This window comes from Anomaloglossus baeobatrachus, chromosome 5 (assembly GCF_048569485.1).
Source record: "Anomaloglossus baeobatrachus isolate aAnoBae1 chromosome 5, aAnoBae1.hap1, whole genome shotgun sequence".
NCBI classification, from domain to species: domain Eukaryota; kingdom Metazoa; phylum Chordata; class Amphibia; order Anura; family Aromobatidae; genus Anomaloglossus; species Anomaloglossus baeobatrachus.
In genome coordinates, this window is record NC_134357.1 from 533203357 (window position 1) to 533339573 (window position 136217).

At 45.5% G+C, this 136217-nt stretch overlaps 1 protein-coding gene across 1 annotated transcript; it reads right to left on the bottom strand.

The window, feature by feature from the left end:
- Positions 1 to 7334: 7334 nt before the first annotated feature.
- LOC142312113 (uncharacterized) lies at positions 7335 to 64033 on the bottom strand. The gene is made up of 14 exons (XM_075350995.1): positions 63875 to 64033; positions 63315 to 63464; positions 63006 to 63185; positions 62800 to 62923; positions 62619 to 62716; positions 62334 to 62421; positions 26019 to 26138; positions 25771 to 25930; positions 17685 to 17877; positions 14114 to 14233; positions 12069 to 14010; positions 11177 to 11227; positions 10409 to 10471; positions 7335 to 10294 (listed from the first exon to the last, which is right to left on the bottom strand). Exons 2-14 carry the CDS (start codon positions 63384 to 63386, stop codon positions 10074 to 10076), a joined length of 3432 nt encoding a protein of 1143 aa, XP_075207110.1. The 5' UTR covers positions 63387 to 63464; positions 63875 to 64033; the 3' UTR covers positions 7335 to 10073.
- Between the last annotated feature and the right edge of the window lie 72184 nt (positions 64034 to 136217).

A 136217-nucleotide genomic window follows, 5' to 3' on the forward strand; every position in this document is an offset into this window, starting at 1 on the left:
GCGGGTTTAGCACTCTGCGCTTCCGTCCCACAGCAGCTTCACAGCTTCCAGCGGTGTGTGGCCGCCCTCTGCCATCCGGAGTGGAGTGCCCACCCTCTCCCTCCGATGCAGTGTGTCCAGCACCCGCCCTCTGTTGCTGTGTGCCCAGTCCAGTGCTTTGTGCTCCCCATCCCAGTTCTGTATAACCTCCCCAGAGTTGCGTGCAACCCTCAGCACTGTGTGCCCCCGAATGCTGTATATCACTCCAGGTTTGCACCCCCCCAGTGATGTCAGGGCTCCGCAAGTGCTGTGTGCAGCCCCCCAGTCCTGTGTGCAGAACCCCCAGTCCTGTGTGCAGCCCCCTCAGTGATATCTGTGCCTCTCCCCAGCCCCTCTTGTGGTGTCTGTGCCCCCAGCCCCTCTTGTGGTGTCTGTGCCCCCAGCCCCTCTTGTGGTGTCTGTGCCCCCAGCCCCTCTTGTGGTGTCTGTGCCCCCAGCCCATCTTGTGGTGTCTGTGCCCCCAGCCCATCTTGTGGTGTCTGTGCCCCCAGCCCCTCTTGTGTTGTGCATGCCCACAGGATGGGCTGGGGGCATTTACATGTCACCAGCCCTTTGTGTGATATATGTGCCTCCAGCGTCTCCTGTGAATAATATACAGCGTCTGTTATGTGATGTATATGATTTACCAATCATATTATCACAAAGAGGTGACTGTGCTCCAGACTGAAACAAACCTGAAAAAGCAGCGGTGAGAAGAAACATGATTAGTATCACCAAACATCACAGCCGCACCAAACAGAAGCAGCTCCGACCGCCACAGTAGGAGTGATTTAATTACCATATTTTTCGATTATAAGACACACCCCGAATTTACACATAAAAAAAGGTAAAAAAAAGAAAAATGGGGGTCTGTCTTATACTCCGGTGTTCTCTTACCGGAGGGGGGCAGTAGTGGTGGTGAAGCGGGTCACAGGAGGCACAGGTTGTGCTGGCAGGCGCGGCGGGTCAATGGCAGCGGGGTCCGTGGTGGCAGGTGCCATGGCGTCCGTGGTGGCAGGCGCGGTGGCGTCCGTGGTGGCAGGAGCCGCGGGGTCCGTGGTGGCAGGTGCGGTGGCGTCCGTGGTGGGAGCCGCGGGGTCCATGGTGGTGGCAGCAGCGGCGGTGGGTGAGTCGTGCAGCAGGCCGGTGCAGCGAGAGTGTTTGCGGTCCCGGTTCAAATGGTGGCTCAGTGGTAGCAGCGGCGGTGACGGCTCAGTGATGGCAGCGGCGGTGACGGCTCAGTGATGGCAGCGGCGGTGACGGCTCAGTGGTGGCAGCAGCGATGACGGCTCAGTGGTGGCAGCGGTGGTGATGACTCAGTGGATGCAGTGGCGGTGACGGCTCAGTGGTGGCAGCGGCGGTGATTACTCAGTGGTGGCAGCGGCGGTGACGGCTCAGTGGTGGCAGCGGCGGTGACGGCTCAGAGATGGAAGCGGCGGCGACGGCTCAGTGGTGGAGCAGACCGATGCGGTGTTTTCCCAGTGTGTCCGCGGTCCCGATTCAAGTGATGGCACCCGGAGAGCCGCATGCGCAGATGGAGCTCTCATCCAAGGGCTCCATCTGCGCACGCGCTGACTCCTGGAGCAGCGCGTGCGCAGATGGAGCTCTCATCCAAGAGCTCCATCTGTGCACACGCCCGCTCCCGGCACCATCATTTGAAAGTGGGACGGCGAACAAACTGGTTAACTTGCTGCACAGCCCCCGCCCACCCTGCGTGCAAGCGGCAGGGTACCTGTGCTTGCGTGCGGGTGGCAGCCGGGTGCCTGTGTGAGGGTGGCAGTCGGCTGCCGCCCGCACGCAGCACCCGGCTGCCACCGCACGCAAGCACAGGTACCCGGCCGCTTGCACGCAGCCACAGGCACCCGGCCGCCCGATCGACGCACAGACAGGACCCGCAGGTACTGGTATATTCGGATTATAAAACGCACCCCCCCCATTTTCCTCCCAAATTTTTGGGAGGAAAAGTGCGTCTTATAAAGCGAAAAATACGGTAATTGTTTCACAAAATATAGCAGGGTCATTTAAAGATTGATAATTTCGTGCGGCCCCCGAAGGTTGGTAGAAATTTCCAAATGGCCCCAGGCAGAAAAAAGGTTTCCCACCCCTGAACTAGGACGAGACTCTCGCTGATTACTGCACCCTCGACTATTCCTGGATACTGTAAATTTTAAAGAGAGCTGCGACATCTAATCACTATGGATGATGAACAATCTAACAAGAGCTTTTTTGGTGGAGGGGGAGGGAACTGGGTTCTGGGGTTATATTAACCCTGATTTTGTTTACTTTATGTTTTACGGAAAATCTTTAATAAAAATATTCTGGTAAAAAAAAAAGTATCATTACCAGCTGCCGCCATCCATCTGTTCGTCCATCCATCCCGGACAGAGCCTCTATACCTGCTGCCGTTTTCATCTACTGCCAGTGACTGTTGCTCTTGTACCCCTCGGGGCAGCCGACATAACACCAGTCTCCCGAGTAGCACGCGGATTACTCCCTGCAGCGTAACACCTCCAGCATTAGGAGCTCTGGAGAAATCTAGGCTAAAGTCCGTGGTCAAGCCCCTCCGGGTTTTTTTTGTGTGTTGTGTGTTTACTAAAATCCCTGCTCGTCCGGCAAGCATAACAGCTGGAAAGTAAAACAAAACAACACACAGCAAAAACTAGTGTTTACCCAAAGGTGAACCCCTAAGCTGAAGTGCTGGAACTCCTAGAAATAAGTCCACCTAGAGATATAGCCAGCAAGGAAGTTCAGAGAAAGGTGAAAATATGTAACCCAACCCAGAATGTGCAAGGGCAGACCAAAATGGGAAAATGAGAAACACCTGGAGATCAGAGAATCAAAAAGGAACAACAAAGACAATAAGAACCATCAGCATGAGGTCAAGGAAGAAAAGGCTATAGCCCAACAGACAGAGGAACTGACCATGGAACAACAGGTCACCGGATTGAATAGTATATTGTTTTGTCATTTCATTCTTTTTGCTTTATTTATTCTATAGGAGTGACGATGGATTGTCCTAGTAAAGATCAACTTACTTTACTTATTATTTACAAGGGGAATTATTGATAAGAATTGGATGAAAGGAAAAAAATGATAATTGTATTTTATTGTGTTTAAGTGTCTACTGCTTAAATGTAAGTATGGAAATGTGAAGGGAAAATTGAAGAAAAAAAGAAATTCACACTTTGCTCTTAGTGCACATGGAATATTGATTTATCATAAAAGCAAGACCTACCATATGGATTATATATTGATTTTCTAAGCTGTCAGCACATTCTATCTACACTGTAATTTGGCCTTGCAAATTATAGACCAGGGCAGGTAACGGTCATCATATTCTAATTCCAGAGGGTTGGATGGATCCTCTGGGCAGTAAGCTCTGGCCAAAACCAGTCTCACTACAACCATTTACAATGTCTAAAGTAAAGGCTATGTGCACATTTTGCGTCGAGGTAGTTGCAGTTCTAAACGCATCCTCTGGCAGAAATTGTCTTTGTCAAATTTGGTTTTGTTCGCAAAAAAGCTAAAATTACAATTGCGTTTTACATGCTTTTTCATTGCTTAAAGTCAGATGCGTTTTGAATACAAATACACTACTAAATAAAGTTTTAACATCCAAACACTATAAAAAAAAGGAAAAAAATAGTAACAAATTTCTTGATTACAAACATACACAAAATATACAAAAACAAAGTGTTTCACGCCACTTCTTGGAATATCACAACAGTGACTTTGGGGTTTTAACTATAACCCCTATAGACAAAGTAAGAGAAGGCGATTTCCTACAACTCAGGAATAGGGAAGCCTTCTGGATCTTTAAATGGAACTGTTTTTTCCCCAGGGGCTTAAATGAGGTTGTTGAACATGTTTAAATTCATAGTGTTTCTATGTGGTGTATATATGTATCTAATTTTTCCCTGCCCTTGCTTGCTCTCCAGCCCACAGTGTGCCGCATCGAGCTCCGGCTCCCAGTGACCGCCTACATCCTGATGTCACACTACATTTTCTGAGCGGGGGCACCTGCCACCTCTACGTGCACCAGCTCTTTACCAGGAGTGTCCCGCCCCCTATATCACTTCCTGACTATCTCTGTTCTCTTCCAGCCCATAATAGGCCCGCCGTGCCGAGGCTGGCAAGTGACGAGGAGCGTCCCGCCCCCATGCGTCATTCCCTGCCAGTCCTTGCTTGTCTTCTGCCCACAGCATGACGCACTGAGCCTCCGCCGGACACCCCACGTGGATGCCATCGCCCAGTGATGACGGAGCCCGCTGCACCTAAGAGGCACGGGCTCCTTTGCTGCCCACACGCACACGCTGCTGTGATTCCGCATCAGATAGGTAAGATCACTCTTCACCAAGGGTCTCCTGTGGGTCTAATGCTTCTATACACGTGAGTACCGTAGCCTTACAACGGTCTGTAATACTCTGGCTAACGTTTAGGTGTTGCCTATCAACTGCTCTGAAGCTCTACACTTTACACTATGGGGCTGTTGGTCACATAACCAAAGCACTCTAGGTAAGCTATTTCTCACTATCTTTTAAAACTCATTATTATACAGGAGTCGCTGGGACCTGTTTCTTAACTCTCCCTCCCCTATATAGAATAATGTAACTGGACATATTATGGTATTATACACTGCTTAAGGTAATAGCCTATGCATATCTGTGTATCAATGGATTTTCTATGACTAATTCAACAAACAATGATTTATGATGTACTATTATTTAGTGGAGATACGACATATATATACATATACACACATGTACATATGTATGAGTTCCCTGAAAAATGCCCACAGGAAAATTGGCCACAGGAAAAATGCCCACAGGAAAATTGCCCACAGAAAATTGCCCACACAGAAAATTGCCCACACGGAAAATTGCCCACATGGAAAATTGCCCACACGGAAAATTGCCCACATGGAAAATTGCCCACATGGAAAATTGCCCACACGGAAAATCGCCAATTGCAGCATCACAAAGTTTCAGATCTATGATATTTGAGGTGCAAGGTGAGGATGTTCACATGATAGTTGATTAACTTGTGATTTACAGTTGATCTAGTGCAAAACTGCAAAAATGCTGAAGATCTGTGGTTTGTAGCAGCAGTCTGTCAGTATCAGCAATAGATAAAGTCTGCTCTCATTTCTCACTGATTCTGCCTTACTCCTCCCACCAGCCAAAAACAGCAGCACATGCAGAACCAGCAGCAGTGTGATCCAGAGGAGCAATCACTACTATCTGTACTCACAAAAGTATCACTGTATTATCTGTTGAGTTACATGTGACTGCAGGTCACATCTAATACATTATCATCTTAGTGGGAGTCCACCAAAATCAGGGTGCTGCAGGCAGAGATAATTGGTCCTGAAAGCCCCAAAAGCACAGCAGAAAGATGAGACTCTGTCGCTTGGACCACCTTGTGTTCGTGCTGGGAATGTATGATATGTGTTTGCAGGGCCGCCATCAGGGCATTACTACTGTGACTGGTGTAAGGGGCCCGGTGAAGAGAGGGGGCCCGGACAGGCCCGGGGTAATTACTTACGTTTGTTAAGCCCCAGGAAGGCCAGGCCTCCCCTCTTCACCGGGCCCCAGTCACAGCCGCAGCAAAGGGGCCCGGCCGTTTCAGCCACTGCATACACACACTGCTAAATTGCAGGCGAAGCCCTTCCAGTGCATCGCATGCAAATTAGCCATGTGGCCGGAAACAAGGCGGTGGAGCAGAGCAAGGATGCGGCGGTCATCCCGCAGCCCAATATGATGAGGTCATCACTTTGCATCTCATCACAGTGCTGCGGGCAACGCGGAGGTGGCAAGGACAGCTCAGTGAGCTGAACACCGCCTTGCAGGGGCGCCCTTGCCTTGCTTTAGCTGAGGGGTTGGAACCGTGGGCCTGCAAAGACTTTTTCTGCGCCCCCCGGGTAGATTCCCAGGGGCCGCAGTGCTCAAGTGCTTACATACAAATGTGGTCAGGACTTACTGTGTGAACAGGTTTAGCTGTGTGCCTGGAGTCCCCCCTCTGTTGTGTGCCTGCTCTCCAGTGAAGTCAGCCCCCTCAATGCTGTGTGTAGCTCCCCAATGCTGTGTGCAGTCCCCTAATGCTGTGTGCAGGCCCCCCAGCGCTGTGTGCATGCCCTCCAGTGCTGTATGCAGCCCCCCTCAATGCTGTGTGCAGCCCCTTAGTGCTGTGTGAAGCCCCCCAATGCTGTGTGCAGCCTCCAGTCCTGTGTGCAGCCCCTTAGTGCTGTGTGCAACTCCCCAATGCTGTGTGCAGCCCCCCGTGCTGTGTGCAGGCCCCCATGCTGTGTGCTGCCCCCCCAGTGCTGTGGGCCACCCCCCAGTGCTGTGTGCCGCCCCCCAGTGTTGTGTGACGTCCCCCCAGTGCTCTGTTTTGCCCCCAGTGCTCTGTGTTGCCCCCCCAGTGCTCTGTCCTGCCCCTCCCTGTGCAGCCCCCCAGTGCTCTGTGTAGTCCCCTCCAGTGCATTTATCACCACCAATGTTGTGTACCACCCCCAGTGCTGTTTGCCCACCTAGTGATGTCTGTACTCTGCAATTGCTGACCGTGGCACCCAGTGATGTCCGTGTACCCTTAGTGATGTCTGTGCCCCCTAGTGATGTCTGTGTCCCTAAAGGGATGTTCGTGCCCACCTAGGGATGTCTGTGCCCACCTAGGGAAGCAGCATGTGCCTCCCTAGGGATGTCTGTGTACCCCCTAGTGATGTCTGAGCGCCCCCCTAGTGATGTCTGTGTACCCCCCTAGATTTCTGTGTACCCCCCTAGTGATGTCTGTGTGCCCCACCTAGTGAAGTCTGTGCACCCCCCTAGTGATGTCTGTAATGTAATTTTTTGAGGGAAATACTTCTTTTTCTGGAACAACTTCAAGGGTGCTAACACTTTTGGCCATGTGTGTATGTATGTATTTATATATATACTGTATGTGTGTGTATGTATATATATATATATATATATATATATATATATATATATATATATACATACACAAATACACACTAGCTGTAATATCCAGAGTTGCCTAGGATGGTAGCTGTCTCTCTGTCTCTCTCTCCCACTGTCCCTCTCTCCCAGCCTCACTCTGTCTCCCTCTCTGTCTATCTCTCCCTGTCTGTCTGTGTCTGTCTCTGTCTGTGCCTCTTTCCCTGTCTGCCTCTTTCCCTGTCTGCCTCTTTCCCTCTCCCTGTCTCTCTCTCTCCCTGTCTTTCTCTCTCCCTGTCTGCCTCTCTCCCTGTCTGCCTCTCTCCCTGTCTGCCTCTCTCCCTGTCTGCCTCTCTCCCTGTCTGCCTCTCTCCCTGTCTGCCTCTCTCCCTGTCTGCCTCTCTCCCTGTCTGCCTCTCTCCCTGTCTGCCTCTCTCCCTGTCTGCCTCTCTCCCTGTCTGCCTCTCTCCCTGTCTGCCTCTCTCCCTGTCTGTCTCTCTCCCTGTCTGTCTCTCTCCCTGTCTGTCTCTCTCCCTGTCTGTCTCTCTCCCTGTCTGCCTCTCTCTGTTTGTCTCTTTCACTGTCTGTCTCTCTGTCTCCCTCTGTCTCTATCTTTCTCTCTCTGTCTCTCTCTCCGTCTCCCCACCGATATCATATTATCTCACACATAAACTTCTTATACTAAGAATGTCCTTTGTTCCTATATCAACCAATCACAGTTCCTATTAATGACCTATAGCTCCTAGCTCCGTTGACTTTAATGGAGGCAGGATTTTTGGTGAAAAACTAAAGCGTGGGGTTACATTTTCTCCTCAAAACATAGTCTGACGTTCCCTGAGTCACATGAGGCGTCTATGCAAAATTTCGTGTTTGTAAATGTGATGGTGCGGATTCCTTTAGAGGACATACACACATAAATACATGCACCTTTACATATTATATATATATATATATATATGCACACACACACGTTTTTCCAAGCATGGTGTCGAGAGTGTGGAATGTTTGAGGGGGGAGGCAGAGCTAGGGTGCAGCCTATATGGAGTCTCAAGGGGGCCCAGAAATTTTGCCAGTATGGGGCCCTGAAATTCCTAGTGGCGGCCATGTGTTTTTGCAATGGTGTAACTAGAGTCCAATGGGCCCCAGTGTGAAATTTGGACCTGCCCCCACCACTCACACACGTTTTTCACATGACTGTACTATTGTAGATGCTTCCTTCTCGCTATGCACTAATCCCTTCATCCCACAGATTCCCCTTCCAATGAAGACATGACACCCGCTTGGATAATTTGGCCAAATCGGCCTTTATTACACAAACATAACATTAAATAAATACCTTTCTTTAAAGCGAGGAGGGTTCTTGGAGCTCCAAAACCTGGCGGACGTTCCCATAAAATTGATAAACCATCCGGAGTTGTCCCCAGCCGCAAACAACCACAAGCTCGGGGACACCATGACCGGAAAACCATTTCCCTAACATCGACTCCCAGGGGACCCCACCCTGGAGAGCCCCAAAGTCTGCCAGGTAATTACCATTCCAAATAAAAGAAGTCGGGTTACCATCCACCTGATGTACAACCCCCCACCACCATTTTACCACCAACTCCAAGAACCCCACCTCACTACCGCAACATGACAGTAAATAAATAAAATACCCGGCCAAAATGACGCCGACACATTAATAAAATATACAAAACTTTCTCCTGATGAAACCCACACCCCCAGCATAACACAGGGTGGGAGGGCGTGACCTTTCCTGCTGGCTTCACATGCTGTTCTGATAGTACCCACCCCTTCTACTGATCCTATATTCCCAACTGACCACCCCTAGCACTTTTCCCAGCCCCTTAAACTTCTGACCCCCCACAGCCCGCGCTTTCTTTCCCTGCTACCAGTGTTAACCCCTCGTTGCCCTTCAAAGTCAGTCATGAGTCACTTTGCCCATGGCTCCGCTCTGGGCTCCGTTCAGCCTTGTATGGGCCCTTGTAGCGTTCTAACTTCTATCAAGACTTATGAACTGCCTCCCCTTCCCCTTCATTATGTAGTAATGTCCTCCGTCCTGGTATATATGCCTACCATCCTGGTGAATATGTCCCCATTATGGTATATATGTCCCAATGCTGGTATATAAGGTCCTCATCCTGGTATGTATGGTCCACATTGTCTCCATTCTGGTATATATTCACCCTTCCTGGTATATACTGGTATATACAGTATCTTCCCATCCTGGGTTACATGGTCCCCAATCCTAGTGGGAATTCATGTCTGTTGGCAATTTTCTGTGGACATTTTTCCCATATCATGTGAACATCCTCACCTTGCACCTCAAATATCATAGCTCTGAAACTTTCTGATGCTGCAATTGACAATTTTCCATGTGGGCAATTGTCCGTGTGGGCAATTTTCCGTGTGGGCAATTTTCCGTGTGGGCAATTTTCCTGTGGGCAATTTTCATGCGGGCATTTTTCCTGTGGGCATTTTTCTGGTCACCATATGTATGTATGTATGTATATGTGTAATTATGTGTGTTTATGATTCAGAATCAGGATACCCCGGTTTTATTTATATTATGTACGACATGTAAACTTTTTTATATCTTCTTATGTGTTTATTAATATTTTAATTGATTATATGTATTTTATCATTCTAGACCCTGCGCATTTTATGTTACGGCTTGACAAAGGGCTTGTAGCCCGAAACGTTGCCATATTACCATGGTCTAGTATTTATTGTTAATAAAAACTTTTCATTTTATATCCGTGTAACAACTGTCATTTTATACCCCTATGGTAAATTCTTGCACTGTGTCGTTCTAAAGTCTGAGCATAAACAGAAAAGGGACTTTTCACTCTGCTTTCCCATAGAGAATAGAATGAAAAGAGTCACTCTTCTTGTGCATCTACTGACTGTGGACTAGCACAGTATGGGAATGGGGGCAAGTATAAAAAATACATCCCCGGATTTCCTGTTCCACCTACTGTAAGCCCCATGAGTTTGAGGCTCAGAGTAGGGGATAGAACTGTTAGGTTTTAGGTAGAATTACATTTCTTTTGTTCTTTTCTAGTATGCTAACCTATAATTTAACCAAACTTAAAACCCGGTGCCTGGCTCAAAATGTTGTGTTTATTCTATCGGATTGCGTTTTAGAGCTGTTATGCGGTTTTTTATGTAAAACTTAACAGCAAGCCAGTTTCTGTCTTTCAGTGCAGATGGTTCTGCAGCGATACATGCCACACAGTCATTTTTTCCAGGCACTTTACATTTATGAATAAATTTAATCATATGTTTCTCTACAGCCTTCACTTCCTCCCTGTTCCAAGGTATCTTCTTTACAGGTTTTCGGCCTGAAAAATAAAAAAAATATATATTTTTTAAAATACCAGTTTTCATATCAATATATGAGAATTGCATGATATAGTATTCCGATACAACAATATAAAATTTAAAAGAACACATGCCTTCTGATTTCTTTAGTTTATGGTCCTGCCCAAGCTCTGACTCACTTTGGTGCTGAATTTGTTCTAAAGAAGAAAAAGATTATATATATAAAATATATACTGTATATACTCGTGTATAAGCCAACCCCCCTGACTTTTAACATAAAAAAGTGGGAAAAAACTTTGACCCTCATATAAGCCGAGGGTGGGAAATACAGCAGCCTAAGCCCCTCTGTAGCCCCCCACTGCTCTTCTGTAACCAGCCTGTAAGTCCCCTGTACCCTCCTGTAGCCAGCCTGTAGGTACCCTGTCCCCTCCTATGCTGGGTTGGCCAAGAACAAGTCGGCACCGGCAGGGTTGGCCGGGAAATGTAGCAGCATGTGCCCCTCTGCGCCCTCCTATAGCCGGCCTGTAGGTCACCTATGCCCTCCTGTAGATAACCTGAGCCCTCCTACAGTCCTCCTGTGCTGGGTCGGCTGAGAACAAGCCAGCACCAGCAGGGTCGGCCAGGAAATGCAACAGCCTGTCTGTAGGTCCCCTGTGTCCTCCTGCAGTTTTCCTATGCTGGGTTGGCTGGCAATGTTGGCTGGGAACGAGGCGGCGCCGGTAGGGTTGGCTGGGAACGAGGTGGCTTTTCAAATTTTTATTTTTTTTACTGACTCGTGTATAAGCCAAAGAGGCTTTTTCAGCCCATTTTCTGGGGTGAAAAAACTTGGATTATACTCGAATATGTACGGTATATTCATATTTATTTTGTGGACATCTTTATAAAATTGAAAAGCTACATACCTTCAGGGGATTGCTCATCTTCTGACTCATCACTGTAGAGCTGTACTGGTTCTAAAGCAAAAATACAAATCACCAATGTGAATGAATATGCTATGGAAAATGTTCAAAAAGTAAAAAATAATCCTATCCTACAAAGTCTATATATGTTATGTGAACCCAGTAATCAATAGATTATATACTAGGTCAACATAATATATACAGATGGAGCAAATAAATTCCTGTGTCGCATGGTGTGCCAGTGAGAAGCACTGGCATGCCATGCCACACAAGGCATTTACATTCACTGTGCAGCCACTATTGTTCGCTGCACAGCGACTGCTAATAGAACGCAGCTGATTCTTTTGAGCTGGCCGCGTCCTATTGTATTCTCGGCGGCCGCCCGGGGTTTAAGTAAAGAGATTGCGCTGTATCCCAGGCGGGTAACTGCTGCATCTTGCAGCAGACACCCGTGGGCAACACCTGCGTTCAGGTCCCTAGCAACCACTCGCTGGCTTCTCTGGTTACAGGGAGTCAGCGGGCAGCTACAGGCAGCAGTGCTGCAATGTTAATTTAATACTGCTGTGCTGCTGAGGCCGCAGCTTCCTTGGCAACCCTTGTTGGCCAAGGAAGCTACGGTTCCGCGGCCGTGGTTAACACGGCTGTTTTTGTACAGATCTGTTGCTCTGTGAATCACGGAGCAATGGATCCGTAAAAACGGCTGTGGATAACCACGGTCGTGTAAACCTGGCCTAAACATACCCGAGATAATAACACTGATATCCATCAAACAGAGTTGTTTAAAATAGAAAAGAAGTATTTCTGGAGACAGTAAATCAAAGGCTGTGCAGGTAAGCTGTAATTTTACAGAACAAAAATTACATACTCATAAATGGATATTTTCCTCAATACTAACCCTCTGGATCAATGCTGATATCCTCAAAATTTTTGCCTTTAAATTCAGCCAGTCTTCCTTTTTCAAGAGCCAAGAGAAGTTTGCTGATCTTGGCAAGCTGTAAGGTTCCTTCTGGGAGGCGGTAATATTGTCTGTGCACCTTAATGTCGTGGCCAAGAATGTCTGCTAATTGATCTAACTCTGTGTCGTTTAAGTTCAGAACTTTTGTTAGAGTAGCAACGTGCTTTCGTAGCTTGGTGGAAGTCAGTGTTTCAGGATTTTTAGCTCCACATTCTTTAGCAAAAAAGCGTATACAATCACATCCTCTGAAATGTGACAAAGCCTCTGGTCTGGCAAACATGTGAACATTTTCAGAAAGCACTCCACAAACTGTACGCTTCTCTACAAGAAGTGTCATTGCATTTTGCACTGCTGGTGTTAAAAGGATTGGAACTTTTCTACTTCGTTTACCTTGGATTTCAATTCTTGTGAAATGTTGGCAGAGCTTTTTTTCTAAGTCAGAAAGTGCTAAAGCAACATCATCATGCAGATGTGAAGTATCTCTTGAAGTAAAGCTACTTAAGAACATCTTAGAAACTTCATCCTCTCGTCTTCGATTGAATAAGATTAGCTGTGCAAGTATAACTTTTGCAAGTAATGTCCATTTTTTAACTGAGGGAGCAGTTGACAAAAGGTTATAGTACTCCTGCAGTTTTTCATCAAGATACAAGTGCATTTTTTTCACATCTTCAGTGAAAGGTAAAAGCTGAGGAGTGTTCCATTTTGTTTCTTTTAGAGATTTTAAGGCAGCTGATGAGATTAGCTCATTCCATCTTGTTTCATACAACCTTCGGAAGTTACGTGCATTCTCCACTCTGTCTTGGCATCCCTCCACTATTGCTTGGCATTCCAGAATACTGGAAATTTTCACCAAGCTATGGCCAAGCTTCACTGCCACTGATGGAATTTTAAATGTATTAGTTTCTTCGTCATAGCCAGCAAGAACTCTCACAGAATGAATGGCATGCATAAAGTTTGATGGGACAATAAAGTCTACAAGTTTGAAAAGAGGAGAACATTTTCTGGCCTCTAGTACTAACCTTCCAACTTCTCTAAGTTTTTGACGGATGTATTTGTGTTTATCAACTTCCGATCCGATTCTGTTATAGAGATGCTGACCCATCTGTACAATGGATCCATCACTTTTAATTGTGGATGAAATTTCATCTGGTCTCATATAGCTTAGAAGCTTCCAAAAACCACTGCTAATTCCAGGTGGCATGGGCCCCATAAAGGCACAGAGAGATTGCACTTTTTTTCTCCCAAGGCTTGATGATGTACTTGTTTGGTTTAGTTTACATTTTTTCATGTGTCTCCCGAGATATTTTTTGACAAATAAGCCATGGCAATGAATGCAGTGCATGAAATCTTTGGGAGAATTTTCTTTTGTGGGCTGTTTAAATGTAACAAGAACTCCACTTCCAGTTCTAATTACATTAGAATTGTGAGCAAAGTTGCCCCGATTTCGAAGATGTTCTAAAGACATTCGCCTTTCTTTTGAGCCCTTTGCAAACTTAAATGCACCTGCGACTTCAGGTTCACTTTTATGAACATGTTCGAGATGTCTTGCAATTTTCATGAATGGTTTCTCGCAGTAAACACAATACTGTTTTTTATTATACATCCTTACACCACTTTCCCTTTTGGAAAGTACCTGAACTGACACAGAGTCAGATATTTCTTTTTCCATGTTCAAAACACTGGTGCTATCAGATAGTAAATCAGTGTGTGGAGAAGTGTTGGTCTTTGTATTCTTTTGATGGCTCTGTAATGACACCTCTTCATGGATGGTGCTTGTTTCTGAACTGCTCTCCTCAGAAAAGTGTGGTAAATATTCTTCTTCGCTGTTTTCTAGGCTAAAATCAGAGCTGTCTTCAATGTCAGAGATAGTGTTCATATTTTGCTGGAATGAAAATCAAACACATTGATACATTTAATGGCCTCCTTTCACTTGTTGTAATGGTTAAACATGTAGAAAGAAAGCTGAAACATGATCTTGAATTTACCTCAATCTTTGGAGAGGTAGCTTGCTCTGTATGGAGACATGGTGCAGTTTCGGGGCTACTATAGCAGGACACCTCTAGATCCTTCTGGTTTTCATTTGTAACCATGGGTTTGTCAGCCACCTACATAGTTTAAACATAGGAACAGTACCAAATTAACAACCAAATTTGTTTTTATTTATACCTGAATTGCAGCAGGTGCTGATATGACTCTTAAGCTGTGGTTCTCTTATTGCAGTATATGGGAGAGACATGGCTTCAGAGTCAAAATATGGGCACCCTTGGGACTTCAGTGGGTGCTTCTGCAGAAGCCAGGGAGAGGGGGAGCTGTCAAAACTTGCTTCTGGACTTCATGTGAGGTGGACAATGCCTCTCATAACCTGCAGATGGAGCAAATATTTTCTTGTGTCCCATCATGCCACGAGGCCCGATTTTCTGCGCCTACATAGTAAGACAGGACACAAACCTGGAAATAAAGTAAATAAATCATGGCAAATTTACTTTAGCCGCGGGCAGTCCTGCATATACAATAGAACACGGACGGCTGAATAGAAGCAGCCGCGTTCCATTAAAATCGTGGCCACGTTCTATTTATATTCGCCGCTGCAAATACAATAGGGCGCGTCTAGCTCAATAGAACCGTCCATGTCCTATTTACATTCGCTGTGCAGCGAACAATAGCAGCTGTACAGCAAATGTAAATGCCTTGTGTGGCATGGCGCCCAAGCGCTTCTCACTGGTGCGCCATGCCACACAAGATTTCTTTTTCTCCATCTGTAAGTTATTGTGTATATTCCACCTGACAGGTTTCCTTTTAAATGAGTTTTTGAGTTTTGCATGTTAATGCAATATCATCAGGATAGGCTTGAATCTGATCAGAGGGTGTAGAGCCAACATAGTAAGATCTACATTGTGAAAGGAGCCAGAAGCAGATAGCTCAATTTACTATGCAGTGGCCATGCCAGACTGCAGCAGCTCAGCTCCCATACTAGTGACTCTGAACTGAGCTAAAGTAACCTGGCAGATCCATTACACAGTGAACAAAGCCATCTGCTTCTGGTTCTGTCAGGGAGACATCGCTGAATAGCAGATTAGTGGGAGTGTCAGATGTCTGCACCCCACCAATCAGCATTTTCAACACTAAAGACAAATAGCGTGATTGGTGCATGACCTGAAATGTGTGTGAGTATGTCCCCACGAACACCGTGACCTGAAAGGAAGAGGCAGGGTGCTTTGAATGTTGGTTATGAAGTCTGGATGTGGTGAATGTCCCCACTTGGTGCATGACCTGAAATGTGTGTGAGTATGTCCCCACGAGCACCGTGATCTGAAAGGAAGAGGCAGGGTGCTTTGAATGTTGGAAATGAAGTCTGGATGTGGTGAATGTCCCCACTTGGTGTATGACCTGAAATGTGTGTATGTCCCCACGAGCACCGTAACCTGAAAGGAAGAGGCAGGGTGCTTTGAATGTTGGTTATGAAGTCTGAATGTGGTGAATGTCCCCACTTGGTGCATGACCTGAAATATGTGTGAATATGTCCCCACGAGCACCGTGACCTGAAAGGAAGAGGCAGGGTGCTTTGAATGTTGGAAATTAAGTCTGGATGTGGTGAATGTCCCCACTTGGTGCATGACCTCGTTGTGGAAATATCTATGAATTCACTAGATAGATAAGTTCTATAGTTCTAAAGTATTGCTCAATGTGTAGTCAAGTCTCTTATTAGATGTCTAGAAGACTGTGACCTTTAACTCTGCTTTCTCTAAACACAAAGTGTTCGCACATTCTGTAATGTCCTAAGTGGTCTATCTATATTGCCTATCCTTGGACATTAAAGGCCTAGTCACACTAAACAACTTACCAGCGATCCCAACAACGATACAACCTGATAGGGATCGCTGGTAAGTTGCTAGAAGGTCGCTCGTGAGATGTCACACTAAGCGACGCTCCAGCGATCCCACCAGCAACCTGACCTTGCAGGGATCGCTGGAGCGTCGTGGAAGCATGCTGCGCTTGGTAACTAAGGTAAATATCAGGTAATCAACCCGATATTTACCTTTGTTACCAGCGCACACCGCTTAGCGCTGGCTCCCTGCACACCTAGCCACAGTACACAGTTAATTACCCGATGTGTACTGCAGCTACATGTGCACAGAGCAGGAGCCGGCACTGACAGCTGAGAGCGGCGGACGCTGGTAACGAAGGTATATATCGGGTAACCAAGGTAAGGGCTTCTTGGTTACCCGCTGTTTACCGTGGTTACCAGCGTCTGCAGAAGCCGGCTCCCTGCTCCCTGCACATTTAGTTGTTGCTCTGTCGCTGTCACACATAGCGATGTGTGCTTCACAGCGGGAGAGCAACAACTAAAAAATGGCCCAAAACATTCAGCAACAACCAACGACCTCCCAGCAGGGGCCAGGTTGTTGCTGGATGTCACACACATCAACATCACTAGCAAGTTGTGCATCAGCAGCGATGTTGCTAGCGATGTTGCTTAGTGTGACGGTACCTTAAGACCCAGGATAAGTTGAAGTATAAACACTTATTAGTATACTTGTTAACCAGTTTTCTGTCTAACCATATCATTTTCTTAGTAATTTCTTTGTCCAATACTGCCTCCAAAGGTAGGATGCTGCATTGGTACTGTATACTAATAACTAAACTGAAATTCGTTGAAATGGAGCCCACATGATGAATATAACCCATGTTTATATATACTAACCAATTATCTTCTGTAAATTAACATATGTTTTGTTACCTCACCATGTGATATAATTGGAGGTATTTAACCTCATCCATTGTAATTATACAATACAACCTTTTCCAAAATTCTACGACATTGTGTGGCATAGATTTATTGGGCTCGCAAGCAAAGGGTAATGATAATTGCGGACACGAGTTATCCAAGCATGGAGATATACCTTTAAAGCATAGGTGTATATCTCCCATTATTTCCTTATCAACCTGAAATGTATACATCATACTTTACACCTGTTTATACATTTCTCCTGCTACCCTGTGCTCATTACATTTTTGACAAGGGCTCAAACACACAGGCATCTGTCTTCAGTTTTTTTAGATGCTATTTTGATATTGTCATTTAAACTGATGCTTTTAAAGAGCATTCAGCTTTTTCAGCTGCCCCGCTCATGTTAATAGGTGAGGAGAACAGGCTGCGCTTAAATGGCAAAGTGTGTGTGTGTGCTCCCATTGAAATCAATGGGGCTGTAATACATGCCTTTTTTTGATAGTCAATTAAACGCATCTGATACATGTGTGTTCAAACACTGAATAAATACTTCTATTCATGCTTATTTTGGCCAAGAACTGATATGTGAACAGAGGTGAATAAGGTACTGCAAGACACTTCTGTGGAACAATAATGGCCATGTTGATATTGATCTCACCAGGCCCTTAATTCACTTGATAGCTGTCATCAGTAGATAGGACACCTTCCATACACTGTACATTAAATGGGTGTCTGGTCTTTGTAGTGATACATTTAGTAATTTGTAGTTTTAGACACCTAATAAATGTCTTTAGATTGAATATTCTAACAAAGTAATATAATTATACCTTTTCTCTCCAAGGGAAACTACTATCCCCATAATTGTATGTAATTTCTTCTCCAGGGTTGATGTCGCTAATGGCAAAAAGGCACAAATGTGGCTTTTTTTCAACCATAACTTTCTTCATTTTGCAATTTGGGTTTTTATATTCATCATTAACTAATCTTCCTAATGAGTCATTGTCTTGGGATGCATCAATGCTGATATAAAAGAAAAAAATGTACATGAATCTTGACATGTAGAAATAACTGGTTGATTATAATATAACCAAGACAATACAAATGTATTTAAAGGGAGTCTGTCACTAGTTTTTTAGCGTGGAGTTTTACTAAAAGATAGGTAAGCCATGGAACAGTGGGCAGAGTGCAGAGGAAGGCAACGAAGGGAATTTTGTTTACTTACCGTAAATTCCTTTTCTTCTAGCTCCTATTGGGAGACCCAGACAATTGGGTGTATAGCTACTGCCTCCGGAGGCCACACAAAGTATTACACTTTAAAAAGTGTAACCCCTCCCCTCTGCCTATACACCCTCCCGTGCATCACGGGCCCATCAGTTTTGGTGCCAAAGCAGGAAGGAGGAACTTATAAATTGGTCTAAGGTAAATTCAATCCGAAGGATGTTCGGAGAACTGAAACCATGAACCAAAAGAACCCTTCAACATGAACAACATGTGTACACAAAAGAACAACAGCCCGAAGGGAACAGGGGCGGGTGCTGGGTCTCCCAATAGGAGCTAGAAGAAAAGGAATTTACGGTAAGTAAACAAAATTCCCTTCTTCTTTGTCGCTCCATTGGGAGACCCAGACAATTGGGATGTCCAAAAGCAGTCCCTGGGTGGGTAAAAGAATACCTCGATAAAAAGAGCCGAAAAAACGGCCCTCTCTTACAGGTGAGCAACCGCCTCCTGAAGGACTCGCCTACCTAGGCTGGCATTTGCCACAGCATAGGCATGAACCTGATAGTGTTTCGTGAAAGTGTGCAGACTCGATCAGGTAGTGCTGACACACCTGCTGAGCCGTAGCCTGGTGACGCAATGCCCAGGATGCGTCTGCGGCTCTGGTAGAATGGGCTTTCAGCTCTAAAGGAATCGGAAGCCCAGAAGAACGGTAGGCTTCAAGGGTCAGTTCCTTGATCCACCGAGCCAAGGTTAACTTGGAAGCCTGCGACCCCTTACGCTGGCCAGTGACCAGGACAAAGAGCGCATCAGAACGGCGCGGGGGCGCAGTGTGCGAAAAGAAGAGCCGGAGTGCTCTCCCGCGATCTAACAAGTGCAATCCTTTTCACAATTGTGAACTGGATGGGAGCCAAAAGAAGGTAAGGAGATATCCTGATTGAGAAGAAAAGGAGGATACCACCTTAAGTAGGAATTCCGGGACCGGACGCAGAACCACTTCATCCTGGCGAAACACCAGGAAGGGGGCTTGCATGACAGCGCTGCTAGCTCAGACACTCTCCGAAGTGATGTGCCTGCCACTAGGAAGACCACCTTCTGCGAAAGGCGTGATAGCGATAACTCTGAGAACGCTAAGAGCCAGGACTCAATGGCCACCCAGTCAGGTTGAAGACCGCAGAATTCAGATGGAAAATGGCCCTTGAGACAGCCAGTCTGGTCGGTCCGGGAGTGCCCACGGTCGACCCACCGTGAGGTGCCACAGATCCAGGTATCACGACCTCCTCGGCCAGTCTGGAGCGACGAGGAAGGCGCGGCGGCAGTCGGACCCGATCTTGAGTAACACTCTGGGCAGCAGCGCCAGAGGAGGAAATACATAAGTCAGTCGAAATTGCGACCAGCCTTGAACTGATGCGTCTGCCGCCAGCGCTCTGTGCTGGTGGATGATGTACGCGACCGCCGTGGCGTCGTCCGACTGTATCCGGATCTGCCTGCCGTCCAGCCACCGCTGGAACGACTTTAGGGCTAGCTACACTGCCCTTATCTCCAGAACATTGATCTGAAGGGAGGACTCTGTCAGAGTCCAGGTTCCCTGAGCCCTGTGGTGGAGGAAGACCGCTGTCCACCCTGACAAACTCTCGTCCGTCGTGACCATAGCCCAGGATGTGAGCAGGAAGGACCTTTCTTTCGACCAAGAAGTGGGAAGAAGCCACCACTGAGGAGAGGTTTTGTCTGCCAGTGAAAGAGAGACGTTCCTGTCTAGGGACGTCGACCTCCTGTCCCATTTGCGGAGAATGTGCCATTGGAGTGGACGCAGATGAAACTGCGCAAGGGGAACTGTCTCCATTGCTGCCACCATCTTCTCTAGGAAGCGCGTGAGGCGCCTCAAGGGGTGAGACTGAGCCCGAAGGAGAAAGTGCACCCCTGTTTGCAGTGAACGCTGTTTGTCCAGCGGAAGCTTCACTATCTCTGAGGGAGAATGAACTCCATCCCGAGGTAAGTCAGTGAATTGGGTCGGTGTCAATTTTTACTTTGGGAAATTGATGATCCACCCGAACCTCTGGAGAGTCTCCAAAAGAATGTTCAGGCTGTGTTGACATGCCACCCGGGAGGGTGCCTTGACTTAGGAGATCGTCTAAGTAAGGGATCCCGAGTGTCCCTGAGAGTGTAGGCTCATCGCCACTGATGCCATGACCTTGGTGAAGACCCGTGGGACTGTCGCCAGGCCGAAAGGCAGAGTCACGAGCTGAAAGTGTTCGACCCGGATGGCGAAACACCGGGAGCGTTGATGCTCTGGTGTAATCGGCACATGGAGATAAGCATCCCTGAAGTCGATTGATGCTAGGAAGACTCCCTGGGACATCGAAGCGATGACTGAGCGGAGAGATTCCATCCAAAACCGTCTGGTTCTCACGTGTCTGTTGAGCAGAATGAGGCCCGGAAATGGACCGGAATGATCCGTCCTTTTTTGGTACCCCGAACAAGTTGGAGTAAAGACCGCGACCACGTTCTTGAAGCGGAACGGGGATCACAACTCCATTTGCAGAGACAAGTCGGAGGATGAGAGCTGAGCTCTATCCTGTAACCGTGAGACGGAATGTCTCTCACCCATCGGTTTTTCATCCAATTGCTCGCCAAACAAACGGCCGCCAGAAAATGGCAAACCGGTTAAGAACTTCTTGGAAGCAGAGTCTGCCTTCCAGTCGCGTAGCCACATGGCCCTGCGGACTGCCACCGAATTGGCGGATGCTACCGCTGTACGGCTCGCAGAGTCCAGGACGGCGTTCATGGCGTAGGACGAAAAAGCCGACGCCTGAGAAGTCAAAGACACAACCTGCGGAGCAGAGGTACGTGCGACCGCATTAGTCTCAGACAGACAAGCTGATGATAGCTTGGAGTGCCCACTCGACTGCGAAGACCGGAGCAAAAGACGCGCCTATGGCTTCATAGATGGATTTCATCATGAGCTCTATTTGCCTGTCAGTGGCATCCTTGAGCGATGAACCATCTGCCACTAATACTACGGATCTAGCCGCCAGTCTGGAGACTGGAGGATCCACCTTGGGACACTGAGCCCAACCCTTAACAACGTCAGGGGGGAAAGGGTAACGTGTGTCATTAAGGCGCTTAGTAAAGCGCTTGTCCGGAAATGCTCTGTGCTTCTGGACAGCATCTCTGAAGTTAGAGTGATCGAAAAACGCACTCTAGGTACGTTTGGGAAACCTAAACTGGTGTTTCTCCTACTGTGAAGCCGACTCCTCTATAGGTGGAGTTGGGGAAGAAGGACTAGCACCTGGTTGATGGACTTTATAAGGTCATTTACTATGGCGTCCCCTTCAGGTGCATCCAGATTGAGAGCAACGTCAGGATCAGAGCCCTGAGCTGCGACCTCCGCTTCATCCTCCAGAGGGTCCTCATGCTGAGACCCCGAACCGCGTGATGCAGCCGGGGAAGGTTCCCAGCAAGCCCGCTTAGCCTGTCTGAGGCTGCGGTCCGTGTCGGAGTTCTCACCGTGGGATCTGGGTGCCACCCCAGGAGCCCTTTGCTGTACCGACCGAGAGGGGCCTGGGGATGATGAACTCACAGTGCCCTGGCCCTGTGTTACTGATCTGGACTGCCAAGCTTCTAGTATCTTAGCAGACCATCTGTCCATAGACTGAGCCATGGAATGTGAAGCGACTCAGAGTTTCTCAGTCAAAATTGTAAACTCTGTCCCTTCCATCTGTGCAGTGGAAACCGGCAGTACCACCTGAGCCGAGGGTCCCACCAGTGCCGGAGGCTCCGGCTGAGTGAGTGCCACAGGGGCCTAGCATTGTCACAATGAGGGTAGGTGGAACCTGCAGGTAACATAGCCGCACAAGAGGTACAGGTCGCAAAATAAGCCTGTGCCTTGGCACCCTTGCTTTCTGCGGACAACATGCTGTTGTCTCCTCTTAGAGATATAGCCAAAAGCAAATAATGCTGCCAAATAGAGAAAATGTATACAATATATATATATATATATATATATATATATATATATATATATATATATATACACATACACACTACGGCACCCAAGGGGGTCCAGCACCTGACAACTGGTGTGGCTTACCAACCGCCCCAAGCGGTGGAGTGTCCACCAGATTCCCTGCTTGGGACTCCCAGAGCTGCAGAGCTCATTCTGAAATCCTCCACCGGCAGAAGTGATTATAACAATGGCTGCCAGCGATCTGAGGGGAGGAGGGAGCCGTGGGAGTGCCTAATAAAGTGCGGGCATCTGGTGCCCCACAGTGCTCAGTGAGGGGGGAGGAGGATAACAAAGCATGCTCCAGCCCTCACTGCCGACCAGTCGGCCGTCCCGCTCTTACCCCTGACTGGCAGGCCCGGGGGCGGGAGTACATGTACTAGGCCGCAAAAGCTGGGGACTAAAGTTAAAAACGCGGCCGGCCAACAGGCGCGGGCGGCGCGGTAGTCCCGGCTCACAAACCACACAGCAGCCGCTGCGACGTCTGAAACACAGGCGCTGCATGCACCGTCCCTAAGGGGACACAGAGTACCTCATGGATGCAGGGGCTGCGGAGGGAGCCCGGTCCCAGTGACCGGCGACCGGTTAGGATCCCACTTCTCCCAGAACTGCGGAGCCCGGTCTGAAATCCCCCACCGGCAGAAATGATTATAACAATGGCTGCCAGCATTCTGAGGGGAGGATGGAGCCGTGGGAGTGCCTAATAAAGTGCGGGCATCTGGTGCCCCACAGTGCTCAGTGAGGGGGGAGGAGGATACCAAAGCATGCTCCAGCCCTCACTGCCGACGTCCAGTCGGCCGTCCCGCTCTTACTCCTGACTGGCAGGCCCGGGGGCGGGAGTACAGTACTAGGCCGCAAAAGCCGGGGACTAAAGTTAAAAGCGCGGTCGGCCAGCAGGCGCGGTCGGCGCGGTAGTCCCGGCTCACAAACCACACTGCAGCCGCTGCGGCGTCTGTAACACAGGCGCTGCATGCACCGTCCCTAAGGGGACACAGAATACCTCATGGATGCAGGGCCCTGTCCCTGATGATATCCAGCCTCCTGTCCGTCAGATTCCCCCAGGGGCTGCGGAGGGAGCCCGGTCCCAGTGACCGGCGACCGGTTAGGATCCCACTTCTCCCAGAACTGCAGAGCCCGTTCTGAAATCCCCCACCGGCAGAAGTGATTATAACAATGGCTGCCAGCGTTCTGAGGGGAGGATGGAGCCGTGGGCGTGCCTAATAAAGTGCGGGAAACTGTTGCCCCACAGTGTTCAGTGAGGGGGGAGGAGGATACCAAAGTATGCTCCAGCCCTCACTGCCGACGTCCAGTCGGCCGTCCCGCCCTTACCCCTGACTGGCAGGCCCGGGGGCGGGAGTATATGGTACTAGGCCGCAAAAGCCGGGGACTAAAGTTAAAAGCGCGGCCGGCCAACAGGCGCGGTCGGCGCGATAGTCCCGGCCTCAGAAACCACATAGGAGCCGCTGCGGCGTCTGTAATACAGGCGCTGCATGTACCGTCCCTAAGGGGACACAGAGTACCTTATGGATGCAGGGCCCTGTCCCTGATGATATCCAGTCTCCTGTCCGTCAGATTCCCCCAGGGGCTGCGGATGGAGCCCGGTCCCAGTGCCTGGATGACCGGTTAGGATCCCACTTCTCCCAGAGCCCCTAAGGGATGGGGAAGGAAAACGGCATGTGGGCTCCAGCCTCTGTACCCGCAATGGGTACCTCAACCTTAACAGCACCGCCGACTCAGTGGGGTGAGAAGGGAGCATGCCGGGGGCCCTGTGGGGGGCCCTCTTTTCTTCCATCCGATACAATCAGCAGCTGCTGCTGACTAAAATGTGGAGCTTGTGTGCATGTGTGCCTCCTTCAACACAAAGCATAAAACTGATGGGCCCGTGATGCACGGGAGGGTGTATAGGCAGAGGGGAGGGGTTACACTTTTTAAAGTGTAATACTTTGTGTGGCCTCCGGAGGCAGTAGCTATACACCCAATTGTCTGGGTCTCCCAATGGAGTGACAAAGAAATCTTATTTAATCTAAGCTATAAAATGTTCTATGAAAATGAGCATGGCAGGAGTTCTCATGGTAATGAGGGGCATTATGCAGCCCTTCAGCACTGTGAAACTCCAGTAAGGGATGGGAATAGCCCCCCTCATAACAATGGGGACTAATCCTGCTTGTGGAGCTCATTTGCATATAAATTGTGATGAGCAAGCACCAAAGTGCTCAGAAGAGGGGAAGGTGTCCAGATAATACTACTAGCAGTGAACAGCCTGCCTCAAGGTATCCCTGCCCTCTGGCGTACAGGCCAAAGTGCCGGATGGAAGGCAAACCCAAGGATACACTCCATGGAGACACGGTGGGCGGGGACAGCCTGGGAACACTCCTACAGTATCACTGCAGAAGGCTTTACCGGCTGTCCCTTCCCACATTGACGCACATGGAGTTTCCATGTGTTCCCACCCACCAGCACGTCAAAGTGGGTGGGAAGAACAGGGACTTTGAATTTAGTAGTCCCTGCTTACATTTGTGAGGCACTGGTGGGTGGGAACAACAGTGTGTCATCAGGGGGTTGGAGCCTGCCCCCGACGCGTCATATGACGCAAAAAGACCCTGCACACAGCCCGACCCGGAAGCACTCCAGGCCGGGCAGTGTCAGGAAAGTGACACCACAGCGCCGCCGACCGGAGGACGGACCCATGGATTGCTGACAGCGTCTGCAGGAGCAGGGGAGTATAATTTCTTTTTTTGCCCTGACAGAACTCCTTTAAATCTCTATAATTAAATAACATAAGTTGGTTTCTGCTGTCTGACCACCGTGCCTACCAAACAGTGAGAGAACTCCACACTGAAAAACTGGTGACAAAATTCCCTTGTTACAGTCATCTTAAGAAATGACACTGGTTGACATCTATTAAAGGAATTTGTCACCAGTTTGATGCTAGCTAAACTGCCAACGGCCATGGAAAGTATGCATCTCTGCTTTTAATTTAGACATTTTGCTGCCTTTGTTGTGCTGGTAAAGTCAGAGAGGCTACATCTTCACTGTAATGAGAGATTTCTGGGTATACCAATATGTTTAAAAGCCCTAAATCTACCTGATTTAGCTATTAAATAGCAAACTAACCCCTATTCATATTGCCCTCTTAAGGGCTAAAATACGTCCGAAAATATTTCGGATTTTGGATCCGAAATTCGGACCCCATTGAAATGCATTGATTTCAATGGGGTAAAACACACGTCCAAATTTTTTTCGGATCGGCCGATCCGAAAAAAAAATTCGGATGCATGTCTGAATTTTCATTTTCAGACTGAATTTCAGCCCCATTATAATAAATGGGGGAAAAAAATTCGGTCCGAAATTCGGCTGTACTTGTAAACAAAACCGAATTTCAGGCCGAAATTTTTATTTATTTTTTTTCATTTTCCCATTTAATTTACATCCGAATTTTGGATGTCCAAAAAAAATTTCGGATACGAAATTGCGCAAATTCAGACCCGAATTTCGGATCCGAAATTTTTTTCGATGTGTGTCTTAGCCCTAAGGGTGCTTCTTTATGTTACCTGATGTTTCAAAAATGGTGCTGCCTCAGTAACTGACTGCAGTGGATTCACATGATCAGCAGAGACAGGACATTAGCAGGACTGGCTATCAACTGGGGAAAGATGGATACCCTCTAAAATGCATTAAAAAAACTGATTACTTACCACCATATTTTTTCATTCCACTGAAATTCGTACACGAAGTTCTTAAAATTGGGGTCCTTTATGGACCTTTTCTGGCTCTCATCCAAATTGATGAGCTCGCCTCGATATTCTGCAACAAAACTCCCTTTTTCGATTTCAGTTTCAGCAAACACTCCTCTTCCTGTAGAAAATATTTATCATTACCTAAGACAGTCATTCTAATGCATGACAATATTAAGGCAATTTAGTTAAAACTTGTTTTAACTCACCTTTAAGGGGATTGATGTATTTCATGGTCAATCCAGGTTTGTCAGTGATGGCACTGACATAATGTATGGCGTCTTTTTCGGGCGTTATCCTTCGCCTTTTCATTGTCAAAATCCAGTTGCCTATATCAAAGCAAATTCTACTACTTGTAAAGTATGCAGAAAATGAAATGTAGAACATATAACATGAACTGCTTAGGAACGCATCATAGGTTAGTACTTAAAACGATATTGTCATGTTCTAGTCATAATGCAAGCCGGACATTTTTCATGTTACCCTGTAATCGCCGGCCTGTTCTAATGCTCACAAGCCAAGATATAGGCTCAGCTGCTAAGGCTCCCCTCTGCCTTCTGTCTGTGTGCCCTGAGTTATGTCCTGTAAACTGTCACAGCGACCCAGACACACATGTGCAGTAGGGGAATATCCCTGCTGAGATGCCAGTGCTAGAGCACTTGTTTGCTGTGGAGTTGAACCCTATGTGAGCAGTTCTTACCTTCAATGAGCAGAAGTCTCTTTTTTCAGATTTCAATATTTCTGTGGGTATCTGGCAGAAATATGGAATACTCTTTACTGCTAAGACTCTGCACACCACTCCCACTAAGTCACATGACCAAGACTGTATCTGTGTCCCTACAACACACTTAAAGGGAACCAAACATCAGGATTTTCGTGTATAAGGTGCAGCCAGTGCAGCACTGGCACTATCAGGCACAGTGTGTACATACCATCAGGGTGCAGCTCGGGTGTTTAGGCAGCGAAATCCAACTTTATAAAATTTGAAAATTCGTGCACTTTTTATTGACGTGTGCACCTCTCTCCTAATGTCCGGGCGTGTTATGCACGTGTTCCCCACCCCCCCACCAGCCTGTTCCTCCCTCTCTCCTGATGTCCGGGTGTGTTATGCACGTGTATCCCCACCCGCTGCCTGTTCCTCCCTCTCTCTGGCTGTATTTAAATTTCCCTCTTCAGTGACATAATGTCAGAGTTGGCGCCTGCACATAGCGCTTATCTCAGACGCCATGTTACTGAAGCCCGCTGTACCGCGCAGCTGGGTGTACGAGAGGGCGGCGCATGCGCCCTCGATTCTTCAGATCCCGTTGTGACCGCGGGAGCGCGCGCGGTTACAACAGGACTGGAGATCAGTTGACAGGAGGACGCAATTGCTACGCTACCAGCACAGCAGCCGCCTAGGACACCGGGGCTCAGGTGAGGTGAGTTTGTGGAGGTCACCTGAGCTGTAGTATGTTTGTTTAAACGTAATAAGAATATCTGTGTATGTAAATAATCAAAATGTAGATTTAGATGCAAAATTATCTGTCTGTCTATGTAGCCATTGCACAGACCTATAGTATAATTTAAAGTTGTATAATCATGAAGGAGTTAACCAAAGATGAAGCCAGAATGTCAAGCTGTAAGAAGTGTTATCAGTAATGTTCACATAGAAAGAATGTTTTAATGAACATCTGCTGGGAGAAATAGGGGAGTGACACTCCCATAAACTCTGTGTATCATTTTCAAGGCCGAAGGTGCCTTCTGTAATAATTAAGTTTCTTTCAATATAATAATGAGCTCAGTGGGTATTGCTGACTCAAGGAGAGAGCATGTTGTCTGTGTGTTCTTTGTCTTTTATACATTGATATATATCGGCATTAATATACAGTTAATTTTAAGAGACGAAAAAGGACTCTGTGTGCCATCAATATATATAAACATAATCAATATCACCCAAAAATCACTTACACGTAAAAATATTTAATTTTTATTTAGATATGGGGATAACAATTATAATAGTAATACAAAATTACATGAAAAAGGGGGGGGGGGAGGGGCAGGGAACGAGGACTAGAAAAATGGCACAATAAAAACCCTACTGGATAATAGAAATAAGACCTCAATTGTAATAGCCTGACAGATACCATTGGCTAGTGAAACTGCCATAATCATAGTTTAAACCAGGCATAAATATACAATATGGAAAGCAATCTGTAATTAAGGACAAAAAATCCTGTACACATATCAGTAGTAATGAACCATGATATAACATATAAATCAAAAGGGGTTCATCAATAGTTATAGGTATAGGTCCTCAAGCAGTCGGCTTACCCATGGGAGGTCACGTTGATTAGATCGATGTATGCCCCTACGCGTCTCGCAGAAAAAGCTTCATGAGGGGGAGAGAGATCAGTGGAGTAATGCCAATGCTAATGTGGCACCGTCTCTGGTTATCGAAAACAAAGACTCCATTAGCAGTCTTGACCCAAAATTCCTTCCTTGACAAGTTCACAGTGCTGTGTGTGCACCCCTGCGTTGACCTGAGCTCACCTTCTGAATGCCATGTCACCGCAGGAAAGCACTCACAGCTGTGTGTCTGTGCTGTGTGTGTGTCTGTGCTATGTGTGTGATTCTGTGCAGTGTGTGTGTGTGTGTGTGCAGTGTGTGTGTGCAGTGTGTGTGATTCTGCGCAGTGTGTGTGTGTGTGCGCGCAGTGTGGTGTGTGTGCGCGCACGCTGTGTGTGGTGTGCGCACGCTGTGTGTGGTGTGTGTGTGCACGCACACTGTGTGCGGTGTGTATGTGTTTGTGTGCACGCGCACACTGTGTGGTGTGTGTGTGTGCGTGTGTCCTGAATCCAGGCCTGGCATTACTGGAGTTTCCTCCGGTAGCCAGTCCGAGTCTGCACTGAAGTGTGTAGTTTTTTTTTTCTTTCTTTCAGATGATATTGGATCCAGATTGGACGGCGCGGGACCCTTGACCCAGGATTACTGCGGAGGGGGGTTCTTTATTTCAATAAAGATGGAGTCACTAATTGTGTTGTGTTTTATTTCTAATAAAAATATTTTTCTGTGAGTTGTGTTTTTTTTTATCTTTACTAGAAATTCATGGTGGCCATGTATAATATTGGTGTGACACCATGAATTTCGAGCTTAGGGCTAGCTGATAATACACACCTAGCCCTAACCCCATTATTACCCAGTGAGCCACCCGGCATCAGGGCAGCTGGAAGAGTTTAATACAGCGCCAAAAGATGGGGCTTCTATGAAAGCGCCATTTTCTGGGGTGGCTGTGGACTGCAATTCGCAGCGGGGGTGCCCAGAAAGCTTGGGCACTTTGCACTGCAGATTCCAATCCCCAGCTGCCTAGTTGTAACTGGCTGGACTCAAAAATTGGGCGAAGCCCATGTCATTTTTTTTTTTTTAATTATTTCATGAAATAAAAAAAAAAGGGCTTCCCTATATTTTTTAGTTTCCAGCCAGGTACAAATAGGAAGCTGGGGTTTGGGGGCAGCCGTAGCTGCCTACTGTACCTGGCTAGCATACAAAAATATGGTGAAGCCCACATCATTTTCATTTTTTTTGGGGGGGGGGCAAAAACTCCTGCATACAGTCCTAGATGGAGGATGCTGAGCCTTGTAGTTTGGCAGCTGCTGTCTGCTCTCCTGCATACACTAGTGGATGGAGTATGCTGAGCCTTGTAGTTCTGCTCCCCCTGCCTCTCCCTCCAGCATACAGTCCTCCATATAGTAATGTGCCCCATATAGTCATCCGTATAATCTAATGCACCTCATAGTCCTACATATATTATAAAGCGCACCATAATACTGAGTGTCTGAAAACTACTACATGGGGGCAACAGAACCTATTCCCAAAAAACAAAACAATTAATTATTTTAAAATGTTTGTTTTTTAATTTAAACCGAGAGTGCGGGGTGCTGAGGTGGAGGGAGGCGACTGAAGATGGGTGTGGCATAGTTTTAACACAATCTCATAGTGGTGATAACTGTAACTGTTTAATTTCATTAGGGATTTGTTGTCTGTGTTTGTCTGGGGTACTGCGAAAAAGCAAAAAAAAAAAAAAAAAAAAAGTGTGTCTAGTGATTTAGTCAGTATTAGCCACACCTGTTTCTAGAAGCTTCTAGCAGCTTCTAGTAGTCCTTGTAGAACTATATAAACCAGCCAGAGCTAGCGAGGTGCTGAGGGTGCGGGGTGCTGAGGTGGAGGGAGGCGACTGAGGATGGGTGTGGCATAGTTTTAACACAATCTCATAGTGGTGATAACTGTAACTGTTTAATTTCATTAGGGATTTGTTGTCTGTGTTTGTCTGGGGTACTGTGAAAAAGCAAAAAAAAAAAGTGTGTCTAGTGATTTAGTCAGTAGTATTAGCCACACCTGTTTCTAGAAGCTTCTAGCAGCTTCTAGTAGTCCTTGTAGAACTATATAAACCAGCCAGAGCTAGCGAGGTGCTGAGAGTGCGAGGTACTGAAGTAAAGGGAGGCGACTGAAGATAAGTGTGGCATAGTTTTAACACAATCTCATAGTGGTGATAACTGTAACTGTTTAATTTCATTAGGGATTTGTTGTCTGTGTTTGTCTGGGGTACTGTGAAAAAGCAAAAAAAAAAAAAAAAAAAGTGTGTCTAGTGATTTAGTCAGTAGTATTAGCCACACCTGTTTCTAGAAGCTTCTAGCAGCTTCTAGTAGTCCTTGTAGAACTATATAAACCAGCCAGAGCTAGCGAGGTGCTGAGGGTGCGGGGTGCTGAGGTGGAGGGAGGCGACTGAGGATGGGTGTGGCATAGTTTTAACACAATCTCATAGTGGTGATAACTGTAACTGTTTAATTTCATTAGGGATTTGTTGTCTGTGTTTGTCTGGGGTACTGTGAAAAAGCAAAAAAAAAAAGTGTGTCTAGTGATTTAGTCAGTAGTATTAGCCACACCTGTTTCTAGAAGCTTCTAGCAGCTTCTAGTAGTCCTTGTAGAACTATATAAACCAGCCAGAGCTAGCGAGGTGCTGAGAGTGCGAGGTACTGAAGTAAAGGGAGGCGACTGAAGATAAGTGTGGCATAGTTTTAACACAATCTCATAGTGGTGATAACTGTAACTGTTTAATTTCATTAGGGATTTGTTGTCTGTGTTTGTCTGGGGTACTGTGAAAAAGCAAAAAAAAAAAAAAAAGTGTGTCTAGTGATTTAGTCAGTAGTATTAGCCACACCTGTTTCTAGAAGCTTCTAGCAGCTTCTAGTAGTCCTTGTAGAACTATATAAACCAGCCAGAGCTAGCGAGGTGCTGAGGGTGCGGGGTGCTGAGGTGGAGGGAGGCGACTGAGGATGGGTGTGGCATAGTTTTAACACAATCTCATAGTGGTGATAACTGTAACTGTTTAATTTCATTAGGGATTTGTTGTCTGTGTTTGTCTGGGGTACTGTGAAAAAGCAAAAAAAAAAAGTGTGTCTAGTGATTTAGTCAGTAGTATTAGCCACACCTGTTTCTAGAAGCTTCTAGCAGCTTCTAGTAGTCCTTGTAGAACTATATAAACCAGCCAGAGCTAGCGAGGTGCTGAGAGTGCGAGGTACTGAAGTAAAGGGAGGCGACTGAAGATAAGTGTGGCATAGTTTTAACACAATCTCATAGTGGTGATAACTGTAACTGTTTAATTTCATTAGGGATTTGTTGTCTGTGTTTGTCTGGGGTACTGTGAAAAAGCAAAAAAAAAAAAAAAAAAAGTGTGTCTAGTGATTTAGTCAGTAGTATTAGCCACACCTGTTTCTAGAAGCTTCTAGCAGCTTCTAGTAGTCCTTGTAGAACTATATAAACCAGCCAGAGCTAGCGAGGTGCTGAGGGTGCGGGGTGCTGAGGTGGAGGGAGGCGACTGAGGATGGGTGTGGCATAGTTTTAACACAATCTCATAGTGGTGATAACTGTAACTGTTTAATTTCATTAGGGATTTGTTGTCTGTGTTTGTCTGGGGTACTGTGAAAAAGCAAAAAAAAAAAGTGTGTCTAGTGATTTAGTCAGTAGTATTAGCCACACCTGTTTCTAGAAGCTTCTAGCAGCTTCTAGTAGTCCTTGTAGAACTATATAAACCAGCCAGAGCTAGCGAGGTGCTGAGAGTGCGAGGTACTGAAGTAAAGGGAGGCGACTGAAGATAAGTGTGGCATAGTTTTAACACAATCTCATAGTGGTGATAACTGTAGCTGTTTAAGAAGAGAAGAGTCGCCGTAAGTTGATCGATTGCTGGGACTTGCCGGGTCTCGCTGTTTGAGGACATCGCAAAACCGCACGCCTGACGGCGCGCGACTTTCGCCTGTCATACGCTACATCAGCATTATGGAAGAGAAGAAAATCCACATGGTCACCTGCAACACATGCTACATGTTTACGGATCTGCCGCACAAAAAATTCAACTTCACCTGTCAAAAGTGCAAACTTGTTGCCCTCTTAGAGGAAAAGGTGCGGGGACTGGAAGAAAGAATAGCAACTTTGAAGCTAATTAAAGAACATGAGGACTTCTTGGACGAGGCAGAAGCAACAATTCAGGATATGGAAAGTGAGAAAAGCTTCAGAACACATACAGAGGCTGAAAAGTGGACACATGTGACCAAAAGAAGCCAGCGGATCAAGTGGTCGGCACCAGCCACACAGCTTAGCAACCAATATGAAGCCCTCATGCTGGAGAACGAAAATGGCACAGCTCAGGATGATACCGTCTCTACAGGAGAAGACACAGTATCATCAAAAGAAGTTACTTTGTCAACAAAAGCAGAAACAAAAGACACTCAAAAGCACTCAGGAGCAACAAGCAGTGCGTCCAGAAAGAAAAGAAGAGTGGTAGTTATGGGCGACTCACTACTAAGAGGCACGGAGGCAACTATCTGCAGGCCGGACATAACCGCACGAGAAGTATGCTGCCTCCCGGGAGCAAAAATCAAGGATGTGGCCAACAGGATACCAACTATCCTCGGATCCAAGGACGAATACCCGTTCCTATTGATACATGTAGGAACAAACGACATGGCAAGAAATGATCTACCAACTATTTGTGAAGACTTTGAAATTCTGGGGAAGAAAATAAAGGAACGGAACGTACAGGTTGTTTTCTCATCAATCCTCCCAGTCGATGGCCATGGTGTCAGAAGATGGAATAGGATACTAGATTTGAACAACTGGCTACGACGGTGGTGCAGGCAGCAAGGATTTGGATTCTTAGACCATGGAGTGAATTACCTCTACGATGGACTTCTCGCAAGAGACGGGATACACCTCACAAAACCTGGGAAACACACGTTCGCCAGAAGGCTTGCCACACTCATCAGGAGGGCTTTAAACTAGAAGAAGAGGGGATGGGAGAAAAAACAGCAGACAAGAACATGCAGCAGAAACTAATCAAGGATACTAGATGCCGTAAAGAGGACCCAAGACAGGGTACTAAGAAGGAAGCTGAGAAAAGGGGAGCAAAACTTCTTTCCTGCATGCTGACCAATGCAAGAAGCCTGACCAATAAGATGGAGGAACTGGAGCTGGTAATGTATGAGGAGAAATACGACATAGTAGGAATAACTGAGACATGGTTAGATGATAGTTATGACTGGGCGGCTAACCTGCAAGGATATGAATTGTTTAGGAGGGATCGTAAAAAAAGGAAAGGGGGTGGAGTCTGTCTATATATAAAGTCCAGTTTAAAGCCCAGAATAAGAGAAGATATTCAAGAGGGAAATGAAGAGGTGGAGTCTCTATGGGTGGAGATACAAGGAGGGAAAACTAATAAAATCCTCATAGGGGTTTGTTATAAGCCACCAAATATAACAGAAACCACTGAAAATGTATTATTGAAACAAATAGACAAAGCAGCAAATCACAATGAGGTGATTATTATGGGGGACTTCAACTACCCCGATATAGACTGGGAAACTGAAACCTGCGTATCTCAGAAAGGAAACCGGCTTCTGTCAGTAACTAAGGTTAATTATCTGTCCCAACTTGTGCCGGGCCCAACTAGAGGGGCAGCCCTTCTGGACTTAATTTTAAGCAACAGGCCAGATAGAATAACAGACGTACGAGTGGATGGGCACCTAGGAAATAGTGACCACAATATAATACAATTCCACTTGTCCTTCAGTAAGGTGCCTTGGAGGGGGGTTACAAAAACGCTGAATTTCAGGAAAGCAAAGTTTGATCAGCTTAGAGAAGACCTTCGCCAAATTGATTGGGACATTGTCCTCAAAAATGGGAGCACAGAAAATAAGTGGGAAATTTTTAAATCGGTATTAAACACCCACTGCGAGCTAGCCATACCATACAGAAATAAAAGGGCTAGGAACAGGAGAAAACCAATGTGGCTTAATAAGGATGTAAAAGGGGCAATGAATAATAAGAAAAAGGCATTTAAAAAGCTAAAACAAGAAGGCAGCGAGGAAGCATTAAAAATATATAGAGAAAAAAATAAAATGTGTAAAAAACAAATATATTTAGCAAAAGTAGAAACTGAGAGACTCATTGCTAAGGAAAGCAAAACAAATCCCAAACTATTCTTTAATTATATAAACAGAAAAAAGATTAAAATTGATGGTGTTGGCCCTTTAAAGAATAATGAGGGTAAAATCATAGAAAGCGATGTGGGAAAAGCAAATGTTTTAAATACTTTTTTCTCAACTGTGTTCACACAGGAAAAGCATATGCCAGGGGAAATGCAGAGTGATCATGTAAATGCCCCATTAAGTATGACCGGCCTAACCCAGGAAGAAGTGCAGAACCGACTTAGTAACATTAAAATTGACAAATCACCAGGCCCTGATGGCATTCACCCTCGGGTATTAAGGGAGTTAAGTAATGTGATAGACAGGCCTCTATTCCTTTTATTTAAAGACTCTATAGAAACTGGGTCTGTTCCACTGGATTGGCGGCTAGCAAATGTGGTACCAATATTCAAAAAAGGGTGCAAAAGGGAACCTGGAAACTATAGGCCGGTAAGCTTAACATCTGTTGTGGGTAAAATGTTTGAAGGGTTTTTAAGGGATACTATTATGGAATGTCTCAATGTTAATAACTGTTTAACTCCATATCAACATGGATTTATGAAGGATCGCTCCTGTCAAACTAACCTGATCAGCTTCTATGAGAATGTAAGCTCTCACATGGACCGAGGAGAATCATTGGATGTCATTTATCTCGACTTCGGTAAATCATTTGACACTGTCCCACATAAAAGACTGCTAAGTAAAATGAGAAAGCTTGGGCTCGGGGAAAATGTGTGTAGATGGGTAGGTAGCTGGCTTAGTGGTAGAAAACAAACAGTGGTTATTAATGGTGCATACTCAGATTGGGCCAGGGTTACTAGTGGGGTGCCACAGGGGTCTGTATTGGGCCCCCTACTATTTAATATATTTATTAATGATCTGGTGGATGGTTTACAGAGTAAAATATAAGTATTTGCAGATGATACAAAACTATGTAAGGTAGTTAACACAAAGGAGGACAGTTTGCAACTACAGATGGACTTGAGTAAATTGGAGAATTGGGCTGAAAAATGGCAAATGAGGTTTAACACAGATAAGTGTAAGGTTATGCACATGGGAAGGAGAAACAGATGCTACGATTACTTACTAAATGGGAAACTGCTGGGGAAATCAGACATGGAAAAAGACTTAGGCATCTTAGTGAATAAGAATCTAAATTGGAGTGCCCAGTGTCAGGCAGCAGCCACCAAAGCAAATAGGGTGATGGGATGCATTAGAAGAGGTCTGGGGGCACGAGATGAAAACATCATTCTCCCTCTGTACAAATCACTAGTCAGACCACACTTGGAGTATTGTGTGCAATTTTGGGCGCCGGTGCTGAAGAAAGACATTACTGAACTTGAAAGGGTTCAGAGGCGGGCTACTAAAATAATAAATGGAATGGGTGCATTACAATACACGGAAAGGTTATCAAAATTAGGTCTATTTACTCTAGAAAAGAGAAGACTTAGGGGAGACCTAATAAATATGTACAAATATATCAGAGGGCCATATAGAGATCTCTCCCATGATCTGTTTGTACCAAGGACTATGACAAGAACAAGGGGGCATTATTTTCGATTGGAGGAAAGAAAATTCCTACATCAGCATAGAAGAGGGTTCTTCACGGTAAGAGCAGTGAGGCTCTGGAACTCTCTTCCTGAGGAAGTGGTGATGGCCAACTCACTGAATGAATTTAAGAGAGGAATGGATGCATTTCTTGTTAGCAAAAGTATAGAAGGTTATAAATAGCATAATCTTACAGGTAGATAGAAGAGCGACCAAGATTATTAGAGGAATGGGTGGGCTGCAATACCAAGACAGGTTATTAAACTTGGGGTTAGTTAGTTAGGAAAAACAAAGGCTTAGGGGGATCTAATCACAATGTATAAATATATGAGGGGACAGTACAGAGACCTTTCCAAAGATCTCTTTACACCTAGGCCTGCGACTGGAACACGGGGGCATCCGCTACGTCTTGAGGAAAGAATGTTTAATCATAATCACAGATGAGGATTCTTTACTGTACGAGCAGTGAGACTATGGAGCTCTCTGCCGTATGATGTTGTATTGAGGGATTCACAAGTAAAATTTAAGCAGAGCCTGATCGCATTAATTGAAAAATATAATATTACCAGTTATGTATATTGGATTTTATGACAGGGTGTTGATCCAGGGAACTAGTCTGATTGCCGTATGTGGAGTCAGGAAGGAATTTTTTTCCCCATTGGAGCTTATTTGACACATTGGGGTTTTTTTGCCTTCCTCTGGATCAACATGTTAGGCTACGGGTTGAACTAGATGGACTTAGAGTCTCCCTTCAACCTTAAAAACTATGAAACTATGAAACTATTGAAATATTGAGAAAATGTACAAGAACTTGAGCAGCTTTGCAGACAAATAACTCAATGGCTATGACAGCACGCTGCATCATTTTTACCTGTGGTCACAGAAACACAGCTTCTGACCAAAAAAATATGAAAGATCAAGATTTTGGCCGCGTTTTTGTTAATGCATTTATCAACTCCTTAACAAATCCGTTTAAATATTTTCCGTCCCTGCACTCATTTTGGTAATCCACACTGGCAGACGCAGATAGCCAGCAGCGATCAGCACAAATGTCAGCTGATTTGTGCAGCTGACGTGTGCCTTGCAGGCGCGAGTGGATTCGCTATCCACCTGTACCTGTCAACCCGTTAAATAGCACTGTAAAAATCTCACAGCGCCATTTTAATGGCGATCGCTTTATTCGCATAATCACCAGCCTCCACAGGAAGTCACGTGATGGGATCACGTGGATCCGATGGTTGTCGTGTTAGCACTGGGTCTTGTGATTACTCCTGTAGCTCACGTGACACAGGTCCTATAACCAGCAGCCGAGTACTGCAGGTTACAGGAGATGAGCATTTCTCCTGATCTGAGTGGTGCTGCTCTGATAGGGAGAAAAGAATGAGTGATCAGACAAAAACGCACCCGCGTAAAAAACGCGGCAAAAAAAGCATGCGTTTTTACCGCATTTTGGTGCTTTTTTGCTCACTGCGCTTTTATGCGGTTTTTAACAGTGAACAATGCCATTAAAGATTGTTAAAAAAAAAAAAAGGAAAAAAGGTCTGATGTAATTTACTTCAATATGTTCTTCATTCTCCACTAGTCTATGCAGGAGAGCAGACAGCTGCAGAACTACAAGGCTCAGCATGCTCCATCCAGGACTGTATGCAGGAGGGAGAGGCAGGGGGAGCAGAACTACAAGGCTCAGCATTCTCCATCCAGGACTGTATGCTGGAGGGAGAGGCAGGGGGAGCAGAACTACAAGGCTCAGCATAGTCCATCCACTAGTGTATGCAGGAGAGCAGACAGCAGCTGCCAAACTACAAGGCTCAGCATCCTCCATCTAGGACTGTATGCAGGATTTTTTGCCCTTCCCCCCCAAAAAAAAAAAAAGACGTGGGCTTCACCATATTTTTGTATGCTAGCCAGGTACAGTAGGCAGCTACGGGCTGCCCCCAACCCCCAGCTGCCTATTTGTACCTGGCTGGAAACTAAAAAATATAGGGAAGCCTTTTTTTTTTTTTTATTTCATGAAATAATTAAAAAAAAAAAAAATGACATGGGCTTCCCCAATTTTTGAGTCCAGCCAGTTACAACTAGGCAGCTGGGGATTGGAATCCGCAATGCAAAGTTCCCAAGCTTTCTGGGCACTCCCGCTGCGAATTGCAGTCCGCAGCCACCCCAGAAAATGGCGCTTTCATAGAAGCGCCATCTTCTTCACCTGTATTAAACTCTTCCAGTTGCCCTGATGCCGGGTGGCTCACTGGGTAATAATGGGGTTTAGGGCTAGGTGTGTATTATCAGCTAGCCCTAAGCTCGAAATTCATGGTGTCACGCCAATATTAGACATGGCCACCATGAATTTCTACTAAAGATAAAAAAAAACACAACACACAGAAAAATATTTTTATTAGAAATAAAACACAACACAATTAGTGACTCCATCTTTATTGAAATAAAGAACCCCCCTCTGCAGTAATCCTGGGTCAAGGGTCCCGCGCCGTCCAATCCGGATCCAATATCATCTAGAACAGGGGTCAGGAACCTTTTTGGCTAAGAGAGCCGTAAACGCCACATATTTTGAAATATAATTCCGCGAGAGCCGTACAATATGTTTTTAAAGGGCCATTGACAGATCAATCGCTCCAATGTTCACTTAGTACAGCAAGGAATGCTCCTCCCTGCTGTATAAAGCCACAACTGGACTGAAACAATGGTACTACACTCTGCTACAAACAGACAAACACACACAACTCTGCTACAAACAGACAAACACACACAACTCTGCTACATACAGACAAACACACACAACTCTGCTACATACAGACAAACACACACACACAACTCTGCTACATACAAACACACACAACTCTGCTACAAACACACACAACTCTGCTACATACAGACAAACACACACAACTCTGCTACATACAGACAAACACACACAACTCTGCTACAGACAAACACACACAACTCTGCTACAAACAGACACACACAACTCTGCTACAATCAGACAAACACACACAACTCTGCTACATACAGACAAACACACACAACTCTGCTACATACAGACAAACACACACAACTCTGCTACATACAGACAAACACATACAACTCTACTACATACAGACAAACACACACAACTCTGCTACATACAGACAAACACACACAACTCTGCTACATACAGACAAACACACACAACTCTGCTACATACAGACAAACACACACAACTCTGCTACAAACAGACACACACAACTCTGCTACAATCAGACAAACACACAACTCTGCTACATACAGACAAACACACACAACTCTGCTACATACAGACAAACACACACAACTCTGCTACATACAAACACACACAACTCTGCTACATACAGACAAACACACACAACTCTGCTACATACAGACAAACACATACAACTCTGCTACATACAAACACACACAACTCTGCTACATACAGACAAACACACACAACTCTGCTACATACAAACACACACAACTCTGCTACATACAGACAAACACATACAACTCTGCTACATACAGACAAACACATACAACTCTGCTACATACAGACAAACACATACAACTCTGCTACATACAGACAAACACACACAACTCTGCTACATACAGACAAACACACACAACTCTGCTACATACAGACAAACACACACAACCCTGCTACATACAGACAAACACACACAACTCTGCTACATACAGACAAACACATACAACTCTGCTACATACAGACAAACACATACAACTCTGCTACATACAGACAAACACACACAACTCTGCTACATACAGACAAACACACACAACTCTGCTACATACAGACAAACACACACAACTCTGCTACATACAGACAAACACATACAACTCTACTACATACAGACAAACACACACAACTCTGCTACATACAGACAAACACACACAACTCTGCTACATACAGACAAACACACACAACTCTGCTACAAACAGACACACACAACTCTGCTACAATCAGACAAACACACAACTCTGCTACATACAGACACACACAACTCTGCTACATACAGACAAACACACACAACTCTGCTACATACAAACACACACAACTCTGCTACATACAGACAAACACACACAACTCTGCTACATACAAACACACACAACTCTGCTACATACAGACAAACACATACAACTCTGCTACATACAGACAAACACATACAACTCTGCTACATACAGACAAACACATACAACTCTGCTACATACAGACAAACACACACAACTCTGCTACATACAGACAAACACACACAACTCTGCTACATACAGACAAACACACACAACTCTGCTACATACAGACAAACACATACAACTCTGCTACATACAGACAAACACATACAACTCTGCTACATACAGACAAACACACACAACTCTGCTACATACAAATACACACAACTCTGCTACATACAGACAAACACACACAACCCTGCTACATACAAACACACACAACTCTGCTACATACAGACAAACACATACAACTCTGCTACATACAGACAAACACATACAACTCTGCTACATACAGACAAACACACACAACTCTGCTACATACAGACAAACACACACAACTCTGCTACATACAGACAAACACATACAACTCTGCTACATACAGACAAACACATACAACTCTGCTACATACAGACAAAACACATACAACTCTGCTACATACAGACAAACACATACAACTCTGCTACATACAGACAAATACACACAACTCTGCTGCTCTGTGGGGCCTGCACCCGCGGCTCGGCGGGTACAGCACCCGCGGCATCGGCGGGGCCAGCACCCGCGGAATCGGCGGGGCCAGCACCCGCGGAATCGGCGGGGGGGGGGGGATTGGCAGGGCATACATCTGGGGGGTTAGAAGCAGCTCACCGGGGCCCATAATGGGGAGGCGGGGAGGGCATTTACCCGATTAGGTCACGGTGGAGAGGGGGCCCACACAGCGCCGGACAGAAGCTCGCCTCCTTCATCTGTGGGACTGAGAAGGCGGTAGCTCCGCCCACAGATGAAATTCAAAACAGGATGTCTGCGCGCCTTAAAGTGACGGCGCCGCAGATTGCTGCCGAGGACTGCGGTCCCCGGAACTCGGCCGGGGCCCACTCGCCTTTATAGTTCTGCTGCCCCCGACAGGGACAGGAGAACTGACGAGGCCGAGTGGGCCCCCCCGGCTCTCCAGGGCCCCGGCATTTGCCCATAGACAGGTAGGAGCCCTGTCTGCGAGCCAGATACGGCCATCAAAAGAGCCATATCTGGCTCGCGAGCCATAGGTTCCCGACCCCTGATCTAGAAGAAGAAAAAAAACAAACACACTTCAGTGCAGCATTGGACTGGCTACCGGAGGAAACTCCAGTAATGCCAGGCCTGGATTCAAGACACACACACAGCGTGCGCACACACACACACACACACAGCGTGCACACACACACACACACAGCGTGTGCACACACACACACACACACACAAAAAGCGTGTGCACACACACACACACCACACACAGCGTGCGCACACACACCAAACACACACAGCGTGCACGCACACACACACCACACACAGCGTGCGCACACACACACACCACGTGCGCACGCACACACACACACCGCGTGCGCACACACACACACCACACACAGTGTGCGCACACACACACCACACACAGCGTGCGCACACACACCACACACAGCGTGCGCACACACACACCACACACAGCGTGCCCACATACAAACACCACACACAGCGTGCGCGCACACACACACCACAAGCAGCGTGCGCACATACACATACCACACACAGCGTGCGCGCGCAAACACACACACCACAAACACAGCGTGCGCGCACACACACACCACACACACAGCGTGCGCGCACGCACGCACACACACCACACACAGCGTGCGCACACACACAGCGCACGCGCACACACACACCACACAGCGTGCGCACACACACACACCACACAGCGTGAGCGCACACACACACCACACACAGCATGCGCGCACACACACACATGTGCTCACACACACACACCACACACAGCGTGCACGCACACACACACCAACACACAGCGTGCTCACACACACACCACACACAGCGTGCTCACACACACACCACACACAGCGTGCGCGCACACACATAGCACACAGCGTGTGCGAACACACACAGCGTGCGCACACACACAAACACACACACAGCGTGCGCGCGCGCACACACACACACAGCGTGCGCACACATACACAGCGTGCACGCACACACAGCGTGCATGCACACACACACAGCGTGGCGCACACACACACCACACACACAGCGTGCGCACGCACCCACACACCACACACACAGCATGCGCGCACACACACCACACACAGCGTGCGCGCACACACACCACACACACAGCGTGCGCGCACACACACACCACACACAGCGTGCGCGCACACACACCACACACAGCGTGCGCGCACACACACCACACACAGCATGAGCGCACACACACACCACACACACAGCGTGCGCGCGCACACACACACCACACACACAGCATGCGCGCACACACACACGACACACAGCGTGCGCACACACACACCACACACAGCATGCGCGCGCACACACACACCACACACACAGCGTGCGCGCACACACAGCGTGCGTACACACAAACACACACCACACACACAGCGTGCGCACGCACCCACACACCACACACACAGCATGCGCGCACACACACCACACACAGCGTGCGCGCACACACACCATACAGCGTGCGCGCACACACACACCACACACACAGCGTGCGCGCACACACACACCACACACAGCGTGCGCGCACACACACCACACACAGCGTGCGCGCACACACACCACACACAGCATGAGCGCACACACACACCACACACACAGCGTGCGCGCGCACACACACACCACACACACAGCATGCGCACACACACACACGACACACAGCGTGCGCACACACACACCACACACAGCATGCGCGCGCACACACACACCACACACACAGCGTGCGCGCACACACAGCGTGCGTACACACAAACACACACCACACACAGCGTGCGTACACACACACACCACACACACAGCGTGTGCGCACACACACACAGCACACACACAGCGTGCGTGCACACACACACCACACACAGCGTGCGCGCACACACACACCACACACACAGCGTGCGCGAACACACACACCGTGCGCGCACACACCACACACAGCGTGCGCACACACACATACCACACAGCGTGTGCGAACACACACAGCGTGCGCGCACACACACACAGCGTGCGCACACACACCACACACAGCGTGCGCGCGCACACACACAGCGTGCACACACACACACCACAGCGTGCGCACACACACCACAGCGTGCGCACACACACACACACCACACAGCGTGCGCACACACACACCACACACAGCACACACACACACAGCGTGCGCGCACACACACATCACACACACAGCGTGCGCACGCACACACCACACACACAGCGTGCGCGCACACACACACCACACACAGCGTGCGCGCACACACACACACCACACACAGCGTGTGCGCACACACACCACACAGCGTGCGCGCGCACACACACCACACACACAGCGTGCGCGCGCACACACACCACACACAGCGTGCGCGCACACACACCACACACAGCGTGCGCGCACACACACCACACACAGCGTGCGCGCACACACCACACACAGCGTGCGCGCACACACCACACACAGCGTGCGCGCACACACACCACACACAGCGTGCGCGCACACACACACCACACACACAGCATGCGCGCGCACACACACACACACCACACACACAGCGTGTGCACACACACACACACCACACACACAGCGTGCGCACACACACACACACCACACAGCGTGTGCGCGCACACACACACACACCACACATAGTGTGCGCACACACACACAAACCACACACAGCATGCGCGCACACACCACACACAGCGTGCGCACACACACACACCGTGCGCAGACACACACACCCCACACAGTTTGCGCACACACACACACCACAGCGTGCGCACACACACACCACACACACAGCGTGCGCACACACACACACACCACGTGCGCGCACACACACACACCACACACACAGCGTGCGCACACCACACAGCGTGTGCGCGCACACCACACACAGCGTGTGCGCACATGCACACGCAGCCTGCGCGCACATGCACACACAGCCTGCGCGCACATGCACACACAGCCTGCGCGCGCACACACAGCGTGTGCGCGCGCGCACACACAGCGTGCGCGCACACACACAGCGTGCGCGCACACACACAGCGTGCGCGCACACACACAGCGTGCGCGCACACACACAGCGTGCGCGCACACACACAGCGTGCGCGCACACACACAGCGTGCGCGCACACACACACAGCGTGCACACACACACACAGCGTACGTGCACACACACCACACACAGCGTGCGCGCACACACACCACACACAGCGTGCGCGCACACACACCACACACAGCGTGCGCGCACACACACCACACACAGCATGCGCGCGCACACACACAGCATGCGCGCACACACACACACACCACACACACAGCGTGTGCACACACACACACACCACACACACAGCGTGCGCACACACACACACAGCGTGTGCGCGCACACACACACACACACCACACATAGCGTGCGCACACACACACAAACCACACACAGCATGCGCGCACACACCACACACACCGTGCGCACACACACACCGTGCGCACACACACACACCCCACACAGTTTGCGCACACACACACCACAGCGTGCGCACACACACACCACACACACAGCGTGCGCACACACAGAGTGCGCGCACACACACCACACACAGCGTGCGCGCACACACACACACCACACACACAGCGTGCGCGCGCGCACACCACACAGCGCGCGCGCACACCACACACAGCGTGTGCGCACATGCACACAGCCTGCGCACACATGCACACACAGCCTGCGCGCACATGCACACACAGCCTGCGCGCACACACAGCGTGCGCGCACACACAGCGTGCGCGCACACACACAGCGTGCGCGCACACACACAGCGTGCGCGCACACACACAGCGTGCGCGCACACACACAGCGTGCGTGCACACACACTGCACAGAATTACACACATAGCACAGACAGACACACACTGCACGCGCACACACACACACACACACACAGCACAGACACACAGCTGTGAGTGCTTTCCTGTGGTGACATGGCATTCAGAAGGTGAGCTCAGGTCAACGCAGGGGCGCACACACAGCATTGTGAACTCTCCTTACCTGAGCCCCGGTGTCCTAGGCGGCTGCTGTGCTGGTAGCGTAGCAATCGCGTCCTCCTGTCAGCTGATTTCCAGTCCTGTTGTAACCGCGTGCGCTCCCGCGGTCACAACGGGATCTGAAGAAGCGAGGGCGCATGCGCCGCTCTCTCGTGCACCCGGCTGCACAGTACAGCGGGCTTCAGTAACATGGCGCTGGAGATAAGCGCTATGCGCAGGCGCCAACTCCGACGTTATGTCACTGAAGAGGGAAATTTAAATACAGCCAGAGAGAGGGAGGAACAGGCAGCGGGAGGGGGGGCGGGGATACACGTGCATAACACACCCGGACATCAGGAGAGAGGGAGGAACAGGCTGGTGGGGGGGCGAGGAACACGTGCATAACACACCCGGACATTAGGAGAGAGGTGCACATGTCAATCAAAAAGTGCACGAATTTTCAAACTTTATGAAGTTGGATTTCGCTGCCTAAAACACCCGAGCTGCACCCTAATGGTATGTACACAATGTGCCTGATAGTGCCAGTGCTGCACTGGCTGCACCTTATACACGAAAATCCTGATGTTTGGTTCTCTTTAAGACAAATGTGTGTGTGAGCCTGCATTGTGGGGTATATATACAGTCAGGGCCAGAAATATTTGGACAGTGACACAAGTTTTGTTATTTTAGCTGTTTACAAAAACATGTTCAGAAATACAATTATATATATAATATGGGCTGAAAGTGCACACTCCCAGCTGCAATATGAGAGTTTTCACATCCAAATCGGAGAAAGGGTTTAGGAATCATAGCTCTGTAATGCATAGCCTCCCCTCTTTTTCAAGGTACCAAAAGTAATTGGACAAGGGACTCTAAGGGCTGCAATTAACTCTGAAGGCGTCTCCCTCGTTAACCTGTAATCAATGAAGTAGTTAAAAGGTCTGGGGTTGATTACAGGTGTGTGGTTTTGCATTTGGAAGCTGTTGCTGTGACCAGACAACATGCGGTCTAAGGAACTCTCAATTGAGGTGAAGCAGAACATCCTGAGGCTGAAAAAAAAGAAAAAATCCATCAGAGAGATAGCAGACATGCTTGGAGTAGCAAAATCAACAGTCGGGTACATTCTGAGAAAAAAGGAATTGACTGGTGAGCTTGGGAACTCAAAAAGGCCTGGGCGTCCACGGATGACAACAGTGGTGGATGATCGCCGCATACTTTCTTTGGTGAAGAAGAACCCGTTCACAACATCAACTGAAGTCCAGAACACTCTCAGTGAAGTAGGTGTATCTCTCTCTAAGTCAACAGTAAAGAGAAGACTCCATGAAAGTAAATACAAAGGGTTCACATCTAGATGCAAACCATTCATCAATTCCAAAAATAGACAGGCCAGAGTTAAATTTGCTGAAAAACACCTCATGAAGCCAGCTCAGTTCTGGAAAAGTATTCTATGGACAGATGAGACAAAGATCAACCTGTACCAGAATGATGGGAAGAAAAAAGTTTGGAGAAGAAAGGGAACGGCACATGATCCAAGGCACACCACATCCTCTGTAAAACATGGTGGAGGCAACATGATGGCATGGGCATGCATGGCTTTCAATGGCACTGGGTCACTTGTGTTTATTGATGACATAACAGCAGACAAGAGTAGCCGGATGAATTCTGAAGTGTACAGGGATATACTTTCAGCCCAGATTCAGCCAAATGCCGCAAAGTTGATCGGACGGCGCTTCATAGTATAGATGGACAATGACCCCAAGCATACAGCCAAAGCTACCCAGGAGTTCATGAGTGCAAAAAAGTGGAACATTCTGCAATGGCCAAGTCAATCACCAGATCTTAACCCAATTGAGCATGCATTTCACTTGCTCAAATCCAGACATAAGACGGAAAGACCCACAAACAAGCAAGACCTGAAGGCTGCGGCTGTAAAGGCCTGGCAAAGCATTAAGAAGGAGGAAACCCAGCGTTTGGTGATGTCCATGGGTTCCAGACTTAAGGCAGTGATTGCCTCCCAAGGATTCGCAACAAAATATTGAAAATAAAAATAAGAATTATTCTTACCGTTAATTCGGTTTCTAGGACCTTCCACGACAGCATAGGAGGTTGTCTCTCCACGCCCTAATTGGGACAGGAAGTACAGAGAGGTTAAAAGGACCCTCCCACCTCCCATAGCCAGTGTCTTACAAAGAACCCATAGCATATGAGAAGTACAAACACATCCAGGAACATCGAGGATAAGGGAGGGAATTACGTGCTGTCGTGGAAGGTCATAGAAACCGAATTAACGGTAAGAATAATTCTTATTTCTCTAGTCCCTTCCACGAGAGCATAGGAGGAATACCAACGAATTGATACCTAGGGGGGGACCACAGCCTGCAGGACCTTCCTGCCAAAAGCCAAATCCCTGTTGGAATCCAGATCTAAACAATAATGCTTCGTGAAAGTATGGAGGGAAGACCACGTAGCCGCCTTGCAGATCTGCTCAGGAGAAGTCCCTGCCCGTTCAGCCCAGGAGACAGAGGTAGCCCTGGTGGAGTGCGCCGTAAATCCGGTAGGCGGAGACAGATGCTGAGCGAGGTAGGGGTCTCTAATAGCCCGCACAATCCAGTTGGCGTCGGGACTCTTAGCCACCTTCTTGCCCTTATTTCGACCAAAGGGCTGTATGAATAGGTTATGATCAATACGCCAAGGTGCAGTAATATCTAGGTAGTGCAACACTGTCCGACGAACGTCCAAAGAATGGAACACTTCTTCCCCCGGAGTCCTAGGATGTTGACAGAAGGAAGGCAGGACGATGGACTGAGAACGGTGAAAATCCGAAACCACTTTGGGAAGGAAGGAAGGATCCAGCTGAAAAACAATGATGTCATCTCGGACGGTCAGGTAAGGCTCCCGAATAGACAATGCTTGAAGTTCCCCGACTCTCCGAGCGGACGTAATAGCCACGAGAAAGGCAGTCTTGTGAGAGAGAGAACGGATGCAACAGGAGGACAGAGGCTCAAAGGGTGACTGAGATAGTCCGGTAAGTACCACATTGAGATCCCAGCGAGGCGTCAGGACCCTCTGACGCGGACAGAGTCTACTAGCGGACACGAAGAAACGGCGGATCCAGCGATAATCTGCCAGAGCCGTGTCAAAGACTGCACTGAGACCTGTACCTTCAGGGTGCTGGGCCGAAGGCCTAAGTCCAATCCACTCTGGAGGAAGTCGAGAATCTGCGCAATGTTAGGCCGGAGCGGGTCAGGAGGCCGGGAACCACACCAGGAGGAAAATCTCATCCAGATTTTATTGTAAATACTATTAGTCACTGGTTTACGGTTGCTCTGGAGAGTAGCCACGACCTTGTCAGAAAGTCCTTGGGCCTTCAGTGCCCGGGCCTCAGAAGCCAGGCAGCAAACTTGAGTTTCTGGGGTCCGGATGGAATATCGCACCCTGAGACAGTAAACTGGGGTCCGAACCCAGGAGGACCGGTCCGTCGATCCCGAGAGTCAGGATCAGGCTGTACCAACTCCGCCGTGGCCACAGAGGAGCTACCAGGATAGTTGCGGCTCCGTCGTCTCTGATCTTCCTTAGGGTTCGTGCCAGAAGAGGAATTGGAGGGAAGGCGTAGGCGAGGCAAAAGGACCAAGTGTGGCAGAAGGCGCCCACCCCCAACGCATTGTCCCGAGGGTTCAGGGAGAAAAATGTTGCGACTTTGCGATTTCTTGCTGAAGCAAAGCGGTCCACCTCTGGAGTACCCCATCTTGCCACCAGAGAGCAGAACACCGCTTGGTCCAGACTCCACTCCCCTGGGTGAACATCCCGACGACTCAGGAAATCTGCCTGAAGGTTTAGGGATCCCTTTAGATGGACTGCAGAAAGGGATAGCAGGGACCGTTCTGCCAGTGGAAGATCCGGGAGGACACAGACTTCAGGGCGCCCGATCGAGTACTGCCCTGACGGCGGAGATGTGCCACTGTGGTGACATTGTCGGAGTAGACCAGGACGTGAGTGTCCCGGACGAGATCCTGAGCCGCAAGGAGGGCTTCCCTGACCGCCCTGAGCTCCCGGTAGTTGGAGGATTGGGAGCTGACATAAGGACTCCAGACCCCCTGAAATGGGGAGTTTGCCACCATAGCACCCCATCCCCGCAGGCTGGCATCGGTTGTAAGGGTAACCAGGGGCGTTCGAGTCCAGGCAACCCCCACCTTCAGGTTGTTGGGATGCAGCCACCAGAGAAGGGATGAGGAGACGGTCCCTGAGAGGCGAAACCATTAGTTCAGGGAGGACGGGAGTCTGTCCCAATGCGCCAGGATATGATCCTGTAGACAACGAGAGTGGGCCTGAGCCCACATGACTGAGGGAATGCAGGATGTCATAGAGCCTAGGGCCGACATAGCTGCTCGAAGGGTCGGGCGAGCCTGTCGGCGAAGCTTTGAGATTTTGGTTAGCAGGGTCAACCTGTGACTCCCCGGGAGAAAGGATGCCTGTCTGTCGGAGTCCAGCAGCACCCCGAGAAACTGCAGAGTGGAGGAGGGTTGCAACTGTGATTTCTTGAGATTGGGGATCCAGCCCAAGGAACGAAGAATGCTTAAGGACTTCTCCACATGGCTCCGGAGGGTCTGAGCGGAGGGAGCCACTAGAAGAAAGTCGTCCAAATATGGAACCAGACAGATACCTTGCAATCGTATGAAGGCGACCACCTCTGCCATGATCTTTGAAAAGATCCTTGGAGCCGAGGAGATCCCGAAGGGAAGTACGTTGAATTGGAAATGAAGTACCTCCGCCCCGTGCAGAACCGCAAACTTGAGGTACTGCCTGTGACACGGATGGATGGGTACATGGAAGTAGGCGTCTTTCAGGTCTATTGAGGCCATCTGGTGGTGCAGACCTATCAGTGGGATAGCCGATTTTACAGACTCCATCTTGAAACGCCGGTATCTGACCTGCCGGTTGAGACGCCTCAGATTGATGATAATCCGGACATCGCCAGACGGCTTTTTGACAAGGAAGAGACGGGAGCAGTGGCCTACTCCTCCTTCCTGACTCGGGACTGGGGAAACAACCCCCGAATGTATTAGCTCCTGAATCTTCGAGTACAGGAGGGCCTGCGAGCCCTGCGCCAGAGCCGTGACTCGGAGGCCAGGCAGAGGGGGGGATATGAATTCTATTAATAGACCCTCTGAGACGATCTTCAGGACCCATTGGCAGTAGGTGATGGACCGCCACTGGGGAAAAAAAGCCGAGAGTCGCCCCCCTACCTGATCCGAGTCATGGTTTGTCTTGCTGAGGACGTTGTTGATGGGAAGGGATGAGAATGTTTCTCCCTCTTCCCTTAGGGTAGCTCCACCGGCCCGACTTCCCTTTCCCCCTGGGCTGGGAGGCCTGAGGCATCGAGGGACGAAAGGACCGCTTCCTGGAGGGCTTAGGATCCGGCAAGGCCTTACGATCATTCGCCTTGTCCAGAATGTCATCCAGGGCAGGCCCAAACACCAAATCCCCTTTAGCGGAAGGGAGCAAAGTCTCATTTTAGAGGTGGAGTCTCCACTCCATGCTTTAAGCCAGAGGGCACGTCTGGCAGAGTTAGACAAGGTTCTGGCAGCCAGGCGGACAGACTCCACCGAGGTATCTGCCAAAAAACTGGTAGCTTTCCTAAGTAAGGGAAGGGATTCTAGAAACTCCTCCCGAGGGGTACCTTGGGAAATATGAGCCTCCAACTGGTCGAGCCACCTAAGTAGGGACCGGGAGACACAAGTGGAGGCAATATTGGCCTGGATGGTAGAAGACGAGGCCTCCCAGGATCGCTTCATGAGGCCATCGACCTTCCTATCCATCGGATCTCTAAGCTGGGAAGTATCTTCAAAGGGGAGCGCCGTTTGCTTAGCGACCCTGGCCACCTGCACATCCACTTTGGGAACCTCCCAATGCAACCCAGAATCCTCCACTGGAAAACGGCGCCTGGGGTCACCCCGGAACCGCTTCTCAGGAAATTCCCATTCCTGAGAGACAATATCCAGAATATTGGCATGGACAGGAAACCCTAATTGTTTGACTGTTTTCAAGCCAGCGAACATTTCATCCTGGACCGAGGGAGGAACCTGCACGTCCTCTAACCCCATAGTGCTCCTAACCGCCCCAATAAGATCCCCCAAATCTTCTGAGGGGAAAAGGAAGGACTGGGCAGACCTCCCGGAGGAAGAACCTTCGTCGGGACCCTCCGAGGCGGAATCAGCATCCTCATGATCAGACAGGGCTGACTGGAGTTTCCGTTTCTTTGGGGTAGAAGGGCCAGGAGCAGGGAGGGAGGCTAGTGAGGCCTGAATCTCCTGTTTCATCATGGACCGAAGCTCGTCTACCAGGGACGGTTGTTCAGCCCTAACAATCTGGTCCGTACACTGTTGGCAAAGCTTCTTATCCCAGACTGCAGGGAGCTTTTTTATACAGACTGGACACTTTTTAATTTTTTCAGTCTTTTCATAGCGGTCAGGCTTGGCAGGCTTATCAGACTTCTCTGATGTGTCACCTTTGTCAGATTTTTTAGCAGCCTTGTCCTCCTGGAAAACACAGACCAGAAGGAGCCATAAACACCAGCCTGAGCTATGCATAAGGGACCACCCCCCTCCTTACTGACTGTGGCAGGGGGAACACTGGGCTCTGCAGACGCAGGGGAAGACATGTCAGGGAGCACAGTAGAATTCCTTACCCTGATTCTGAAGTCTTCAGGGCGGCCTTTATGCAGAAAGGCCTGCCCTCCCAGTGACCTGGAACGTTCCCCGCCTCCCGTATCAGGTCCCAGACAGGCCGTGGAAGCGACGGCGAGTCCATCACACTGCCTCCGCGACCGGAAGTGCTCAGACCGGAAGTCCCGCCCGCGGCAGCACTTCCGGGTCGTACTGCAGCGTGCACACAGGAGGCGGTCGGCGGCTCAGGGAGGACGCCGGCCGGGGAGCTACACAGCCCGCATCACCCCAGAGGAGATACGGAGGGCTGGAGCGGCGGTCCCTCACAGCGTGAGGGAACAGTAAGGGAGGAGCGGCGAAGGCCCGACCGATACTAGCCGGCTACAGGTAGGGGGAAAAAAAAATAAATACATGCTGCAGTTCGCCGGCCACCACAGCATAGGAGAAAACAAAAACCTCTCCATGCCCCATGGGGACAGGAAAGACACTGGCTATGGGAGGTGGGAGGGTCCTTTTAACCTCTCTGTACTTCCTGTCCCAATTAGGGCGTGGAGAGACAGCCTCCTATGCTGTCGTGGAAGGGACTAGAGAAATATTTTGCAAAGGGAGAAAAAAGGAACAGCACTCACCGGTAATTGCTGTGAAGTATTCAGGTTTATTTCATGGTCGGAGGATACATGCTTCGGCGTTACAGGGAGGGAATGAGGATGGTTAGCACAAAAAGACTACGGCCGTTTCGCCCCTGTAGGTGGGGCTTCGACGGGTCTTACAGATTAGTGACCTCACTATGCAGGTTATAAAAAAGCAGCAAGCTCCAATCATGTGTGCAGGTGAGTTAAAAAAAAAAAAAACATTAAAAACAAAAAAAGGCCAGAATGGACTTAATATCACTAAATGGATCGCAATGACGGACACACTGTTTTAATTTCATATGATGATGTAATAAATTATACTTTTTCAACCCAGAAATACGACTAAGTCGTTTTTTTCATTAAAGCCTAGCGGGCCCATAGCATTATATTTAATAATGTACTCAGCTTCCTTTTGCAAAAGGACCTTATGAGTATCACCACCTCTAGGTGACGGTTCAACCAATTCTAATCCAGCAAACGTTAAAACGTTGCAATTTGCTTCATGAAAATTTTTCACATGCTGGATCATCTTAGTTGCGCCAACTCCTGTGGATATGGAATTTCTATGTTCACGGAAACGCACAAAGAGTGGTCTAATCGTCTTCCCTATGTAGTATAATCCACAAGGGCAGAAGACGATATAAATTACCATTTTGGTTCTACAAGTAATCAAATGTTTGGTCCTGTGCCAGGCATTGCCCACTTTTAGAGATTTACCAGTAAGATGGTACTGACAGAATGAACAATTACCACACTTGTGGTTACCCAAAGGACCAAGGTTATGCAGCCAGGTTGAGGTTGGTGTGTAGCATTTTTTTACTAGTATGTCTCCGATGTTTTTAGACCGTCTGTATGTAATTAATGGTCTATTTTTAGCTGTATCTGCTAAATCTCTGTCTTTTTCTATTAGGTGCCAGTTTTTATTTATTGTAGTCCTGATGATATTGTCCATTGGACTATACTTAAAATTAAAAATCAGACGTTTTTGTGAATTATTTTGCTGATCTAAACTGGAACCTGTCTTTCTGGACAATTTTTTATTTTTTCCTTTGCTACTTTTTTATTGGCTCGTTCCTGCGCTGCAATTACCTCGGCTCTTGGGTACCCGCGTTCTAAAAATCTTTTCTGAAGATCCTGAATTTGTCGTTTAATTTCTCAATATCATTCGTAATCCTGTAAATACGCAGAAACTGGCTGTATGGGATGGATTTGAGGACGTGTTTTGGGTGGGCACTTTTATGGTGTAATAAATTATTCACTGCTATGGGTTTCCTAAAGATCTCTCGTGTGATCTGCCCATCTTTTATCACTAATTTAACGTCTAGGAATTCTATCTCACTTTCTCCATATTGATGAGTGAATAGCATGTTATATTTATTTGTTAAATTTAAATGCTGAACGAAAGCTTTTACATCTGCCTCTTCTCCATCCCATACAATCAGGACATCATCCACAAAACGTAAATACAGTTTTATATGTCTGATAAAAGGATTATTCAGACTATATACCAGATCCTCTTCCACTGTGGCTAGATATAAATTTGCAAATGTGCAAGCCACCGGTGTCCCCATCGCCACCCCACTATGTTGTAAGAACCAATCATTACCGAATTTAAAAGCATTATGTGTAAGAACAAAAAATAATGCTTCTTCAATAAAATTAATTTGTTCTGGGTATTCTCCTATTTTTCTGAGTCTATCTACAATAATCTCCACTCCTAGGCGTTGTGGTATTCTTGTATATAGACTCTCGATGTCTAAAGACACCCATTTAAAAGAGGGCTGCCAATCAAAATTCTCTAAATGGTACAATAGATCACTTCTGTCTTTTATGAATGATGGAATACATGCCAATAGAGGATGAAGTAGCCAATCAAGGTACTTAAGACAAAGGTTCAGTCAGGGAGCCAATTCCTGAGACAATTGGTCTCCCTGGGGGTGCAACAATCGATTTGTGAATTTTAGGACCTGAGTACCAATGAGGTTTAGTATTAAAGGAGGGAAGTAATTTATCAGCTCTGTTTTTTGTCAGGAATCCCACACTGACCTGTCTATTCAGAAACCCTCTTAATTTTTCTTTAAATTTTACTGTGGGGTCTCCTTTTTGGGCTCTATAAACCTCATTGTTACTGAGTTGGTTTGACGCTTCTTTCAAGTAGTATCGCGTGTCCAAAAGCACTATCGCACCCCCCTTGTCTGCTTTTCTTATGGTCACGTCTTTCCATGACTGTAGTTTTTTTAAAGCAAGTTTTTCTGCTCTTGATAAATTATCAGGAAAGGCGGGGTAGGACAGCGCTAGTATGTCACGCAACACCACTTCTTGAAACAAGTCAATATTGTTGCCTGGTGAAACTGGTGGAAAAAACGTGGATTTCACTCCTCCTGTAAATATTGAAAATTCTTCATGTGGCTCCCTGACTGAAGAAACATCGGTACTAGATATATTTTCGTCATTAATGCTCAGTAGCAATGTTGCCTCTGTCAAATTAGTGTTATTTTCTATATTTCCGAAATTGAACCCGATGGGATCTGAGTTGCATTGTCTTTCTGACCAATCCGTTGTAGATAAAGTTTTTTTCTTCTTTTTTTCATCAGATTTAATTGAAAAAAAATTTTTCAAGTGCAGTTTCCGACAGGCTTTGTACAAATCTATTTCAATATGGCACAGGACCAAACATTTGATTACTTGTAGAACCAAAATGGTAATTTATATCGTCTTCTGCCCTTGTGGATTATACTACATAGGGAAGACGATTAGACCACTCTTTGTGCGTTTCCGTGAACATAGAAATTCCATATCCACAGGAGTTGGCGCAACTAAGATGATCCAGCATGTGAAAAATTTTCATGAAGCAAATTGCAACGTTTTAACGTTTGCTGGATTAGAATTGGTTGAACCGTCACCTAGAGGTGGTGATACTCATAAGGTCCTTTTGCAAAAGGAAGCTGAGTACATTATTAAATATAATGCTATGGGCCCGCTAGGCTTTAATGAAAAAAACGACTTAGTCGTATTTCTGGGTTGAAAAAGTATAATTTATTACATCATCATATGAAATTAAAACAGTGTATCCGTCATTGCGATCCATTTAGTGATATTAAGTCCATTCTGGGCTTTTTTTGTTTTTAATGTTTTTTTTTTTTTTAACTCACCTGCACACATGATTGGAGCTTGCTGCTTTTTTATAACCTGCATAGTGAGGTCACTAATCTGTAAGACCCGTCGAAGCCCCACCTACAGGGGCGAAACGGCCGTAGTCTTTTTGTGCTAACCATCCTCATTCCCTCCCTGTAACGCCGAAGCATGTATCCTCCGACCATGAAATAAACCTGAATACTTCACAGCAATTACCGGTGAGTGCTGTTCCTTTTTTCTCCCTTTGCTTAATGTTTCATGCTCTGATGCTTTTGGAACAAGCACCCCGTAGCTGTATTCAGCATAGTCCGACCTGGAAGTTTTCTCTAGTCACAGCAGAGATCAATAGCACTGTGTGTGCTTTCTGCAACTAGCCGCTGGTTGTTTGATGTGGACAGTCCTCAGTGGAAGTAGTGCCCCGCAAATCCTTCTTGTTATTAGAGAAATATTTTGTTTGGGTTTGGTTTATTTGTCCAATTACTTTTGACCTCCTAAAATGTGGAGTGTTTGTAAAGAAATGTGTACAATTCCTACAATTTCTATCAGATATTTTTGTTCAAACCTTCAAATTAAACGTTACAATCTGCACTTGAATTCTGTTGTAGAGGTTTCATTTCAAATCCAATGTGGTGGCATGCAGAGCCCAACTCGCAAAAATTGTGTCACTGTCCAAATATTTCTGGACCTAACTGTATAATATATTATAGAGTTGGGAAGGATCGTTCTAAGCAGTGAGCTGTTACAGTATTTGTAGGAAAATACCCAGTAGAAGCATCAAACACAGCACCAATACCTCCCATCAGTATCCCACCACAGTGCCATGTAACCCATGCCCTACACTCCCATCTACACCAATACTATACAGGCACAAACTAGTATATCTGACTAAAAGCCCCCAAAATATGAAGAACGGCCTATAGTTGAGTGTGGATATAAAATCTATGTGAGCAGAGCTAGAATAGAAATCACTGATCGCATTGAAGTCATTCTGACCATAAATCACCATGATATCAAGGTGAGGAGTTGTGTGTTACTGCTGGGAGGAAAGGGTTAACAGTGGAATATTAAGGTGCATTTCTGTGTGCTGTGTTACTACTGTCGCTGGCGGTGAGGGGGACGCTGCGCTCACCACGCTCAGGTCCGGCGCTGCTGTTGCTGCTCGGTGGCTTGAGCGGTGGGCCGGATCCGGGGACTCGAGCGGCACTCCTAGCCCGTGAGTGAAAGGGGTGGTTTTGGGTTTGGGAAGTTGGTCCGTGACGCCACCCATGGTTTGTGGTGAGGTTGGGGCACCACCGCTGCTCTAAACGGGGATCCCGGGAGCGATGACAGGGAGCAGCCAAGATGTTTCTTTCCCCTCCGTGGGTAGGGGGATTTGGTGGTCCCGGGGCCCGGTGAGGTGACGGGGGAGGCAGGGTTGGCGAGGTGCAGGGTCGCGAGGGCAGATGGCACGGTGGTACTCACTCAACCAAGAATGGATACAGAGTCTCCGGTAAAACAAACGGCTGAATGGACGGGTCCCGCAACCGGCTGCTGTGGTTACGCCCGGACGGTTGGTGGTGGCTGCCTTTCCCTGCACCTGTTGTGTATCTTCGGTCCCGATGGCTTCCCACCGGTAACCCGCTCTCCAGCTTGGATATGTGCCGGAGGAGCCCCTTTTGCCTGCAGGCTCTGGCCCTGGGAACTCTAGCTGTGGCGGTAGCTGTATTTCCCTTTCTCTATTTGGACGGTTGCCTTCAATCGGGTCTTTGCTGCTAGGAAACCCCGGAGGTTCCGGTTGCTAACGGATTTGACCAGTTTAACGGCGACTCCAAGCCTGGTCGGGGTCTGCAGGCCCTGCCGGTTTGTGCTGGCTTCTCTTCGCTCCCCGGTTCGGTACCGGCGGGCCACCGCCCGTCCCCGGTCCTACGGTTCCGCGTCGATCGGCCTCTCCTGCAGACGGCCACCACCGTCTGCCAACCTTGCTCTTAGTGCCCGGGCCACGTACCCGGACACGGTCAATCTGCTCCTCTCTTGCCACTTCCCTAACTCTCCCTCTACTGACTGTCCTTTTCCCGCCTCCAGGACTGTGAACTCCTCAGTGGGTGGGGCCAACCACCTGGCTCCACCCCACCTGGTGTGGACATCAACCCCTGGAGGGAGGCAACAAGGATTTGTGTGTGACTGATGTGCCTATCTCGGGGTGTGGGGTGTGTTGTTGCAGTACCTGTGACGACCTGGCTAGTCCAGGGCGCCACACTAGTCAAAGTAACAATTCAGTATGAGCTGCTCTTGGTGCCGGGGGAGGGAGATGCTCTCCTGAGCAAGATAGATGGGGAATGAATATGATATCTTTATAGTGTAAGGGATATATATTCCACATACTCCGCTTTCGAGCGGCCGTAATTGCAGCCCACTTTTGCAAACTCAGAACCGCAAATGCGGCGACAAAAACAGCGGCAGTGTGAATGAAGTGTAAATAGTAAATTTGATAAGTCATTTAAGGGTACGTTCAGACGTGGTGGATTTTTCACAAGGTTTTGCACGGAAATGCCACTGCGGCCACGCCCTCCATTATACCCTGTGTGAACTGCAAAAAGCAGTTCACACAGGGCAGAAAATTGCCGCCGCGGAAAGCAGGCCGCAGTGCGGCAATTTTCAACCGCATCTTGTCAATTTGCCGCTCGGATTTCTTGCGGAATACAAACGGAAATTGCTTATAGGTTAGAATTGAAGCGCAGTCAGACCGCTCTTGCAACATCTTAGCAGCGTATTTTTTGGCACTTTTGCCGCACATAAGAGCGCCAAAAAAGCACCTCAACACCTGCAGAAAAGATGGAATTAATTTTGCCAATTGCAATAAAAAGCATGAAGTCTGTGACAGAATTACCTAACAGATGAGAATTATGGCTCGTCCACACATGCCGAATTTGTGGCGGCTGATCCGTAGCCGCCAACAAAACCAGTACTGATGTCATTGGTCGGATTATTTTCGTCCGGAAATTGATCTGGACTGCTGTTATTCTCAACCGCATCATGTCAATTTGACGGACAGGATCTGTCTGATAATTTGACATGCTAGAATGGCAGAAACCGTGGCTAAATATCAGCCGCGGCTTCTTGCGGGAATTAGCGGTGGTAAGGAACTACCGCCGCTATTCCACCCTATTACTGCCATATATACGCCGACCAATTGGTATATATACTCTGGAATACCGCCGCATATAGCGGCCAAAGTCCGTACGGAATCTGTACAGATTCCATATGGATTCCAGACACCATACACCATACACCGGGTATTTAGGGTCCGCTTAAGAGGTCCCCTTATACTTTATATATTACACATATATCATGTTTATTCACCAACTATTTAATCGCTTAGGAAAGTTACTGGAAAGCTGGGTATGCGGGATATATCCATTACACTGTATACTGTACATATATCATGTTCATTCCCCATGTCTCTTGCTCAGTACAGTTACTGGAAAGCTGGGTATGTGGGATACTGTATATCCATTACACTGTATACTGTACATATATTATGTTCATTCCCCATGTCTCTTGCTCAGTACAGTTACTGGAAAGCTGGGTATGTGTGATATCTATCCCTCATCATCCACATTACGAACCTTGTGTACACTTATATTCATAATCCACATTATGCAACCCTATGTGCAGTCACCCCAAACATAAAAAGAGCAACATACAGCATAAAATAGAGAGTTGTTTGCTGTGGAGTTGAAGCCTATGTGAGCAGTTCTTACCTTCAATGAGCAGAAGTCTCTTTTTTCAGATTAAAATATCTCTGTGGGTATCTGGCAGAAATATGGAATACTCTTTAATGCTAAAACCCTGCACACCACTCCCACTAAGTCATATGACCAAGACTGTGTCCCTGTGACTGATCTGTGTCCCTACAACACACTTTAAACAAATTTGTGTGAGAGCCTGCAGTACCTAGGTTTGCCAGAGGTGGAATCTTGAGGCTTTTCTGAAGTGTGTATCAGCTTGCAGTACCACAAAGGCACCAGAGAGGGAGTTTACACATATTGAGCACACACACTCATACACACTGTCTCTTATATATGTGTATAAAGAGGACACTTGAGATTTTGATGCTGGGTGTATAAACAAGGTCTTCTCCATTGATTAGCATTGGCAGCTTCGTGGGGACCTGATTTTTGGTCCCCACGAAGACAGAGGTCCCCACACTGTTGGTGTGTATTCAGGTCCATGTCCCCACAAGTATAGCAAAACAAGTACAGCGCGCCACACACACACACACACACACACACACACACACACACACACACACGGCTCTGCGCCCCACATCACATCAGGCTCTGCAACCCTCCCCCCACCCACACACACAAACCCACACACGGGCCTCTGTACCAACCCCCCCCCCCACCATTGTTCTGTATCGACCCCTAACCCATAGGGAACACATGTGGGCTACATTCACAAGACCGTTCCGTTTTTGCGGTCCGCAAAAAACAGTCCATTTTTTCACGGATGCATCCATGCGTCATCCGTGTGCCTTCCGTTTTTTTTGCGAACCGCAAAAAATGGAAGCAGCAAGAAAGATAAATAGATGAGTAGATATAGAGATGAATAGATCGATATAGAGACAGAGATAGAGGGATGAATGAATGAATGAATAGAGGGATAGATAGATAGACAGATAAATAATGGATAGATGAATAGATAGATGAGAAAGACATATATAATGTCCTACCCGCCTGCATATTCTAAGCTGGCACCCTTTAGTGACTTTCATGTGTAACTAAAGGGTGCCTAGCCTTGTATTTAGCCAAAAAAAAAAAAATAATTAAAAAAAAAAAAAAAACCACGTGGGGTCCCCCCTATTTTTTGTAGCCAGCTAGGGTAAAGCAGACGGCTGCAGCCTGCAAACCACAGCTGGCAGCTTCACCTTGGCTGATAATCCAAAACAGAGGGCACCCCACGCTGTTATTTTAAATTAAATAAATAAATAATTTAAAACAAAAAACATTGGGTCCCCCCCAAATTGGATCACCAGCCAAGGTAAAGCGGACAGCTGTGGTCTGGTATTCTCAGACTAGGGAGGTCCACTGTTATTGGACACTCCCTAGCCTAAAAATAGCAGGCTACAGCCAATCCTGGTGCTTTTCCCCAACTCATCCCATTGCCCTGGTGCGGTGGCAAACGGGGTAATATATGGGGTTGATGCCAGATGTGTACTGTCACCTGGCATCAAGCCCTGGGGTTAGTGATGTCACGTGTCTATCAGATACCTGACATCACCAACCCAGTCAGTAATAAAAAAAATAGACAACAAAAAAAGTTTTATTTGAAAAAACACTCCCCAAAACATTCCCTCTTTCATCAACTAATTGAAAAGAACAATCAAATCCGGGTCTGGCGTAATCCAATAAGGGGGACACATGACTAACCATCCATACCATAGTCAATGAAGAACAGAATGTTCCCCATTGGCTGGGAGAGCAATGCAGTGACCTGAGCTAACATCAATAGCCCAGGTCACTGCAGGGCATGACAAGCGCTGCTGCCAGGAGGCAGATGAGATCATTACCTGCTGTGATGATCTTCACTTCACTCCTCTCAGCGATGTCACTGCCTTCTATGCCCGCCGCGTTCTCAGCAGTATCGCCCGTGACGTCACCGCTAGTGACGTAACAACGCGGCGGGCATAGGCGGCAGTGACCGCACTGACAGGAGTGAAGAGTAGATCGTCACAGCAGGTAATGATCTCATCTGCCTCCTGGCAGCAGCGCTCATTATCCCCGCGGCTGCCAGCACTGCAGGGTGAGAAGCTGCATGCAGGCAGACACACACTGCAATGAAGGCAGCCACAGGGCTGGAGCGGGACACAGACTGCATGGGCACGCCTGCTATCCTGAGCAGGGGGCCCGGTGCTGACGGTGACACCGTGGGCAGGGAGAGTACGGGGTGCAGGGGAATGTGTGGGAGGGTGTAGAGAAGGGGGCGGGGACTCCACGCACTGTACCCGCCCAGCAGGGTGGCAACAAGCTGTTCCAGATTTGCATGTCAACATGGTCCTGCCCATGTTGACATGAAATGACCGGAAGCAGCAAAATCGCGGCAGGAGAGGTCACATGACCACTCTGAGCCGGGGGAGAGGGGCTGACAGCAGGGCAGGTAAGTGGTCTCTATCTACTTACCTGCCCCAATGTAGCCCAATAGTGTAATAATAAAAAAAAGTCAAAATAAGCTGGATAACCCCTTTAATATAATGGCAAAAACGCATGCGTTTATTTTGTCCAAAAAGCATGCTTTCTGCATCAAAAAAGCATGCTAAACGCTTGAATTTTGATTAAGGATGTGTTTTGAAACATCTCATTGACTCTTATCAAAACGCTGCCAAAATGGCAAAAACAATTGACATGTTGCTTCTTTAAACGCTGTGTTTTTGACAAAATTTCTGCATCCAAAACGTTTTTAACAGCATTGTGCGCACAATAAATCCATATTTCCCATAGACTTTGCTTGAAAATCAAAACGCATGCCTTTTTGCATTAAAACACTGCAGTTGAAAACGCTGCGGAAACGCATGAAAAAACGCAAAGTGCGCACATAGCCTAAAGGGGACAGTTTGGGTGGAGGAGCATGTAGTGATTTAGCAGGAGAATGGTGACCACTTGATTGTGATATGGCCGGACTACACCGCAGATAAAGCAGACACAGACTGAGACTGAGAAGAATCTGTGACTTCTCTGTATTCAGTGGTTACTACTCACCTGGGAGGTTATCTGTAGGAATCTCCTCTTTACACCACTCATCACCCCTCACTGTCTCTGTAGTATTAATATGGGTCAGATCTTTACTCTGAAACAAATATTGTAAAAGTCACAGACAGATGGAGAAGTCACATCTATGATCAGCTCTAATCCTGCCATCTCCACCGCTCTCATTACACAAGTATAAAACATATAATACTGGTGGAAAAAACAAGACTGAGCACAAGACCTTCACAGTCGTCTACACATCATAGGGAGATTTCATGGCACCTTCTCTACATCTACCTGATGATCCTGAGGAACATCGGGATCTTCTTGTTTACAGTCCTGTGGAAGAAGAGGACGGGGACATCTCTCTGGTGCTGTCCTCTTACTGGATAGAACTGGAGGAGACACATATAGGGACTGAATTCATTCTTTACATACAGATAATTATAGGCCGTGTGTATTTAGCCCTGTCTATTACCTGGTGATGTGAGGGGCTGGGGATCCTCCGTTATGACGTCCTTGTACAGATCTTTGTGTCCTTCTAAATACTCCCACTCCTCCATGGAGAAATAGACGGTGACATCCTGACACCTTATAGGAACCTGACACATACAATGATACCGTCATCCCCCGATCCCTTCATAGCGTTACTGTATAATGTCCCAGCATTCCCAGCAGTGTCACCTCTCCAGTCAGCAGCTCAATCATCTTGTAGGTGAGTTCTAGGATCTTCTGGTCATTGATGTCCTCATGTATCAGGGGGTGAGGTGGAGGCCCCGTGATTGGGCTCAGGGGTCTTCCCCATCCCTCAGACACAGGGTCCTGACAGCGCTCACTAGAGGTCTTCTTCACTACTGTGTAATCCTGGTTATGGAGAGACGCAGTAATAAATCTCACTCCAGACATTTCCAGAGTCCTCACCTCTCCAGTTCTGTCCATCTGTTATTCCCATAGATAAGAATGATGTAATGTGACGTCATCAGAATCTCTCACCTCTCCAGTAAGCCGGAAGAGGATCTCTAGGGTGAGGTGTAATATCCTCTCCGCCATCTTGTCCCTGTCCATATCCAGCCTTGATGGGGCAATCAGGACAATTCTCTGATATAGAAGATCTCCACTGAGAGGATCTGATATTGTAGGGACCTGAATGAGAAGATATAAACCGATGTTCTCCATGATGATGATTGAATGGTTCAAAATCTGGATTTTTAACCCCTTACATGCTGTAACCGCTATCTGGCATCGAGTGTTGTCATTGTACAGAGATATAATAATACCGCCATGTTGTATGATCGCACTAATGAGCGCTGCTAAAGGCAAATATCAGGTTTAGGAATGAAAAATACCCCTCATTATAGGGAGGACAAACTCCCTGCACAATGTTGGTGAAATCCCCCCATAACGGCCTCATTATCCTCTATTATCCTCTACATCTGCTGTGCGGGGATTATCTCATGTCCCGGGGTCTACATAAAGTGGAATAGGAAGCGAGGATTTATCATTATTATTATTATTATTATTATTATCCCCAGTAATGGGGACTCTCCACATACCTCCTCCTGCAGAGCCGTACACTAGAGATATGGGAGATGCTAGACTGTATGGTCTCCTTCCAGGTAGAACGTCATTTCTGTCACGTGATAGGGGCGTGTTCAAAATGCAGCCGGATGTTTCCAGACGGTACATCTAAATCCCAGTGGCCAGAGAGGGGCGGGGCCTCTACCGACATTGCTCATAATACCAACATTATTCTTCTAAGTCCACGTGGGCACAGAGGTGATTATAATAGAAGCGGGGTCTGGGGGTGAGAGCTCCAGATGGGGGAAGGGGGCGGAGCCTGCATGATTATAGTGGAGGGGAGGAAACATTGCCACGCCCCAAGCAACCCAGCCACGCCCACTAACCTGTCAGGAGCCCGTACATTCTAGTAAACATTATTTTTGTCTGCTCTGTGCTTCCAGGACCTGTGATGATGTCACATGGAGGGGAGGAGTCAGGGGTCACATGATCAGCTCCTCAGTGTATGCAGGACTCTGCTGTGCTGGGTGTCATGGGGCTGGATGAGGGGAAGGTTATGTGTGGGCTCAGGAGGGGTTTACAGTGTGGATGTAGCAGAGCCGCGTGTGTACGAGATGTACGGAGCGGAGCCGTGTGTGTACGAGGTGTACGGAGCGGAGCCGTGTGTGTACGAGGTGTACGGAGCAGAGCCGTGTGTGTACGAGGTGCACGGAGCAGAGCCGTGTGTGTACGAGGTGTACGGAGCAGAGCAGTGTGTACGAGGTGTACGGAGCGGAGCCGTGTGTGTACGAGGTGTACGGAGCAGAGCCGCGTGTGTACGAGGTGCACGGAGCAGAGCCGTGTGTGTACGAGGTGTACGGAGCGGAGCCGTGTGTGTACGAGGTGTACGGAGCAGAGCCGTGTGTGTACGAGGTGTACGGAGCAGAGCCGTGTGTGTACGAGGTGTACGGAGCAGAGCCGCGTGTGTACGAGGTGTACGGAGCAGAGCCGTGTGTGTACGAGGTGCACGGAGCAGAGCCGTGTGTGTACGAGGTGTACGGAGCAGAGCCGCGTGTGTACGAGGTGTACGGAGCAGAGCCGCGTGTGTACGAGGTGTACGGAGCAGAGCCGTGTGTGTACGAGGTGTACGGAGCAGAGCCGTGTGTGTACGAGGTGCACGGAGCAGAGCCGTGTGTGTACGAGGTGCACGGAGCAGAGCCGTGTGTGTACGAGGTGCACGGAGCAGAGCCGCGTGTGTACGAGGTGCACGGAGAAGATTAGTGTATGAACATCTAAGGAGCAAAGCTGTGTGTGTACAATGTATGTGAAGCAGAGCCATTTGTGTACAACACCTATGGAGCACAGCCGCGTGTGGTGCCGTGTGTGTAGGACGTTTATGTAGAGTCCCGGGGTCTCCCTGTGTTATAGATTTGCTGCATTTTGGCAGACGTGTGCTGAGTGGCTGAGTGGAGCCACATGTGCTGTGTGTAGGAGGGTGAGGAGCCGTGTGGTGCTGTGTGTGGTGCTGTGTGTGGTGCCGTGTGTGTAGTACGTTTATGAAGCGGAGCTGTGTATTTTTTATTGTGTTTCCCCCTTGTCACACCCAGTTTATTCCTCCCTCCCCCATTTCTCTCCCTGAGCTCAGTCCCGGGGTCTCCCTGTGTTATAGAGTTCCTGGGTCTTCGCAGACGTTTCTCTCGTTCTCTTACTTCAGCTGCGGTCAGACAACCGTAGATTTTCTCATGTGATAGAATCGGGCCACTTACACCCAAAATGGTGCTGCAATAACAGTTCTGCAATTCCATTTTCCCTACTGGCATGTGTTCTCACAGAGGCCTCGGTTCTCTCATTCTACTATCCCAGAGACAGATAAAACACGGACATTTACTGGATCCACTCTGCTGTCCCAAGAGAATATTCACCGTCCAAATGACCACTGGTAATTGTGGTATGATATTTTCTATAGGGCCAGAGGAATAATGTTTTACTCTTCAGTCACTTATCAAGAAGAGTATGGGATAGCAGGAAACCGGAAATCCTAAAGTGACCCTCAAGCTAGGTGGCTCTATGCTATCCCTAACTTCAGACACACTCCTGATGGTGGAGAGGCCTGAGTCTCCTCTGGCCCTGCTCCTGACTAGTCCAGAGCAGAGAGGGACAGTGTTGAAACCCACAGAATAAGACAGACAAGGGAAAACCAAAATTGTCACACAGCACTCACACACAAAAGGTAAAGACAATAAGAGATTCAGGAGGAAAAACAAGCAGGAAGGAAGCTACAAAACTACAGGGGTAAACTCCACAACCACTCCAAGCAATAAGCACAACTTTCACCAGAGTCTGGGACACCACACCTCACAGACCAACATAGAGTAAACTATAGCTGGCATGGGTAGAAGGATTCAACCAGGATAAATAGGAGGGGAGCAGATGTGATAGGTCTCCCCACAACATGTGATTAAAGGAGCAAGCACACTATCAAAGATTAAACCTATGTATAAGCACACAGCAGTAAATGCCCGAGTCTGCCTGTGTTGATCCCAGACACCAGAGAAACCATCGAGCGGAGTGTCAGAATCTGAACAGACCCCAATGCCGACATGACAGATAGAGATGTTTGTATAAGAAATGTGCATTGCATTTAATAAATATCCAAGCTTTTGTCCTTACCTTACAGCCCATCTTTGATTCTATATCGATCAAGGGAATGGCAGCTGTTCATGGTATTCACGAATTTTCGTTTTTCCGATTTTCATTTTTGCTTTTCCCTCCTTTTCTTCCAAGAGCCATATCTTTTTCATTTTTTCGTCAATATTTCCATACGCGAGCTTATTTTTTGTGGGACTAGTTCTACTTTTGAATGACACCATTCATTATACCATATAGTATACTGGAAAACAGGAAAAAAAATCCAAATGTGGAGAAATTGTGAAAAAAGTTAAATTCCACAATGGTTTTGTTGTTTTTTTATTCACCATGTTCACTATATAGTAAAACTGATGTGTCGGTGTGATGCCTCAGGGCGGTACGAGTTTATAGATACTAAACATGTATATTTTTACTGTTATCTAAGTGGTGAAAAAAATTCAGACGTGTGTCCAAAAACAGAATTGTGCTATTTTCGCCATTTTCCAAGACCTGTAACGTTCTCACTTTTTGGGATCTGAGGCTCAGTGATGGCTTATTTTTTGCGTCTTGAACGTAAGTTTTTAATTATATCATGTATAGGCAGATGCGATATTTTGATCACTTGTTATTGCATTTTAATGCAATGTTGCAGCAACCAAAAAATATAATTTGGTGTTTTTTTCTCGCTACAGCATGTACTGATCAGATTAATTTATTTTATATTTTAATAGATGGGGCATTTCTCAACTCAGAGAAACCAAATATGTGTGTTTTTTAATTGTTTTCTTTTCAATGGGGCAAAAGGGGGGTGATTTGAACTTTTATAGGTTTATTTTATTTTTTCATATTTTTTAAAACTTTGATTATTACATTTTTTATTTATTTTACTAATCCCCGGTGTAAAAAATGCCACTGTCAAATTAAAAATCCAAAATTATCTCAATAAGTAGAGCTGCTACAAAAAATTGAATGACATTTTGATTCATAGGACTGATTATACCTAAAGTCAAACTTAATTCCTAAGGCACCAAAACATTTTGTTTGTTTGTGACCACTCCCCTACACCTTAAATAGTCTCATGTTCCATCATATGATGCCTGTTATAGAGATTCATTCTGAACTGAAGGTAACGTCTTGTAGCTGTTGGGGTCCTGTTGCCTGCAGCTCTGATGTCTGGCTACAGCTTTGAAGTACCGTTTATTCTTTTTGTCTATGTTCCCTTGTCTGTCTACCTTCCTCTGCAATTTGGAATTTGAGGCTGCATGGCACAATCACAATATTAAATATAGTGTAGGACCCCCCCTTTTGAGATTTGCCGTGACATGGCAGGGGTGGCTCAAAAGGATGATCATTTTTTTGCTAAAAATCTCATTTTTGTATTGTAATACAGTTGGAATTTTTTAAGAATTTACACTTTTATTTTTCACACGCCATTTTTCAAGCTGTGCTGGCTCCCCCCCTTTTGATGTATATTGGTCCGGTGGTTGACCCCTACTATGCCGTGCACGCCTTGTCTGGCTTGCAGATTCCCTCTGTTTCTACCAAAATTATATATTGGTTGGTGTTCACACTTCACTACCCCCCCCTTCTCCACAGGCTTTATAATTAAGCACAATTTGCTTGGGCCTGGTTCGCCTTCATTCATGGACCCTGCTCTGACACTGTGAGGGTGAGTTCTGACATTGTCCTGGTGTGTGTGACGTTCGCTACACATGCCGGGACCTGAGCTACCTTTATTTGCAGTTTCCTCTCCTTGTGAACATGGAATCGGTTTCTGATATGTTACAGGTAAATGTGTTGCTTTTAAATGGTTCTACATTTTGGAATTTGAGGCCACATGGCACAATCACAATATTAAATATAGTGTAGGACCCCCCTATTGAGATTTGCCGTGACGTGGCAAAGGTGGCTCAAAAGGTTGATCAATGTTTTGCTAAAAATCTCATTTTTGTTTTGTAGTACAGTTGGAATTTTTTAAGAATTTACACTTTTTTATTTTTCGCACGCCATCTTTCAAGCCGTGCTGGCTCCCCCCCTTTTGATGTACCTTCCTCTGTGTCAGACTATTGTAGAGGCAAAGTCTAGTGTACTCACTGGCCTTTGCAGTAGGGTGAGTGGAGGATCAGATAGGGACTAGGAATGGGACGATGATGAGGGGAATGACTAGTATAGGGACTAGAGATGAGCAAACCGGTCGTGGTTCGGCTCGAGTTCGGTTCGTCGAACGGAGGTCCCGTTCGAGTTCCGTTCGTCGAACGTTCGATGAACCGAACTCGAACTGCATAGGAAACAATGGCAGGCATTCACAAACACATAAAAACACCTAGAAAATACCCTCAAAGGTGTCCAAAAGGTGACAAACAACTCACAACACAACACAAACACATGGGAAAGTGATAAGGACATATACTCATGCGAAAACAAAAGAGCTGGACAAGGAAAAAGAGGAGGACACACAGATATATGAGTATATGCAAGGAAACGTCGATGCCATTATTGGGCAACTTGAGCCCTGCTCATTTTAGGCTTCCAATCTGGATAAATTGCCTGAGCTTGCCACGTGCGCCTTGGGGATCTTGTCGTGTCCTGCAGCCAGCGTTCTCTCGGAACCTGTCTTCAGTGCTGCTGGGGGTCTGCTGGCAGATAAGCACACGTGTCTGTCCACTGACAATGTGGACATGGCTCTCAGAGGACTTTTCTTCCCCTGGGTCATCCAGGGGAGGCGAAAGGCACGCGTATTTTTGAGAGTGCTTCATGCAAAGCATCTGTTTCATTTTGAACAGGGGGATTAAGTGATGCCAGTCAAGTGGGGTGTGTGTGGCCCAATTAGTGGAAACGAGGGAGACTGTGGTTGGAGTCCCCTCGCTTTTGAAAAAAGAACCAAGATGAACAAGTCATGGCTCTCAGAGGACTTTTCTTCCCAGGGGAGGTGAAAGGCATGCGTATTTTTGAGAGTGCTTCATGCAGAGCATCTGTTTCATTTTGAAAAGGGGGATCAAGTGATGCCAGTCAAGTGGGGTGTGTGTGGCCCAATTAGTGGAAACGAGGGAGACTGTGGTTGGAGTCCCCACGATGTGTTTCTAAAAGAACCAAAATGAACAAATCATGGCTCTCAGAGGACTTTTCTTCCCCTGGGTCATCCAGGGGAGGCGAAAGGCACGCGTATTTTTGAGAGTGCTTCATGCAAAGCATCTGTTTCATTTTGAAAAGGGGGCTCAAGTGATGCCAGTCAAGTGGGGTGTGTGTGGCCCAATTAGTGGAAACGAGGGAGACTGTGGTTGGAGTCCCCTCGCTGTGTTTCTAAAAGAACCAAAATGAACAAATCATGGCTCTGAGGACTTTTCTTTCCCTGGGTCATCCAGGGGAGGCAAAAGGCACGCGTATTTTTGAGAGTGCTTCATGCAGAGCATGTGTTTCATTTTGAAAAGGGGGATCAAGTGATGCCAGTCAAGTGGGGTGTGTGTGGCCCAATTAGTGGAAACGAGGGAGACTGTGGTTGGAGTCCCCACGCTGTGTTTCTAAAAGAACCAAAATGAACAAATCATGGCTCTCAGAGGACTTTTCTTCCCCTGGGTCATCCAGGGGAGGCGAAAGGCACGCGTATTTTTGAGAGTGCTTCATGCAAAGCATCTGTTTCATTTTGAAAAGGGGGCTAAAGTGATGCCAGTCAAGTGGGGTGTGTGTGGCCCAATTAGTGGAAACGAGGGAGACTGTGGTTGGAGTCCCCTCGCTGTGTTTCTAAAAGAACCAAAATGAACAAATCATGGCTCTCAGAGGACTTTTCTTCCCCTGGGTCATCCAGGGGAGGCGAAAGGCACGCGTATTTTTGAGAGTGCTTCATGCAAAGCATCTGTTTCATTTTGAAAAGGGGGATCAAGTGATGCCAGTCAAGTGGGGTGTGTGTGGCCCAGTTAGTGGAAACGAGGGAGACTGTGGTTGGAGTCCCCTCGCTGTGTTTCTAAAAGAACCAAAATGAACAAATCATGGCTCTCAAAGGACTTTTCTTCCCTTGGGTCATCCAGGGGAGGTGAAAGGCATGCGTATATTTGATTTTTGAGAGTGCTTTATGCAAAGCATCTGTTTCATTTTGAAAAGGGGGATCAAGTGATGCCAGTCAAGTGGGGTGTGTGTGGCCCAATTAGTGGAAACGAGGGAGACTGTGGTTGGAGTCCCCTCGCTGTGTTTTACATGATTTTCGAAGGGCATGACATGCCTAAGAGGTTGAGTTTCATCATCTGCAACTTGTTGGCAACAGAAAGGCTGCCTTTACACCCTTTTGAGACCGAGGATTTTCGAGACCTTATGCCCATTGCAGTGCCCCAAGAGCCGATGGCCAGTCGTCACTCCTTCTCCAAGAAAGGCGTGCCCGCGCTACCACAGTAGGTCGCACACAACCTCACCGATTCCTTGAGAAACTCTGTGTGTGACAGGGTGCATTTCACCACAGATACTTGGACCAGTAAGCATGGACAGGGGAGTTACATGTTGCTGACTGGGCACTGGGTAACTATGGTGAGAGATGGAGAAGGGTTTGCTGTACAAGTCTTGCCTTCCCCACGACTTGTGTGTCAATCCTTCCTCTGTATGTACAAGTTCCTCCACTGCTTCTGCCTCCTCAACCTCGTGTGGGTCCTCCACCTCGGCCCAAACCCTGTGTGGTCAGTCCACCCTTCCTTGTAACTGTGCCCAAGGAATCCCACACACCTCCTTACTATGCTGGCAGCAGAGCTCAAGGCCATCAAATGTTTACTTTGAAATGTAGGGGAAATGTGAGACACCGCTGAGGAATTGTGGGCGGTTAGCTCTGGAGAGTGAGACCGAGTTTTATCAATGGTTGTCTCCACTCAACCAGCAGCCAGGGAAGGTCGGGTGCGACAATGATGCAAACCAGTCTGCGACCTTTCTTCAGGGCAATGTGACACACGTGCCTTGTATGGCTCACGTGTTGAACCTGGTTGTCCAGCAATTTTTAAAACACTATCCCGGCCTACATGGTTTTCTGACCAGGGCACGGTGTAACGCCTGCCTGGATCGACACACTCAGATGGGCTGTAAAGGATAGGCTAGAGGGAAGACACTCACCAAGCTGGACACCCAGAACCCTGAAACCCTTTAACCCCTATACAGTGATTTGGAATTACACAGGGCCCAAGTTGATCAATACCTGTGGAAGGCTGCAGTTCCAGAGAATAGTAGTCAGGCAGGGTCAAAACATTAATTGAGAAAGAGGAACAGAATGGGATGGCCAGGACTTAATCAGAAAACAAGCAGAGGTGAAATGCGGATCGGCCAACGAGGTACATAAACAGCAAGCAGGAAAAGTAGTCACAGGTAACAAGCACACAAAATCATAAAACTAAACTGGGGGTAACAGTAACAAGAGGTTCATAGCTTTGTCTGGCAGTGGTCTGCAGACAGGAAGGGCCTAAAAAAGGGTGTGGTGTCTTCCCATTGGTTGTAGCTGAATGATGGTACTTCATCTGTGAGATACCCACCACCTACATTCAGCCTGTGGTTCTGCATCTGTCAAGGTAACGCAGCCCAGTGGGTGAGCATAACCTGTGTCCACCTGCGCCGCTGGCATCGACTCCTTTCCCATCATCAGCACTATGCACGAAAGGAACACGTTGTCTCCTGGCGACCGGAGTACAAATTGATTGAGTGGACTACGTTGGTGACTTAACAGCCGTGTGCGGCAATGATGCAAACCTGTCTGCGGCCCTTCGTCAGGGCAATGTGACACACGTGCCTTGTATGGCTCACGTGTTGAATCTGATTCTCCAGCAATTTTTAAAATACCATCCCGGCCTACATGGCCTTGTGCAGCGGGCACGCTGCTATGTGCTCACTTTCATCCTTCGCACCCAGCAGCTCAACAACTTTCATCGCTCCTGAAGTCTTAGGGTCTGGCGGTTAAACGCCTGAAATGCGATGTTCCGACACGCAGGAATTTGAATCTGCACATGTTTCAGCGTCTGTGGCAGCACCGCAGAGCCCTGCTGAAATACGGTATGACGTATACCCTGGGCTAACTTGATCCAGAGGTGGTGCAGATCACGCTGCTGGAGTGGTGTCAGATCAAGGACCTATGCACCCTTCTACACAGTTTACAAATATCGACGAAGATCTTTAGCACTGGCGATGCCATTCTCAGCGTGACAATTCTGGTCATCTACAAGATGGAGCACACTGTATGCATTATTCGGAGTCAGGTGTTGGTCCAAGAGGAAGGGGAGGAAGTACAGGAGGAATCATATGCAGAAGGGATAATAAGATCTACAAGGTCCAAACGGTGAGCGGCACCTAGGCGGAAGTCAAGGGACGGTGGGGGAGAGGGATTAACAAGGGCGCATAGTATCAGCAAAAATTGTTGAGGAAGGTGCAGGAGCCCATGAAGAAATGGACACTATAAAGAGAAAATAGCGCTTATGAGTAGTACCCGCTGGTCTAATATTAAATTTAGATGTATAAGGGTTTGCTCACCTGGTGGGGTTGTGCGCCCTCGCACAACCCCGGTGTTAGTTGTATAGATCCTCCGATCTTGTCTGGATTGGGAGTTTGGAGCCTTGGTGTCGATCCTATTAGATCGTGATCTTTGTTGGAGATGTCCGGATACAGGACCGCTGGTTTCCTCCTGAGATCCCCGGCACTCTGGGTTCTGGAGTGTTACAGCGATCCACCGTTCTCCAGCTATGGATTCCACTTCCAAATGGAGTGCCTATGTCTTGCTGCAGCTCTGACCGAATCCCTCAGAAGGGAGTGTGCATATAGTAGGTAATTGGATTATCGGTCTGGCGAGCGCTGACAAGTCCAACAGCCACTTTTATGATGCCACTAAGTTCACTCAGTGTTTGCTAGTATAATGGCTTAGTAACAATGAGTTTGAGTGTGCAATGCAGGCAGAGGTGCTGCAAATATCTTTGCACTAGTGGGACAATACAGAAGTCCAACAGCCACTTTTTTGATGCCACTAAGTTCACTCAGTGTTTGCTAGTATAATGGCTTAGTAACAATGAGTTTGAGTGTGCAATGCAGGCAGAAGTGCTACAAATATCTTTGCACTTGTGGGACGATACAGAAGTCCAACAGCCACGTTTAGGATGCCACTAAGTTCACTCAGTGTTTGCTAGTATAATGGCTTACTGGCGATGGGCATGGAAGACTCAGCAGATGAGAGCTTGCTCACATTTCGGTTGTGTGAGGTTGGGGGGAGAGGGCAGAGGAAGGAGGCACGATTCTCACCTCTCTGCCACCAACACACCAAGGACTTGGTCCTCCTGGATGCACAAGACACATGAGCGCCTTCTTGCTGCACTACCTACAACATGACCCTCGGATTGTACGAATTCGAAGTAATGCTAACTACTGGGCTGCCACACTGTTAGATCCCCGGTACAAGACGAAATTTTGCCAAATAATTCCTGCCATAGAAAGGGACGCTCGTATACAGGAGTATCTGCAGAAGGTGGTACGGATTCTTAGATCTGCTTTTCCAGTAAACACCAGTGCTGCACAGAGTGAATCTCAACGCTTTCTCATGGATAGGAGGAAATGGGCTTTTACTTGTCCACATCTGAGGGACCGAGGGCTGGCTGCTGTGCTGAGATGGCATTGAGTACGGTGTCCCTGCAGAGTTGCACTTTTGGTCATATACCAAATGAGTTGAAAAAGGACAAATGCTGGTGGAAAGGGGAACAGGTGTGTTGGAAAGGGGAAAAAAGTTTTTGCCCGTGGGTTTGTTGGTTAAGCAAAAGTAACATTTGATGAAGAAACACCATCTGTTACGGTGGGACTGGCAGATTTGGATAAGGTGGTATATACTATGTTACCGCTATATAACGAAAATTACTAAGAAAAGAAAGAGAAAGGTATATATCCCCATCAGCAGTCAATGTCCACCGTGCTCCCAGATGGAAAAGGAGAGGTTGGCAACTGGAAGGTTAGGTGGAGGATACAGATCTGTGTGGCTATGAAACTAATAGTTGCCTGAACCGAATTAGACGCCACTCGGATCTTGAGACTGGGAGCCCTGTTAGCGTCACAGGGTCCACACGCCCACCCAGCCCAGGAACTCCCTGTTAACATCACAGGGACCATTTAGTATGCTGACCGTGTGCATTGGGGCCACACCTGTGGACAGCAGGCGCATCAGCAGCAGCAGGCCTGTTAATGCCACTGGGCTGCACAAGCAGGACTTGTAGGACAGGAGCTGGTCTTAACCGTTCTGCGTTACCAACTGTGGTGGCGGTCTGCATCGACGCCCTATCCCTGCCTACCTCTGGCCTAAAGCCGCAATGGGTTCAACACATGGAGGTGTGCTCTTTCGGAGCATAATAGAAGACTGCGCACCTCCTTGTTGGCTCCAGCCCGTTTTATAACCTGGGTCCGCCCCAAACCAGGGTGGACCACAATGCACCTCCTGGAGACAAAACCAGAGTGACATGTCATGAGTGGCATAACTAGAGTTCTATTTGGAACCGCAACTTCAATAATGACCTCATGGCTGCCACGACACAAACACCTTACCAGTCATCGTCTGACCATCAATAATGAGGTGACAAGTCATAGGGGCGGGCCTCTGCAAGCCATTTGGGAGTGGCCTGGCCACATCGTCAGGACACCTGATGCCCTGTGGTCTATATGGGCCCCCCACATCAGGGGCAGGGCCAAAGAGTTCATTACCGGACCTAGTCTCTGATGCAGTAAGTGCCTGAGCATGGTCAGTTGCATGAAATAGAGTCTCTGAAAAAAGACTATCAGCTTTAGCATGGTGTCTCGGCACAAAACAGGACTTAGACCCGGCACGGAATGCAAGTACATGTGCAAGGAGGCTTTTCACACTAAGTGTGGGAGCATGCGCTGTATCCCGAAATGAAGACTTAGCCTCAGGAATGGCACAGTCAGGCTGAGCATACTCACTAGGTGAAACACTGTAGTTAGGCTGCAGCTGGGGTAAATCGGTACACGCATGCGCACTAGCTGCCTCTCCACACTTACACGTGGAGGAGAAATTGCTCTTCGGGTGTGGACTTGGAGATGCTGTCTATGAACAGAAGGAAAAGCTAAAGGAAGCCTCACTTTCTATCCCTCCGAATTATCAAATGCAGCAATGAATTCCCTGAGTTTGCTATAACATTAGCGTAGCAAAATGTGCATGAGGGTGTCATGCAGAGGTGCTAGAAATAGCTTGGCACCAGTGGGGCACTAATGAAATACAACAGCCAGTTCTATGATGCCACTAAATGGCAGTATTTTTTGCTATCATTATAGCTTATTAAAAACAGAGCAGGAGGGTGTCCTGCACAGGTGCTAGAAATAGCTTGGCATCAGTGTGACAATAATGAAATACAACATCCAGTTCTATGATGCCACTAAATGGCAGTATTTTTTGCTATCATTATAGCTTATTAAAAACAGGGCAGGTGGGTGTCATACAGAGGTGCTGCACATAGATTTGCACCAGTGGGGCACTAATGGAGTACAACAGCCACTTCTTGTATTCCACTAAGTTTACTCAAAAATTTTTGGTATTATAATGTCTTAGTAAGTAACAATGAGTTTGAGTGTGCAATGCAGGCAGAGGTGCTGCAAATATCTTTGCACTTGTGGGACGATACAGAAGTCCAACAGCCACGTTTAGGATGCCACTAAGTTCACTCAGTGTTTGCTAGGATAATGGCTTAATAACAATGAGTTTGAGTGTGCAATGCAGGCAGAGGTGCTGCAAATATCTTTGCACTTGTGGGACGATACAGAAGTCCAACAGCCACGTTTAGGATGCCACTAAGTTCACTCAGTGTTTGCTAGTATAATGGCTTAGTAACAATGAACTTGAGTGTGCAAAGGGCAGGAGGGTACAGTGGCAGGGTTGTGGGTCTCTGGGTAGAGGAAAGGAAGCCTGCCTTTCTATCCCTCCTAATAGGGAAATGCAGCGAGGAAATCCCTGACCTTAGCTACACAGACGCTGTCATCTTGTGTAGCTGTTAAACTCTGTTTTCACGGACCTGTCACCTATGGCTCTGACCCTGCCGGTATGAGCCCTTAAAAGGACTGATAGAAAGTGCTATCCCTATGCTGTACAGCGCTGTGTATGGAGCGTACACAGCAGTATCGGCGATAGGAGCTGCGCCAGTGATGACTGACACCAAGGATGCAGAAGGCAGATAATGGCGTGCTGGAGGAAAATGTCCGGTTTTATAATGCAGGGACATGTGACATGGACATCCTATCACACATGCCGTTGCTTCTCTGGCTAAAAGTCCACTTAGCTGTGTGTGTGTCTGGGATTGGCTGACATGCTGGCCCGCCCCACTACACGCGCGCGCTTAGGGAAGGAAGACAAGGAAAAAAAAAAAAATGGCGATCGCCATTATCCATACAGCAGTGATCGGAATGCGCTGTTTCCGCACACTATACACTGAAATTTCATAATAGTGTGAGTCACAGAGTGATTTACACTATTACAGCGGAAAGCCAGCTAGTAATTAGCTGGTCTTTTTGCTGCTAGAACCGTTCTCGAACGTATCTAGAACTATCGAGCTTTAGCAAAAAGCTCGAGTTCTAGTTCTATCTAGAACAGCCCCCAAAATCACTCAAGCCGCGAACTGGAGAACCTCGAACCACAAACCGCGCTCAACTCTAATAGGGACGTTAGGGGACCTCAGGGTTCAGAAACAGGTTAGTGTCAGGAGGGGACCCTACCCCTGTTCCCTATCGTCAGGGCCTTCCTCTCACTTTTCATTCTCATTGTAACCTCTGTGTTGTGGATATTTCCTTATCTAAGCATTACAACTAAGATGTCATCTGAATGCAATCAGATTTTACATGGTACATAAGTACCATGGCTCCCTCGTACTTATGGACTCATGATGTACCCAGTACGTCATGTTGAAATCGCAGCCCCGATGGCTGCGATCGGTTTACAAAAATGGAAGAATCGGGAAGGAGGGGACCTCTGCCTGACCTCAAAAGGGGTGGTGTCTCCTCCCCGGACTTACGGAGGCTGTGATTGGCTGACAAATGCCACTCAGCCAATCGCAGCCATTGTAATGTTTCATCCATTGAAAATGGCTGAGACATTGAAATTCAGCCATGATCAGTACAGCTATAGCACTGATCATTGGCTGGAGTTGGGTGACCACTGTTTCACCCACCCCCAGCTCTGATTGAAGAGACCGGCCTTTTGACCGATCTCTCCAATCACAGTTGATCTGGGGCCAGTGACCTGTAGGTGACCGCTCCTCTCAGCTTCACTCCGTCTAAGGAAGCTGAGGAGAGTGATCCCTGCGCATGCCATTTGGTAAGTTATAGCCACTGCCTCCGATCCACCGCTGCCCCCGATCAGCCGCTGCTGCCAGTGCCCCCTTTCAGCCACCGCAGCAGTCACTCCCCTCGATCGACCGTCGCCACTGCCCCTAATCTGCCGCCACTGTCCTCAATCTGCCGCTGCCCTCCTCCATCTGCTACCCCTCCTCCATCTGCCACTGCTCTCCCCCATCAGCCGCTGCCCCCCTACCCGATCTGCTGCTCGTTCTCTCCCATCCTCTTCATCTGCTGCCCCCTCTGCCACCTCTCAACCTCCCCGATCTGTTGCGTCCTAGATGAAGCTGCACCTGCTATACACAGAGCAACTCGGCGCAGACGGCAGCAGCCCTGGCACACGTTGCAAACACACTTTCTCCAGCGGTGTTCCAGGTGCGCTGAACGTCTGTGGAGAAAATCCAATCTTGCCGAAGATTTCATCCATTATAAGTTTATGCTCAAAACATACAATGCTGCCCTTCACTTCTCCAAACAAGCATACTTTAACACCCTCATCACCTCTCTAGCCAACAATCCTAAACGACTCTTTGATACTTTTCATTCCCTCCTAGGACCAAGAGTTCTGGCCCCAACCTCAGTGCAGATGACCTGGCCAATTATTTTAAAGAAAAAAATTGACCATTGTGAGGTAGCAGCATTGTTTGGGCAAAAACGTGAGGCAGCAGCGTGTTCACACCAACAGTCTATTTATTGTTGCAGCATAAATAGATCCAATTTCCCACAGTCAAAGTCTCTTCCGGATCACAGCCGGTGCATATAGACAAATTCTTTGCATCAAAAAGTCTTGTTACCTTAGGACCCCGATAACCGCAGGGATCTGTGTAAGGTTCTCCTAGGCTCACACTCTTGGCCTGTGTTCACTCCACACAGAGCCAGCCCAGCTCACACAGCATGTGTTAGCTTCACCAAGCCTGGCTCTCAACTGAGACACACCCTGCTGTGCTCTGCATGATTTAAACGAAAATGCCGGACATGAGGATTGCTACAAAACCTGGACTGGGAGGAGGGATCTGTCTCCCTGTTACCCTTTGTGCTATACTCCCAGTAATAGCTATAGCAAACTCAGAGGGTTTCCAGACACATTCTGGGGGACACATAGCGGTCTTCAAATATTACCCCTGTCACTGCCTCACACCATATATGCCAGGAAATTTCCTCCCAGCCTCATAACACCACACATTGTCTGCCCTCCTACACTTCATCTAGCTCACTTTCACTCTTTGATCCAGTCACAGAAGAAGAAGTCACCAGGCTCCTCGCATCTTCTCGGCCTACTACCTGCACCAGTGACCCTATTCCCTCACATCTCCTTAAATCTGTCACCCCTGCTGTCACCACTCACCTAACTAAAATATTCAATCTCTCTCTCTCCTCTGGTGTCTTTCCCTCCTCCTTCAAACATGCCAGCATACACCCATTACTTAAAAAAACCATCCCTGGACCAAAATTGTGCCGCTAACTACAGACCTGTCTCTAATCTCCCATTCATCTCCAAACTCCTGGAACGTCTGGTCCACTCCCGTTTAATCCGCTATCTGTCAGATAATTCTCTCCTTGACCCTCTACAATCCGGTTTCCGCTCCTTACATTCTACTGAAACTGCTCTTACTAAAGTCTCTAATGATTTACTAACAGCTAAATTTAATGGTCACTACTCCCTGCTGATCCTCCTGGATCTCTCTGCTGCATTCGATACTGTGGATCACCAGCTCCTACTCACTATACTCCGCTCTATCAGGCTCAAGGACACCGTTCTTTCCTGGTTCTCCTCTTACCTCTCTGACCACTCATTCACTGTATCCTTTGCCGGCTCCTCTTCCTCTCCTCTTCCCCTTACGGTCGGGGTTCCTCAGGGTTCAGTCCTAGTCCCTCTCCTGTTCTCTCTATACACAGCCCCTATTGGACAAACAATCAGCAGATTTGGTTTCCAGTACCATCTCTATGCTGATGACACCCAACTGTACACATCTTCTCCTGACATCACCCCTGCACTATTACAAAATACTACCGATTGTCTGTCCGTTGTCTCCAACATCATGTCCTCCCTCTATCTAAAACTGAACCTGTCAAAAACTGAACTTCTCCTGTTTCCTCCCTCTCCTTACCTTCCGAAACCCAATATTACCATTTCTGTGTGTGGCTCTACCATTACGCCCCAGCAGCACGCCCGCTGTCTTGGGGTTATATTTGACTCCGATATTTCCTTCACTCCCCACATTCGTTCACTTGCTCGTTCTTGTCACTTCCACCTCAAAAACATCTCAAGAATTCAACCTTTTCTTACCGTTGACTCTGCAAAACCTCTTACTGTCGCTCTCATTCATTCTCGCCTGGATTATTGTAACTCTTTACTAATTGGTCTCCCTGTTACTAAACTCTCCCCTCTCCAATCCATTCTGAATTCCGCAGCCAGGATCATTTTCCTCTGCAATCGCTTCACTGATGCCTCTGCTCTTTGCCAGTCATTGCACTGGTTGCCTATCCGTTACAGAATCCAATATAAATTTATCACTCTCACTTACAAAGCTCTCCACAGTTCTGCACCACCCTACATCACCTCCCTCATCTCTGTTTATCACCCCACCCGTTCCCTCCGCTCTGCTAACGACTTAAGACTGACATCCTTAACAATTCGAACCTCCCACTCTCGTCTTCAAGATTTCTCACGAGCTGCGCCTATGCTCTTGAACACACTACCAAGAGAAATCCGATTAATTCCCAACATCCACACCTTTAAGCGGGCCCTAAAAACGCATTTCTTTAGACTAGCCTATCACCTCACTGCCCTGATCTAATCTAGTCCCTGTCTGCCCTTCAAAAAATGTACTTCCAGTTCTCGTCCCCTGTACCTGTATAAATTCTCACCGACGGGTTCATGCAGCTGCTTTTGAAAAACCCTATTAAATCGATGGCTGGACCATATATGACAAGCTTTTCTCCCCCCCATTCACCTTTTGTGTCTCCCCTATTTCTTCATAGACTGTAAGCTTACGAGCAGGGCCCTCACTCCTCCTGGTATCTTAATTTTGTTATCTTGTATTGTCTCATATTGTCTGTACATGTCCCCTCTTAATTGTAAAGCGCTGCGGAATATGTTGGCGCTATAGAAATAAGACTTATTATTATTATTATTCTTTCATCTCTTGCCTCCTCCACCTGCTGCCTCCTCCATCTGCTGTGATCCTGCTGCCTAGGTCCATCCTGTAAGGTAGCTATCCCCAATCTCACGTCCCACTCCTCTTCCACTTCCCCCATCCGCCTCCGATCCTCCATCCGCTGTGCCCTCTCCCAGCTGCCACCCTCTCACATCCACCGCTGCTGCACCCATCTGCTGCTCCCCCTCATCTGCCGCTGCCCCCCCATCTGCTGCCTTATTGATCTGCTTCCATCTCTCCTGTGATCCTGCTGCTGTTCTGATCCATCCCGTAAGTATTGTTCGTTGCTCTTTTATAACTATCCCCAATCCTACCTCTCACTCGCTTTCTACCTCTCCCGCCTGCTTGCCGCCAAGCGCTGATGAGCTACGTGATTGGCTGATCAGGTATGTAATTGCTTGAGTTTTTCCTTTTTTGTGCACACCAAATAAAAAAAAAAGACAAAACTTGAACAATTTGGTACCCGATCAACAAGTGTCCTGCAGCCGTACTGGACTTTGGACAGGACTTCATTTTTCCATCCCACCTAGCCCCTCCCCCCTTTTGCAGCACATCTGTGCGTCCTGATTTTTTTTCATGCCATGGGGAGTTTAGTTTCCTAAATGGGGGTTACATGTGGGGGAGCTCCACTGTTTCGGCACATCAGGAGTTCTCCAAACGCAACATCGTGTGGCTAACGATTTCAGCTAATTTTCCATTGAAAACGCTCCTTCCCTTCAGAGTTCTGCCGTGCGCCCAAACAGTGGTTTTCTGCCACATATGAGGTATCAGCATACTCAGGACAAATTGCCCAACAAATTTTGCAGTCCATTTTATCCTATTACCCCTGTAAACATTTTAAAATTGAGCCTAAAATAACATTTTTGTGGAAAATAAAGTACTTTTTTGTTTTTATGGCTCAAAGTATGAAGCACGTGAGGGTTCAAAATGCTCATTACACATCTAGATTTATGCCATGGGGGGGTCTAGTTTCCAAAATAGGGTCACATGTGGGGGAGCTCCACGGTTTCGGCACATCAGGGGCTCGCCAAACGCAACATGGTGCGTCTAACGATTCCAGCTAATTCTCTGTTCAAAAAGTCAAATGACGTACCTTCCCTTCCGAGTCTTGCCGTACGCTCAAACAGTGTTTTTTTGCCACATTTAAGGTATTTGCGTGCTCGGAAGAAATTGCCCAACAAATTTTGGGGTCCATTTAATCCTTCTACCCTTGTGAAAATGCAATATTTGAGGCTAAATGAAAATTTCTGTTGCAAAAAGTAAAATGTTAATTTTTTCCTTCCACATTGCTTTAGTTCCTGTGAAGCACCTGAAGGGTTAATAACCTTCTTGAATGTGGTTTTGAGTAGCCTGAGGGGTGCCGTTTTTTGAATGGTGTCACTTTTGGGTGTTTTGTGTCATGTACACCTCTAAAAATCACTTCAAATGTGATGTGGTCCCTAAAAAAAAGTCGCTTTGTAAAATTTGTTGTAAAAATGAGAAATTGTTCATAAACTTTGAAGCTGTATAACTTCCTTATACATTTTTTTTTCCCAAAATTGTGCTGATGTATAGTAGACATGTGGGAAATGTTATTTATTCATTATTTTGTGTCATATGTCTCACTGGTTTAAGAGCATAAAAATTCAAACTTTCAAATTGCATAATTTTTAAAAATTTCGCCAAATTTCCATTTTTTTTTCACAAACATAAAAAATATTGTCCTAAATTTACCACTAACATGGAGCCCAATATGTCACGAAAAAAGAATCTCAGAATCACTGGGATCCGCTGAAGCGTTCCGGAGTTATACCCTCACAAAGTGCCACTGATCATAATTGCAAAAAAATGGCCGGGTCATCAAGGTCAAAACAGGCTGGGGGCTGAAGGGGTTAAAGGAGGTGAGTGAGGGTGTACTACTAATGTTAATGAGGTTAGCAGGGTTTCTATGAGAGGTGGTGGGAGGGGGTAAAGTTGGCATGGGGTGGACCGGGATTAGGAAAGATATCACCTGAAAGAAGCAGCAGTAAAAGGAAAAAGATCATCTGGTTTTTGGCCTGGTCGTGAAGGTGAAAATAGGCTGGGGGCTGAAGGGGTTAAAGAACTAAGAATGATGGAGGACTGACACTTCCAAACCTCTCTTACCTTACAGCACAAAGCCAGCACTTCAGGGGTTGGGGAGAGGGACTAGAAATGGGTGTAAGTGGTGACATCTTTGGAATTGATTAACTGGTTTGGAAAATGGCACATTTAATGAAGAAAGGTCCAAACAGATGGAATAATACATAAATTGTTGTCTAAAATAAAACAATTAGGAGGAGGTGAAGACCTCAATTTATGTACATCTGTGTGGAACAACCAGACCCTTCCTGAATTCTCACAACTAGATGGGTTTGGATATTAGATTTCATCAGATACAGCGCTGGGGTCCTGGGTTCAAATCCCACCAAAGACAACATCTGCAAGGAGTTTGTATGTTCCCCCCATGTTTGCGTGGGTTTCCTCCGGGTTCTCCGGTTTCCTCCCACACTCCAAAGATATATTGATAGGGAATATAGATTGTGAGCCCCAATGGGGACAATGTTGCTGTTGTATGTAAAGCACTATGGAATTAATAACGCTATATAAATGAATAAATATTATAATATTATTATTATATTATATTACAAGATTTAGCCGCCTATTGTCCAATCATGGGTTCTGTTCATCTCAGCAATTACAGGAGGAATATATCCTCCCTCACAGATGATTTTATCATTATATTCAGGTCCAAAACACATTCAAGAAACAAAATAGGATATAAAAAGCTAAAATGCTTTCAGATATGATGCTGAGCACAATATCTAATGCTGGGAGGTCTGGTGAGATTTCTATACTCTATAAAATGCCGCTATTTAAATATGTGGAGAATTATCTTCTGTATCAGTAAATGCGAAAGTCACATTGGGACCAGTCACTGATCACTAACGGACAATCATACTTGTAGTGATCAGATATACTGTATATCCATAAGAGAATTTTGTAGACTGTCACAACTATATATTAACCATTAGGAATACACTGTATGACCCCTCTGTTTCTCCACAGATCAGAATAAAAATCTGCAGGTCTGGGCAGATAGGCTCCTGGCTGTATAGAGTGGTGAACAGAGCATAGCAGTCAAGCGGGGTTCTCAGACAGAAATAACTGAATACTAATGAGAAAAGACTGTCTGGAACACCAATGTGTGTGAACTAGGTGCTAGCTTGAAAAACATAACTATAGTACAGTGGAAAATTGGTTAACGAGAACAATCTGTTCTGGGAGTGTGCTTGTTAACCAAGTTACTCGTTCAGCAAAGCAAGATTTCCCATAGGAAATCATTGCAATGCAGACAATTCGTTCCACAACTTGTTAAATGTCCCATCCTGGTCCCCTATTGTGTCATTCCACACATGCACAAACACGTACAAACACACACAAACACACAAGCACGCACGCACATATTATCCTCACCTTACCTTCCGTTCCATCGCCGGTCTCCTGGGACTTGCTGTTCGCCGGTACGGGCTGTGTATCGGGTTACCATCGCGACGAGGGAGGAACTTCCGCACCCAGAGCGCTGATGTCCAAGGAAGGAGCTACTTGCCTCTGATTGGTCAGCGCGCTGCCTTTCAGTAGCGGTGACACAGGAAGTTCCTGCTTCGTCGCTATGGTTGCCGATACACATCCTGGAGCGGCGAACTACAGGACCCAGGAGGCCGGCGATGGAACGGAAGGTACACATATTATGCTCACCTTACCTTCCGTTCCATCGCCGGCCTCCTGGGTCCTGTAGTTCGCCGCGAGGATTCCTCCCATGTCGCAATATACCGGCAAATTACAAGAACCATGAGGCCGGCGATGGAATGGAAGGTAAGGTGAGCATAATACTGTATGTGTGTGCGTGCATGTTTGTTTGTGTGTGTTTGTGTGTGTTTTGTGTGTGTTTGTGCGTGTTTGTGTGGACTGCAAGAGCGGGTTAGAGCGCGGTGGATGTACGGAACCGGAAATGTGTGCGGGGAGTATTTTGCTTGTACAGCAAAGCTTTCTCATAAACCGAGTTACAAATTTACAGAAAGCTTTGCTTGTTAAGTGAAATTCTCGTTAACTGGGTTACTCGTTAAGCGAGGTTCCACTGTAAAGTGAAAAAGCTGCACACTAAATACTATAATATAAGGAAATATTGGTAAGTGTTTTTTTAAGCTAGCACGTAGTTCATAGACATTGGTGTTCCAGACAGTCTGTTCTCATTAGTATTCAGTTATTTCTGTCTGAGAATCCCACCCATCTGCTATGCTCTGTTCACCACTCTATATAGCCAGGAGCCTAGCTGCCCAGACCTGCAGATTTTTAGTTGCATATAGAGAGGGATTTACGGTTAGGTTCCCGAATACTAAGAGATTACCTTGTTGTGGTATTCGGGCACAATTGCATTGATCAGAACATTTGCTAAATATCTCTTCTATTTCAAATGTCCTTAGCAGTGATGTAATTTTCATTTTCCATGTTTTCCATTTTTTCCAGTTAGCCAAATGCATTTTTCATTGTTCTAATATTGCTATAGCTGTTATGCTTTACCAATATTTCCATATAATATAGTGTTTAGTGTGTAGCTTTTTCACTTTTTCCTGCTATTGCAGCAGCAGCAACTGAATCAGCTGCTATCAATCTTCATGCTGCTGTTCCAGCAACTCTGTCTCCTGCTGCTCGACCAGCTGTTGGGGCACCTCATACTGCTGGGCCATAACAACAAGCCTTAGGTTTTCATCATCCTCACCCCCACATCACATGGGCAATGAATTTTTGCCCCTTACCCTGATCCCTATGTTTTCCTTTTTAACTATGTCCCCATCCTGTACCACTTCCTGTAAAATATGTCCCCCATCCTGGTGTATGACCCCATCATGGCTACATCAGGTACGTATGTCACCATCATGGCCCCATCCTTGTATATATGTCATCCTCATGTCACCATTATGGTATCTATAGCCCCATTCTGTCCACATCTTGGGCGCAAACTGTTATGTAGGCCCATCCTGGTATATCTCACAATCATGTCCCCATCCTGGTATATATGCGCCCTCCTGGCTCTATCCTGGTATGATCCCCCATCATGCCATGCACAGTTTGAATAAATAAAAAAAAAAAAAGGACTCACCTTCTCTACGTTCCACCCATGTCCTCCTCCGTCGCTGACATGCAGTGCAGGAAGTCACTGCCATGTGTGGCCCCTTACAGCGCAGGCAGCTGCCAGAATATTTACTGCTCCACATGGCCGGGAGACCCAACAGGTCTCTGCGCTGCGATGGATTTCTGCTGGTGTGCACTCTTGGACGCACATATAAATGAAACGGGCTTGGCTCGGTGGTCATCCTGCACACCCAGGCCGATTAGCGATACTGTAAAAATATTAAAATTAATACTTCTAGTTATCAAACACTTGATAATAGGACGTTATATATGTTCACAGTTCTGTTTATGTTGGAGGGCATAGCTTATTGATAAAGTTCTTATAAGGAATAAATATTAAGGTATCCATATTGAATATACGTAAGTGCTGACATAGTATGGTATATTTATCCATCTGGAAGCTTCTAGTGATTGCATCATATGTAACATGCATTCAGCTGAAATACCCTATATGGTCTGGACAGCTGATATATATATATCATGACACGAGGGAGGGGGTCTCTCTCTCCTGCACATCGTCAACTGACCCAGGATCCATGCAGCCTTCCACAAAGTAACATGCTGTCAGGCCTCCAGCATGAGCCCATTCAAGAACTCAAGAAAGACGAATGAAGATTTCTATTAATTAATATGGACTAATAGAATCCCTTTTAGGTAAGCAAACAAGAATTTTATTTTTCCTTTCTGTAACTGATTCTGGCAACCATTTTTAAATAGATATAAAATACATTTATTTTTTACATATACTGAAGTCCATTATTCATGCGTCTTATCGCGTATTTGAAGAAAAATATATTTAAGAATATATTTTTAACATTTGGAGAGCCAGCCATTCTTGATTTTTTTTCCATTTTTTTTACTTATTCCTTCAGTATGCATAAGGGGGGAAAGAAGTAATGAATACATTTTGCAAAGTATCAGGAATTGACAATTTATAAAAATCACGCAGAACCTAGGAAATACGGATAAGTTCAAGTCGCATGAATGTTTTTTAAATGAATTTTAAAGAGATTACAAAGTCACAGAAGTTAACCTTTGACGTGTCTTTGAACAAAAAAGAAATTCAGAACAGCCCATAAAGTATTGGACGTGCTGAACAAGGTGAATCAAGTCTCAGAGGATCATCCATCAGATCATCTGGTCATTCCAGGTAAGAAAATGGATTTTATCTCTTCTTTTTCTAAGCAAAGTAAAATACAGTTCATATACTCAGATATTTCTAATGTAGAAAAGCTTTGGGTAAGCCTTTATGGGGAGTGTGAACTTGAGAATTCACGTGTAGAATGTGCAATGTCTTTTAATAGAGAGAAACAGAAAATCAGAAATGTCTGTCATTTAGTCTATGAATTTCACAAGTTAGTGTTAGAAAAATGTAAAAATGGTGGAAATGGACAACTTGAAATGTCAGTCAGTGATATTGTGAATTCTGACTGTAATGTTGCAAATGAAAAGTCAGATTTTGACTGTAATTTTGCTAATCAGAATCCTGAAGATAGCTGCAGACATGTGCCATCTATTAAAAGTGACCTTCAGGACACTGGGAAAGAAGCAGGAAATTACATAGAGAAGACAGAAGGGGGAGGAGCCAGAGTAGGAGATGTGCAAAAAGTTGTCAGAGAAGGAAATGACAAAGCGGAGCCAGAAGGGGGAGTAGTCAGAGAGCATGGCGGAGATCATTTTCTAAAATTAGAACAGGCTAAGTTAGGGGTTAAACTTAGGAAGAATCTTTTGGATATATGCAAATTAATACCCGCATATAATCCCAAAATACATGTATGCAAAAATTCAGAAATATTTGAAAGTAGCGTTGAAAAGTTAAAGTTAACCAATAGTGAGAAGACGCAGATATTTGATATGTGGTTACCCCAGCATTTTTTCAGACAGCTAGCATTAAAAAAGTCTTCTGACAATGAGACTTTTGATTGTCCAACTGAGGATGACATCACAAGGCTGAGAAATCTCATTTTTTGTGAACGGAATGAAGCGAGTCCAAATTATGAGATGTTGAAGGAATTACAAATTGAACAGAATGAAAGTACGTTCTCATTTATGTCCGTTTTTGAACGTTTATATAGGGCGGTTATTCCAAATGTCAGACCGAATGAAATGATACATTTTTGTCAAGAAATTTAATTTTCTAGATACTAAAGCCTGTGTTATTGCTTTAAAGAAACGTAATCTATTCAAAAGTACCCAATTTATCGATTTTGTTAGAAATCACCAAACTAAATTAAAACAGAAATGAATTAATTCCGAAAAACCAGCATAAAAAAGGAGAGATTCTGTGAACAATCAACAGTGTCTCCCAGATCCAAATATTCCTGTGACAAAATATATGAAATTCGTAGGAAATTGCATGTAAATTACAAATCATACAATCCATCTGATACTGATGATCTCAGACCAGTTATATTTAAAGGTTTTGAGAGGCAGAAACAGGTGTCTTGTGCAAATCCTTTTCCCTTGTCATTATTGAGAAGAATTCCTTCTAGAGAATGTGACACCCAAAGACAGCTGATGGGTCCTCAAGACATTCCTGCTCATTTAAAAAGAACAGTCGGGTTACAAGATTTATTCAATAATTCCAATAGTTTACAAATGGGTTTATTAAATTTAATTGGAAGAAAAACTCAGGCTGCTTTTCAGTTTGGGTAGAAGGGGATTTCTGAATTAATAAAATATGGTGATTCGTATTTGATATTCATAATTATTCATATACAGTGAATCTATGCATTAGGTATATGTATATATATATATATATATATGTTCATATAGCATATATATATATATATATATATATATATATATATATATATATATTTAAAAGTAGTGATAGTAAAATCAAAGTTATATTTTCATTTAGTTAAATGATAGTTTAATTATATAAATTAATAATTTGATCTCTGTATATGAATAATATTTAAAATTAATAATAAGGAAAAGTATAGCTTATTTTAAGTGTTTCATTTTTATCATAAATATGATAATAATTTTATTCTTTTATTTCCCTCAGAATTTATCAGTAAAGCAGATTGATGAAGTATTAACTTTTTATTTATAAATTTGTTCTTATCGTCAATCAGGTAACATATATCGTATATTTGTGTAAGGCTATATTTTCTCAGGTACCAATCGCCAGAGGACCATTAGTTTTTAACGTTTTTTTTCAGGAATATGAATATACATATGTTTTCCTTGGTGCTATTTAAGGTGTAATCTGAGTTTTTGGAGAGGAATACTTACACTGTTTGCTGTGTTGGAATGGAATGTTCCTTGTACGTAACCAGAGCATGTCACACTTGAATTACTGAGCTAATAATAAATGTCTGTCTGTCCTGTGGTCAAACGTACAGTATGTGACTATCAAAGGTACCTATTACTCATGAGTATATGTAATAAATTATTCGTATTTTTTTCAAGAAGTACTTCAAATTAAATTATCATATTTTTGAAATGCGCATAGGAAAATTTAAAAAAATCAGAAAGGGGATATGTGTTTTGTCAATGTCTTGAATGTGAATAGGTTTGTATATACAGTGAGGCAGTCTAATTGACTGAACAGTTGTCGACTGAAATTCTATCCAGGGGTCTTTGAAGCTTCCAATGAAAAATAGGAGGAAACATTTTTTTTTTTAACTTCAAAGTAAAGTATATATGTATCTATATTATTAAAATAAATAAGTTATAGTACATAAGTATTAATAATGAAGGAATTTTACAGAATATATCTTATTCATAGACATATTTCTTTAATATAGATGTGTTAGGATCCTTATTAAAGGTTTATTCTGAAGAATTACATTCCAGAATAAGGTTTTTTAATGTCTTGATTTTTATACAGGTTTGTGTTGTTTTACTGATACACAGATTGGTAATCATTTTCTTTTCAAATATGAAAGAAATATTTATAATATGGTTTTGAAGATATACAACATAAATTTTAATTTAATTTAATCTTGACGTATTAATTTTTATAACATCATATTTCATGATATTAAAAGGAAAAGGTTGGGTTTTAAATTACATATTTATATTTGATTAATATATGTGTCTACACAATACTTTAATAATTAATATTAATCAGGTACAAAGGAAAAATTGAAAAAAATTTGAAGTATGGTAATCACAATGCATTTATATACTAAAGAAGAGTATTATCAGCAAGGTTACATGACTGAATTATTTTTATAGGTTAATAATATGACAGGTATGGAAATCATACAAGATATTGGTAATATTAAGGTTATGTGTTATTAAGGACATAAGTGTCATATACATAGAAGGCCTTATATTTATTCCAATTTTTATTTTTATTCCGATTTTCATTTTTCCGTTTATTCCTATTTTTTTATATTGATTATTTTTATTCAATATTCAAATTTTTAATCAAAATTTAAATTCTACAATTTTTATTTTTCCTTCTAATTTTTAATATCTCAATTTGAGGAAACACTTCAATATTTAGTTAAGTAATATCTAATATAAGAATATTACTTTATTAAATATGAATTATATTAAAAGGGAAAGTTCCAATTTTTGGAAGAAAAGAACACTGCATTAATTAATATATATTAATTATTTACTTCTTAACAATACATTATTCTTACATTAGTATGTTAACACAATAAAGATGAAATATTGGTTATAGTTATACATTTTTTTTATATAGTGGGTTATTTAATAAATAATAGACAAATCAAATAAATTAAATTAGAGTAATAAAGATGGAAGATCGAGGTACATCTAGGTTTGCCTTCATATATAATATATATTATATTTTTTAATTAATGATAATCATTTATAATGAGTAATATTGTGTTTTGATGAAATCATCCAGTCTTTTCTAAAAGGTTATTTGCTTTGGTTTATAATTTACAAATGATCTGCCTAAATAAGCCACATTGTTGTCTTTCACATTTATAATATGGTACATGTTCTAGGTACATATTATATTTTTCCAATTTAAGATTTTATTACATTTCAAAGGAATTACAAAATTAAAACATACATCATACATCCATGCTGTACCAAATGATACAGATCAGAAATCCCAAGTCAATGCAATACCATGCCTTCGCAGGCTTCGTGATATTCTATGGATAGTAGAAATAATACCCGGGTAAACATTTAAAACCTTAGATGATAATGTAACAAGAAAAAGAGATTAAGTTGAGTGAAAGTCATAGAATCCAAAGAAGGAGAGGTATTTCAGAGAAAAGAGGGGAGAGATAGAAAGTAGGGAGAGGTGACCGGGGCTGATGCCTTGTCTATTGAGCTAAAATTTGTCGGAAGGATGGTGTGTACTGTCTAAAAGAGAAAAGGCCAGGGTGCCCCCAATCCGGAGATTAAATTAGTTCAAGAAATTTCTCACTGGACAGGAAAGACTCCCACTGGAACCACTTAGTGGCTGTCTCCACTGTTTGCCCTCGTGATTGGGCCATCACCCTCTCCATGCGATGTATCACATTCACCTCTGTTACCCACTCGTCCAATGTCGGGGGGGTAGAGTCTTTCCATCGCCGTGGGACCACTGTCTTGGCAGCCTGAAGAAGGTGACCCAAAATGGATTTTTTAAAAACCTTTTCCGGTACGTTAAAGATATACAGTAAAGCTGCCTCCGGGCGGCTGGGTACTACGATCCCTGTAACCTCTTTTATGGCTACCAGTACTTTGTTCCAAAAGACCGACAGGCCCGGGCAGTGCCACCAGATGTGAGACATGGTACCTCCTGAGGCCCCGCAACGCCAGCACGTGTCTGGTATCTCGGGGCACCACGCATGAAGAGACGCCGGAACCCTGTACCACCTGGAAAGTATTTTATAGCTGGTTTCTTGCATCCTAGTGGCAACTACCGACCTGTGGGTCAAGCGGAAACAACGCTCCCATAGATTCCTGGGGATCGTTTGGTTGAGTTCCAACTCCCAAGTTCTACAAAAGCGAGGAAGCGACCCCTCTGCTGCACTAGTCATAAGCTTATACACCCTTGATATTGCATGACGTGTGTCGGAAGGCCCAGTGCAAAGGTTTTCAAAAGGAGTTTGGGGTGGAGAATGAGCCCTGGTAGTGTCCTGAGAGGCTTGGAAATGCTTGAGTTGAGCATACTCAAAGTTAAATCGCATTTTGAAATTCCGGCCCTCTACTATCTCCAGGAGTGGGATGAGAGACCCGCCCGGAGCCACCCGGTTTAATCTTAAAGGAGTCAGTTTCGTGCTGCCCAGAAAATTATTAGATGACGCTCCCGGTAAAAACTCCGGATTATCGGTTAGTGGCATAAGGGGCCCTCCAGGCTGAATCATGAGATTGCGTGATGTCACAGAGTGGACCGTTTTCAGTGTTTGTTTAGTACTATAAGACATCTCAATCTTATGTCTGGTGAGGAGCGGCCAGGTCCAGGGCAGGGTCGGTAATGATAAGGGGCACATATCCTGTGCCATACAGACCCAAAGCTTAGAACCAGTATTATGTAGAAGGTCCAGGATCCTGGCATAAGCGGCTGCTAAGTAGTACCGCCTACAGTCAGGTAGTCCTGTCCCTCCCGCATTCTTGGTCCTAGTTAGGACGCTACTCCCTATACGGGCACGCCTTCCGGACCAAACAAATTGATTGAGTATGCGCTGCATCTTGGCCCAATAGGATGCTGGAACATACACCGGAACTGTCTGTATCAAGTACAGCAATCTCGGCAGCGCCGTCATCCTGAGTGCGCTGATCCTGCCGAACCATGAAAGAGTGCCTCTGTGCCACCGGGCTAAATCACCCTCGAGCCGTGACAGGAAACTTTGGTAGTTTAATTGAAAGAGCTTGGACAAGTCAGATGGGATCTTGATGCCCAAGTACCCAATATTACCGTGGGGTGGCCATCTAAACGGAAAGTTTGGTTTTATAACATTCACAGCTGTTTGGGGTAGAGAAATATTTAAGGCTTCTGATTTATCAAAATTGATTTTAAAATTGGACCATTTGCTAAAGCGGTTCAGCTCCACCATTAAGGATGGGAGAGAGGTGATGGGGTTACATAGATAAATAAGGAGATCATCAGCAAAAGCAGCACATTTATGCTCCCGGTTGGCGATTTTAATTCCCTTTATGTCCGGGTTGGCCCGGATTGCCGACAACAAGTGTTCCATGACTAAGACATACAATAAAGGTGACAAGGGACATCCCTGCCGGGTCCCGTTTCGAATGGAGAAGGGTTTCGATAGAGTGCCATTGATCTTAAGGTGAGCAGTCGGGGCATGGTATAAAGCCATAATTTTGGATGAGAAAACCGGTCCCAAACCTATGTGGTCCAAGGTCTGTGCAATTGACTGCCAGGAGACTCTATCGAAAGCCTTCTCAGCGTCCAAGGAGAGCAACATCATCGGCAGTTGTTTAGTATGTGCGTGTTGAATTAAATCCAAGGTTTTTATGGTGTTGTCCCTTGCCTCTCCACCTGGAACAAACCCAACCTGGTCCAAATGGATCAGGTCAGGAAGCAAAGGACCAAGTCTATTTGCCAAAAGCTTGGCATAAATTTTTAAATCTACATTAAGAAGTGATATTGGTCTAAAACTACCACACACCGTGGGGTCCTTTCCAGCCTTACTGAGTAATGAGATGTGTGCTGCGGTGGAATGGGGTGGGAAGGGGACAGAGTCCGAAATCGAGTTAAAGGAAAGGAGCATTAGGGGTGCTAATTGTTCCGAAAAGGATTTATAAAATTTGGCGGGGAATCCGTCGGGGCCAGGGCTCTTGTTTCCAGGCGTGTCGCGAATCACTGCCAGCAGGTCCTCCAGTATAAATGGACTTTCCAAGTTGTCAATTATAGAGCTATCGAGACGTCCAAAAGGTGAGGGCATTAAAGGGCCCTCATCACTCGACCTGGGGGGCTCGACCGGTAAATTATATAACTTGGAATAATAGTCGTGGAAAGTATTCGAGATTTCTGGGGTGGCATAGAGTATTTCGTCGCGTGGGTTCTTGATGCAAGGTATGAGGGTATGAGCTCTTTCTTCCCTCAGCGCGTTGGCCAACAATCTGCCGGGTTTGTCCCCAAACTCGTAAAACCTCCCCCTTCCCACCTGTATTAGACGCTGATATGAGGAATCAAGCAGTTTTTTAACCTGGAACCTAGCTTGTAAAAGGGCTTGTAGATTTGTGGCCGATAAGGCTCGCTTGTGGATGAGCTCCAGTTCAGAGACCTTCTGGAGAGCTTTTACTATGCTTTGGGCCTTTTCTTTCTTGATTCGGGACCCGTGTTTAATAAAAATACCTCGTAGGACACATTTCAATGCTTCCCACTTATATGTGGGGGCTGTGTCATCTACTGAGTGGTCCTCCATGAACCTAGTAATAGAGGTCTGAATATCAGTAACACAAAGCTCATCCAGTAGCAACGACTCATTCAGCCGCCATGACCCTTTAGGAGCCGAAAGAGAGGGGATCTCTATTGTGCAATACACCGGCGCGTGGTCTGACCACAATATATTATCCATTCCCGTATGTTGGATCCATGGGAGAGCGCTATGTTGAATTAGTATGTAGTCAAGACGACTATAAGAGTCTTGAGTGTGTGAATAAAAACTATAGTCTCTGTCCGAGGGATGCTGTATTCTCCAGGTATCAAACAATTGAATGCGCAGAAGAGCTTTTTTGATCCGTTTAATGGTGGTGTATGCAATGCTAGATTTCCCTTTGGAATTATCTAATGTGGGGTCGAGGGTGACATTTAGGTCGCCACATAAAATCACCGTGCCCTGTAGCAAGGGGATCGCGACGTCAATCAGACGGGAAACAAAGCTGTCCTGTTTTTGATTTGGGGCGTAAGCATTAATTATTGTGAAAATGTGGGTTCCCACCCTCAGTGAGAGTATAATATATCTTCCAAGACTATCTGTCGTGCACTTTAAGATTTGATGTGGGAGGGATTTATGGATGGCTATTGCCACGCCTTTAGAACGGGAGTCTGGGTTATCTGAGGATACCCATGTCTGGTAATATTTATTTTTAAGAATAGGGGCATGTCCTTGTTTGAAGTGTGTCTCCTGGAGGCACGCTATTCTCACCTTCCGTTTATGAAGATGATACAGTATCTGTGTCCTTTTCTCCGGAACATTGAGGCCCCTGGCATTGAAAGAAGCAATGGTTAGGTCCGCCATCTATAAAAGAGTAGTACATTAGAGATATATAAGAGAGGGTATCGAACACTATCAGCCCGGCCGCCGAGAATAGAAAGAAGGGAAAGCTGGAGGCAAGTAGGATAAAGTGGGGATAAGAGGAAAAGAGTAACGAAAACAGGGAGAACATCAGGCAAAAAAAACCTTGCACAGTAAACTAAATCCGAACAATTGTTCCTGGGGAACATATCCGCCTGATCTAGGCAGGACAGAGGATCCCAACCTATTTGGGGAAAAAGGATGTCAGACATAGCCAAGCCGAGCTCCGTGCATGCAAGAAAAACATTAAAGATAACCACAGGAACCGGCAACAATATCAAATATTCATGCAGTACGGGCGATGAATAAACTTAAAGGCAGCATACATTCCGCCACTGAGCACATCTATATCGGTCACCGGGGGCGGCCCATCCCCCGACCCCGCCTTTCTCTCGGGGGCAGCCCCCTGCCGGACACAGGAGGTGTGGACCGTCCAGAAGAGGCCGGCCGTCCCCTAGGTACCCACTGCTGGAGTAGGGTAGTCGGCCAGGTTGCAATAGGGATTGTAGGTAGATTCAGGTTCTTAGTAAAAGCCGGGAGGTCTTCTGGGGATCGCAAGACCATCCAACGGGAGTCCTTCCGCACCGACAGGGAGAATGGAAATCCCCATCGAAACGGTAGACCCCTCTCCTTCAGGGCATCAAGAAGGGGCTTAAGGGTCGCACGTTGGGCCAGGGTGTGGCGTGAGAGATCCGGCATTATGCGTATGGTAGAGCCATTAAACGACAAGTTTTGTTTCCCCCTACCTGCTTGTAGGATGGCCTCTTTTACAGCGAAAAAATGCACTCTGCACACGATATCCCTCGGGCGGGGGTCATCTGGATCCGGGGGACGTAGGGCTCTATGGGCTCTATCGAGCTCGACGGGAGCCCCTGGTGGCCTCTTTAGCAGATTGTTAAAGATAGAACGGAGAGCAGTAGGTATATCAGGAGCGGCAATAGATTCCGGGATACCTCTAATACGTAAATTGTTCCGTCTGTTTCTATTCTCTAAGTCGTCTACATGTTGTTGAAGGGCAAATAGTTGCTTGGATTGGTTTTCTACAGTCTCTTGAATAGATTGGATAGACGTCTGAGAATTTGATTGTTGCTCTGTCAGGGTGTCAACCCTGTGAGTAAGTGAGGAAAGATCTTGTCGTAGTTGGATAAACTCTTGTTTACATTCCGCCACCACTTGATTAGCCAGTGCTGCAATGTCGTTCTTGGTGGGGATCGCTTGCAACAGTGACCGTAGGTCTGCCAGGGAGGCCGGGCGGTCCTCGCCCATCGAGGTGGCAGCGCAAGACGTATTGGGGTATGTATAGAAAGAGTCCTGTATAGCTGGACCGTATATTAGTGTTTGCGTTTGCGTGCTTTGGGGGTTTTTCATATCGTCCCATATTAGTGGCATGGATGTATGGCGCATTGGGGGTGTTCCCAATGCCCTGGGCCCTCCATCCCTGGGAATCAAAATGCCCTTTTCTCTGTCCGAGACTGTCGGGCTCTCAGCCCAGGAAGATCCAGTGGACCATCGATCTGGAGAGGGAGGGGTTGCTTCCCTCTGAGGTGTCCCCCAGGATTCGTTGGCAGCTACCCAGGATTCAGGTGGCTCCCCTGCATTTCCAACTTCCCCTGCAGGTCTTTTAACCCCTGGTGCATACGCCTGGCTGGTTACTTTACCTCCCTCTCTGGTAGGAGTCCCGCTCCCCAGGCCCTCCCGCGGTCCCCGTACCTGGGTCCGTTCTCCCAGCAGTCCTTCTGGGCATATCGCTGCTCCCTCCTTTCCTCTGGCTGCCGGGCCAGTGTATGCAGACAGGGGCAGCAGTGCCTGCAGCGCGGCTTCCCTGTGCAGCGCCTGCTTCTCCCATGCCCGGGCCTGCCACGGTGATGCATCTTCTGGGCCCGAGCACACGTGCACTTCATGCACGCACGCCGCATTACTCTCCGCTCCCCTGATGCCGGCCGCCGGTGAGTCATCCGGATTACCCGGCTCCAGCAGAGATGTCGCGGGGCGTGAGGCAGGTAGGACGCCTGCTGCGGTCGACCCATCTTCCCTTCCCGGTCTGCTGGATGGCGTCTCCATGGCGCGGCCGCCATCTTGGAATGGCGCCGCAGATGCTGCCGCTTCCTCCCCCGCAGGGGGTCCACTGATTCCCGCCGTCCCCGGGTGTTCTTTGGAGGGTCCATCCTGGTCATGTAGGGACCCTGCCGCCTCACCCCTTCTCTGGGTCTTCGGGCCCATCGCCCCAGCGGACACCGGTGCAGGGGCCCCATCAGGCTGTAGTTCTCTCCCAGGCTGAGAGGCAGTCCCAGGCTCCCGGGAACGGGTGAGGTACACCCCGATTGTGCCCTGAGATGCAGGAAGTTGCCCTGAGGTGTTGGGCTTGTTTTTCTTAGTGGATTTGCCCATTATATATATAGTAAACCGGCCCTTTGGATGGATATTTAGAGGAGCTCTAACAAGCAGCTTCCTCACTCGGCCATGTCCAGCTCCGCCCCATCCTAGGTACATATTATATTATTTCATATTTAGTATTACATTTTGGTCACATTCAACACATTGCCACCTATGGGTTTGGAAAGGTAATTACACCAATGACAAAAAAGGTTATTACATGAAATACTATTGTCTACACCATTATGCAGTATTATTTTATCATTCTAAGTATCAATTATATTAATACTTCTACGATAATAATAATGACTTGGTTTTATAGTATTAGAGTTATGATACGCTGTGACATTATTAGTGGTAGTTTCATTGCCATATTTGGTATCTAGATTAGGGAATGAAGTCTTCAATCAAGATTACAGAAGATAAAAGACTTTTAATAATTTTTTTAAAGTCAAGAGGGATTCCACAAAAGTTGCAAAAGCTGATATCCAAAAGGTAACGTCTCAAATAAGACTGTGTTACATACAATACACTTACTGTACCTGGACCTCAGCAGATGATCTCATGGTGCCAGGATGGACAATGTTACAACCCTGACACATGGTCTGTGCATTAAGACCTCACTACAGTTACTAAGGAGAGCAATAACGTGTTAAAGTTACCCCCTGTCGTGCTGACCAAGAACGTCTCAACACCTGTCCAAGGAATGACAACAGGCAGCATGGAGGATAAAGGTGACTAATGTAAATTACACTGCACAGATATACATCAAAGACCTATACTATTCTTCTACACTTATTAACTGTGGTTTATAAACATTGGCTATGGACTTTGCAATAAAGAATAAAGTTTATGGACTTGATCTAACAATGATAAATGCAATACGGGACTGTATTAAATTGGTAACCATTCATGCTTTATCAAAAGGATTTATTTCTAAGAGACTGTGTTTATGCCAGATTACATCGTAGATAAGAAAAAATCATCAACCCAGAGGACATCATATGGTGACCGGATTTGTTTTGCATCTTTTTAGGTTTAGGAAAGTATAATTATGTATTTTATATGATTATCAGTCACGGCCTACCATAACATGAATCCACATTATTATATTGTTGAACATACAACATGAATAATGTAGATTGATTATTATTCATCATTATTATTGATATTAATCCATTATCACCAAATAAGGAAAGAAGATCTGTTATTTTAATGATGTATTAATTAATTTTCGGGGTTTCATTAATAATAATTTACCTGCCTCAAGGGGGAATTGTAAAAACATTAAAATTAATACATCTAGTTATCAAACACTTGATAATAGGACATTATATATGTTCACAGTTCTGTTTATGTTGGAGGGCATAGCTTATTGATAAAGTTCTTAGGAATAAATATTAAGGTATCCATATTGAATATACATAAGTGCTGACATAGTATGGTATATTTATCCATCTGGAAGCTTCTAGTGATTGCATCATATGTAACATGCGTTCAGCTGAAATACCCTATATGGTCTGGACAGCTGATATATATATATCATGACACGAGGGAGGGATCTCTCTCTCCTGCACGTCGTCAACTGACCCAGGATCCATGCAGCCTTCCACAAAGTAACATGCTGTTAAGCCTCCAGCATGTGCCCATTCAAGAACTCAAAAAAGACGAATGAAGATTTCTATTAATTAATATGGACAAATAGAATCCCTTTTACGTAAGCAAACAAGAATTTTATTTTTCCTTTCTGTAACTAATTCTGGCAACCATTTTTAAATAGATATAAAATACATTTATTTTTTACATATTCTGAAGTCCATTATTCATGCGTCTTATCGCGTATTTGAAGAAAAATATATTTAAGAGTATATTTTTAACAGATACCTGCATCGCAATTGTTAAGCCCTTGACTGTAGGGCCTCACTTACAAATTCCAGACCTTAAAGACACATTCCTAAACGGCTATTTATAAAGAGTCATCTTCATTTCTGTCCAAACTCCAATTGTTTTTATTGTATGGGGTCCATGGAATAAGTATCCTCATTCATGATGTCATGATGTGTTGGATTACCGTATTTTTCGGATTATAAAACACAATTTTCCTCCCAAACATTTGGGAGGAAAGTGAGAGGTGTGTCTTAAAAACCGAATGTAGCTTACCGGGGCCTGATGGAGAGGGGTAGCAGGAGGCAAGGGCAATGCTGCGGCGGCTGTACAGGGTCTGTGGCAGCCGTGCAGGGTCTGCAGCGTCCTGTGCAGGGTGTGCGGAGGCTATGCAGGGTGTGCGGTGGCTGTTCAGGGTCTGCAGTGGCGCCGGCTGTGGGCGATGGGGGCTTCAAATAATGCGTGTGCAGATAGAGCTCTCAGCTCAAGATCTCCGGCCCAGCAGCAGACTTAAGAAAAATGTCGCCCTGAAATCTAGACTTATCATTGAACAGAGAGCGCAATCTGCGTATGCGACTGTTCCTGGTGCCATTATTTGAAGGCCTCACTACCCGCTGCCGCAGCAGTACCAGCACAGCCGCACCGCACAGCTGCCACTACCAACTGTTTCTGGGACAACCGACGGCTGCACTGCCCACTTCAGCACCCTAGTCCACCACCACTGACGCCCCCCCTTTGGTAAGACACTACCGAATTATAAGACAACCCCCCCCACGGCAACAAAAATAGAAACTTTTATAGAATAGAAAAAGAAATTAGATTAAGGCCTTGTGAGCACAGAGCGTTTTTCTAGCGTTTTTTCTAGCGTTTTTTTCTAGCGTTTTTCATTGCTTTTTTTTAATGAATAAAAGCAAGCAAAAAGCATCCCAGCAGTGTCTATGAGAATAGGGACTTGCTGTGCCCACGTTGCTTCTTTTTCAGTTGCTTTTTTTGTTGCTGAAAAAAGATGCACCATGTCAATTGTTTTACTGTTTTTTCCTGCTTTTTTCCCCAATTGACTTCAATGGAGTCAGGGAAAAAAGAAAAAAACGCATGTGTAATGCCCACGTTGCTTTCTATTTCATCTACTTTCACACTATGTTTTTTTAACATGTGTCCTGAACGGTTTTTTGCAGCAAAAGTGGATCCAGTGGAAATACCTTTTAATTTCAATGCATTTGCAATGGATGAGCATCAACATGCGTTGACATGTGTTTGCATGCGGTATAGTGAGGATCCAGCGAGTTGCAGTATTTTAACATTTTTCAAAAACACTACTTGTAGCGTTTTTGAGCTGCGTCCAAACACTGTTTGTCACTGGATCCTGACTATACCGCACTCAAACGCATGTGAACGCTGACATGCTTATAGGCAGGATCCTGTTGGGCACAAACCAGCCTGTGATCACAGAGTCTCTCTCTGTCAGTCTTTCTCTCTCTCTTTCGGTCGGTCTCTCTCTCTCCGTCTGTCGGTCAGTCTCTATCTCTCTCCCTCTCACTCCCTCACTCATACGCACCTATCACGGGCGCAGCACGGCTGTCACACTGCTCTGGCGGCTTCTCTTTTGAAAATGCCGACCGCTCATTATTCCATCTCGTATTCCCTGCTTCCCCCACCCACCGGCGCCTATGATTGGTTTCAGTCAGACACACCCCACGCTAAGTGACAGCTGTCTCACTGCAACCAATCACAGCCGCCGGTAGGCGGGTCTATATCGTGCAGTGCAATACATAAATAAATAATTAAACCCAGTAATGAACTTTTCATCTCTCCCTCCATCCTCCCCACTCATGTCACCTTCACCTCATATATTTTCCTCCACATTTCACCCAGTGTCCCCAGACACACAACCTCCTCATGGCCTCTCCTGCTCCCACCTACTAACACTCTCTCTGCTTCTCCTCACTGCTGGAGATGTCTCTCCTAATCCTAGTCCTCCTCACCACATCCCTATTGTCACTTCAAACCCCCACCGCAACCTATCACAAATTTTCGCAACCTCTCTAACCTCATACCCATCCACCCAGCCCCCGCTCCCCCAGTCCCACTAACACGAGCTCTACAGAACGCGCGCTCCATCTGCAACAAACTTTGCTACATTCATGATCTTTTCATCACTAATTACATTTCCTTCCTCGCCATCACAGAAACCTGGCTCATCCCCTCTGACACAGCCTCTTCTGCTGCACTTTCTTATGGCGGTCTCCAACTCTCTCACACCCCCCGCCCCAGCAACAAGCATGGAGGAGTTGGCATGCTCCTGTCCGACTGTCCGACCAATGCTCCTTTACACCAATTCCACTGCCACCCTCTGTTACTCTTCCCTCTTTTAAGGTGCACTCCGTATGTATCTGTGCCCCCTCCAACCTTCAACTGGCTATCATTTACCGCCCTCCAGGGCCAGATACTGTTTTTTTTTTTATCATTTCACCACCTGGCTACTACACTTCCCTTCCACTGACATCCCTACCATCATCATAGGTGATTTCAACATCCCCATTGACACTTCCCACTCATCTGTCTCCAAACTTCTAACACTCACTTCTTCCTTTGGCCTCACCCAATGGTCTTCTGCTGCTACTCACAAAGATGGCCACATACTGGACCTCATCTTCCCTCGCCTCTGTTCCCTATCTAACCTCTCTAACTCACCTCTCCCCCTGTCTGACCACAACCTACTCACATTCTCTTCCCTCTCTTCTCCAAGTACGCAATCCCCCTCCAACTTTGACACCCTTGCAGAAATATCAAACACCTTGATTTATATGCACTTTCTCAGTCCCTTCTCCCTCTCACAGACATTGCTTTTTTAAACGATGCAGATGCTGCTGCAACTTTATACAACACTACAATATCTACAGCTCTCGAATCAGCTGCCCCCCTCACACACATCAAAACCCGCACAATCGATAGGCAACCCTGGCACATGAGGCAGACTAAAGAACTGAGACGGGCTTCCAGAATTGCTGAGCACAGATGGAAGAGGTCTCATTCCACTGAGCACTTCATTGCATATAAAGAGTCCCTCAGGGGGGCGTGGCCTAGCAGAGCATGGTGCTGGTCACATAATCCAGGAGCTCTGACGACTTCAGGCAGTGAAGCGGCTCACACATTTTACCGGCAGTTCCTTCAGCGGTGAATCTTTCTCCAGGCACTCAGTATCACCCTGGGATCAGATGAGGAGGTCTAAATCCGGGCTCCGGAGCTTCCCCAGAAAGGTTTCTGACTTCTTTGCCAGAGGCTCCGGGCTGAAGAGGATTTCTAAGATGGCTGCTGCCTCCCCTCATGCTGCAAAGTCTGCAAGGCTTGCACGCTCTGCTACTTCCTCTGCCTCAGGCCCCCTTCACATGTCCGTGAAAAACACGCACGTGTGTTACGGGCCGTTTTTCGGGTCCGTGTCCTGTTTTTGTGTCCGCTTTTATGGTCCGTGTGGCACCTGTGTGAATTGCGTATGCTAGCCGTGTTTGTGTGTAGAACGTCCGTGTGTGCGTGTGGAATTAACGTGTATGTGTACGTGGAATGTCCGTGTGGAATGTCCGTGTGGAATATCCGTGTGTGTGATGCACAATGTCGTTTATAAATGTCGGCTGACAGCAGACAGAGTTGCGCGATGAGAATGAACTCGGGTGAACTTCACCCGACTTCATCCTCATACCACGGCTCTGTCTGTGTCGAGTACTGATTAGCGGTCACCTGTGAAGGACTCACCGGTGACCGCTAATCCCCCGAGTGACTGAAGTTTCCCCCCCTCTCTCATACTCACCGTTCCTTGATCCCCGGCGCGGCGCTGCATGGCATTCACACTGCTGCGGTGGCTTTTACTATTTTGAAAAAGCTGGCCGCTCATTAAACAATCTCCTATTCCCTGCTTTCCCCGCCCACCGGCACCTATGATTTTTAGCAGTGAGACACGCCCCCACACTGAGTGACAGGTGCCTCACTGCACCCAATCACAGCAGCCGGTGGGCGTGTCTATACTGTGCAGTAAAATAAATAAATAAATAATTAAAAAAAAACGGCGTGCGGTCCCTCCCAATTTTAATGCCAGCCAGATAAAGCCATACGGCTGAAGGCTGGTATTCTCAGGATGGGGAGCTCCACGTTATGGGGAGCCCCCCACCCTAACGATATCAGTCAGCAGCCGCCCAGAATTGCCGCATCCATTATATGCGACAGTTCTGGGGCTGTACCCGGCTCTTCCCGATTTGCCCTGGTGCTTTGGCAAATCGGGGTAATAAGGAGTTAATGGCAGCCCATAGCTGCCACTAAATCCTAGATTAATCATGTCAGGAGTCTCCCCGAGACCGAGATACCTTCCATGATTAATCTGTAAATTACAGTAAATAAACACACACACACCAGAAAAAATCCTTTATTAGAAATAAAATACACACACATATACCCTGGTTCAACAATTTAATCAGCCCGAAAAAGCCCTCCATGTCCGGCGTCATCCAGGATGGTCCAGCGTCGCATCCAGCTCTGCTGCATGGAGGTGACAGGAGCTGCAGAAGACACCGCCGCTCCCGACAGCTCCACGCGGCAAATGAAGACAGCCGCGCGATCAGCTGAGCTGTCACTGAGGTTACCCGCTGTTACTGGATCCAGTGATAGCGGGTAACCTCAGTGACAGCTCAGCTGATCGCGCTTCTCACCTCAGTTGCTGCGTGGAGGTGACCGGAGCGGCGGTGTATTCTGCTGCTCCTGTCACCTCCATGCAGCAGAGCTGGATGCTACGCTGGACCATCCTGGATGACGCCGGACATGGAGGGCTTTTTCGGGCTGATTAAATTGTTGAACCAGGGTATATGTGTGTGTATTTTATTTCTAATAAAGGATTTTTTTCTGGTGTGTGTGTGTTTATTTACTGTAATTTACAGATTAATCATGAAAGGAATCTCGGGGAGACGCCTGACATGATTAATCTAGGATTTAGTGGCAGCTATGGGCTGCCAATAACTCCTTATTACCCCGATTTGCCAAAGCACCAGGGCAAATCGGGAAGAGCCGGGTACAGCCCCAGAACTGTCGCATATAATGGATGCGGCAATTCTGGGCGGCTGCTGACTGATATTGTTAGGGTGGGGGGCTCCCCATAACGTGGAGCTCCCCATCCTGAGAATACCAGCCTTCAGCCGTATGGCTTTATCTGGCTGGCATTAAAATTGGGGGGGACTGCACGCCGTTTTTTTTTAATTATTTATTTATTTATTTTACTGCACAGTATAGACACGCCCACCGGCTGCTGTGATTGGGTGCAGTGAGGCACCTGTCACTCAGTGTGGGGGCGTGTCTCACTGCAACCAATCATAGGCGCCGGTGGGCGGGGAAAGCAGGGAATAGGAGATTGTTTAATGAGCGGCCGGCTTTTTCAAAATAGTAAAAGCCGCCGCAGCAGTGTGAATGCCGTGCAGCGCCGCGCCGGTGATCGGGGAACGGTAAGTATGAGAGAGGGGGGGAAACTGACCGACAGACTGTGAGAGAGGGACAGAGAGACCGACAGAGAGACCGACCGACGGACTCAGGGAGATTGACCGACATACACAAAAATAGAAAGAATAGCCGACATCACTAGAAATAAAAACACCAAACGGACACGGACTATAGGTAGATGCATACGTGTTTACTAACGTGTGTGCACATACCCATAGACTTTCATTGTGTCCACGTGTGCGTGCTCCGTGCAGATAACGGACATGCATCCGTGCAAAACGCAAACACATACGGATCACGGACACGCACACACGGACATAATGAAATAACGCACGTGTGACCACAATGATAGATTAACATTGGTGCACGTTTGGCCGTGTCTCCGGTATATACGGAAACGGACCAAACACGCACGTGTATCACGGACGTGTGAAGGGGGCCTCAAACAGAGAAAGCTCCATGGAGACTGGAGGCACTGTGGAAATGGTAAGCCCTGATAACCAGCCTGTCACAAAGGAGGAGATGAAATCCCTCTTTGCAGCTTTCAGGAAATCTATGCAAAATTATATAAAGAGCATGTTGGCAAAGCTGAAGGGGGAAGTTGGAGCCATAGAGAACTGCACAGATCATTTGGAGAACAAAATGGAGGAGTTAACAGGGTCCCACAATGCCCTGATAGATGGGCATGAGGAGCTTAAAGCTGAAGTCAGCAAGTTAACATCTAAAATGCTGGACCTGGAGGACAGATCCAGGAGAAACAATGTTAGAATAAGAGGAATACCAGAAGAAGTACATGATAAAGATTTGCTCCCCCTGTTACAGGACTTTATTCAAGCTGTTGTGCCTGAAGCAAAAGGGAAAGATATCTTAGTGGACTGGATCCATAGAATCCCTAAGGGGTACTTTGCACGTTGCGACATCGCAAGCCGATGCTGCGATGACGAACGCGATAGTCCCCGCCCCCGTCGCAGCAGCGATATCTTGTGATTCCTGGTGTAGCGAACATTATCGCTACGCCAGCTTCACATGCACTCACCTGTCCTGCGACGTCGCTCTGGCCAGCGAACCGCCTCCTTATTAAGGGGTGGGTCGTGCGGCGTCAAAGCGACGTCACACGGCAGGCGGCCAATAGAAGCAGAGGGGCGGAGATGAGCGGGAGTTAAACATCCCGCCCACCTCCTTCCTTCCGCATAGCCGACAGGGACGCAGGTAGGAGATGTTCCTCGCTCCTGCGACTTCAGACACAGCGATGTGTGCTGCCGCAGGAACGAGGAACAACATCATACCTGTCGCGGCAGGGCAATTATGGAAATGTCGGACCCTACACCGATGATACTAAAACGACGCTTTTGCGCTCGTTAATAGTATCAAAAAGGATTCACATACTGCGATGTCGACAGTGACGCCGGATGTGGGTCACTTTCGATTTAACTCCACCGATATCGCACGTGCGATGTCGCAACGTGCAAAGCCCGCCTAAGCCTCAAGAACTTAACCCTTCGATTCCCAGAGATACTATTGCCCGCATTCACTTCTACAAAACAAAGGAGGCCTTCCTGCTTGGTTTAAAGAAGACACCTTTAGGGCCAGACACATTTGCTCGCCTTTCTGTGTCCCCAGATCTCTCAGCTGGCACGCTTGCGAGGAGGAGAGAATTCACCCCTTTTACAAAGATTCTACAGGATAAAGGCATTATATATCGTCAGGGTTTCCCTATCAAGCTAATTGTCAGTAAAAATGGTAATACTCGGGTTTGCTTCTCTACTGCGCAACTTGGGAAACTTTTGAGGACTGGGATATTTCACCCCCTCCGCCATCTACCTTGGATAAAGATTCACCCCAAAACAGGAGAATTAACCCTGAATGGTTTAAAGCTTGAAGTTCCCATAACTTTCGCCTTTTGAGGTCGTGGTCTCCATTTTTCTGGATTTTTTTTTTTGTTTCTGCAGAGGGTGCTGGCTACTAAATTTTGTGGCTGCATCCTGCCCACCTGCAGTTCCTGCCCCATGAGCGTCTTTTTTTCACTCTTACTGTTTTGACTGCTTGTCAGTCCTTGTGTAGCTCCGTCATGTTATGTGAGGAGCAACTTGTTTCTCAGTTTTTCTTTAATTGTTATGTCATGTTATTTGTTGATAGGTCTTGCCTGTTTTACCGTTTCTTTTTGCAGAGTTAATACTCCAAAGGAAGCAGATTCTTGGCTATCACAGCCACTTCTGGCCTTACACACCATGGGTTTAAAGGTATTGTCTCTAAATGTAAAGGGATTAAATTCTCCGCATAAAAAGTCATGGGTCTGGAAGGAGGCAAGGAAGGTGATTAGTGATGTTTTGTGCATTCAAGAATCACATTTATTAGCCCAGGATAATGGAAGAATGAAAAATGTTAATTATCCTCATCAGTTTTTTGCCAATAATGTCCACAAAAGGGTGGGTGTGGGAATCCTCATTAAAAGCTCTGTAGCCTTCCAGCTTGAAAGGGTGGTGGGGGATATTGAGGGGAGATATGTCATTTTAATTGGTCTACTAAACAATGTGCAATTCACTATTGCTTCAGTGTACGCTCCCAATGTGGGCCAATTAAAATTCATACGTACATTTTTGGAGACTTTTAGGGGAGTGGCAAAGGGTTCCTCGGTGATATGAGGAGACTTTAATGTCCCTATGTATAAATCCCTAGATTGTTCCCACCAAACCCCGGCCAGAAAAGAGATGGGCCACCTGATCTGCGAGTTTCGTTTTCATGATATATGGCGATATGCTCATGCAGGAGAGAGAGACTACTCTTTTCACTCCCTAAGGTTTAATACCTACTCTAGAATAGATTATATCTTAGTAGATGATTCGTTATTGTTGAGTTGTGACCAGATTAACATTGGCCCCCATTACGTGGTCAGACCGTTATGTTAACAATTTTAGACGAGGGTCCTACCTGGTCTCCTTCCAAATGGAAACTGAATGATTATATCCTCACTAACCAAGATACCAGCGATGAAATCGCTCGGCAATTAAAATAATTTTTTGCCATTAATGATAATCAAATGGTCTCAGATGAAACTCTTTGGGTGGCCCATAAGGCCTTTGCTAGAGGTGTCCTCATCAAAATTGCAGCAATGGAGAAAAGGAAAAGGTTAAAAGCATTTCATGATATTTTGTCTAAAATCCATCTCCTGGAAAGGGCAAACAAGGCCCACCCCTCTGACATTTTCCTTCACTCTATTAGAGGTCTGAGAGATCAGCTGAGATCATTTATGCTGTATTCTTATGAAAAAAAATCTAAAAAAAAACCTTAAATAAAAATTCTATAGCTTGGGTCATAGAGCCGGTAGGGTCCTAGCAAGTCGTGTGAAGAAAAGGGAGGCTCAGATGGCCATTCCCTTTTTGATTAAGCACGACGGGTCCAAAGTTTTAAACCCTACTCATATAGCTAGTGAGTTTGAAGAATACTATTCCCAACTATATAATCTCAAGTCAGATCCTAAAACACACCAGCCCATGAAGGGTGAAATTTCTTCTTTCCTTGCTAAACTAAATTTGCCCAAACTTTCCCCCACGGCTCTGGCTGCTGTTAATGCCCCCCTTACTGAGGAGGAAGTAGTTTGGGTTATTAATTCCTCTAAGAGACTTTCTGCCCCCGGGCCAGATGGTTTTTCTAATTCTTACTACCACCAGTTTGCGCACATCTTTGCTCCATTTTTGGTTAGAACGTTCTCACTATGGAGGGACTCATCTGATATCCAATCTGAAAGCTTGGTTGCGACAATCACTACTATTCCTAAACCGGGGAAGTCTCCAACCTCTCCTGGTAACTTCAGACCTATCTCTCTTTTGAATTGTGATGTGAAGTTATATGCAAAAGTCTGGGCTAATAGACTCCTCTCAGTTTCGCCGGCCCTGGTCTCCCCTGACCAAGTGGGATTTGTCCCAAGGGAGGCAGGTTAGAGATAGCACTAGAAGAGTGATTGATTTGATGGATTTTCTTGAGTCCAGTGGTACCCCCGGTGTATTCCTATCTCTAGATGCGGAAAATGCGTTTGACAGGGTACACTGGGGCCATGTGGATGCAGTTTTGGACACATTTGGTTTCTCTGGTAATATAAAGGATGCTATTATGGCCTTGTACAAAAAAACAAATGCTTCAGTCTGTGCAGCAGGCCTCTATTCTGATAAATTTGACCTGAGTAATGGGACCCGCCAGGGCTGCCCCCTTTCTCCTATAATTTTTGCTTTAGTCATGGAGCCCCTGGCGGAGTCCATTAGGCTCAACCTGGAAATCTCTGGAGTTAAAATAGGCCCTGTAGAACATAAGATTGGTCTATATGCAGACGATGTAATACTCTCCTGCACTGATAGTGAAAGATCATTGATAGGGATCAAAAACGCTCTCCTTGAATTTTCTAAGATTTCATATTACAAGCTAAACGAAGGAAAATCGGTTGTCTTCTCAGTTAATGTTCCATCATCTGTTAGAGATAGAATCCCCTCACTTGTCCCATATACTTGGGCCCAGGACGGCTTTTCGTACCTAGGGCTAAGGATTTGTAAACTTTCCAATATTGTCAAACAGAATTTTAATACTCTGCTTGATTCCATTCGAAAGGACATAGACAATCAAATACATTTACCCCTTTCCTGGATGGCGCGCATTCAGATAGTTAAGATGATGTTCCTACCAAAAATTATTTATTTATTCCACTGTCTTCCCTTGAGGTTCCCCAAGAGGTTTCTCTCTCTCCTGCAGGCAGTTGTGAGCAGATTTATTTGGGTAGGAAAGAAACCTAGGGTTGGTATGTCTACCTTCCTTATTTTATAGTTATTCACATGGTGGTCTGGGGGTCCCGAATTTTTATTTCTACCATAAAGCAGCGTTTCTAGAGGCGTTAAGGGAGTGGTATGATGATTCTAGTACTCACAAATGGGTGCTTGTAGAGAAATACTTGGCCCCGCATGGGACTTTGAGATTTCTACTGGAGGCACGAGTACTTAGTTCCTTTGCCCCCTCTCCTCACCTGCAGACATTGAAAGTGGCATTTTCTTACTGGTCTGATCTGGTCTCTACTCGTCAGGTGATTCAATTTGAGTCTCTCTCTATTAGAGCTTTGGAGCTTCATGTGGATGGCCTCACGTTAGGCAACTGGGTGAGGAATGGTATTATGGTCATGAAAGATATCCTCTTAATTCAGGAGTTAAAAACCTTTCTCTGTCCTAATGGATGAATTTGGCCTTCACAGAAACAACTTCTACCAGTATCTGCAAATTTGTCATTTTTTAAATTCATGTGTATTTCCCTTATCCTGTCATAATGCTGTTTGCTCGCCAATACAGCGTTTTTTTAGTTCCTCCTATCAAAAACACGGCCTCTCGATAGTATATAAAGTGTTTAATTCCCCCGGTAATGGTCCTAAACAAGCGTATATGAGGTGCTGGGAAGAAGCTCTTGCTTTCTCCTCAACCCTAGACCAATGGTGGTCCGCTTCTGGCGACCTGCAGAAATATTCCTCCTGTATCAACCATCTTGAGCAGCTTAAGAAAGTTCACTTTGACTGGTACTACACCATGCTGAAGATTTCCAAATTCCGTGGTTCCTATCCCCAATCCTGCTGGAAGGGCTGCTCGGGTGTTGGTTCCCTAGGGCAAGTGTGGCGGGATTGCCCGCTCATCCGGCCTTTTTGGGACGAAGTGTTTAACATTATTACCTCAGTTACAGGCCTGGCTGAAAGTTTGAGCGGTCCGCTAGCGGTTTTGGGGATCGGTTTACATATATGCCCTGGCGATTTGAGACCAATTGTATCACACATTCTAATAGTAGCACGTATGTGTCTGGCAGACCACTGGAGAGAAATAACTATCCCCTCTAAATTGGAAATTATCCAAAAAATCAATAAACATTACCAATACGAGCTCCTTCTGACCTCAGATCTGTTTATCAAAAATAAAATAAGGAATCGTTGGTCCCCCTGGGTGGTGTCCAAATTGTCGTCCTTCCAGTCCTGATTGGTGGACCTGTTATCTTATTACCTATCATCCCTACCCTTGCTTCCTATGTTACAAATTGTATGCCCTAACCCTACTATGCAGAATTTTCAGTTGTTATCTGTTTTTACTTTGAATTTTATTGTCCTGCTGTTATACGACAAATTTTTCAACTGTCCGCATGTTTGTTGCGGTGTATAACCTGTATTATGTAAAATCTTAATAAAAATTTATTGAAATAAAAAAAAAAGAGTCCCTCACTACCTTCAAGTCCACACTCACTGCTGCAAAACAAACCTACTTGTTATCCCTCATATCCTCTCTCTCTCACAACCCTAAACAGCTATTCAACACTTTCAATTCTCTCCTCCGTCCTCCAGCACCACCTCCCTCTCCTCTCATCTCAACTGAAGACTTTGCCTTTTTCTTCAAGCAGAAGATTGACAACATCAGAGCAAGCTTTGGCCCACAATAACCACAGCCCCTCATCATAGCTACTCAGCCCTCTTCCTCCAAATCCAGCTTCTCCACCATGACAGAAGACAATCTTTTCACTCTACTCTCAAGATCACATCTAACCACCTGTGCACTTGACCCGTTTCCATCGCACCTCATCCCAAACATCACTGCAGTCCTCATCCCAGCCCTAACCCATCTCTTCAACCTATCACTAACAAGTGGTGTATTCCCTTCATGCTTTAAACATGCCTCCATTACACCCATCCTCTAGAAGTCCTCCCTATACCCACCCTCTGTGTCAAACTATCGCCCCATGTCCCTTCTCCCCTATGCCTCAAAACTACAGGAACAGCATGTCCATCTTGAATTGTCCTCATACCTCTTCTGCTGCTCCTTCTTTGACCAGCTACAATCTGGCTTCCGACCGCATCACTCTACGGAAACTGCCCTAACCAAAGTCACCAATGACCTACTAAGCCAAAGCCAAGCCTCCTCCTCCTGGACCTGTCCTCTGCCTTTGACACAGTAGGCCACTCCCTCTTACTACAGATTCTCTCATCTCTGGGCATCACAGACTTGGCCCTATCTTGGATCTCCTCATACCTAACCGACCAAACTTTCAGCGTCTCCCATTCTCACACCACTTCCTCATCTCACCCCCTATCTATCGGTGTCCCCCAAGGTTCAGTTCTTGGACCCCTGCTGTTCTCCATCTACACATTCAGCCTGGGACAGCTCATAGAGTTCCATGGCTTTTAATATCATCCATATGCCGATGACACACAGATCTACCTCTCTGGACCTGACATTACCTCTCTACTAACCAAAATTCCACAATGTTTCTATGCTATTTCATCCTTCTTCTCTGCGTGATTCCTAAAGCTTAACATGGACAAAACAGAATTCATTGTCTTTCCTCCTCCTCATTCAACGCCTCCAACATGCCTTTCCATCAAACTTGATGGTTACTCACTCTCCCCAGTCTCACAAGTTTGTTGCCTTGGAGTAACCCTCGACTCTATCCTTCAAGCCACACATCCAAGCCCTCTTCACCTCATGCAGACTACAACTCAAAAATATCTCCCGGATCCGTGCTTTCCTTAACCAAGAATCAGCAAAAACATTAGTGCATGCCATCATCTCCCGCCTCGACTACTTCAACCTTCTGCTCTCTGGCCTCCCTTCCAACACTCTTGCACCCCTCCAATCTATCCTAAACTCTGCGGCCCGCTTAATCCACCTCTCCCCATGCTATTCCCCAGCGTCGCCACTCTGCCAATCCCTTCACTGGCTTCCCATCGCCCAACAACTCCAGTTCAAAACATTAACCATGACGTACAAAGCCATCCACAACCTGTCTCTTCCTTACATCTGTGACCTAGTCTCCCGGTACCCACCTGCACGCAACCTCAGATCCTCACATGATCTCCTTTTCTACTCCTCTCTTATCTCCTCTTCCCACAATCGTGTACAAGATTCCTCCTGTGCGTCCCCCGTACTCTGGAATGCTCTACCTCAGCATATCAGACTCTTCCCCTACCGTGGAAAGCTTCAAGAGGAACCTGAAGACCCATCTCTTCCAACAAGCCTACAACCTACAAAAACCCTCAGTCCAGTACACCACTGCGCAAATAGCTCTGTCCTCACCTATTGTACCATCACCCGTTCCCTGTAGACTGTGAGCCCTCGCGGCCAGGGTCCTCTCTCCTCCTATACCAGTCTGTTTTGTATTGTTTATTGTTGTACGTATACCCTCTTTCACTTGTAAATCACCATGGAATAAATGGCGCTATAATAATAAATAAATAATAATAATAATTTTAAAAAACGGCATGCGGTCCCCCCAATTTCGATACCAGCCAAAGTAAAGCCACACGGCTGAAGGCTGGTATTTTCAGGATGGGAAGCCCACATTATGGGGAGCCCCCCAGCCTAAAAATATCAGCCAGCAGGCGCCCGGAATTGCCGCATCCATTAGATGCGACAGTCCCGGGACTCTACCCGGCTCATCCCGAATTGCCCTGGTGCCCATAGCTGCCAATAAGTCCTAGGTTAATTATAGCAGGTGTCTATGAGACACCCCCAATGATTAACCTGTAAGTGAAAGTAAATAAACACATACACCCGAAAAAAATCCTTTATTTGAAATAAAAGACAAAAAAAACACCCTCTGTCATCACTTTATTAAAATCCCTAAATACCCCTCTAAGTCCGGCAGAGTCCAAGTCCGGCGTAGTCCGCAGGAGGTCCCACGACGCATCTAGCTCTGCTACATGAAGCTGACAGGAGCGGCAGTAGAACACCGCCGCTCTCTGTCAGCTCTACGCATCAACTGAAGTGAATCACACTGTCAGCGGAGACGTCACTCATGTTGTGTTTGCGTGTGTGCAGTCATGATGGGTGGTGTAGTGCCGGTGTGTGCGGTGATGATGGGGGTGGTAGTACCGGTGTGAGCGGTGATGATGGGTGCGGTAGTGCCGGTGTGTGCGGTGATGATGGGGGCAGTAGTGCCAGTGTGAGCGGTGATGGGGGTGGTAGTGCTGCTGTGTGTGCGGTGATAATGGGTGTGGTAGTGCCTCCGTGTGTGCGGTGATGATGGATGCAGTAGTGCCGGTGTATGCAGTGATGATGGGTGCGGTAGTGCCTGCGTGTGTGTGGTGATAATGGGGGCGATAGTCTCTCTCTTTCTCTCTCTCACCCCCTCTCTCATATTCACTGATCATGGGCGTGGCGCTGCACGGCTGTCACACTGCTCTGGCGGCTTCTCCTCTTTTGAGAATGCCGGCCGCTCATTATTCCTTCTCGTATTCCCTGCTTCACCCACTTACCGGCGCCTATGATTGGTTGCAGTCAGAAACCCCCACACTGAGTGACAGCTGTCTCACTGCAACCAATCACAGCTGCCGGTGGGCGGGTCTATATCGTTCAATAAAATAAATAAATAATTTTAAAAAAACGACGTGTGGTCCTCACAATTTTGATACCAGCCAAAGTAAAGCCAAAACGGCTGAAGGCTGGTATTTTCAGGATGGGGAGCCCCACGTTATGGGGAGCCCCCCAGCCTAAAAATATCAGCCAGCAGCCGCCCGGATTTGCCGCATCCATTAGATGCAACTGTCCCGGGACTCTACCTGGCTCATCCCGAATTGCCCTGGTGCGATGGCAATCTGGATAAGAAGGAGTTAATGGCAGCCCATAGCTGCCACTAAGTCCTAGGTTAATCATGGCAGGCGTCTATGAGACACCCCCAATGATTAACCTGTAAATAAAAGTAAATAAAAACATACACCCAAAAAAATCCTTTATTTGAAATAAAAGACAAAAAAAACACCCTCTTTGACCACTTTACTAAAATCCCCAAATACCCCATCCAGGTCCGGCGTAATCCACGTGAGCTCCCGCTATGTATCCAGCTCTGCTATATGAAGCTGACAGGTGCGGTCGTACAGCACCGCCACTTGCTGTGAGCTCCATCTAGCAACTGAAATGAGTCGCATGATCAGCAGTGATGTCACTCAGGTAGTGACGGTGATGATGGTTGCAGTAGTGCCAGTGTGTGCGGTGATGATGGGGGTGGTAGTGCCGGTGTGTGCGGTGATGATGGGGGTGGTAGTGCCGGTGTGTGCGGTGCTGATGGGTTCGGTAGTGTTTGCGTGTGTGCTGTGATTATGGGGGCAGTAGTGCCTGCGTCTACTCTCTCTCCCTCTCTCTCTCTCTCCGACTCCAATACACACCCAAAATTTCAAGTGACAGGATCCTGTTAAATAACACATGCGTTTGCATGCGTTTCTCTTTGGAAAAACAGGATCCGCTTTTGCAGTAAAAAGCGTTCAGAACGCATGTTAAAAAAACATAGTATGAAAGCAGCCTTAGGAAGGTTTCCCATCAGCGTTTTTTTGCCGGTCGGCAAAAAAAAGCAAACACAAAATGCATCTTACCGGATCCGTTGTCTGCTCAATGCAATGTCAGTGGACTTGCGGCAACATGCGTTTGCGTGCGGTAGTGTCGGGATCCGGTGAGTTGCAGTTTTTTACGTTTTATCAAAAATGCAACTTGTTGCGTTTTTCACCTCCGTCCAAAAACTGCATGTCACTGGATCCTGTACATTGCGGTAGTAACTGCAATGTATTTCAATGGGCGCCGGATCCGGTTTTAACAGTTGCGGTTATTTGCTGCAGGAAGGATCCTGTTTGCTGTACAGAACATGGCCTGAATATCACTCTCTCACTCTCACACATACTCACACACACTCATACATACACACACTCACACTCACTCTCTTTTGTCCAGAGCTGCATCCATGCTGTCATGGCAGATTCAGCTCACTCCCGATCACATTACTTTAATGCCCGCCCAGCCCCATTCAGCTCATTCCCGACCACATGACTCATAAACTGCAAATCACAAGAACCAGTAAATAACACTTGCGTTTGCATGCGTTCAACTCAAATTCAACAGGATCTAGTCACTTGCAGTTTGCGTTTATTTTGCCTCAAGGCAAAAAAACCCCGTTGATGTGAAACAATCCTTATGCGTTTGGGCGTTTTTAGTGAGAAAATAAAGCTATAGCTATGTAGATTTCTTCATGAAAGAAAGCCACATAACCAGCATCAACAGCTTTTTCCTTATCTCCCAGTTTTTACTCTGCAGGGACCCCCGCTGATGTCACCAGGTGAAGAGTTCATCCCAGCGGGGGATTGGCAGGAAACCACACACCCCTTCCCCTCCTCTGGTGATCCTCCTGCATGAATTGTATTCACCTCCTGACATCCCCGGACTTCTCTGCAGAGAGGTGACACAGTAAAACACCGCAAGAATACTGAATGTCTGGTGCACAGCAGGGAACCCCCGCTGACTTCAAGGTGAACCCTGAAAAACCCCGGTGATCCTCCTGCATGAACTGTGTTCACCTTGTGCCGTGCAACAGGCATTCAGTATTCTTGCAGTGTTTTACCACAACACCTCTGTGCAGGAAGTCCGGGGATGTCACAAGGTGAATACAGTTCATGCAGGAGGATCACCGGGGTTTCCTGGAGATCTGCCGCTGGGATGAACACTTCACCTTACTCACCTCATTGCAGACTCCTGGGTCACGTCCGCTGGGCTCCAGGACCCACTGGTAAGCAGCTGATGCTGTCACCTGACGGCATCAGCTGATAGTTTTCATCCAGCAATGAAAAGCCGCCGGCTTCTTAACAATCAGATGATGAATCAGCTGATCTTCGCTGGACGTAAACGATCAGATGATGCTGTCAGGTGACAGCATTAGCTGTTTACCAGCGGGTCCTGGAGCCCATGGGACCTGACCCGGGAGTCTGCAAAGGCTTTTAAACAATCAGCTGATGTGTCATCTGATTCAGGTCCTTGAACCTGTGTCAGGTTTAAAGACCTGAATCCAATATCATCTGATTGGAAGGCAAACCGATCAGATGATGTGTCATCATGTGATCAGTTTGCTTTCCGATCAGATGATATTGGATCCGGATTGGACATCGCGGGACCCTGGACTCAGGAATACGGCAGAGAGAGGGTTCTTTAGTTCAACAAAGATGGAGTCACTAATTGTGTTGTGTTTTATTTCTAATCAAAATATTTTTCTCTGTGTTGTGTTTTGATTTTTTTATCTTTACTAGAAATTCATGGTGGCCATGTCTAATATTTGCGTGACACCATGAATTTCGGGCTTAGGGCCAGCTGATAATACACAGCTGGCCCTAACCCAATTATTATTACCAAAGTGAGGCACCCAATACCAGGGCTGCTGGAAGAGTTGGATACAGCACCAGAAGATGACACTTCTATAAAAGCGCCAATTTCTGGGGCGGCTGCAGACTGCAATTCGCAGCGGGAAGGCCCCAGAAAGCTTGGGCCACCCTGTACTGAAGATTCCAATCCCCAGCTGCCTAGTTGTACCTGGCTGGACACATAAATTAGGCGAAGCCCACGTCGTTTTTTTTTGTTTTTTTTTAATTATTTTATGAAATTCATGAAATAATTAAAAAAAGGGCTTTCCTATATTTTTGGTTCCCAGCTGGGTACAAATAGGCAGCTGGGGGTTGGAGGCAGCCCGTACCTGACTGCTGTACCTGGCTGGCATACAAAAATATGGCGAAGCCCATGTCGATTTTTTTTTTTTAATGAATTTAAAAAAAACCCCCACATCCTGCATTTTTTATTGCTAGCTAAGGGTAACCCAAATAGCTACTGGCTGTTAACCCCCACTGTTTGATGTTACCTTCACTGGCAATGGAAAATCCAGGGAAGCCCTTTTTTCTTGAGTTTTTTGCCAAAAAACTGAAAAAAAATTACATGGGTTTCGCCCAATTTTTGTGTCCAGCCAGGTACATCTAGGCAGCTGGGGAATGGAATCCACAGCGCAGAGAGCTCCAATCTTTCTGGCCCCCCCACTGCGTATTGCAGTCCGCAGCCACCCCAGAAAACGGTGCTTTCATAGAAGCGACATCTTCTGGCGCTGTATCCAACTCTTCCAGCGGACCTGGTGCCGGATGGCATGCTGGGTAATAAAAAGTTAATACCAGCTTTGTTTTACCAGCTGGTATTAAGTTAGAGATTCTTAATGTCAGGCAACGTTTGACCCAGCCATTAGGAATTTCCAATAAAGGGTTAAAAAAAGACACCTGTCTTGCTAAATTCTACTAAAAAGGGGTCTGAAAGCTCGTACTTACGAAGCGCTCACTGATATCCTAATCAGGCATGAATACTAAGATTCTTTATAGCAAGATACTATTTATTTTAATAGCACATGAATAGTCAATGGTACATAGGCATTAGAACTACTTTATAATCATAGAATCTTATACAATAACAGAAATATGCATTAACATTACCGTTTGTTGTAGCAATCCTTTCTCATTGGAGGGACTCGATTTATAGAGAAGGAAAAACAATCCGGCCTTTTGCATCACAGGAGCGGTACGTACACTTCAGCTTCCTGGAACGTTTTCCCTAATCTCATTAAAAGAGTCTGATCCTTTTATAAGAAACTTTGTACTTTGTGTTTTCTGAATGGTTAATTGGTGACCAGCATGTGACAGCTGAGTCATGTTCATGTAACTTGACCACAAGCTGCTGTGGGCACCAGCAGCTTCCTGCACATTTAGCCAGTTGACAACTGGCCGACCACAGTTTCCTGGAGAGATTGCAAGGAGCCATGAATTTTACATGCTAGCTTCCTTGCACCTGTCGTCAACCAACCACAGTTTCCTGACTGTGGAACTGTAAATGTTACTTCCTCATTAGTGGTTTGTTCAAGACTTACAATAATTCGTACGCTTGGTCATAGTGAAATAGGTTCAACCAGAGGACATCTCTCTCTGATACTGAATTATTTATGGATCAAATAATATCTGGGATCACTATCTTTTGATTATGATCCCTATCTAAATCACACTCATTCTTCAGTCATATCACATTGGTATCACAACACCACACAGAGAAAAAATAGTTTATTAGAAATAAATACACAGACACACTTAGGGACTCCATCTTTAATACTACCTCTCACCCCTCCTTGATCCTAGTCTTCTGTCACCGATCTAGCTCTGCTATATCAGAAATCACGGGGGGGGGGGAGGAAGAATGCTTCTGCTCCCCATGCTGTCTAATCATTTAATGAATGAGCAGAGACTGTGGGTTGGTAAGCGATAACCTCACCGCTGCCAACGTTGCCATAGTAACCTAACGAGTCAGTTACTATAGCAACGATGACCTCCGAGCACCCGATTCCCCCGGTGCCACTATTCACGTGCATGAGCCGGTGAATAGCGGTGTCGGTAAACAATCTAATAGATAATAATTTTCCTGTCACTTTTATGCCTAAATGTAGATTGAAGAAAATGGGTTGAACAAGGAAATGACAGATGATCAGAATACTTTTTTTTCCACATCTAACTTTAATGAGCTGAAACAAGCAGTCAATAGTAACAAAAAAAGCAGGAAAAAAAAGCAGGAAAAAAAAGCATGAAAGCATGAAAAAAAGCATGAAAAGAAGCAAGAAAAAAAAAGCATGAAAGCATGAAAAGAAGTATGAAAAAAGCATGAAAGCACGAAAAGAAGCACAAAAATAAGCAGCTTTTTTGTGCTGAAAAAAGCACCGTGGGCACATAGTCTTAGGCGGGCTTTGCACGTTGCGACATCGCAAGCCGATGCTGCGATGTCGCACGCGATAGTCCCCGCCCCCGTCGCAGGTACGATATCGTGTGATAGCTGGCGTAGCGAAAATTATCGCTACGCCAGCTTCACACGCACTCACCCACCCTGCGACCGTCGCTCTGGCTGTCGCCCCGTCTCCTTCCTAAGGGGGCGGGTCGTGCGGCGTCATAGCGACGTCACACGACAGGCGACTAATAGCGGCGGAGGAGCGGAGATGAGCAAGATGTAAACATCCCGCCCACCTCCTTCCTTCCACATATCCTACGGAAGCCGCAGTGACGCCGGTAGGAGATGTTCCTCGCTCCTGCGGCTTCACACACAGCGATGTGTGCTGCCGCAGGAACGAGGAACCACATCGGACCGTCGCGTAATTATGGATTACGCCGACGCTGCAGCGATGATACGATTACGACGATTTTGCGCTCGTAAATCGTATCATCTTGGCTTTACACACTACGATGTCGCATGCGATGCCGGATGTGCGTCACTTTCAATTTGACCCCACCGACATCGCACCTGCGATGTCGTAGTGTGCAAAGCCGCCCTTAGGCCTTGTGCCCACAAGGCTTTTTTTCATGCTTTTTTTCACCGATAAAAAGGCAAGGAAAATGCATCCCAGCAAAGTCTATTAGAATCAAGACGTGCTGTGCCCACAATGCTTTTTTTCTTGCGTTTTTTTGTTGCTCAAAAAAGAAGCGATATATCAAAAAATTGTTTCTGCTTTTTTCCCTATGTCAATATATAAAAAGAAGCATAAAAAAGCTTGACAAAAAGCATGAAAAGAAGCAAGAAAGCATGAAAAAAGCATGAAAACATGAAAAGAAGCACAAAAATGCAGCTTTTTTTGTGCTGAAAAAAAGCACTGTGGGCACATAGCCTTAGTGTGGTGTGTAGGTGTAGTGTTGTGCTTAGCCTGAAAATAATTACAGATTAAATAAATTCATTGCATAAAGTGCAGTGCGTAATGTTGTGAAAACAATATTGTGATATACAACATCCAGAGACTGGTATGAGAGAGTGTGTGAGGGATAACACCAATGTAACACACCTGCTCCCCAGTCACACCTGAGTGTTATGATCCGGAACCATGGAAGACCACCACAAATCATTGGCAAAAGGTGACAAGAGCATTGGCAACTAATCTGGCCGCCATCCCCTTACTAACCATCACAACTAGAAGTAGCCGAGGGGTGAACTAACATCCTGTGCACCGCGAACCCAGCCGGAGAACTAACTATCCTAAAGGTAGGAAAGATGAAAAACTCTCTGCCTCAGAAAATAGACAAGAATAGCAAGCCCCCCACATTCAAAGACTGCGGTGATATAGGAAAAACACAATACACAGGTAGATTACAGGATTAGCAAAAGGTGAGGCCCTCGCTGACTAAAATAGGAAAGGACAGGAAAGGGACTGATGGTGGCCAGAGAAAAACCCTGCAAAATACCAACTTCCTGATAGTACAAAGAGGTCCTCAGATCGCACGATCTGAACTCCATCCTATACCAGGTGCCCTTGTCATACCAATGAACAGAAAACAAGAATCATAACAAAGTCAACAAGCCACAAACACATGGACCCAAAGGAGCTATACTCCACACAGAACTGCAGGGAGTTCCTCAACAATCCACTAAGGGGGAAAATCCCTGCACGCAAATAAACTGAAACAAACCACAGCAAATGACAAACCCAGATAAACAAAAGAACCAGGCAATAAATAAAGAGCAAGCACTTATCTGGGGAAGATGTGGTGTAGAGCAGGATTAAGCAGGCTGGAGATACAAAGAACAACTGACATCCGGCAACAGCCTGCAATCAGACCAGGATTTAAATAGGCAGAGAGCTAGCAAAGGAAACACCCACTGCACAACACACCTGGTCCAAGTCCAAACCATTCCTGGCCACCAGAGGGAGCCTCCCAGCAGCCAAAACATAACTAACATTCACAACACCTGAGTCCTTGTAATACTAATGAGTAACATTGCATCGGGGAGGGAAAATGGCTAATCGGGCACAATGTGACTGTTTTCACTTAGGGGTATACTCACATTTCTTGCCAGCGATTTTGACATTAATGGCTGTGTATTGAGTTATTTAGAGGGCACCAAATTTACACTGCTACACAAGCTGTACACTGACTACTGTACATTGTATTATTATTAATTATTATAGCTCCATTTATTCCATGGCACTTTACATGGGAATCAAAGTGTCGTCAGTGTTGTCCCATGAAAAGATCTAATAAAATATATAGAAAAATGTGAGGGGTGTACTCGATTTTGTGAAATACTGTTTATACTATAGGTTAAATCCAGTGACTTACTGGTAATGCAACCAAATAAAGTTATTAATTTTCACTTTTCGTCTTCTAGCGCAGATTGCTTTGACATTATCCACAAACATAAAATATATTGTCATATCAGTCTCCCTTTGTGACCCCCTTACAGTAAAAATACCCCCTATACAGTATAAATACATATGTCCCCTTTTGTGGCCCCTGTGCAAAATTAAAAAACCTTTGTGCCTCTGTTTAGTAATAATGTCTGTCTTTGCACTCAAATACAACAGTAGTGTCCCATTCAAACTGGCAACAGTACAGTAGTAACCATTTATTCCCTCATACATGCAAATTACCTATTTAGAGAGGAAGAGTACTCAAGTGCCACATTTTATCAATAGCAATCTGAAAAGTCAATATCGACCCTTTAACCAGCTAATCCATATGATTTAGGATTAAAGCCAAACCAGAATCTCAATTTGCAGACAATGTTTAAGGTATTGTCCCTCATCAGTGCAAAGTATGAGATCTGATTTGGCTGGGTGAAAGGCTCAGACTGGGATCTAATGGGTAATGTTTCTCCTTGTGAAGAGTGACATGGCTAGCAAGTAATTGTAAGTATGTTTATACACTGGAGATCCAAATTAGAGAACAACACACAATTGACTAAATTTTCCAGTCATTGAGTAGTCTTTAGAGATGAGCGAACCGGTCCCGGTTCGGCTCGAGGCCGGTTCGCCGAACGGGGGTCCCGTTCGAGTTCGGTTCGTCGAACGTTCGACGAACCAAACTCGAACGTATAGGCTATAATGGGAGGCAATCACAAACACATAAAAATGCATTATAAATGTACACAAACAGTTAATAAACATTGCCATAACACTTACCGGTCCCCCTTCTGCACTCTGTCTCCTGCCGCTATTCCATCCGATGATCGCTTAATCCTCCCGGTGACCTGCACTGCCAGCAGAGATGCAGGACCTATCGTGACGTCAAAATAGCCATGTGACCAGTCACGTGGCTATTATCTCATTGGCTACAGACTGGTCACATGACAATGACACGTCATGTAGGACCTGCGAGTGCATCTCTCCGGTACATGGTGCACATATGTGTATCGCCGTGTACCGGCGACATGCTCTAGCACACGGTCGACTCCCCGTTCCGTTAGGGACCGGCTGACACAGCCGGTCATTAACGGAGATCACCGTTGCCATAGCAACACAGTTAGCGGTGACGTCACCGCTAACCGCGGCTCCGAGAGCACCGTTGCTATGGTAACGCGTCTGTCAGCGTTACCGCTGTTACCGCTGACAGCCAGCACTGATCACTCACGGAGTGAAGGCTGCACGCTGCTTCCCGATTGTAGTGAGGATTGTAGTGAGGATGAGGTTCCCCAGCCCCAAGTGATGAGCTGGTGAATCTCATCCTCACTACAATCGTCACTACTACTACACTAGTGAGGATTGTAGTGAGGATGGAGGTTCCCCAGCCCCAAGTGATGAGCTGGTGAATCTCATCCTCACTACAATCGTCACTACTACTACACTAGTGAGGATTGTAGTGAGGATGGAGGTTCCCCAGCCCCAAGTGATGAGCTGGTGAATCTCATCCTCACTACAATCGTCACTACTACTACACTAGAAAGAAAGAAGACAGAAGAGCAGGATCGTGGAGGGCTGACAGGGGGTAATAAAGATGGAGTCTCTAATGTGTCTGTGTATTTATTTCTATTAAAGTATTTTTTCTCTGTGTGGTGTTTTTTTTAACCCTTTATTGGAGATTCTTAATGGCCGGGTCAAACGTGCCTGACATTAAGAATCTCTGGCTTAATACTGGCTAGTAAAACAAAGCCAGTATTAACTCATGATTACCCAACAAGCCACCCGGCTCCAGGGCTGTTGGAAGAGTTGGATACAGCGCCAGATGATGGCTCTTCTATGAGAGCGCCATTTTCTGGGACGGCTGCAGACTGAAATCCACAGTAGAGGCGCCCAGAAACCTCGGGCTAACCTGTGCTGCGGATTCCAATCCCCAGCTGCCTAGTTGTACCCGGCTGGACACAAAAATGGGGCGAAGCCCACGTCATTTGTTTTTTAATTATTTCATGAAATAATTAAGAAAATGGGCTTCCCTATATTTTTGGTTCCCAGCCGGGTACAAATAGGCAACTGGGGGTTGGAGGCAGCCCGTGGCTGCCTGCTGTACCTGGCTAGCATGCAAAAATATGGCGAAGCCCACGTCATTTTTTTGGCGGGCAAAAAAATTCTGCATACAGTCCTGGATGGAGTATGCTGAGCCTTGTAGTTCTGCAGCTGCTGTCTGCTCTTCTCCATACAGATAGACAGCAGCTGCAGAACTACAAGGTTCAGCATACTCCATCCAGGACTGTATGCAGAAGTTTTTTGCCCCCTGAAAAAATTATGTGGGCTTCGCCATATTTTTGTATGCTAGCCAGGTACAGCAGGCAGGTACGGCTGCCCCCAACCCCCAGTTGCCTATTTGTACCCGGCTGGGAACCAAAAATAAAGGGAAGCCCTTTTTTTATTATTTCATGAATTTCATGAAATAATTAGAAAACAAATGACGTAGGCTTCGCCCCATTTTTGTGTCCAGCCAGGTACAACTAGGCAGCTGGGGATTGGAATCCGCAGCACAGGTTGGCCTGAGCTTTCTGGGCCCCACTGCTGCGAATTGCAGTCTGCAGCCGCCTCAGAAAATGGCATTTTCATAGAAGCGCCATATTCTAGCGCTGTATCCAACTCTTCCAGCACCTGCCTGCTATACCTGGCTAGCATACAAAAATATGGCGAAGCTCACGTCCTTTTTTTGTAGTTTTTTGGCAAAAAAAATAAAAAATGCTTCCCTGGATTTTCCATTGCCAGTGAAGGTAACACCAAGCAGTGGGGGTTAACAGCCAGTAGCTGCTTGGATTAATCTTAGCTAGCAATACAAAAAATGCAGCGGGAGCCCATATATATTTTTTTTAATTATTTATTTAAATAACTAAAAATAAAATGGGCTTCCCTGTATTTTGATTGCTGGACATCACAGTGCTGTAAAAATAAATCTTTAAAAAAATTACGTAGCGCTCCGCGGTATTTTTGATTCTCAGCGCAGATAAAGCTATGGGTTGCCACCCCCATCTGCCTGCCGTTACCTTGGTTGGCAATCAAAATACAGGGAAGTCCATTATTTTTTTCTATTTAAAAAATAGTTAAAAAAAAAAAATGACGTTGGGTCCCCCCATTTTTGATAGCCAGCTAGGGTAAAGCAGACGGCTGTAGCCTGAAAACCACAGCTGGCAGCTTTACCGTGATTGGGGATCCAATGTGGAGGTCCCCTCAGGCTCTTTTTTATAATTATTTTATAAATATTAATAATTACACAATAAAAGTAGGGTCCCCCCCAAATTGGATCACCAGCCAAGGTAAAGCAGACAGCTGTGGTCTGGTATTCTCAGGGTGGGAAGGTCCATAGTTATTGGGCCTTCACAGCCTAAAAATAGCAGGCCGCAGGCACCCCAGACGTGGCGCATACACTAGATGCGCCAATCCTGGCGCTTCACCCCAGCTCATCCCGTGCCCTGGTGCAGTGGCAAACGGGGTAATAAATCGGGTTGATACTAGCTGTAAAGTCACCTGAGATCAAGCCCAGCAGTTTGTGATGTCATGGCGTCTATTAGATACCCAACATCATAAACTGTCAGTACTAACAAAAAAAAAAAAATCGACAAAAGAAATTTATTTGAAAAAACAGTCCCCAAAACATTTCCTCTTTCACCAATTTATTGTAAGAAAAAAAATAAAGGGGTCCCACGACGACTCTGGACCGTCTAGAATATGGGGGGGAGACACTCAGGGAACGTATCCCCCATTTTCTAGGAGTGCGGACCCTTCATGTGAGGAGTGTGGGTGCAATGAATCTGCACTCACTCTTCTCGGGTCCACAGCAGCAGAGTCCATGTCGTAATGGTTGCTACCAAAGCTGCAATGCCCTGCTCATGAGGTAAGGGCATGCCTAATCAGGAGAACTACTGTAGAGGAAGCTCTGCTCACTGGTATATAGGTGCTCAGAGGTAATAATAGATAAAATTAGTGAGTAACCTCGGCACTCTAAATCTCCCAGACTAAGTCAGTAAGTCACAACGGATAGTAATGCAAAATCACTCTTTATTGGTCCGTATTAAGAAAAAAAATGTTTCATAAGCATATATGTTTTTGTCCAAAACAAGTTACAAATGACGTTTCGGCCTGAGCCTTCGTCAGATTGGACTTATCTGCATGTAATCATGAAAAATGACAATAATCAGTATCACATAAGAGTGAGAGAACAATAACATAAACTCGAACAATGTAGAGGTACAATTGGAATGCAGCAAAAAAATTGCAACACAGCAAGAAATGAAACATGATACAAATGTCATAATACAGTACAAGGACAATATAGTAATGACAAATATGGGGTTAGAGTAGGCTTAGATAGCTCTGGTACGAAAGAGATGTCAATCATAAAGTAACATGTGCAGTAGGTGTAGAGCTACAGTATGCATGGCAGAGCTAATGGGTAGACCGACCATAGAAAAAGAACGGAGAAAAAGTGGAGAAAAAGTGGAGAACAAGTGGAGAAAAAGTGGACAAAAAGTGGAGAAAAAGTGGAGAAAAAAATGGATAAAAAGTGGAGAAAAAGTGGAGAAAAAAATGGAGAAAAAAATGGAGAAAAAGGGGAGAAAAAGTGGAGAAAAAGTGGAGAAAAAAGTGGAGAAAAAGTGGAGAAAAAGTGGAGAAAAAGTAGAGAAAAAGTGGAGAATAAGTGGAGAATAAGTGGAGAAAAAGTGGAGAAAAAGTGGAGAAAAAGTGGAGAAAAAGTGGAGAAAAAGTGGAGAAAAAAAATGGAGAAAAAATAAAGAAAAAGTGGAGAAAAAGTGGAGAAAAAAATGGAGAAAAAGTGGAGAAAAAGTGGAGAAAAAAATGGAGAAAAAGTGGAGAAAAAGTGGAGAAAAAGTGGAGAAAAAGTGGAGAATAAGTGGAGAAAAAGTGGAGAAAAAAATGGAGAAAAAGTGGAGAAAAAGTGGAGAAAAAATGGAGAAAAAGTGGAGAAAAAGTGGAGAAAAAGTGGAGAAAAAGTGGAGAAAAAAATGGAGAAAAAAATGGAGAAAAAGTGGAGAATAAGTGGAGAATAAGTGGAGAAAAAGTGGAGAAAAAGTGGAGAAAAAGTGGAGAAAAAGTGGAGAAAAAGTGGAGAAAAAGTGGAGAAAAAGTGGAGAAAAAGTGGAGAAAAAGTGGAGAATAAGTGGAGAAAAAGTGGAGAAAAAGTGGAGAAAAAGTGGAGAATAAGTGGAGAAAAAGTGGAGAATAAGTGGAGAAAAAGTGGAGAAAAAGTGGAGAAAAAGTGGAGAAAAAAATGCAGAAAAAATAAAGAAAAAGTGGAGAAAAAGTGGAGAAAAAAATGGAGAAAAAGTGGAGAAAAAGTGGAGAAAAAATGGAGAAAAAGTGGAGAAAAAGTGGAGAAAAAGTGGAGAAAAAGTGGAGAAAAAGTGGAGAAAAAAATGGAGAAAAAAATGGAGAAAAAGTGGAGAATAAGTGGAGAAAAAGTGGAGAAAAAGTGGAGAAAAAGTGGAGAAAAAGTGGAGAATAAGTGGAGAATAAGTGGAGAAAAAGTGGAGAAAAAGTGGAGAAAAAAATGGAGAAAAAGTGGAGAAAAAGTGGAGAAAAAAATGTAGAAAAAGTGGAGAAAAAAATGGAGAAAAAAATGGAGAAAAAGTGGAGAAAAAGTGGAGAAAAAGTGGAGAAAAAGTGGAAAATAAGTGGAGAAAAAGTGGAGAAAAAAATGGAGAAAAAGTGGAGAAAAAGTGGAGAAAAAAATGGAGAAAAAGTGGAGAAAAAGTGGAGAAAAAGTGGAGAAAAAGTGGAGAAAAAGTGGAGAAAAAAATGGAGAAAAAAATGGAGAAAAAGTGGAGAATAAGTGGAGAAAAAGTGGAGAAAAAGTGGAGAGAAAAAAATGGAGAAAAAATAAAGAAAAAGTGGAGAAAAAGTGGAAAAAAAAATGGAGAAAAAGTGGAGAAAAAGTGGAGAAAAAAATTGAGAAAAAGTGGAGAAAAAGTGGAGAAAAAGTGGAGAAAAAGTGGAGAAAAAAATGGAGAAAAAGTGGAGAAAAAGTGGAGAAAAAAATGTAGAAAAAGTGGAGAAAAAGTGGAGAATAAGTGGAGAAAAAAATGGAGAAAAAGTGGAGAAAAAGTGGAGAAAAAGTGGAGAAAAAATAAAGAAAAAGTGGAGAAAAAGTGGAGAAAAAAATGGAGAAAAAGTGGAGAAAAAGTGGAGAAAAAAATGGAGAAAAAGTGGAGAAAAAGTGGAGAAAAAGTGGAGAAAAAGTGGAGAAAAAGTGGAGAATAAGTGGAGAAAAAAATGGAGAAAAAGTGGAGAAAAAGTGGAGAAAAAAGTGGAGAAAAAGTGGAGAAAAAGTGGAGAAAAAGTGGAGAAAAAGTGGCGAATAAGTGGAGAAAAAGTGGAGAAAAAAATGGAGAAAAAGTGGAGAAAAAGTGGAGAAAAAGTGGAGAAAAAAATGGAGAAAAAGTGGAGAAAAAGTGGAGAAAAAGTGGAGAAAAAGTGGAGAAAAAGTGGAGAAAAAAAATGGGGAAAAAAATGGAGAATAAGTGGAGAATAAGTGGAGAAAAAGTGGAGAAAAAGTGGAGAATAAGTGGAGAAAAAGTGGAGAAAAAGTGGAGAAAAAAATGGAGAAAAAAAAAAGAAAAATTGGAGAAAAAGTGGAGAAAAAAATGGAGAAAAAGTGGAGAAAAAGTGGAGAAAAAAATGGAGAAAAAGTGGAGAAAAAGTGGAGAAAAAGTGGAGAATAAGTGGAGAAAAAGTGGAGAAAAAAATGGAGAAAAAGTGGAGAAAAAGTGGAGAAAAAGTGGAGAAAAAAGTGGAGAAAAAGTGGAGAAAAAGTGGCGAATAAGTGGAGAAAAAGTGGAGAAAAAGTGGAGAAAAAGTGGAGAAAAAATGGAGAAAAAATGGAGAAAAAGTGGAGAAAAAGTGGAGAAAAAGTGGAGAAAAAAATGGAGAAAAAGTGGAGAAAAAGTGGAGAAAAAGTGGAGAAAAAGTGGAGAATAAGTGGAGAAAAAGGGGAGAAAAAGTGGAGAATAAGTGGAGAAAAAGTAGAGAATAAGTGGAGAAAAAGTGGAGAAAAAGTGGAGAATAAGTGGAGAAAAAGTGGAGAAAAAGTGGAGAATAAGTGGAGAAAAAGTGGAGAAAAAGTGGAGAAAAAGTGGAGAATAAGTGGAGAAAAAAATGGAGAAAAAAATGGAGAAAAAGTGGAGAATAAGTGGAGAAAAAGTGGAGAAAAAGTGGAGAAAAAGTGGAGAAAAAAAATGGAGAAAAAGTGGAGAAAAAGTGGAGAAAAAAATGGAGAAAAAGTGGAGAAAAAGTGGAGAAAAAAATGGAGAAAAAGTGGAGAAAAAGTGGAGAAAAAGTGGAGAATAAGTGGAGAAAAAGTGGAGAAAAAAAATGGAGAAAAAGTGGAGAAAAAGTGGAGAAAAAGTGGAGAAAAAAATGGAGAAAAAGTGGAGAAAAAGTGGAGAAAAAGTGGAGAAAAAGTGGAGAAAAAGTGGAGAAAAAGTGGAGAAAAAGTGGAGAAAAAGTGGAGAAAAAAATGGAGAAAAAGTGGAGAAAAAGTGGAGAAAAAAATGGAGAAAAAGTGGAGAAAAAGTGGAGAAAAAGTGGAGAAAAAGTGGAGAATATGTGGAGAAAAAGTGGAGAAAAAATGGAGAAAAAGTGGAGAAAAAGTGGAGAAAAAGTGGAGAAAAAAATGGAGAAAAAGTGGAGAAAAAGTGGAGAAAAAGTGGAGAAAAAGTGGAGAAAAAATGGAGAAAAAGTGGAGAAAAAAATGGAGAAAAAGTGGAGAAAAAGTGGAGAAAAAGTGGAGAATAAGTGGAGAATAAGTGGAGAATAAGTGGAGAAAAAAATGTAGAAAAAGTGGAGAAAAAAATGGAGAAAAAAATGGAGAAAAAGTGGAGAAAAAGTGGAGAAAAAAATGTAGAAAAAGTGGAGAAAAAAATGGAGAAAAAAATGGAGAAAAAGTGGAGAAAAAGTGGAGAATAAGTGGAGAAAAAGTGGAGAAAAAGTGGAGAAAAAGTGGAGAATAAGTGGAGAAAAAGTGGAGAAAAATGGAGAATAAGTGGAGAATAAGTGGAGAAAAAGTGGAGAAAAAGTGGAGAAAAAGTGGAGAAAAAGTGGAGAAAAAAAATGGAGAAAAAGTGGAGAAAAAGTGGAGAAAAAGTGGAGAAAAAAATGGAGAAAAAGTGGAGAAAAAGTGGAGAAAAAGTGGAGAAAAAGTGGAGAAAAGTGGAGAAAAAGTGGAGAAAAAGTGGAGAAAAAGTGGAGAAAAAATGGAGAAAAAGTGGAGAAAAAGTGGAGAAAAAATGGAGAAAAGTGGAGAAAAAGTGGAGAAAAAGTGGAGAAAAAGTGGAGAATATGTGGAGAAAAGTGGAGAAAAATGGAGAAAAAGTGGAGAAAAAGTGGAGAAAAAGTGGAGAAAAAAATGGAGAAAAGTGGAGAAAAAGTGGAGAAAAAGTGGAGAAAAAGTGGAGAAAAAATGGAGAAAAAGTGGAGAAAAAAATGGAGAAAAAGTGGAGAAAAAGTGGAGAAAAAGTGGAGAATAAGTGGAGAATAAGTGGAGAATAAGTGGAGAAAAAAATGTAGAAAAAGTGGAGAAAAAAATGGAGAAAAAAATGGAGAAAAAGTGGAGAAAAAGTGGAGAAAAAATGTAGAAAAAGTGGAGAAAAAAATGGAGAAAAAAATGGAGAAAAAGTGGAGAAAAAGTGGAGAAAAGTGGAGAAAAAGTGGAGAAAAAGTGGAGAATAAGTGGAGAAAAAGTGGAGAAAAAGTGGAGAATAAGTGGAGAATAAGTGGAGAAAAGTGGAGAAAAAGTGGAGAAAAAGTGGAGAAAAAGTGGAGAAAAAAATGGAGAAAAAATAAAGAAAAAGTGGAGAAAAAGTGGAGAAAAAAATGGAGAAAAAGTGTAGAAAAAGTGGAGAAAAAAATGGAGAAAAGTGGAGAAAAAGTGGAGAAAAAGTGGAGAAAAAGTGGAAAATAAGTGGAGAAAAAGTGGAGAAAAATTGGAGAAAAAGTGGAGAAAAAGTGGAGAAAAAAATGGAGAAAAAGTGGAGAAAAAGTGGAGAAAAAGTGGAGAAAAAGTGGAGAAAAAGTGGAGAAAAAATGGAGAAAAAATGGAGAAAAAGTGGAGAATAAGTGGAGAAAAAGTGGAGAAAAAGTGGAGAAAAAGTGGAGAAAAAGTGGAGAAAAGTGGAGAAAAAGTGGAGAATAAGTGGAGAAAAGTGGAGAAAAAAATGGAGAAAAAGTGGAGAAAAGTGGAGAAAAAATGTAGAAAAAGTGGAGAAAAAAATGGAGAAAAAAATGGAGAAAAAGTGGAGAAAAAGTGGAGAATAAGTGGAGAAAAAGTGGAGAAAAAGTGGAGAAAAAGTGGAGAAAAAGTGGAGAAAAAGTGGAGAATAAGTGGAGAAAAAGTGGAGAAAAAGTGGAGAAAAAGTGGAGAAAAAGTGGAGAATAAGTGGAAAAAAAGTGGAGAAAAAGTGGAGAAAAAGTGGAGAAAAAGTGGAGAATAAGTGGAGAAAAAGTGGAGAAAAAGTGGAGAAAAAATGGAGAAAAAATAAAGAAAAAGTGGAGAAAAAGTGGAGAAAAAAATGGAGAAAAAGTGGAGAAAAAGTGGAGAAAAAAAATGGAGAAAAAGTGGAGAAAAAGTGGAGAAAAAGTGGAGAAAAAATGGAGAAAAAGTGGAGAAAAAATGTAGAAAAAGTGGAGAAAAAAATGGAGAAAAAAATGGAGAAAAAGTGGAGAATAAGTGGAGAAAAGTGGAGAATAAGTGGAGAAAAAGTGGAGAAAAAGTGGAGAAAAGTGGAGAATAAGTGGAGAATAAGTGGAGAAAAAGTGGAGAAAAAGTGGAGAAAAAATGGAGAAAAAGTGGAGAATAAGTGGAGAAAAAGTGGAGAATAAGTGGAGAAAAAGTGGAGAAAAAGTGGGGAAAAGTGGAGATAAGTGGAGAATATGTGGAGAAAAGTGGAGAATAAGTGGAGAAAAAGTGGAGAATAAGTGGAGAAAAAGTGGAGAAAAAGTTGAGAAAAAGTGGAGAAAAAGTGGAGAAAAAGTGGAGAAAAAGTGGAGAATAAGTGGAGAAAAAGTGGAGAAAAAGTGGAGAAAAAGTGGAGAAAAAATGGAGAAAAAATAAAGAAAAAGTGGAGAAAAAGTGGAGAAAAAAATGGAGAAAAAGTGGAGAAAAAGTGGAGAAAAAGTGGAGAAAAAGTGGAGAAAAAGTGGAGAAAAAGTGGAGAAAAAGTGGAGAAAAAGTGGAGAAAAAGAGGAGAAAAAGTGGAGAATAAGTGGAGAAAAGTGGAGAAAAAGTGGAGAAAAAGTGGAGAAAAAGTGGAGAATAGTGGAGATTAGTGGAGAATAATTGGAGGAAAAATGGAGAAAAGTGGAGAAAAAGTGGAGAATAAGTGGAGAAAAGTGGAGAATTGGGGAGAATAAGTGGAGAAAAAGTGGAGAAAAAATGTAGAAAAAGTGGAGAAAAAGTGGAGAAAAAATGGAGAAAAAGTGGAGAAAGAGTGGAGAAAAAGTGGAGAATAAGTGGAGAAAAAGTGGAGAAAAAGTGGAGAAAAAATGGAGAAAAAGTGGAGAAAAAGTGGAGAAAAAGTGGAGAAAAAGTGGAGAAAAAAATGCAGAAAAAATAAAGAAAAAGTGGAGAAAAAGTGGAGAAAAAAATGGAGAAAAAGTGGAGAAAAAGTGGAGAAAAAAATGGAGAAAAAGTGGAGAAAAAGTGGAGAAAAAGTGGAGAAAAAGTGGAGAAAAAAATGGAGAAAAAAATGGAGAAAAAGTGGAGAAAAGTGGAGAAAAAGTGGAGAATAAGTGGAGAAAAAGTGGAGAAAAAGTGGAGAAAAAGTGGAGAAAAAGTGGAGAAAAAGTGGAGAATAAGTGGAGAATAAATGGAGAAAAAAATGGAGAAAAAGTGGAGAATACGTGGAGAAAAAGTGGAGAAAAAGTGGAGAAAATGTGGAGAATAAGTGAGAATAAGTGGAGAAAAACTGGAGGAAAAAATGTAGAAAAAGTGGAGAAAAAGTGGAGAAAAAAATGTAGAAAAAGTGGAGAAAAAATGGAGAAAAAAATGGAGAAAAAGTGGAGAAAAAGTGGAGAATAAGTGGAGAAAAAGTGGAGAAAAAGTGGAGAATAAGTGGAGAAAAAGTGGGGAAAAAGTGGGGAAAAAGTGGAGAAAAAGTGGAGAAAAAGTGGAGAAAAAGTGGAGAAAAAAATGGAGAAAAAATAAAGAAAAAGTGGAGAAAAAGTGGAGAAAAAAATGGAGAAAAAGTGGAGAAAAAGTGGAGAAAAAAATGGAGAAAAAGTGGAGAAAAAGTGGAGAAAAAGTGGAGAAAAAGTGGAGAATAAGTGGAGAAAAAGTGGAGAAAAAAATGGAGAAAAAGTGGAGAAAAAGTGGAGAAAAAGTGGAGAAAAAGTGGAGAAAAAGTGGAGAAAAAAATGGAGAAAAAGTGAAAAGTGGAGAAAAAAATGGAGAAAAAGTGGAGAATAAGTGGAGAAAAAGTGGAGAAAAAGTGGAGAAAAAGTGGAGAAAAAGTGGAGAAAAAGTGGAGAAAAAGTGGAGAATAAGTGGAGAATAAGTGGAGAAAAAGTGGAGAAAAAAATGGAGAAAAAGTGGAGAAAAAGTGGAGAAAAAATGGAGAAAAAGTGGAGAAAAAGTGGAGAAAAAAATGGAGAAAAAGTGGAGAAAAAGTGGAGAAAAAGTGGAGAATAAGTGGAGAAAAAGTGGAGAAAAAAAATGGAGAAAAAGTGGAGAAAAAGTGGAGAAAAAGTGGAGAAAAAAATGGAGAAAAAGTGGAGAAAAAGTGGAGAAAAAGTGGAGAAAAAGTGGAGAAAAAGTGGAGAAAAAGTGGAGAAAAAGTGGAGAAAAAGTGGAGAAAAAAATGGAGAAAAAGTGGAGAAAAAGTGGAGAAAAAAATGGAGAAAAAGTGGAGAAAAAGTGGAGAAAAAGTGGAGAAAAAGTGGAGAATATGTGGAGAAAAGTGGAGAAAAAATGGAGAAAAAGTGGAGAAAAAGTGGAGAAAAAGTGGAGAAAAATGGAGAAAAAGTGGAGAAAAAGTGGAGAAAAAGTGGAGAAAAAGTGGAGAAAAAATGGAGAAAAAGTGGAGAAAAAAATGGAGAAAAAGTGGAGAAAAAGTGGAGAAAAAGTGGAGAATAAGTGGAGAATAAGTGGAGAATAAGTGGAGAATAAGTGGAGAAAAAAATGTAGAAAAAGTGGAGAAAAAAATGGAGAAAAAATGGAGAAAAAGTGGAGAAAAAGTGGAGAAAAAAATGTAGAAAAAGTGGAGAAAAAAATGGAGAAAAAAATGGAGAAAAAGTGGAGAAAAAGTGGAGAATAAGTGGAGAAAAAGTGGAGAAAAGTGGAGAAAAAGTGGAGAATAAGTGGAGAAAAAGTGGAGAAAAAGTGGAGAATAAGTGGAGAAAAAGTGGAGAAAAGTGGAGAAAAAGTGGAGAAAAAGTGGAGAAAAAATGGAGAAAAAATAAAGAAAAAGTGGAGAAAAAGTGGAGAAAAAAATGGAGAAAAAGTGGAGAAAAAGTGGAGAAAAAATGGAGAAAAAGTGGAGAAAAAGTGGAGAAAAAGTGGAGAAAAAGTGAAAATAAGTGGAGAAAAAGTGGAGAAAAAAATGGAGAAAAAGTGGAGAAAAAGTGGAGAAAAAAATGGAGAAAAAGTGGAGAAAAAGTGGAGAAAAAGTGGAGAAAAAGTGGAGAAAAAGTGGAGAAAAAATGGAGAAAAAAATGGAGAAAAAGTGGAGAATAAGTGGAGAAAAGTGGAGAAAAAGTGGAGAAAAAGTGGAGAAAAAGTGGAGAAAAAGTGGAGAAAAAGTGGAGAATAAGTGGAGAAAAAGTGGAGAAAAAATGGAGAAAAAGTGGAGAAAAAGTGGAGAAAAAATGTAGAAAAAGTGGAGAAAAAATGGAGAAAAAAATGGAGAAAAAAGTGGAGAAAAAGTGGAGAATAAGTGGAGAAAAAGTGGAGAAAAAGTGGAGAAAAAGTGGAGAAAAAGTGGAGAAAAAGTGGAGATAAGTGGAGAAAAAGTGGAGAAAAAGTGGAGAAAAGTGGAGAAAAAAGTGGAGAAATAAGTGGAAAAAAGTGGAGAAAAAGTGGAGAAAAAGTGGAGAAAAAGTGGAGAATAAGTGGAGAAAAAGTGGAGAAAAAGTGGAGAAAAATGGAGAAAAATTGAAGAAAAAGTGGAGAAAAAGTGGAAGAGAAAAAATGGAGAAAAAGTGGAGAAAAAGTGGAGAAAAAAATGGAGAAAAAGTGGAGAAAAAGTGGAGAAAAAGTGGAGAAAAAAGTGGAGAAAAAGTGGAGAAAAAATGTGAGAAAAAGTGGAGAAAAAATGGAGAAAAATTGGAGAAAAAGTGGAGAATAAGTGGAGAAAAGTGGAGAAAAAGTGGAGAAAAAGTGGAGAAAAAGTGGAGAAAAAGTGGGAGAATAAGTGGAGAAATAAGGGAGAAAAGTGGAGAAAAGTGGAGAAAAAAATGGAGAAAAAGTGGAGAATATAGTGGAGAAAAAGTGGAGAATAAGTGGAGAAAAAGTGGAGAAAAAGTGGGGAGAAAAGTGGAGAAAGAAGTGGAGATAAAGGGGAGATAAAAGTGGAGAATAAGTGGAGAAAAGTGGAGAATAAGGGGTGAAGATAAGTGGAAGGAAAATGGGGAGATTAAAGGGGAGTATATGGGGAGAAATATGTGGAGAAAGAATAAGTGGAGAATAAAGTGGAGAAAAAGGGGAGATATTGGGGAGTATATATTGGAGATAAAATGGATATAAGTAAGGGGAGTAAAATGGGAGAAATAGGGAGAAATTAGGGGTGAATATGGGGTGATATATAGGGGTGAAATTAGGGAGAAAAGGGGAGATTTTTGGGGGAGTATTTTAGGGGTGATAATGTGGTGATTAGTGATGAAGGGGTGTTGATTGGGGGTGGTTTTTAGCGCGCGCGGGGACGACCGCCGACGGGGGGGGGGGGTGAGTGTGGGGGGCGCACTCGAGTGGAGCCATCGGGGCGAGCGCGGGGGAGCCATCGGGGGCGAACTCAGGGGGAGACCTCGGGGGACGCCTCGGGGGAGACTCGGGGGAGAATCGGGGGAGACTAGGGGGAGACATGGGGGAGAATGGGGGGGCGAATAGGGGGAGAATAGCGGGGAGGGTGGGGGGCGCCTGGGGGCGGACGCCTCGGGGGGCAGCACTAGGGGGACGCATCGGGGGG

Coding starts and splice junctions, on each gene's coding strand:
- LOC142312113 (XM_075350995.1), bottom strand. CDS start 63,386: ATGGACAGGGACAAGATGGCGGAGAGGATATTACACCTCACCCTAGAG. Junction 14,234..17,684: donor GTTTCCCTTGGAGAGAAAAG/GTATAATTATAT, acceptor TAAACTATGTAG/GTGGCTGACAAACCCATGGT. Junction 10,295..10,408: donor TAAACTAAAGAAATCAGAAG/GCATGTGTTCTT, acceptor TTTATTTTTCAG/GCCGAAAACCTGTAAAGAAG.